This window comes from Fundulus heteroclitus, chromosome 4 (genome assembly GCF_011125445.2).
Source record: "Fundulus heteroclitus isolate FHET01 chromosome 4, MU-UCD_Fhet_4.1, whole genome shotgun sequence".
Taxonomy (NCBI): Eukaryota; Metazoa; Chordata; class Actinopteri; order Cyprinodontiformes; family Fundulidae; genus Fundulus; species Fundulus heteroclitus.
In genome coordinates this window covers 3,582,439-3,726,617 of record NC_046364.1, presented here as the reverse complement: position 1 = coordinate 3,726,617, position 144,179 = coordinate 3,582,439, and the positions used below count along the sequence as shown (strand labels likewise).

Below are 144,179 nucleotides of genomic sequence, written 5' to 3'. Positions count from 1 at the left end.
GATTCTCACGTCTTGTCGCACAAAACACACCAAGAGCGGCAGGATTTTTTTTGTCTGCTTACATCAAGCAGGCCTCCGTATCGGAAAATGCTGAGCAGCGAGTGGACGTGGCTCTCGCTGGTGAAATATAACCGAGTCCTGACGTGACGACCGGGTGACAGCACGCCACGGGAATACCTGCAAGCATCAATTAAAAAAAAAACATCAAACAGGGTTCCAGCTTCATGCTGTCCAATTAAACATCTCCGAGGCCTTAGAATTAGACTCACAGAGGATGCAGCTTATTGACAAACTCGTCCCCGTGCGTCCTCTGCAGGTCCAGCTGGATCTTTCTGACCAGCGGGAGGCAGTAAGCATAAGCTATGTCCAGTTTCTCAGCTTTATTTATGCCATATTCCTGCAAAAATACAAAGTCAAAAGAAAAGGAATTTCACAAAAACAACTCAGGTGACTAATTTCATTCAATTCAATTCAATTCAATTTTATTTATATAGCGCCAAATCATGAAACATGTCATCTCAAGGCACTTTACAAAATCAAGTTCAATCATATTATACAGTTTGGGTCAGATTATACAGATTGGTCAAAATTTTCCTATATAAAGGAAACCAGTTGATTGCATCAAAGTCCCGACAAGCAGCATTCACTCCTGGGGAACCGTAGAGCTACAGGGAGAGTCGTCTGCATTGTCCATGGCTTTGCTGCAATCCCTCATACTGAGCAAGCATGAAGCGACAGTGGGAAGAAAAACTCCCCATTAGCGGGAAGGAAAACCTCCGGCAGAACCGGGCTCAGTATGAACGGTCATCTGTCTCGACTGACTGGGGTTACAGAAGACAGAACAGAGACACAACAAGAGAAACAAAAAAGCACAGAAGCACACATTGATCTAGTAATCTGTTCTACATTAAGTTTTAGGCCTTTGTTTACCAAAGCAAAGGGTCATTTTATTAATTATTTACAGATCCCCATTGATTAAAAATATATTCATACCAGAAAAAAGCAAATATACAAATATTTTTTAAATCAAAAGCATAACATAAGCTAGAAGTGTAGAAAATGCATTATAGTGATTTATTCTCCCAGTGAAAATGAGCAGAATCTGCTTTATTAGCCAGGTCTCTGCAAACAAACAAGGATTTTAATCAAAGTTAACTTTGCTGTGAAAGTAAAGATATTTTAAATAAAAATATATACATATAGAAAAATGTTTAACATTATTAAATGTTAGAACAATGTGGCCTTTAATACATATTCAATGGGGGAAAAAAAAAGGGAATTAATATTTTTAATTAAATGAAATGAGTCATAATTATTGGCCTCCCTGCTGGTGATATTTCCTTCTGCCAATAACTAAGGCTACGTTTCCTCTGCAAGTCTTAATGCTCAACTCTGATTTTTTCTGAAATCAGATTTTTTTTTGTAAGTCGGTTCCCATTACTGCATTTTTTCAGACCATAAGGCACATGTAATATCACTCCTCCACGTCCACAGCTCTCTATCCGTCTCTGTCAGGAGGACAGAGTAGCTGGACTACTACACTGGCCTGTTTCTAACAAAAGGCCAAAATAAACTTAACTTGATATTGAATTAACTTACTAGGTTTATTGTTGCTAGCGCGTACTCCAGGCTAACTTACATAAATGCACTTCTAGTTTAGACATTACAGTCAGGCATTCGGGTAGACAGCTCAGGGGTCCTATCAGGTTGTGACACAGTGTACCGTAATGCTCCTAATATCTATTGAGCAGAGCAGCTTTGTTTCTAACCAAAGTTGTACTTACACATTTTAACAGATTTTGGAACACATTGTACCACATAAAATCAGTCAGTAAGCACAATGGTGATCATGTATAAGACGCACCATCAATTTATGAGAAAACTTAAGGATTTTAAGTGTGCCTTATAGTCTGAAGAATACGATAATAAAAAAAAAAGTAATCAAAAACAATTTGAATTTCCTCATTTGTTGGTTGGATGCATTTTTTACTTTAGGTTACCTTTCCACAAAGCAGAGACTATATAAACTTACTAAGCCATCACTATGAATAATACGTACTATAAATTCTATAAAAATACAATCTGCTACCAAGTCATGGCCTTCTAATGTTATTTAATGAGAAAGGCGGTAATAAGTAGGGCTGAACGATTTTGGAAAATAATCTAATTGCGATTTTTTTCCTTAATATTTTGATTTAATGCGATTTTTTCCCCGTTTAATTTATCATGTATTTTTAAACATATACAAACAACAAATCAATTTGTTTCCTCGTCGTGCGGATTAGTTGCTAAAAGACCCACAGCGTCTAAACTCGTAGCAGAAATGAATGCGCTCTGCCAACAATATAGTTCAACCAAAATTGCAATTTTGACTTTTCTCTGCATTAACCACAAGCAACAAAAATGACCTCTAAATAAAGATGTTTGTAAACAAGGACTATTCAATACAAGAACTTTTAATGTTTTTATAAGTCAGAATATTGTTCAAGAGAACAGCTTTTAATTTATTTGGACATCAATCCTTGTTGAACATAAAGTGCAACCAACAAGCAAGTCTATGTATTAAACTGATTGACCTGTACTTAATGCTATGTATGATTATATAAACTCTAAAACAAGTAACAAAGTTAGATAATCTCACTGCTGCAACTGTCTTCCCTTCCATGTGGAGGCAAACCCACTTTAAACATTTTACCGACACCTAAAGGACGTGTCTAATTCACTGATTGTTACATAGCCAAAAATTGCAGACTCTGCGATTTGGAAATTACGTTTTTTTAAATCGCGATTATATTGAAAATGCGATTAATTGTTCAGCCCTAGTAATAAGTCGTTCTTCCCGCTCTCACCTGTGGGATAACGATGTCGGCCAGAGCTCGGGACAGTCGGAACAGCTCCTGCGTGTCCTGCAGGCCCAGGGAGGCGTTGTGGATGACGTCGTACTTCACGCAGTCGTAGATGTCGGGGATTTTGCTGATGTCGTAGCGGCCGTTCTTCATGCGGAAGTCTCTCTCCAGCTTGGACCAGCGCTGCAGCATCAGCTCCAGGGTCTCACTGTGGTAGAGCTGCAGGTCTGGGAGGGGGGGGGGGGGGGGGGGGGGGGGGGGGACACGTCTGGCTAAATAAAGACATGTAGCTGAAGGAAACTGAACGCAGAAGTAAGGATTTCTCTTCTTTATACCGGCGGATTTTGGGTCTTCCATTCTGGTGCGGATCTGTGAGGTGAGACTCTGAATGAGGGCGTAGACCTGGTCGCATGTGGCCACCGGGTTCGTCACCATTTTCATTGAATTCACCACCGAAGCGCCACAGGTTGGAGCCAGCTGTCCCAGAGGAGCACAGACCCAGGTTAACCACGAGGTAACAACAAACCTTCAACACTTTTCTTTAGATTAACTCGACACTGCAGACAAATAGACTAATTACATCCCACTGGAGGTTTTCTAAAAAAAAATCTGATTCTTTTTGCTCCAATTAAAACAACCTTGTGTGTAATTAGGCAGCCTTGGGTAGAGTGAGGGGGAGCGACGTCACAGCTTCACCTTTACAGGATTCCTGCATTATTCATGACTTTTATGGACTCAACTTTCCAGACTTCCTTATTTAAATTCAGTTAAACACATTTAGAAAACCAAACATGGACTAAACTAAAACACAAGGAATGGAAGATGCACCGAGGGAAAGGAAGGAAGGACACATGGAAGGCAGGAAGGACACATGGAAGAACGAAGGAAGGAAGGACACATTGAAGGAAGGAAGGAAGGAAGGAAGGACACATGGAAGAACGGAGGAAGGACGGAAGGAAGGACACATGGAAGAACGGAGGAAGGAAGGAAGGACGGAAGGAAGGAAGGACACATGGAAGATCGAAGGAAGGAAGGACACATGGAAGGAAGGACACATGGAAGATCGAAGGAAGGAAGGACACATGGAAGGAAGGAAGGAAGGAAGGAAGGAAGGAAGGAAGGAAGGAAGGAAGGAAGGAAGGACACATGGAAGGCAGGGAAGGAACGCAGGACGGACACACGGAAGGAAGGAAAAATGGAAGGCAGGAAGGACACATGGAAGGAAGGAAGGACACATGGAGGGCTGGAAGGAAGGAGGGAAAAATGGAAGGCAGGAAGGAAGGAAGGAAGGACACATGGAAGGACGGAAGGACACATGGAAGGAAGGAAGGAAAAATGGAAGGCAGGAAGGAAGGACACATGGAAGGACGGAAGGAAGGAAGGAAGGACACACGGAAAGAAGGACACATGGAAGGAAGGAAAAATGGAAGGAAGGAAGAAAAATGGAAGGAAGGAAGGACACATGGAAGGAAAGAAGAAAGGACACATGGAAGGAAGGAAGGATGGACACATGGGAGGAAGGAAGGAAGGACACATGGGAGGAAGGAAGAAAGGACACATGGGAGGAAGGAAGAAAGGACACATGGGAGGAAAGAAGAAAGGACACATGGGAGGAAGGAAGAAAGGACACATGGGAGGAAGGAAGGAAGGACACATGGGAGGAAGGAAGAAAGGACACATGGGAGGAAGGAAGAAAGGACACATGGAAGGAAGTAAAGAGGAAAGGAAAAACAGGACATAGGAAGAAAAGGAAGGGTCCAACTTTTAGACGACCGTTCAAACTCTCAGATATCCAAAACTCAGCGTTTATCGAGGAATTCATCAGGGTTGAGTCCTCTGAGTCTTCTGCTTTTTAACCTTGCAATTGAACCTCTTGCCATTACTTTACAGTTTTACAGTTTGGTGACACAATATCTGGAATCTGGAGAGGCGGTGAATAACAGGGTCTCACTCTACGCAGATGACCTTTTAATATTAATGGTGTACCTAAAGGGTCAGTGTCTGGACCTACAATGTTTACCCTTTATATAAATTATTTAGGTCAACACCTCCAGGCTTCTGTCCATCTCTATGCTGATGACACCCTTATTTACTGCTGTGCTCGCACTGTTGCTGCTGCTTTTAAACAGCGGCAGTCTGCGTTTGGTTTAATCTAATCACGACTAAAAGAGCTCAGAATGGTACTGAATGCAAATCAAACCAAGGTGATGTCTGCCAGTATATAGAGAGTGCCTCCCATTTTACTTTTAATTGTTCCATCAGAAAGTTCCTCTATTGAGTTTATGTCCTACAAATATCTTGGTATAATAACCCATGATGGGCTAAACTTTAAAGCTTATATTGATAATCTTTTGAAGAAGCTTAGGCCAAAGTCCTGTTTTTTTAATGCCAGTTGTCACCACCTTTTTTTTGGACCATGATGACATTTTATATATGAATTCATCACATCCCTCGGGCCGTATAAAGTTAGGAGAACCAATCTTCTCTTCCTCTGCACCTTCCAGCTGGAATCGTCTCCAACAGGAACTGAAACTGTTATTGGTTTAAAAATCTTATAACAATGTCAGACATTTCTTGCTCTTGTAAATTTTTTTGTTGATTACTTTGTGCATTGTGACGCTGTATGTCCTTAGTAGGTCCTGTATTGTTTTACTATACAACTTTTTACATATATGCCAACAGGTCTCTTGTAAATAAACACTCAATGCAATGAGTCCTCCTGATGAAATAAAGGTTTGATGATGATGATAATAATAATATTAATAATATTAATAATAATAATAATAACAGTTGTTTATTTGTGCAGTTATTGCATTAATAATAAGGTAGATTATGTCAATGACTGTTTCTTTAGCTTGGGGCCTGATGTGTTGCTTTTTGAGATATTTTCGCCTACTTCGTGTTGTCAGACAGGTTCTGTTTCAGTAATATCACAAACGGCCCGGCTGGTTAGGGTAGCTCTGTCCTAAAGGCAAGGCAAGGCAAGGCAAATTTATTTATATAGCACAATTCAGTACAGAGACAATGCAAAGTGCTTTACATGATTTAAAGCCAGCTTTCTGTATTTACTCTGGTTGTCTGATTAAAAAAAAGAAACAGAAATGTGTCGTTCTTTTCAGTCGCCTTTCACATTCTGACCACTTCTCCCATTAAAGGTTTTGGTACATTCCTGCTGCGGGGAAGCTTCTGTTTAACCACGTTGTTTGTAGGAAAGATGGTGTGTTAAAAATAACAATTGAAAGCCACTGTTGAGGTGGGGTAGCTGTTGTGGTTGATGATTTAAACAAAGATACAACTATGTTTGCTTCCATGAAAAACCACAAAACAGCAGTTGCTGGCTGTGAGCGTTAAAGGAAGGAGCTTCTTCTACAGATCAAGATGAAAACTTTGCAGATAAATCAGATGAATCAAGCACTTATTTGTGCAATTAAACCTAAAATGAGGAAAGTGTTAATGCGTTCCTCCTGCGTTAAAAGCTCTGGCGGCTAATTACCCGGTCATAGTCCTCGTCGTTGAACTCCCTGTCGCGCTGCAGGATTTCATGGAGCCGGGCCTTGACGCGGTGCTGGCAGCTGCTCAGCGAGTCGCTGTCGCTGTCCAGCAGCCCGTTCATGTTGGCGCTCTTCACCATCTGCACCAGGATGGGCGTCAGCTCCCCCTCCAGAGCCAGCAAGCCCTGCTCACACAAACGCAACAAGAAATCTGGAGTTTTTATTCCGGCAATCTTTCTAAAATTATTGACATTTTAATAGAAAACATGTGTCTTGTGCTGGTATGCCCCCAGCACAAGGGTATTTAAGGGACAGCATAAGATCTCTAATACAGGGTTCCTACAGCGTAAGGCAAGTTAAATTCAAGACTTTTTAAGACTTTTTAATGCCACTTGAAATAAAAAGTTAAGACTAACTTCATGATAAACAAGATAAACCTGGTTGCGACAACTTCACCCAAATGTTTATTTTAACATAAACCATTACTTTCTGGCCCAGTAGACATGTTAAAGATTTTGAAAAACATTCCATATAGGAAGAAAGCTAAAAGAAAAACACAAATTACAGATCTATTTTTAACAACTACTGAACTGAATTCACAAACTTTGTTTTGTTCCCTACTAAAATAAACTATAAATCAGTTTTAAAAACCACAACATAACCAGTGCCAACTCTTTTTCCCAGCTATGGTCCGGCCGCAACAGTTTTTATTGGTTCTGCTATCGGGACGGAACCATTAATGGTTACATTGAGCCATTCGGTAAATGTAAAAAAAATATAATTGTATCAATTATTTTACTGTTTGGTAAGGATTACAAAAATAAAATCCTATTTATGACCTGGTAACAATTTTAAGACCTAAGAAAGACATTTTAATGCCAATTAAGGCCTTAGTTTTATATTACAGAATTCAATGCCTTTTAAGACTTTTTAAGGATCCGCAGGAACCCTGTAATACCTTATTCAGCTTCTGAAAAAAAAAAAAAACAGCTAACCACTTTCAATGCTTTGTTTGCCTATATATAAACCACTTTGTTTAAAAACTGAATTTTTCGGTTGTCTAGAATGCAAAAAAAAAAAAAGCTGTGAAATTGTCCTTTTTCCATCCTGTATGTAGCTTTGGGTGGTTCTCGGTCAGTCACTGGAAAGCTAAAATATTAAAAAGGTTAAAATATGGCAAATCTAACAAAAATATTAACTGAAAAGCACAAATCTGTTTAAGAAATGTATATTTTAGAAAATTAAATCAAACCTGGAAAATCTATAATTTGTCTATACTTATGCAGACCTAGAAACCTTGGGTTCAGGGCTCACCTGCATCCAAACTGATCATTAGATCATTTGGATGCAGTGAGAGAAATAATTAAATGGCACATTTAAACATAACGATGAGATGTCATCAATAAAGAGATCGATTCTGCAGATCTGCGACTCTTTTCCCCCATTTAATCAGGTTTTTTCTTTATTGCACTTTAACTTTTCTTCCAGCCAATAAATACAATTATTTCCACAATTACTGCTTACTGATGGTCATCATTAACTTGTTTGTTGGTTTAATTAGAACTTTGTTTTCACCAAGCTCCAGTGACATCAGAAGAGAGGATACCTTTGCAAAGGCGGCGGCGGTCATCTGCACCCTGCCTTCGTCAGACGCGTAGATCTTCAGGTCGTGTCTGTACGTGCTGTGTAAGCGTAGCAACCCGCAGCCTGGGAATCCGGCATAGTCTCCTACATCAACACAGGCCAAACAGCAATAATGGTGGGAATGAACACCACGCACGCTTCTGTGTGCTTTGCAAACATGTTCCTACATCCTTCTCAGCGCTTGAATCATTTTAACTATTGTCCTGATATCAGCTGATATTCACCGGACAGTACCTAACATACAGAGTTATTTATTAAACATTAAATAAATTAGAACGTAGGGCTGGGCGATAAATCGATTTAATCGATTACAATTCTTTAAGATTTAATTTTTGGAAAATCTGGATTTTATTTTGCCAATACACTCATTGGGTTTCCATGAAGAGAACAGCATGTGATGCTGAATATATGTTTAGGCAAATGTATTGTCAAAATATTGTTAAATGGAAACTTTTTTTACCATAATACAAGGTACTTAATTTACTTATTTACTTTTTTTTTTACAAGTGCAGTGAAGCCTGTTCTTAGCTCAATGTGTAATACCACTAGCAGCAAATGTTTTGTTATATTTTCATTGTTTATAATGGCACGGCTGCCATCATGTTTTACAAGCATGTTTCACAGCTTGTTTTTAGTTGCACTTTGAATTCAGGTCAACTCCCTGACGAAATGCTTGACATAAAAAGCAAGGTTTTAAAATAATTTCTTTAATTTCTTTTTATGAAACAAAAAGGAGGAAAAAAAAAAATCGATTAATCGGATTTGGTATGATAAAAATCGGAGATTTATTTTTTAATCTATATCGCCCAGCCCTATTAGAACGTGCGTAATGGCACAACACCTACATTTGTCCCTACCCTTTTGGCAACGTGAGAAAACGACCCCCAATCCTGCACTGCATCACTGTTTCATGACCAAACACCAGAAGGCCAACCTCAGACTGCTGGAGCCGCTACGCTCTCTGACTTAACTCCTCAAAAATGTCAGATTATTTTCTCCATTACTGAATTGCAGCACTTTACACATTGGTTTGGGATAATGAGAGCATTGACGTAGCTTTTCCCAGCAGGACTAAACGCCGGTGAGCTTCTCACCTTGTCCTCCAGGGTACATGCAGCGGAAGGCTCTCCCCAGCTCCTCAGCTTGCACTCTGCCAGCAGGAGTCAGCTCTCCTCCCCACTTCAGCACCAGCAGCAGAGACGGACCCTCCTTACGCGTGTCTGAAACGGACGACGGGAGGAAAATTCAAAGCTAGAATAAACCAATACTTGACCTTAGTTTTGTTTTTCAAATTAAATAAAATGTCCCAACCTTCCTCCTCGCTTGAGGTCTTGGGCTGCCCATGGGGCAGGTAAGTCAGCTGCACTTTTCTGTTGATCCCCGAAAAGTGACCGTACCTAAAAACCAAAAAAAGATGTACGGATAAAACCATTTCATAAGTTTTATAGATAAACACAGAGTCTTCTCTTACTCCTTGCGACATCATTTCATTTATCTCAAAAAACTCAAAACTATTTTCTGCAAAGTCCCATTTCTAAGAAGTGATTGGCTTTAAAGTACCAAATCATAATTTGTAGTGTAAAAGTATTCCTTTATTTGAAGCGTAGAACAATTTCCACCTTTGTCCAAATCTGAAATACTGAAATCAGAACTGAACTGTTGAACTATAAACTGGACTCTGCACCACATCTGTACATTTGCACATCTGCGTCCCTACATGTCTATCTGGCATTACCAATGCTGCCGAACTCTTAGTTTCCCTTTACACAACAGAAATGCATTTTTGCACAAATGCCTTATTTGCACGATTATTTTGCACATTAAAAATGGTTCGTAAATTCTCCTGCATAATGTGACGGCACACTGTTTTTCTCCTGCACTGTTATATGTTAACATTTTGATCACAGCTGCACTTTATGTTGCAATGTTGCCTTATTCCACCTGGAATCTGACTATACTCCTATAACCTGTATGCAACGAAATTTCGTTCTGTACGCACTCTGTACATACAAAATGACAAATAAAGTTGTTTAAGTCTAAGTCTCTAAGACAGCGGTGTTCAAGCTTTTCGGCTATTGGGCCAAAATTGTTAAATCGAAAGCACACGGGGGCCAAAACATTAACAAAAATAAATAAAATAACCAAAAATACTGACACTGCCCAACAAAATATGATAATTTTAAGAAAAGATATTAAACTTTACAAAGCCTCTTTTATCAAATTAATTCCAATCAGATTTTAATGCACCAAAGTCTGCATTTAAGTAAACGTCGCCCTATTTATTATGAAATTAAAGTGAATGTAAAAAGTGTGCTTGTTAAAAGACAAATGTTTTGTATTCTACCAAACATTCAATTAAACATTCAACTGTAAGATCTTCACTTGTCTATAATATATTTACTCTCATTAAAGATAAAAAGTTTCCATCTGCAAAAAAGCCACCGGCGCTGGTGGGCCAAATCTTTCTTGAAATTCAGTAGGAGGGCCGCACAAAATCAGCGCAGGGGCCACAAATGGCCCTCGGGCCACACTTTGGACACCCCTGCTCTAAGAAGACTGAATTTATTTCTGTAAATTAAGTCAAAAAAAGGGGAACTCACAAAAATCATATTCATTACACACAGGATGACATTTCTGTTCATTTTGATGGTTAAAGCTCACAGCTAATTAAAGTTTTAACATTAGTTTGAGATAATATTTCAGTCCAGAAATGAGGAACATAGAGCATCTCAGAAAAGTGAGCACACCCGTCACATTTCTGTAGGTTTTCATGTTTTCAACGCTGAAGATTTGACACTCTGATACAATGTAAAGCAGTCAGTGTTCAGCTTGAGGTTAAATTAGCCAATCCCTGAAAAACAAATATAAAACAATATAAAACTAACACACTGCCTTTAATGTCTAAACCACTAGCAACAAAAGTAAATACCCCCCTTAGTTAAAATGTCCAAATTGTGCATATAGTGTGGCCACCATTATTAAGTCTGCTGCGTTTGTGGTCATCATCGTGTCTGTGCAGGGAAGGGACCGCGCTCTGCTTCATTATATCACCGTACATGTTGATATTCACGGTTCCCTCGATGAACTGCAGCTCCCCACAGCTGGCAGCCCAAACCATGACACTCCCACCGCCGTGCTTGACTGCAGGAACAATACGCTGGGCTTTGTACCCCTGACCTGGCTGCCGCCTCTCTCACCGGGCAGCATCTGGACCAAATACATTTATCTGGGTCGCCTCAGACCACAGGACATCATTCCAGTAATCCCTGCCCAAATGTTTGTGGACTTTCATGATCAGCGATGTGACGGCATATGATCAGAGCATCAATCAATCAATCAATCATCTCAAGGCTGCAGTTCTCTCTTTAGTTTGTGCCTTTTGTCCTACTACAGGTTTTCCTTCCACATGCCTTCTCAGAAATACGCATCGGCCCCAGCCCTCTGCATACGGCCGTAACGTCACATTTCTGTATGCGTATGTTCTCGTTGCCCGTTTTAATTGTAATTGGATTCTGACCGGCGTTTTGGGAAACGTGGATCCTGTCAGACGTGTCGCCGCGGGCTTATCAGCAGCACGAAAACCTTGGAACAACTGATTTGTTCAAACCACAACAGAAGGTTAACAGCTTGTTTAATGAATCACAGCTATGACCTCATAGGTCTGCCGCCACTCTTTTCTCGGCAGGAGTTTATTTTATAAGCAATGAAGCGATGAGAACAGAGCAGCAAGCTCCTGTGGACGTTGGGAGGAGAAACAGAGCAGAAACGTCCAACGGTGCGATCTTAGCTTAAAATGCTACGTTCTCATTAGGGCTGAACGATTTTGGAAAATAATCTAATTGCGATTTTTTATCTTAATATTGCGATTTAATGCAATTTTTCCCCCCCAGTTTAATTTATCATGTGTTTTTAAACATATACAAACAAATCAATTTGTTTCCTTGCCGTGTGGATTAGTTGCTAAAAGACCCGCAGCATCTAAACTCAGAGCAGAAATTATTGCGTTCTGCCTACAATATATTTCAATCAAAATTGCAATATTGACTTTTCTCTGCGTTAACCACAAGCAACAAAAATGGCCTCTAAATAAAGATGTTTGTAAACAAGGACTATTTAAAACAAGAACTTTTAATGTTTTTATAAATAAGAATATTGTTCAAGAGAACAGCTTTTAGTTGATTTGGACATCAATCGTTGTTGAACATAAAGTCCAACCAACAAGCAAGTCTATGTATTAAACTGATTGACCAGAACTTAATGCTATGTATGATTATATAAACTCTAAAACAAGTAATAAAATTAAATTATCTCACTGCTGCAGCTCTCTTCCCTTCCATGTGGAGGCAAACCCACTTTAAACATTTTATCAACACCTAAAGGACGTGTCTAATTCCCTAATTGTTACATAGCCAAAAATTGCAGACTCTGCTATTTGGAAATTGCGTTTTTTTAAATCGCAATTATATTGAAAATGCGATTAATTGTTCAGCCCTAGTTCTCATCATGCTGTGCATTTAATAACTTGGTGTAAAGTTTAAGCTTCCAGCGAAAGGAGGTTAATGATCAAAACTGTCTTCACCTACATTTCTAAAACCGTCTTCAGCTGCTCCAGTTTGCACTTCTTCTCTTCAATCTCACAGTCGTTGTGCTGTCCCAGTTCCACCAACAGCATCCGGGTGATGTCCAGCACCTCCTGTAGACAACCAGAGTGAAAAGCTGCCAGCTGCGCGGGCGTAATACCTCATTTCTGCGTGTCAGGACTCAGAATTCATCATTTTACCTGCAGCTGTTTCGGCTTCTTGAGCTTCAACTTCCCCGTTTTGTACCCTTCGTATTTTTCAAACAGATCAAAGAACCTGTGCGGGCGGAAGGGAACGGATCAGCTGAGGGGCGATTAATCTGGCGGGGGAGTAAACGGGGGGAGGGGGGGTGGGACGCTCACATGGGGTTACGAACTTCCATCTTCATCTTCTGTTTGGGAGTTCGGTCTCCGTGACGGATGACGGCGATGACGCAGCGCAGCTCCATCCTGACGAGTTTCGGAGTGAATTAATTAGTACGTTTAAGACAAGGCAAGGCAAGGCAAATTTATTTATATAGCACAATTCAGTACAGAGACAATGCAAAGTGCTTTACATGATTAAAATATAGGAATAAAAGCAAGTAGGGATATAATGTAGAAACAAAAAAAGAAAATTTGAAAACAGTAAAACAGTTTAACTTGAACATTCAAAGGCAATCCTAAACAAATGTGTTTTTAATCTCGATTTAAAGGAACTCAGGCTTTCAGCACTTTTACAGTTTTCTGGAAGTTTGTTCCAGATCAGTGGAGCATAGGAACTAAATGCTGCTTCTCCATGTCTGGTTCTGGTTCTGGTTCTGGTTCTGCAGAGCAGGCTGGAGCCAGAAGACCTGAGTGGTCTGGAGGGTTGATGCACTGATAACAAGTCTGTGATGTATTTAGGTGCTAATTCAGGGATTTATAGACTAACAGAAGGATTTTATAGTCTATTCTCTGAGATCCAGGGAGCCATGGAAGGACTTCAGAACCGGGTCAATGTTCTCTACGTTCTTAGTCTTAGTGAGGACTTCAGAACCGGGTCCATGTTCTCTACGTTCTTAGTCTTAGTGAGGACTTCAGAACCGGGTCCATGTTCTCTACGTTCTTAGTCTTAGTGAGGACTTCAGAACCGGGTCCATGTTCTCTACGTTCTTAGTCTTAGTGAGGACTTCAGAACCGGGTCCATGTTCTCTACGTTCTTAGTCTTAGTGAGGACTTCAGAACCGGGTCCATGTTCTCTACGTTCTTAGTCTTAGTGAGGACTTCAGAACCGGGTCCATGTTCTCTACATTCTTAGTCTTAGTGAGGACTTCAGAACCGGGTCCATGTTCTCTACGTTCTTAGTCTCAGTGAGGACTTCAGAACCGGGTCCATGTTCTCTACGTTCTTAGTCTTAGTGAGGACTTCAGAACCGGGTCCATGTTCTCTGCATTCTTAGTCTTAGTGAGGACTTCAGAACCGGGTCCATGTTCTCTACATTCTTAGTCTTAGTGAGGACTTCAGAACCGGGTCCATGTTCTCTACGTTCTTAGTCTTAGTGAGGACTTCAGAACCGGGTCCATGTTCTCTACATTCTTAGTCTTAGTGAGGACTTCAGAACCGGGTCCATGTTCTCTACGTTCTTAGTCTTAGTGAGGACTTCAGAACCGGGTCCATGTTCTCTAGGTTCTTAGTCTTAGTGAGGACTTCAGAACCGGGTCCATGTTCTCTACATTCTTAGTCTTAGTGAGGACTTCAGAACCGGGTCCATGTTCTCTACATTCTTAGTCTTAGTGAGGACTTCAGAACCGGGTCCATGTTCTCTACGTTCTTAGTCTTAGTGAGGACTTCAGAACCGGGTCCATGTTCTCTACGTTCTTAGTCTTAGTGGAAGGACTTCTGAATCGGGTCCATGTTCTCTACGTTCTTAGTCTTAGTGGAAGGACTTCAGAACCGGGTCCATGTTCTCTACGTTCTTAGTCTTAGTGAGGACTTCAGAACCGGGTCCATGTTCTCTACGTTCTTAGTCTCAGTGAGGACTTCAGAACCGGGTCCATGTTCTCTACGTTCTTAGTCTCAGTGAGGACTTCAGAACCGGGTCCATGTTCTCTACGTTCTTAGTCTTAGTGAGGACTTCAGAACCGGGTCCATGTTCTCTACGTTCTTAGTCTCAGTGAGGACTTCAGAACCGGGTCCATGTTCTCTACGTTCTTAGTCTTAGTGAGGACTTCAGAACCGGGTCCATGTTCTCTACGTTCTTAGTCTTAGTGAGGACTTCAGAACCGGGTCCATGTTCTCTACGTTCTTAGTCTTAGTGAGGACTTCAGAACCGGGTCCATGTTCTCTACGTTCTTAGTCTTAGTGAGGACTTCAGAACCGGGTCCATGTTCTCTACGTTCTTAGTCTTAGTGAGGACTTCAGAACCGGGTCCATGTTCTCTACGTTCTTAGTCTTAGTGAGGACTTCAGAACCGGGTCCATGTTCTCTACGTTCTTAGTCTTAGTGAGGACTTCAGAAACCGGGTCCATGTTCTCTACGTTCTTAGTCTTAGTGAGGACTTCAGAACCGGGTCCATGTTCTCTACATTCTTAGTCTTAGTGAGGACTTCAGAACCGGGGTCCATGTTCTCTACGTTCTTAGTCTCAGTGAGGACTTCAGAACCGGGTCCATGTTCTCTACGTTCTTAGTCTTAGTGAGGACTTCAGAACCGGGTCCATGTTCTCTGCATTCTTAGTCTTAGTGAGGACTTCAGAACCGGGTCCATGTTCTCTACATTCTTAGTCTTAGTGAGGACTTCAGAACCGGGTCCATGTTCTCTACGTTCTTAGTCTTAGTGAGGACTTCAGAACCGGGTCCATGTTCTCTACATTCTTAGTCTTAGTGAGGACTTCAGAACCGGGTCCATGTTCTCTAGGTTCTTAGTCTTAGTGAGGACTTCAGAACCGGGTCCATGTTCTCTAGGTTCTTAGTCTTAGTGAGGACTTCAGAACCGGGTCCATGTTCTCTACATTCTTAGTCTTAGTGAGGACTTCAGAACCGGGTCCATGTTCTCTACATTCTTAGTCTTAGTGAGGACTTCAGAACCGGGGTCCATGTTCTCTACGTTCTTAGTCTTAGTGAGGACTTCAGAACCGGGTCCATGTTCTCTACGTTCTTAGTCTTAGTGGAAGGACTTCTGAATCGGGTCAATGTTCTCTACGTTCTTAGTCTTAGTGGAAGGACTTCAGAACCGGGTCCATGTTCTCTACGTTCTTAGTCTTAGTGAGGACTTCAGAACCGGGTCCATGTTCTCTACGTTCTTAGTCTAAGTGAGGACTTCAGAACCGGGTCCATGTTCTCTACGTTCTTAGTCTTAGTGAGGACTTCAGAACCGGGTCCATGTTCTCTACGTTCTTAGTCTTAGTGAGGACTTCAGAACCGGGTCCATGTTCTCTACGTTCTTAGTCTCAGTGAGGACTTCAGAACCGGGTCCATGTTCTCTACGTTCTTAGTCTTAGTGAGGACTTCAGAACCGGGTCCATGTTCTCTACGTTCTTAGTCTTAGTGAGGACTTCAGAACCGGGTCCATGTTCTCTACGTTCTTAGTCTTAGTGAGGACTTCAGAACCGGGTCCATGTTCTCTACATTCTTAGTCTTAGTGAGGACTTCAGAACCGGGTCCATGTTCTCTACGTTCTTAGTCTTAGTGAGGACTTCAGAACCGGGTCCATGTTCTCTAGGTTCTTAGTCTTAGTGAGGACTTCAGAACCGGGTCCATGTTCTCTACATTCTTAGTCTTAGTGAGGACTTCAGAACCGGGTCCATGTTCTCTACATTCTTAGTCTTAGTGAGGACTTCAGAACCGGGTCCATGTTCTCTACGTTCTTAGTCTTAGTGAGGACTTCAGAACCGGGTCCATGTTCTCTACGTTCTTAGTCTTAGTGGAAGGACTTCTGAATCGGGTCCATGTTCTCTACGTTCTTAGTCTTAGTGGAAGGACTTCAGAACCGGGTCCATGTTCTCTACGTTCTTAGTCTTAGTGAGGACTTCAGAACCGGGTCCATGTTCTCTACGTTCTTAGTCTCAGTGAGGACTTCAGAACCGGGTCCATGTTCTCTACGTTCTTAGTCTTAGTGAGGACTTCAGAACCGGGTCCATGTTCTCTACGTTCTTAGTCTTAGTGAGGACTTCAGAACCGGGTCCATGTTCTCTACGTTCTTAGTCTCAGTGAGGACTTCAGAACCGGGTCCATGTTCTCTACGTTCTTAGTCTTAGTGAGGACTTCAGAACCGGGTCCATGTTCTCTACGTTCTTAGTCTTAGTGAGGACTTCAGAACCGGGTCCATGTTCTCTACATTCTTAGTCTTAGTGAGGACTTCAGAACCGGGTCCATGTTCTCTACGTTCTTAGTCTTAGTGAGGACTTCAGAACCGGGTCCATGTTCTCTACGTTCTTAGTCTCAGTGAGGACTTCAGAACCGGGTCCATGTTCTCTACGTTCTTAGTCTTAGTGAGGACTTCAGAACCGGGTCCATGTTCTCTACGTTCTTAGTCTTAGTGAGGACTTCAGAACCGGGTCCATGTTCTCTACGTTCTTAGTCTTAGTGAGGACTTCAGAACCGGGTCCATGTTCTCTACATTCTTAGTCTTAGTGAGGACTTCAGAACCGGGTCCATGTTCTCTACGTTCTTAGTCTTAGTGAGGACTTCAGAACCGGGTCCATGTTCTCTAGGTTCTTAGTCTTAGTGAGGACTTCAGAACCGGGTCCATGTTCTCTACATTCTTAGTCTTAGTGAGGACTTCAGAACCGGGTCCATGTTCTCTACATTCTTAGTCTTAGTGAGGACTTCAGAACCGGGTCCATGTTCTCTACGTTCTTAGTCTTAGTGAGGACTTCAGAACCGGGTCCATGTTCTCTACGTTCTTAGTCTTAGTGGAAGGACTTCTGAATCGGGTCCATGTTCTCTACGTTCTTAGTCTTAGTGGAAGGACTTCAGAACCGGGTCCATGTTCTCTACGTTCTTAGTCTTAGTGAGGACTTCAGAACCGGGTCCATGTTCTCTACGTTCTTAGTCTCAGTGAGGACTTCAGAACCGGGTCCATGTTCTCTACGTTCTTAGTCTTAGTGAGGACTTCAGAACCGGGTCCATGTTCTCTACGTTCTTAGTCTCAGTGAGGACTTCAGAACCGGGTCCATGTTCTCTACGTTCTTAGTCTTAGTGAGGACTTCAGAACCGGGTCCATGTTCTCTACGTTCTTAGTCTTAGTGAGGACTTCAGAACCGGGTCCATGTTCTCTACGTTCTTAGTCTTAGTGGAAGGACTTCAGAACCGGGTCCATGTTCTCTACGTTCTTAGTCTTAGTGAGGACTTCAGAACCGGGTCCATGTTCTCTACGTTCTTAGTCTTAGTGAGGACTTCAGAACCGGGTCCATGTTCTCTACGTTCTTAGTCTTAGTGGAAGGACTTCAGAACCGGTTACCTGACTCCGCCAGATGGATTTGCTCCGCATATCCATCTGGAAACCTTCCGTTGAAGTAATTTTGGGAAGGGGCGAAAATACTGGTTAGCTGATTGGCCTATGTTGGTGATAGACGGGCCAAATGAACCAATCAGATTCGTCCTCGCTCTGTTACGAGCGACGACGAAAACACAACCACAAGCCAAGCTACTCTTGCTGCTGCAGGTAAAGGCTCGTTAGCTCAGCAAAGAAATACTCTGTAATTCCGATAAAACTTGCTCGATAGCCACGCTAACGCTAGTTTCATCGGCTGAAGCCGCCATGTTCTTTAGACTGAACTGTTGTGCTTCCCGTTGCGTCACACCTCAACCCGCCTCAAAGCCAACGCTGATTGGACGTTCGTTTGGTGAACGGCTCCAAATTTTCTTCAATGGAGGGTAGCCAGACTGATCTGCGAGTGAAACCTTGAAAGCTCGCGAGATCAGGATGGTCTCACGAGGCTACAGAACCGGGTCCATGTTCTCTACTTTCTTAGTCTTAGTGAGGACGCGGTTCTGGATCAGCTGCAGCGTTCTGATCCACTTTTTAGGCAGACCTGTGAAAACACCGTTGGAGTGATCTATTCGACTAAACATAAACGCATGGATTAGTTTTTCCAGATTCTGCTGAGACATCAGTCCTTTAATCCTGGAAATGTTCCTCAGGTGATAGGAAGCCGACCTTGTAATTGTCTTTAAATGCTTTTGAATGTTCAGGTCTGAGTCCATTACTACTCCCAGATTTCGGGCCTGATTAGTGGTTTTTATCTGAAGCAGCTGAAGCTGTGTGCTAACTTTTGATCTCTCCTCTATTGGTCCAAATGTTATTACTTCAGTTTAAGACACGAGGCGGAGAGGATTCCACCAATCGACTGACTCACATGGTCCCTGAGGTGGTGGGCACGATCGGGATGTCCTCTGCCTCCGTCGGGATTGACCAAGGAATCTGGAACTGAGGGGCCAGCTCTCGCATAACGATGTTTCTGAGGAGTGGGGGGGGGAAAAGAAAAACTTGTGTAAACTTCGAGAAACAGCGAGGAAGGCGGGGCGAAGGAGTAAAGCTGCTACCCGAGGATCTTGGCGCAGTCGTCGTAGTATTTCATCGAGTTCTTGACGAAGCTGAAACCGTTCACGTCACAAACGTAGGAGTGGCCGTTGGCCCGGAGGAGGTCAAAGCCGCACACGGTTTGCTGCGGCAGAAAAAAAACACCAGTGAGCATCTACACCTCAGATACGGCAGAGAAAACATCGCCTAAGATAACCGACGGCACCTTAAACGCCAGGCAGACTTTCCGGGCCACCAGCTTCTCCATGGCTGAGAGCATGACGGGGTAACGGACCTCCTTCCCCTCGCTGTCTCTCTCCACCTTCCCGTCCAGAGCCGGAGACTTCCGGGCCTCGGCGTGAGCGTAGTCCGGCCCGACGGTGTAGACCTGATGTCCAACAGAAACCACCACAGCTCATTTCAGCATCACCACTGCTGCATCAGTGCACCTGGTCTCAGGCCGCGCCGCAAAGACCCGTTCACCTGCTGCAAAACTTACACTTTACTCTTAAACTCCCCACAGAACCCCTAAAACTGTAGCTGATATCTTACTGTCAGTCTCTTAGCATCTAAAGGTGAAACAAAGACCTGCTCCAAAGGTTTGTGGTATTAGAAATCAGCAAGTTGTAACCGGCTACATTTAAACACTCATGGAGACAGAAACTGTTTGAATCTTGGACTAATTTTGACCTTTTACCGTATTTTTCGGAAGTATAAGTCGCTACAGAATGTAAGACGCATCAGTCAGAAAATGTGTCATAAAGAGGAAAAAAAACATAAACAAGTCGCACCGGACTATACGCATTCATTTATTTGAAATAAAGGGGAAAACCTTTTTTTTTTTTAAAGTGGAAACATTTTCCTTTATCGGATATTGTGAAAAATGTTATGATAGAAAAATTTCCTAATCACAAAAAAAAAAACAAAAAAAAAAAACTGTACAAAATTGCAGAAAAATATTAGCAGTACTTTTAGCGTCGTTCTATTGTTGACATTCAATGCGATTATGCTATAAAGAAAGACGGTTGCAGACCCCTGGTCTATGAACACGTTTAGTTGGTTCACTGTGGACCAGAACATTTCCTGGAGAACATTTCCAGGATTAAAGGACTGATGTCTCAGCAGGATCTGGAAAAACTAATCCATGTTTATCTTTAGAAGAACTGATCACTGCAACGGTGTTTTCACAGGTCTGCCTAAAAAGTGGATCAGACAGCTGCAGCTGATCCAGAACGCTGCTGCCCGCGTCCTCACTAAGACTAAGAACGTAGAGAACATGGACCCGGTTCTGAAGTCCTCACTAAGACTAAGAACGTAGAGAACATGGACCCGGTTCTGAAGTCCTTCCATGGCTCCCTGGATCTCAGAGAATAGACTTTAAAATCTGTTAGTCTATAAATCCCTGAATGGCTTTAAATGTTAATGTTGACGTTTGAGTCCAAATTATTATTATTTCAGCTTTTAAATTTTTATTTTCTGTCTTTTTTCTTTTCATTAAAGGTACACCTGGTCTGGCGTTATGTTAGCTGTGACATCATCAGGGGAGACAGATCATCCTCTATTACCATCTAACATAGAAAGTACTCCTGGGTCAATGTGAGCTTCTGAGCTTTCTGTGTCTCTGCTCTGTCTTCTCTAAGCCCCAGTGGGTGGAGGCAGATGAGCGTTCACACTGAGCCTGGTTCTGGTTCTGCTGGAGGTTCTCCTCCCTGTTAAAGGGGAGTTTTCCTCTCCACTGTCGCTTCATGCATGCTCAGTATGAGGGATTGCTGCAAAGCCATCAACAATGCAGACGACTGTCCACTGTGGCTCTACGCTCTTTCAGGAGGAGTGAATGCTGCTTGGAGAGACTTGATGCAACCTGCTGGGTTTCCTTAGAGAGGAAACTTTCTCACCAACCTGGAGGATCTGATGGAATCTGACTTTGGAAAGAGCCTTGAAGATGACATGTTTTGTGAATTGGTGCTATATAAATATATATTCTATATAAAAACAGAAAAAAAAAATGCTATATTTGAGCCTCCCCCAGACTAAGGAATGTCCATATAAATAATATAAATCCAGAAATGAATAAGCCTTTGACGCCCACAATGAGAGTGCAGCAGTCTGGTTATTCACACAGAGGAAGGTGGCAGGTTGTGGCCCATTATCAACGACCTCTTGTGTGAAACACGCACCGCAGAGCCAGTCTCTGCTGTCGCCTGCAACACGTCTGCGTTCATAGAGCTCGACTCCTGACAGCTCCTTTGGATTGGCTCCATTTTACGCTCAATTTAGGACCGTTTTGTTTGTTTCTAAATGAGTGAATGGATTCAGACATGGGGTGTAACAATAACTCAGGGTGTGAGTAATCTGTGTTAATATAAAACGAACCACCGAGGTTAGGACTTTAGCAGAACAATAACTCCCAATGTTTGACCTAAACATGTTTTATTGTTCTCCATACTCCACCTTAACATCGGTGCCATCGGTTGGCATGAACTCTTCATAGATGTAAGAGCCCGTCTTCCTCACGCTGCTCTCTGGAGAGTAGACGCTGCTGCGGCTCCCAATCTGCACAAGACACAAAGTTAAGTTGTTCTTCCGTTGCCGCCGTTTCACACAACTTATTTTATGGTTAAACTCAGGTTAAAATGTTGCATTTATATTTAAAAACCTGCATTCATTTGTAAAACTCTGCAAGTTGTAAATGCAAACAGTGTCCCGGAGGAAGGCAGAAGGCCTAGTGGGGGGAGTGATAACGTAGTGGTTAGAGCAGCGCAAAGCATGCTGGGAAGGCTGCAATAACATCATAAACACCATCTATCATCTGTGCTTGAGAAAAAAACTAAATGGAGTCTCAACAGGTGGTGTTTAAGCCATGTTTGTTGATTTACAGCTATGTTTATGCATCAATTATTATTATTTTTAGTCATGTTACTATCACTGTGTTGTTAAAAACTCATCTGCATTTCCAAAAATATTCATTCTTTGCTTCTTACAATAAATAAACTAAAATATATGGTTTAATTAACAACATGCTGACTTGGCAATATTAGTCCATCTGAATACTAATGTGAACTGAAACTAATATAAATTTGGCGGTTTTAACATAAAAACATCCATATTGTGGCTTTTTAACTCTTAATGTTTCAGCCAAATTTGGTACAAAACATGAAGATTAAACTTGACAAGGTTTATCCAAATATATGCTGCTATGCTTAATTCTAGTTGCTATCAAAGAAGTTTACTTGACATTTAATTTTCAGGATTTCAAAACTCTCTTATCATTCATCTATCCAGAAATCTATCTCTGGACAAGGTACAGACATTTCTACGACGCTTAACGTTAAAGGGGACATATCATGCTTAAATGCCTTCCTCTTCACATTAAAATCATTCAGTTGTGTCCTTATAAAGTGGAATTATGATGCTTTGGTCTGAATTCCTCTTTAATTTACCCCCACGATCTTCCTTTTAAACCCCTGTTCTGAAGTGGGTCTGAAAGAGAGTGGATTTGGTGCCGTCCCTTTAAATCTAAAGGAGGCCCTCCTCCAGGTTTCACAGAGTTTAGCTCCACCCCGTTCGGCCATTTTTTGTAGTTTGCTGGGGGACGGTGTAATGATCAGCCAATGACTTTTCCACCTGTAGCTTCAGCATTCTTTAGCTTGGACTACAAAAATCGCTCCGAGAAATAAAAATGGTGAATTCTCGAGACTAGTAAGCTGAAGTCCATTACCCTGTTTAGCAGCTCCAGAGCAAAAAAAAACGTGAGAACACCAAACAGCTTGAAGAATAAGACCTAAACAGAACATGAAGACATCTATGCAGCTCCTGGAGAGACTACATTCAACTGTTCTGCTGTCCTAAAGACTTCTATAAACACAACCAAATATTTTTAAAGGACTAAAAAGTAGATTTTGCAGGACATGTTTCCTTTAAAAACATGAAAAATATAAAAATAAAAATGTTAAACTTAGGGCTGGGCAAGTTAACGCATTAATTTTGCGTTAACTCATTAGACTATTAACGGCGATATTTTCTTTAACGCGTATTAACGCATGTTGCTCACATGCTTTTATTTTGTGAAGGTCTGTTGCTGCGGTGTAGGGATTTGAATCAGAACAGTAGGTGGCGATAATGCGCCAATAACCTCGCTGTCAGCCAAACCTCGGATTCAGAGGAAGAAAGGTGCTGGCCGGAAAAAAACACAGCTGACATGCGGAAGGCGGTGTTTCCCGCAGGAATTTGCTTAGGCGAGGCGGTGAGTTGCCGAACAGAACAAGTTTTGTGCGGAGCGGAGCGGGGGGGTCTGCATCGACGCCGTCGGTGAAGTCGCTTCTCGTTTCAAAGTATCCATGTATTTTTGCCTGTTTTTCCCTGCCATTCACTATATGCACGCGAGAAAGCAACAACAAAAAACCGCGTGTCAACGTCAAATAAACATGCACGCATATCGAGTTAGCAAGCATTTCAGTTTAAAGTTCTTCCAGCATGGAATATGACAGAAACAAGTTAGTTGTAACCACTGCCAAGTTAAACTTTGGTATTGAACATAAAATGGTAATGCTGATCCCTGCTGTTACCTCAGAAATTGCCTGTTTTTGGTAGATTTTTTCCCCATAAAGAGAATTCCCTGTCAGTGGCAATAAGCTTTAATTTATTATTGTTGCTATTTTTTTGTTTTACATGTTTAAGTTGAGCTTTACACTAAATATGTGTTACTGATAAGTGCTACAAATGTTACAACACTTTTGTTCATATGGCAGCAGAACATTAAAATAAAAGTGCTCTTTACACTACTTTTGAATTCATTCTTGGAGTTTGTAAATACAATGCGATCAATCGCGATTAATCGCGATTAATCAGGGCGATTAAATATTTTAATAGTTGCCCAGCCCTAGTTAAACTACAAGATTTTAAATTGGTTTTGTTTTTCCATGTGAAAATGGCCGTAGTTGTTCCTCTGAAGCAGAATTATCCAAAGATTTTTCCAAATCCATTTTGTCTATAAAGCACTTAAAAAAATCATTTGTTTAACCAAAGTGTTGTACAGAACTAAAACAAAGTAAACCAAGATAAGAAAAAGCAATAAAAGCAGATTAAAATGACTAAAAAGATTGTAGTAAAATAAGAAACAACAAACCAGCTCAGCTGAAAATAGGCAGGGTTTTTTATGAGAGGCGTAAAAACAGCAGGAGAAGAAGCTGGTCTGATATTTATTTAACTTGCTCCATCATTTCTGAGCCAGGACTGAAAAAGCTCCTTCTCTGAGCTTCAGCCTAGTTTCTGCTTCCACCATCAGAAGCAGCTCAGCTGACCTATTTGTTTTAAAAATAAAAAACTGCAAAAAAGAATGAGAACCCTTTTAAAAATATAGGAGGAGCCTCAGATTTTCTAGTTTCACGTCTTGACTACAGCTGCAGCATATTTGACCCACAGAGGTTTTAGTGGGCAGCGTGTCGGCGGACCTGTGATTTTGGCCCCATTTAGCCAAACATGTTTTCGTCTCATAAAAAGGGAATCTGGTGAAATAAAAGTGCTGATTTACTTTGTAGGACTCCTCCTGCATGTGACAAAGCCTTTGGTCATAATATTCACCCTGTGGTTCATCAAAATGTACAACTGTGCACCACATAAAAAGAGAACATGGGCTGAATTGTGTCCTTTTGCCTCATAAGCTTCCTCTTATGCGACAACATAATGATAGACGTTCAGAGAAAAGAAGCTCCACTGAAGAAATGTGCATATTTAATCTTAAAGATGGTTAGGCTGAACGAGCTTAAGAGGGTTTCAAGGAGAGCCGTCAGTGTTTTATTTCCTGCTGCAACTCTAGTGTGATAAATGTACAAGTGGTGAAGAAGAAGAGCAAAAGAAAAGGTTATAATTACTAAAGAGTGACAGAGAGTGAGCCTGAGCCGTGACTTTGTAACCCTTTTGGGGTGAAGGTGGGTGTACTGTGAGGCCGTGTGGAGATTTGCTATTTAGCAGCATTAATGTGAATTAAATAAGCCCTGGATGTGGAGGTCAGGACCTTTCTGAAGAGTCTCTGGCTGCCTCCTCCTGCAGACGTTGGGTAGTAGATGTAGACGTTGTGGTCTTCGGCACATACAGGCTTCTCCACAAAGGGCTTCTGGAAGATCTCCCCGTTCACCTCCACGTGGTCCTCTCCTTCCACCAGGTTGCACTCTGAGACAAACGCACGGAGCAAACGTTGCCGTTACCCACCAGGAATACACGCGGATGAAGCCTGACCCTGCAGCGTTTCCTCTCGGGGCCTGAGAAGGAGCTCAGCTTTCTGGATCACCTGACAGCATCTGACCGCTCCTCCCTCCGGGCGAACCATCAGAGTAAACACAAGATCCGAGTGCCAGAAACTTTTATGCCACAAAACTTAACGAGGGAAACTCGTCCCTGCAGAACATTCAGTGCTATATTTATCCCACAGCTGACATAGAACCTGCATAAATGATGCTTGATGCAGCCTGATACAAACACACAATAAGTCCAGGCACTGACCATCTGGTTTATCTGGGTCACGGTTCAGCACAGCATAGCGCGGCAGCTCGATCCCCTCCTCCTGCAGGATACGATACACTTCTCTCCTGCAGAAAACAAAAACAGCCCCAATTAGCAATAAGTCAGACTGGATGATGCTTGATTTGGTGGAGACTGAAAGCAGATCCGGTCTGTAAAGTGTGTGTGGGGGGGGGGGGCACCTGTCCTGGATGTAGTACTGCATGTTCAGGTCGTTGATATGCAGAGGGTTCCTCAGCTTGGCGTAGCTCACTGCCTTGTCCAGAGGGAACCCTGGATAACAGACACGCAGACAAGGGCTTCAAAGAGAGACACTTTTAGACCATGAAACAGGGGGAAAATGGTTATTGATTCAAAATTTAACAATTGACTCGACTCCGATTCTCAAGATTTAGATTCGATTCTTTTAGATTCAATTCGATCCAATCTCAAACTGGATTCAGCAGTATTTAACATTTTTTTTTAGCTGTTACCTGAATTTCATGACGGTAGGGCTGGGCGATATGGATTAAAAAATAAATCTCCGATTTTATCATACCAAACCCGATTAATCGATTTTTTTCCTCCTTTTTGTTTCATAAAAAGAAATTAAAGAAATTATTTTAAAACCTTGCTTTTATGTCAAGCATTTCGTCAGGGAGTTGACCTGAATTCAAAGTGCAACTAAAAACAAGCTGTGAAACATGCTTGTAAAACAAGATGACAGCCGTGCCATTATAAACAATGAAAATATAACAAAACATTTGCTGCTAGTGGTATTACACATTGAGCTAAGAACAGGCTTCACTGCACTTATGAACTTCAAACTAAGTTAAAAAAAAAGTAAATAAGTAAATGAAGTACCTCGTATTATGGTAAAAAAAAGTTTCTACTTAATATTTTGACAATACATTTGCCTAAACATATATTCAGCATCACATGCTGTTCTCTTCATGGAAACCCAATGAGTGTATTGGCAACAAAAAAAAATCCAGATTTTCCAAAAATAAAATCTTAAAGAATTGTAAATTCGAATTAATCGATTAAATCGATTTATCGCCCAGCCTTACATGACGGTGTAGTTAGGCAACATATTGATACCTGCGTCATATTAACATTTAACAGCAAATCAATTAGGTAACGGTAGCTAATGGTGGCGAGACGATTGTTTTCACAAACACGCTGTGGGACAGAAAACCTAAACAGAGACACCAGAGAATATCTACAGCTGCCATTTCTATTCAATTCAATTCAAAAACACTTTACGAAACCAAAAGGGACACTAAACTAAATTTAATTTATGACATTAAAATTCACCCCCTGGACTGGAGTGTGAAGGCTGCTGTGACGTATGCTGCGTCCATGCCTCCGACCACTAGGTGGAGCTTGGCGCTTTGTTTTGTTTTTGTCCTGCTGACGTATTACAGCAGAAGAAGACCTAATAGACAAACTAACACGGTTGTTGAGCTAAAGTCGGCTTTCAGTGTGCTTTACTGATAAAAACACAACATCACAGCTCCAACATACTCGGGCCTGACTCTCTGGACCTTTTAACTTCACGGTCGAGCGAAACTGTTTTCTACATTAATTGTGACAAGTTCATTTAACTCCCACACTTTTTCCCAGCGGGATAAAGCGGGGCAGGAATGGATAAATGTTTGATTAGCTTAGCTAGCTGAGCACCTAGAGTCGTTTCTTTTCCTGCAGGCTCCCACCGGTCAGTGAGAACAGAGGGACTGTGATGCTGCGTCCTAAATACCGCCTGCTGGGAGCAGCTCAGTGTCAGATATTAAACAGTTCGACTTCCATACAGAAAAGCCCTGTTATTATCGCTTTATACATGTCGTATTAATTAATACTGTATATACTTCAGTGATGTATCAAGGTGCTACTTCATTGTATCTGTAACACTTTATCCGCTGGTTGCGCTGTTCTTTTTACATCTCTCTTTGCAGATGAAGAAGCAGACTGGGGGTGTTTTATCATTCTCTTTTTTTTTTTTTTTTTTAAATCGCCTATTTCTTTGACCATTTCTCCTTTTGTTTTCTTCCTCTTCTACTTTCTTATTGCATGTATAAATAAAGCGGAGCACTATGGCGAAAGCGGTAAGGCTTCACTTGTGAAAGTAAAATCTGTTGGGCTGTTTTTGGCATTAAGACAACAATTCTTATCGCCTCATTGCCAGACAGGAGACTATATATATAAAAAAAAAAAAAAAAGTTTGATGTGAAGATTTCTTGCCGCCGAGCAGTTTATAGTGTCATAAAAACTGAACTCTGCGCGTGCCTGTCAGCGCGGACTCGTGTCCGTAAGTTATGTCGGATCACACATTTAAGTTCACGGTGAAAAATGTATCTTTTGAAAAATCAATCCTTGTTTATAGGAATTGCTCTTTAGGAATTAAGAAAAATCATTTTTTTTAAACACAGCCTTAGGAAACACATCAACTCTGTGGGACTAAAATATAAAGCTTATTGCAAGATGAGGCAGTTTTACTCTGCATAACAATGAACAGCAGATGATGGAGATTAAGTTTGCTCCCATTATGCTATAATAACTATATCTATTATCTATAGGCCTTTTATCTGTGTGCATGCACTGGGGTGAGTGGGGGGGGGTACCTTTGGAGTGGAAGGAGATGAGGCAGTCACACAGAGGCCATTTGTCCACAGGCTCGTTGAGGATGACGTCCTCTGGGAAGATGACCACGGTGATGTACTCAAACCTGCACAGCCTCTCCAGAATCTGGGTCATCGGCTTGGACTTGGACTTCTTCATCATGCAACAGATCCCCACCACGATCTGTCGCTCCGGGGGCTGAACCAAAGAGATTATACAGATCAGGCTGACAAAACCACCCAGAAGGCGAGCAAATTCAATGGTGTCCTTGCTGAAGATATGCAGGCAGATTCTCGTCTTATTCTCACATTAATATAATTAGAATTTACCTACTGTGACCGCTGAATAGGTTATCATATTTTAATACAATGCAAATTCAATAAAACACTAAACGGCATAGAAGTTGTTGGGTCAGAAGCAATGCAAGAAAGTGGACTTAATTTATAGCCTACATTGATATTGATCATATTCCTAGCCTACATTTATATCCACAGTACATGGCTATGCCATACTACATTACATATAAGATGTACATAAGCCTACCGTTTCATGAAATTTTATGAAAAAGTGCAGCATTGAGATGTTCACAATTATATCAATTTGTTTCACTTACTTTCATCTTTGATTAAGCGAGTTTTTGACTTTGACTCTGAAAAGTCACTAAATATAGCGACAAAGTTGCTAAGTTGGCAACACTGCGTGAATGTAACCTATTGGACGCACATAGGCCTAAACCGTAGCCTACCAACTAACGAAGAAGAGCGAACGTACTTTTGCAGATTAAAAGTCTGCGGAATCAACATAATCTTAAAAGATTGTGTGGTAGTAAAATAATGACACATGAGTCGTCATCCATGTGAACTTTCAAGCCCACAAAAACATTCAAGGACTTTCAAGGACAAGGTGTTTTTTTGGCAGTTTTCAAGAACTTTCAAGGGCCTTGAATTTATTTTTTCAGATTCACAAACTTTCAAAGATTTCAAGGACCCGTGGGAACCCTGGGTTTAAAAACCTGTATAAGAAAAATAATTATCGTCTTAAGTCTTTGTGGTTGTTTATTTGCTAACGTACTTGAAGGTTTCTACTCCTGCGTGTAAATTAAGCCACATCCACATGGAGCCGAACACTGAAAGCGTAAAGATGAAACTGCGTGAAGTGGAGGAGCCGTAACAGGCGCTGTAATAGCCATGCCGCACCACCGGGTGGCGCAGTGGTGCTCTCACAGAGACCAGGAAGAAGAGCAGGGTGAAAACAGAAGGTCCACAAAAACGCAGCAGAGGAGAAAAATGTGTTCACAGAAAATAAATTACAGTAAAATCTACAATTTTTTTCCCTTCTTCTTTTGTTGACGTTTGTTTTATTTTATTTTTTGTTGTTTATCAAGCCCGGCTTCATGTCTGTGTTTTTATGCACTATCAGTGCTTTGTTTTCTGTTGTCCATGTCGCTTCTGCTTTGCAAGAAAAAGTTCAATAAAAACAAGTTTGAAAAAAATAAAAAAATAAAAAAATCAACAATAAACTGAAGGCCGGCATCGTTGTTTGTGTTTAAACACGCTAGCTAGTAGCCGGCTATGCCAATGGGGGCGTCCACTCTGGTTTCAAATGTTGTCGACTTGGCGGTCCTCCTAAACTTTGCTGCTGCAACAGTGGTGCAAGAGGCGGGGCATGAGTTTAGAGTTTGTCGGTTCAAATCCCCGCTACAACTGTCCTAATGGCAGATAATCTTATTTACACGCTCAAATCAAGGACAAATACACTCATTTCTAGAAGGTTTTACTTTTAGCTTCCTTTTTAGCAGTGCTGTCGTGGCCATGACGCACTAGAATTAAACTTTACTGATTTTAACAACGTTTTTTTGTTTATTTATAGTCAGTAATATCGTAGACACAACTATTAAAATAACTTTAGGAAGAAAGACGGAGCTCTGAAACACACCGTGCTGCTGGAAAAGTCACAAGCTGTTTGTAAACGAAGCTGGGGATCTAACCTCCAGGCAAAGAGAGAAAACCAGAACGTCTCAGCGGCGGCGTTTTATTCTGGGAACAGGAAGACGCTCACCGAGTCGGTGTCTCCGTCGTCCTCAAACAGCTCCATGTCTGTCCTCATGCTGTCCTCCTGCACCTCGCTCTCATCGTCCTCGCAGCCCACGAAGAATCTGGGAGCGCCACGCTGGCTCTCGCCCGGGCTGTTGGGCTCTGACATCACAGTCTCCCGCAGCAGCCCTTAGCGTCCCACCGCGCCATCAGACACCGACAAACGGCCAGAGCGGGCCGCCGATGGGGGGGGGGGGGACCTGCGGAGAGGGACGAGCCCCCGCTGCTCGGACTGCAGAGCAGAGACGGCCGCGGCGGTGAGAAATTAAGGACGGGAGATTAAATGAAACGATGTGAGAGAAGCTGCAGTGCTGGTCCGTCTTTTATTTCCTCATATCCACTCAGCCGACTGTGATCCTGTTCAGCAACAAGCTCCAGTTAGAAGATTACAATCCTTTCACCCATTTGCATTAAAGACGATGAGTCCTGCAGAAACACAAAACACAACAATAACCGTTATACACCCTTAAAATAAAAAAAATTAAATATCAAAAGGAACAGTTTAGATCTCATTTGGGAATAAAAAGATCCTGTTTTGTGTCCAAACTCATGCTGAAGGGTAATTAAAACCATCGACCCACAGAGAGTTTATTTCTAATGATTTGCTCAGAGGGAATAACACCAGTGGCCCGCTGGAGCTCACTTTGTGCACTAAGGAGCAGATACTGGTCCTGCTGATGGGTTAAGGACCTCAGACGGCCCCGTCCAGCTCTCCCAGAGTAACTACCCGCCTCCTGGAGTCTCCTCCACCTTGAGACGGTGCTGGGAGACACAGCAAACCTGGCAACGGCAGATATGGATGAGTTGGCAGGGTCCAGGTATCGCCTCCTCTGAACCGGGTCTAATGCATAACTGAACTGAAATGCTGACAAAAACCGAGGAGGGAAAAATGTCCGGCCTCGACCCGTAGAACCGTTCCTGTTTTTTGGGATATCGTCTCATTGTTGCCCCTTAAGTGGCCGTCATTAAAGTCACCAACAGCAGAACGGCCGACACTGATTAACGAGCCGCTCTGGACCCTGCAGATCATTTGCTTTTTGACAATTTAGCGTCTAACTAAATTAGCAGTGGATGATATAGAAAAAAGCATATTGATAAAATAGAAATTATATTGATTAATATCGATAATTAGCAAACAAAATTAATAACATACATTTTAAAGTGCCATTTATTGCTGTTGCTTTAGCCTTTAACATCGAATGTATCGGCACCGAACATTTTTGCATGCGCACTTTGCCTCATCAGGCAAATTACCAGAAAAATTCAAATGGTGTTTAAAAGAAATATGGCGCTTTCAGGCCCACATAGTGTTATTGTGGTTATTTTCTTCCCACGAATGCAGGAAGCCCACGAATCAGTCCCCCTCATTTCCAACGAATGCCGCAGGTGAGGAGAAACGAAGGCAACGGAAAACGTTTTTTTCACAAATAAAAAGAGAAAGAAGGAAGCATTGTAAATATGTTCTATACTGTTGAGATTGCTAAATTATGACAAAAAAAAGCTGTTCTTTATGATCTTCTGCAGTGTTTTATTATAATTATAAAACTCTAAAATCTCATTTGTTTTTTCTTGATTTCAAACCATTTTTATGCTGGTTTAAATGCAGTATGTTGTAAAATAATTTCAGATATTGGAAAGGTGTAAGTATCATGGAAAAATTAGCCAGAGCACTTGGACATAGGACATGTTTTGCCTATATTATAGTAAAAAGAAGAAGAAAAAAATGCAAGTTTGAGCGTTTGAGGCTTAGGTGTTAAAGGGTTAATTACCTATTTTTAAATGAATGGATTTAAAAACAACCCTTTATTCAACCAATTTTTTTTACCAAAACTTTAAGTCTTAAAAAAAAGATAAAAATAACACGTGCTCTCTGAACTCTGACGGACTGAGGGAGCGTTCCTGGTCTGCGTTGTGATTGGTTGGGAGGATATAACACTTGTAGTATTAACCTACATGATAGGATAGAATGCACTGTTCTTCTATTGAACTTTTTATTGACCCCTTTTTTATTATTGAATTATCGTCCAGGCCTAAATTAAACCATTTTAAACACAGACCGTCTAACTTTAACGATCAGGTTGACATATTTCTAGTTTGAATACTGTTGCTGCTGTTTTGCAGACATGTAAATGTGAAGGACAGCTGTTAACAAAATAAAAGGTTAATTGTTCTCTCTGTCTGGCAGACTAATCAAGAATCCAGTTAGCTACAGCAGAGACTTTAGTCCAGAGCCGTCTACCTGAACATTAGCAGCTTAAAGACCTGATTATTACCCTCCGGCACGTTGCAGCCCACACGCATCTGCACCAAAAAAACCAAAAACCCCATCAGGAATGGACGGTTGCCACCCGATGAGAGCTGCCGCCATCGTTTCCGTTAGTGAGAGCAGCTCAAAGACGGCTTTCAGCTGAGATAATAAACAAACCGCCAGGGATCTCAAGGTTAAGGACAACAAACATGGATGCCAAAACGGCCAAGATCCCCACCGAGAGGTCAGAATAGGTCCAACACCAACAACGTTACTTAGAAATCCTTACATTTATGTCTGGTTTAAGTACATTCTGATTCTATTTGTTACAAATTGTTATGCCGTTGCTTCAACTGCCTGGAAATAAGTTTTAAGAAAGTAAGAGAAAATATTTCCTGTTTCTCTTTGACCTCTAATAATCAGACATTATTCAGAGCCTGAAAGTAAGTTTTCAAAATAGGGAGGAATTAGAAGCTTTGCAGAGGGGGGGGGGGGTTATACACTTTTTTCTTTTTTGGGGGGGGAGGTGTAATACCTATTAGCATGAAAAGAGGCCTCACTGTCCTACTCATACCTTAGAATAATATGCAGCTTAGTTTCTTGTCACTTCCTCCCTTCCTAGTTGTCATCTGAGGTGGTTTTCTCTCCTCTATTTACTTCTTTCCCTTAATAACACAGGAGTGAAAGGAAGAAATTCATTTATTAATTTCAGACAATCCTTTCTCATTAAGGTAACGACCATAGCTTGATGTCTCTGTGTTAAGCTGTTTAAAAGCAGGGCGCTCCATGTCTTGAATTAATTTAACCAGATGAAAAAAAAAACAACAACTTTGTTTTCGCCAATTATAAATAATAAAAGGAGGCAGTTTTTAGAAGCTTCTTCGTTTCCTCTTCAACAGCCTCAGCTGTCACATTTTGTGCTGAATCTGCCTCTTGTTTTCTTTTCACTGCTGTTGTATGAGAATCTGCTGCTAGGGCTTAACAATTTTGGAAAATAATCTAATTGTGATTTTTTTTTTATCTTATTAGTGCGATTTATGCGATCCCCAGTTTAATTTATCATGCCTTTTTAAACACATACAAACAAATCAATCTGTTTCATCTCTGTGCAGATTAGGTGCTAAAAGAGCCGCTGCGCCTCAACTCGCAGCAGAAATACATTCTGCCTACGATATATTTCAACCAAAACTGACATTTTATTTATACTTTTCTCTGCATTAATCACAAGCAACAAAAATGGCCTCTAGATAAAGATGTTTGTAAAAAGGACTATTTAAAAACAAGAACTTTTTATTAATCAGAATATTATTCGAGAGAACAGCTTTTAATTGATTTGGACATCAATCCTTGTTGAACATAAAGTGAAACCAACAAGTCTATGTATTAAACTGATTGACCAGAACTTATTTCTGTGGTGAGATTCCTGAAAGTTTCTGGTAAAACAGTATGATTATATAAACTCTAAAACAAGTAATAAAATTAGATTATCTCGCTGCTGCAGTGAGAGGAATAACCCACTTTTAACATTTTACCGACACCTAAAGGACGCGTCTGATCCATTAATTGTTACTTGCAGACCTCTGTGATTTGGAAATTTTTTTTTTTTTTTTTAAATTGCGATTATATTGCAACTGAGATTAATCGTGTAGCTCTATTGCAACAGTCAAACAAACTGAGTCGCTGAGTAGGGGAATTATTGTTGATGCGCTCGCTGTTGAAAACATCAGTCCAGGCTGCAGTTAGGATTTTTTTTTATTGGTACTGAAATCAGTGAATCAGACATCCATGGCGGGTAAAGCATTGGCGGGTAAAACGCACCGCCTTTTACATTTCACCATTATTGTGTCCCAACCGTGGATATATTTTGAGCCAATTAGCCTGAAACTTTGGGCTACCTTAGCTGATAAATCAGTTTTACCAGCGGCCCATGTTTGGTTTACCTTCCGTTTAACGGCGATGAATCCTTGCAGGACGGCTGACCACAAACATAGTGATCGAGACGACAATTTATGCTTTTATTTTCTTATTGATTAACGCTAAATTCATTAGATCACCATGAATGTATTAGTTTTAGGTATAACTAATTATCCACTGATTTTTCCTTGTTGACCAGACTTTCGATCGCTTTACCCGATGGGGCGCCATTTTTTTTGTTTTGCTTTTCTAGACTTACGCCTGGTCACGTCGTACATACTTACTGAATGCCGTGTGCGTAACTTGCGTAAAAAACGTGACGCAAGTCTTGCTGCCCGGCTCTGGTGCTGCCTGGAATCGAAAAGAGAATCGTTAAGCAAGCTGCCAAACGGTGCCATGGAATTGGAACACACGGAACCGGTCCTGAACAGGAACCGGTTTTCGATTCCCATCCCTAGGGTCTAAGATGTTTGTCTTCATAAAAAAGGCCTAAATTTTCTTAACTTTTTAGGTTGAATGCATCTAGAAAATGTTTATTTTCTTGTCAGCAACAAGAACGAGAACCCTTGCTGTGTTAAGCCAGGTTAAATGGACCAAGATATAAATTTGTCATTGAAATTGTCTGCATCAGCTCCATGTTCTTTTGTTGTACCAGAGTCTTGAACTGCTGGCCTACGTGAAATTATTTCAAAGGCTCCTCAGGCCTTACTTTTTACTATTTAAGTATTTCCACTTTTTAGTGACTAAACAGTGGAAATAATTTACCTATTCACTGAAATTGACCACCTATTACCAACATCCTCCCCAAGAACAGCCCGTCAACCTGATTTTCCTTCATGTAAAGCGGCCCAAACGGAGTCCGCACTACAATACTGACAGAAGGTCCGCCTAGCAGACATCATCAGGTAATCGGATGAAACTTTAATCTAATAAACCATTAATAAACAATTAATCACAAGTTGATTGTTGATTTGCATCCCAAGTTTTGACCTCTGCTGATCAGTGATTTTCTGTTTAGTCTATTGGGTGTGGACATTAATTTTATCACCCAGCAGGAGGTAACTCAGGGGTATTTTGGTCATATTTTATGGGAAACAAAGCCTGAATGACACTCAGTCTGAAATTTAAAGGTTTATTAAATAATTACCCAACAAAAACACCAGCAGCAGACATCATTTTTATTATGATTTAGACTCTTAGCATCTTGATTAACTAATACATTGTAAACGTTCACATTTTGTGTTTGATAAGGTGACGTTTTAACTCCTCATTACTGATCAGTTCATTTAGTTACGGGTAAAACTGAATGTTCTGTTCCCAAATAAAAGAGGAAATATGTCAAATCTTTCTGCCACATTCAGTGACCGTAAACAGGACCAAAAAATAAAAAATAAAAATACAAGCCCTGTCATTTCTAAGGTTGGAAATGATCTGGTTTAATGCAAAAACTAGAATTATTTAACCTCATGTGTTAAAAAAAGAAGCTTTTATTATTATTCATTTAACTAAGATGGAGCCCAGATGTAATTTTTTTTTCTAATAAGAAAATCTAATACATTAAAAAGGTCCAAATAAAAAAATAAATGTAAAAACACCACAAATAAAGGATAAGTTCTTTCTTTTCACTATGAACTGACTATTACTCGTATTTCAGTTACTGGAGGTTGGTTAGCAGAGAGAAACTGGATCTTTCCAGATCAATAAATAATGTGAATATTTCTTAATACTTCTTAATGGATTCATTGTTTATTTTTGTTGTGTTGTTATTGATAACTGCTTTTATTATCATGGTTTTTTCAAGTATTTTTATTCACCTGAACAGCACTTTGGGTGCTTTGTAGTATGTTAAAGCTCTTTAAAAACAAAATTTGGTTTATTAACTGAGTGATTGAAAAGAAAATATAATATGGTCTTCATTCAAATTAATAAAACTATTATTTAATATAAAATATGGGAATGCAAATATGATAGCATAATCATTTATTTTCCCAAAGGATGGAAAATGTAGGTGCTAATTAGCAGCAAAGAAAAGGAAGAAGTCCACAATAGAAGTAAAATACATTATATAGTTATTAAAAGTTGCATATTCATATTAAATGAAATGTAAGTTTGTGTAAGTTATTTATAATTGTTTATAAAAACGGTGCAACTTAAGAGTTTGATAATAACTGATAATGTGATAACGTAATCTAAACTTCTTAAAAGAGACTTTAGTCAGATAAAGTAACACATTTTAGTGAGTTAAAGGAGAAATACGTTTATCTGGGTCCTTGTGACGTTTCAACGGGAAGGAATGGGCCTCACACGTTTACCTGTCCGAAAAATGACGTCACGGTTACTGGTTTAAATAAAATTTAAAAGCACGGTTATAAACCACGGTCACAGTTAACAGAATCAGTCAACCTTGATTCTAACCTTTACTTCACAGAAATACGAAGAACATTTGAAATTTACTTTCCATGCAAATGATGTAGAAAAAAAAGCTAAAATGCCTTTAAAAGAAAAACAATGTTTAAAAACCACATTTGCCAAATTAAACGTCGCTTTTACAGCTTTTCGTTTCGGTAACACTTGTCTCGAACTAACATTCATTTTTACGACATATTTTAGCTCCTGTTAGCTTGTGTGTTAGCATCCGACTAGCTGCTATTTCGGCAGCGTAAACAGGTCTTCTGCCACCGTTACGTCTGAATTTGACACCGACATCTAACGGCATGACTAATATCCACAGTTAGCACTGGACACCTATTAACGCTTATCTGTAATAGCAGGTAAATATTAAACTTACGGTGTCACTGGAAGGGCTTTCGCTGCAGCCGTTGCTGCTTTGCTTCACTCCAGTCTCTGTTGACAGTTTGCATGACGCCAATTTGACAGATAAATTATTGACGTCTAAAGCAGCCAATAGGGATGAAGAATTGCCGTTGGAAGGCGTGACCAACACTGAGTGTGGACCAATGATCAGCAGCCAACATTGGTAGGAGAACGTTGGCGCCCTCTAACGGTAGAACTGAAGACTACACCTTAGTTTAGACAAAACATAGTCTTAAAACAACATAAAAACCCAAATTTAAACTACCATGTGCGATAAAATACCAAATGAAATAACTAACTCAGCTACTGTGATGGCATAAAGTGATCTTGAGCAGTGGTTGTGATTTTTCCCATTCAATTTAATTCCCCTTTTTTATCATTTGTAATAGAAACCGTCATTCTGAAGCTTGGTGACCAGACAGAGGATAATCTTTTACATCCAAGACAGCCATGAATTTGTAAAAAATAAATAAATAAATGTATCAGCCTTTATTCTGAAAACCTTTGAAGTTCTTACCACCTGAAGAACTAAAAGACGATTGGTGACTTTTGCACAGATAAACTCAAATGCACATTGGCATTACCACTGTCTTATCTAAGACAAAATTTACATTTAAAGGGAAATTAAATAAGCTTAGCTAATTCTGTCTTTTTTTTAACCTGTCCAACGACTTTATAAAAAAAGAAAACTAAAATATAGTAGACTTGAATAGAATGCAATAAATGTGGGGAAAAACATAAATAAAAAAGAATAATGGGATTTTGATCAAAGAAATAAAAAAAAAAACATCACAACACAATTAAGAGTTAAAAAAAAACATCATAAAAAGTTGCTTTTTGCATGACTGAATTATTTAACAGTGTTAACTATTTCAAAAGTTAGGAGATGCTGATAAGACTGTACTACAGAATATTAGGTATACAGCGAATGTATGTTACACATGTTGTGGAGACTTTTTAATTGACAACACCTGTGGGACAGTTATATTTTTCTCTATCGCTGCTGTAAGACTTACAGTTTTCTGTCAAATCATCCCCACATCGCAAAGTTTGCACGATTAAACTCTGATCCTACTATCAAATCAATTTATTGTGATTTTATTGTTAAACCAATAAAATGCAATTAAATATAAACAAAATAAAAGGAGTAATTATGTAAAGAACACACTTATCAAAACGGCAGTTCAACATCTTATAGAGTTTTGTTTTGGAGGTGCGGTGCAATTTGCCTGATTGCTGCCGTACATGAAGTCATGGAGGACGTGTCAGGAATCTCTAGGAATGTGCGGATCCTCAATCTGGTCAAAAAAGAAGCTAGTGAAGCTTCAACGATTAGTTTTCCCTCTCTATCCTCTGCAGGGTCATTTCATCTGCCAACACGTCATATCTGCAACCTGCAACGCTGCTGACACATATATGGGCTGTTAAAAGGTTCTGCCACTCATGGTTGAAGGTTTATTTTCACAACTAATGGCAGGCTTTGCACAGTGGCTGTTTGTTTTTGAGGCTTCTCTTGTTGCCTGTCTGCTGAAAAGTGTTGCCGTTGCATTGCAAAAAAGGGAATTAAACATAGTGAAGTTTTCTAGAAATTAGTGTAAATGTTCTTGACTTCAGATGGTATATAAGATTGTTTGCCAATGGAATGAGTATTTTTAACCCCTAAAATAAGATAATTAGATATACTGCACTTGTAATAAGATGATGGAGATGAATTGTTTCTGTTTTAATTGGTGTAATCGTATTCCACACTGCAAAAACAGAAATAAAAATAAGTTAAATTTTCTTAAAATTTGTGTATTTGTCCTTTATTTGAGCAGGAAAATAAGATTATCTGCCAATGGAATGAGTAATTTAACCCCTAAAATAAGATATTTAGATATAAAGCACTTGAAATAAGTTGATGGAGATGAGTTGTTCCTATTTTAAGTGCAAAAATCTTATTCCATTGGCAGATCATCTTATTTACCTGCTCAAATCAAGGACAAATGCATTCATTTTAAGAAAGTTGTGCTTCTTTTTAGTTCAACTTTTGCAGTGTGGATTATGTTGGCCCCTGGATGGGCCCTCAGATGACATTTATGTAGTTGTGTTTGACAATGCGTGGAAAAAAGGATTTGCCCTCTTGCACATTTCTTTGGTACTTGAATAATTACAAAAAGCAGATTTAAAAGTTGTGATTTAATCTATGAAGGATAAAGTTCTCCAAACCAGGCCAGCCCTGCATGTCAAAAAGTTCAATTCAATTAAATTCAATTTTATTTATATAGCGCTAAATCATGAAACATGTCATCTCAAGGCACTTTACAAAGTCAAGTTTAATCATATTATACAGAATGGGTCAGATTATACAGATTGGTCAAAAATCTCCTATATAAGGAAACCAGATGATTGCATCAAAGTCCCGACAAGCAGCATTCACTCCTGGGGAAGCGTAGAGCCACAGGGAGAGTCATCTGCATTGTCCATGGCTTTGCTGCAATCCCTCACACTGAGCAAGCATGAAGCGACAGTGGGAAGAAAAACTCCCCAAAGGACCTTAGGTATTTGATGGAACTCACACATTTATGTTCTGGCAGTTCTGCAGGCTTGAATACTATTATTGGAATTGAATTCCAATAATGTTTGAGAGAGAACATGCTCCTTGAGTGACTTTGCTTTGACTAATGGGTTAATGATTATGTTGTGTCTTGGGCCACATGTAGAACTAATCAGTGTTTAAATTAAGCTTTCAATTCATATAGTGGCATTTTTTAAAGGTTACTTTATACTTTAAGTAGTTTTTGGAGCACATACTTTTTCACTTTTACTTGAGTAAAGAGGTCAAGTTGATACTTCAACTTTTACCAGAGTGTTTTTACTTTCTACTTAAGTAACAAATGTGTGTACTTTTGACACCACTGTACCCTAACGAAGACAAAGGGACGTCTCAGCTCCAGAAGGTGTTCTGGGTTCTTCTGTGACCTCCTGGATGAGTCGCTGATGCGTCTTTCGTGGGCCAGCCACTCCTGGGTCGGTTCTCCACTGTTCCATGTTTGTTTCTGTGGTTCTTGCTGAATTTTCCTGGAGCTCCAAAGCTTTTTGAAATCGATTTATAGCCCTTTCCTTTCTGATAGATGTCATAGTTTCTCATCTGTGCTTGAATTTCCTTTAGTCTGGGTAGGACGTGTTGCCTGTGGGGTGGTTTGGGCTGCTTCTTGCCGTCAGGCAGGTTCTGTTTTCAGTGGTTCTTGGTTCTGCACTGCAAAAATGGAACTAAAAGTAAGTCAAATTTTCTTGAAATAAGTGTTTTTCCCTTGATTTGAGCAGTTAAATAAGACTATTTGCCAATGGAATAAGATTTTTTGCACTTAAAATTAGAACAAATCATCTCCATCATCTTATTTTAAATGCAGTATATCTAATTATCTTATTTTAGGGGTAGAAATACTAATTCCATTGGTAAATAGTCTTATTTAGTTGCTCAAATTAAGGAAAAATATACTCATTTCAAGAAAATGTTACTTACTTTCAGTTCCCTTTTTGCAATGTGCAGATCAAATAGTAATTATCACAGATGGACAGATTTCCTACAAGCCCGGCCGGTTTGGACAAAGTTCTTACGAAATTAAATAATCCAAAATCTGATGTTTATATTTACTTTATAATTATTCTTATCTTTGTCTCATAGTCAAATCAGTTTGTTGATTATGAAACATTTAAGCTAGACAAAACAGAAGAAATCTGTAAAGAGGCAAACACTTTTTCACGCCACTGTATTTTGATCTGTGTTGTAAGGCAGAGTATTTTTATGGTGCATTTTTGGCAAAAAAGGATTTTTTTTCCCAATGCATTCAATAAAACTTCTGCATTATTGGTTGAATAAAACATGCAAGAGAGGAAAGAGAAGATAAAGAAGCCAGATTTAAAAAAATTTATATAAATGTATTCGTCACGTTGAAACCGTCCTCGTCAATGTTGCTGGTTAACAGTCAGCAGTCGTCCTGGTATTAAAGTTCAGTCTGATAATCCGGTGTTTACTGAAGTAGGTGAAGTGATGCTCCTTAATTAACTTAATTAACCTAAACCCAAACCTCCGAACCTGAAGTCTGCTGACTGTGGACTCTCTACAAGGCGAGCCGTCCTCCTCAAACAGGGCAAACCGCGGCTGATGTATGATGTGCCAACGCTGACGTCTTCGGCGGGATGACGGCTCGGTTGCACACCTGCCTGCAGGCCCAGCGGTAAGCCTGCAGACGGCTGTTAAAGGGGCTGTGAAAGGAGCATGTTGTAAGCGGTCCGGTGAGCAGTGAGTTTACAAGGCTCCTCTGTGGGTAAACTGAACATGAGGGACGTTGGGGAGTGTCCAGTAACACAAACAGCACAACTGTAAAATCAAAAACAGCAGAAGGTGCAGTTTACCCAGAATCCCGCTGTGCTGCAAGCAGACCGCTCTCTTCAGTGAACAACATATGACGTCTACGGTGAGGGAAGCTTTCCTCTTTCTGCTTGCATAAACCAGGGGTGTCCAAACTTTATGCCACATGGGGCAAAATCATCAGGTTAAACATATTTATGGGCCACAAAAGTACCTGCCCGACATTAAACTACAATGTTTTAGTGAAACAGTCGTTTTTTTTCAGGAGAAATTGTCATAGATTCAAAACATAAAAATGGTTTTGTGGGTTTGTTTTATTTAAAGATGAAGACGCTTTGTTAATTCTTCTGTCGGAGTCGACTGATTATTATCTTTTTTTTTTTTTTTATCTTCTGAACGTTTTATTCAGAAAGGCCCATGAATGCTAACCATGAACTGATTTTAAACCTTATCTTACTGTTCTTAATTGAGTATGTTTTTAATTTCCTTTATCTTGTTTTTAACTTCTTTTAACTCTGTAACACTTTGAGATCTTTCTGGTGAAAAGTGCATTAGAAATTACATTTATTATTATTATTAATTTTTATAATTTGTTTTTATTATTTATTTTATTGTTTTATTTCCTTGTCTTTTCTCAGCAATAAGAGCAGACTCTGGTCTCTCTTTAAAAATATTTGCTATGTTCAGACATATTTTAAATGCAAGTTTGGGTTCCTGTTCAAATGTAACTGTATTTAAAAAGTAAGCAAAAAGCTTTATTATCAAAATTCAGATACTCTGTATTGTTTCCAACTATATGTTTTTTTTTTCTAATTTGTCCAGCCCTAGTACAGTCCACCAGTTAATTCCTCTTGGTTCTTATGTGTCTTCATAAACTAAGGATACATATATACATGCATAAAAATGCTTACATTTCACATATAACCAATTTAACTGCACATCATTTTAAATATGCCACCCATAGGGTGAAGCACGGTGGCAGCAGCATTATGATGTGAGGATGCTTTTCTACAGCTGAGGCAGGGCATTTTCACAAAATAGTGAAAAGGAAACCCTGGTCAAAAATAATGCCAAGGTTTTCAAGTTTATTACCAGAAGCCAATTTAATGCGGTCCAGATGAAGTGATGGATTAAGAAGTTTATTTTTAAAAGACTCTGCTTCTGTCTTCTCTGAATATAAAAGCAGAATATCTACTATCTAATACTTGTAGTGTATGTAACTGATTGGTTTCATCAGGATTTATGGATGATTAACGCTGACTGTTATCAGGGGAATATTAATGCAAATGCATGCCGTATCTTTTATTTTCATATGGAAAAATGTAGAAAACCGCTTATTTCTGTCACTTGATTTCATAACTATGCTGTGTTTCGCTTAACTCCCAATAATGAATGCTTCTCCCTTAATAATAATCCTCAGAAGCAGGAACACAGCCAGTCAAAGTCACGGTGACCGTCTCGTTCCCCTGAACCCGCTGCAGCTCGGTCCGGCTAACAGTTTGGCTTTGTCGACCGCTCGCTGGGTGAAAGTTCCTCCGGTTTGACAAACAGTGCAGTCATTTCTCCCGACCTCAGCTCCAGTGTAAATAACCTGGCCAGGAGACACACCTCGTTCCAAAATATCACCCCAAAAAAAGGGGGAAGAAATCTAAACTGGGAAACTTTGAACAATTGGTGACTAAGGCTAACCGTACAGAGAGGGAACAGACGGGCCTTCTCCTGCTGTTTGAACCAGATTGAGTTTAAATTCAGGGAGCTCCCCGTAAAATGCATCACTCTCCTGATTCCTGCACCCTGCAGCAGCCAGGAAGCATTGAAGCAGGATTTAAAAAAAAAAAAAAAAAGCAACTCAAGCTCTAGCTTCGTATTAAAGCCACTGAAACCGAACAAACTGCAGTCTTCAGGCAATTAAGGTTCATTTGTAGCCGAGGCAACAGTGTTTTCAGACATGGGAACGTGCTGTAATCGCTGTTTCCTGTCCTGTGAGTGCTCGGTGCAAACTGAACTCAAAGGGGAGCTTTGTGCCCGCTTTGGCCCGCTATTTTCCTCTATTTGAAGGAGGAAAAATAAAACAACCGCAGAAGTTAAAGAGGCGAGGAATGAGAAAGTGTCCGTTTGAAGAAACGTGAGGGGGATCTGTGTCCCTCTGGGCTAAATCATCATCCATCATCACTGCAGAGACACAGGATCTGATTCTGTCCCCGTTGTCGTTCCGTCTCTGAGGAGAATCTGGAATAAATAAACAGCAGCTAATAACTAGAAGAGACTGCTTGAAATGAAAAGGACTAATTATTAACACAGGCTGGCTCCTCCTTTCGTTACCTCAGCACTGCCATACATAGGATGGTGCACACACTCACAGCCTTTCCCACTCTTCTACTCACTAAACCACAAAAATGAGTCAAGGATGTCTGACCCTTTCAAAATAAAAGCATCCAGTTTACCTGATTTGTCAAACACCTACAAACCATAAAAAAAAAATCACCGGTTTTTTAACCAGGCCTGTGTAAGCAGTGAACAAAGGACCCAAATGCAGCATGAACAAGGCATCAGGTCCAACAAAAGACGCTGAACAACCTTACAGGTGAAAGATTTAATTATTCAATTTTTACAACAATCAAACAACAAACTTTTCATGGAGGAGGCAGACGATCTGACAAAAACCCAAAGCAAACGGGTACATTTCGCTCAGACGAGTTCGTTAATGACTCAGTTCAGTTCATCTTGTTTTTAATGCTCTAGTTTGCAGAAAAAAACTCATTTACTTCATTTATTCATGCTCAGTGCTACAAATAAGCGATGCACGGAGAAAACATGGATGCAGCGAGCTGTAGAGGTCTCGATGGTTTGCAAAAACACAGTTAATGAGCAAATTATTCATTTTGTACAAGTTACAGAACTATGGAAAACCTTAAGCAAGCGTGTGCATTTAATGTTGTTTAGTGAGAAGAAGAAAGATATTGTTTAATATGATATTTACACTATGAATTGTCATGCATTCAATTTTTTATTTTCAAATGGGCACTTTTTATATTTATTTCACTGACTATTTTAATTCTGATTCTTACAGATTTTATAGCTGGTTTTATCACTTTTAATGTTTCTTTTTAGAACTTTATTTATATTTTTTGCATGTATTTTATTTTTTGGTGGGTTTGTTTTCCTCTGGGTACAACACTTTGATTAAAAGTGTTTGAGAAATACATTTGTTGTTATTACTATTAATTATTATTGTGAGAAACACTGTCAGAGGCCATGAGCTTTTATTTTGAAGGTCAAATTGAGAGTCAGAGTTTGAGCAGCTTTGTGGCTGCTCCACTCTGAGGTTTGACAGCCGGACCGGTCCAGAACCTTTTCCTCTGTGCTCCTCCAAGCATCCTGAGCTGCTGCTGCTGTTTCTCTGCAGGACGTTTAAATTCAGGACCCAACAAGCAACAGATCAGCTCAGCCAAAAAACACATTTGACTTGAGGAGAGCTTTACATCAGGTAAGCCAAAACCTGTTTCACCTGGATTTTTTTGATCTTTAAATTTGTATTTCTTATAAAATGGGAGAATTTCAGGACTGTCTAAGCAAAAGTTGTACCAAAGTGCTGCAAGGTAATTAGATAATAGATAATAAGAGTAATAAAGTTATTTTTGCTAATATATAACACATAAAGAGAGAAACGGATCAGACCAACCAAAACTAAAAAACAATACATTTTTAGCGATAGAGATTAAAAAATCAAACTAAAGTTAGAAGATGCTACATCCCAGTTGAAAGGATTAATACGGCTGCAAGGATTTCAAACATTTTTGCAGCCTGCAATGGTTCTGCTCCAGGTTTTATTCAAAATTAATATTTCTGCTCTTGATCAGCAGTTCTCCAGAGGTTCTGAGGTCTTTCCAAGCTTTTATTTGGATTTCTGCAGCTTTTTTCTCTCAATTTCTGGACAAAAAAACAAACATCTGAAACTCAAGGGACAAATGTTGGGTCAAATTGTGACAGATAAGTTTTCCCCATGCAGCCCATTTTCATAGTGACCAACTAAGCTTAGGGTTCAATCTTCAACACCTGGATTTTCAGCACTTCCTGTTGGCATTGAGCCGGTCCTCAAAGTGAACGGTAAACCCAGTGGTCAGGTATCGTGCCTTTATGACTTTTTATCCCCAGCAGATGAGGTAAAATTAGATTAAGCTGAGAAAGCTCTCTGATGGTTTCTGGATGGGCTCTCTCCAAACCGTTAATTAATCCTCAAACTGAGCCAAACTGGGTGTTGGATAGTTTCATCTGTTGTAAGACCAGAATGTCCCGACTCAACTCCGACAAGGTGGATGAATGGATAGATGCGGATAAGCCCCAGACCACCTGAAGTATAGGTTCCGCTCCTGTCCCAGGTTATCTACTTACTGGTATTTCTTATTTCCTCTGCCATTCTAGACGCCAACATTAATCCAACTCCACATATTAAAGTTAAGTTTTCTATTTGAGGATTTCCAGGGACATTTTCTGAGCACCGGAGACCCCTTCTTAGATTTTTTTAGACCACATCCCTTTTAAGGAATCATCTCCATGATCACTGGACCCAGCTGAGCCTTTCTGGGCGCTCCTCCCAGTCTGGCCCGACACATTATTCTGAGATTGTTCGTCTCCAATCGGAAATATGTCACAGTGCAGCAAAAAAATACCAACACACTTTCTTTTCCTTCGTGTGTTTACATTTGTTAGTTTATTTTTAATTTTAGTTTGATTTAGATATAGTGAATGAATGCGCTATTGATTTTGATTTAGATTTAGATAGATAGATAGATCTATCTATCTATCTATCTATCTATCTATCTATCTATCTATCTATCTATCTATCTATCTATCTATCTATCTATCTATCTATCTATCTATCTATCTATCTATCTATCTATCTATCTATCTATCTATCTATCTATCTATCCATCCATCCATCCATTCATCCATCCATCCATCCATCCATCCATCCATCTAGCTAGCTAGCTCTCAAGCTAGCTATCTAGCTAGCTAGCCAGCTCTCAAGCGAGTTATCAAGCTAGTCAGTTAGCTCTCAAGCTAGTTCTCAAGCTAGCTAGCTAGCTGTCAGACCCTTTCCAGAAAGAGGGAACACATTTAGCTCTGAACGCTGGCTGGGCTTCTCCAAAACTTTAATTTCCTTCTTGTGAAGCCGCTCTTTGGTCGATTCGGAGAGTTACTTTAACCTACTACGGTAATATCGAGGACTAAAATCCATCCTTTTGTTCAGCTTTCTAGCAGACATCTCAAGGTTCTGGGTAAAAAACATCTGACATTAGGAACCTTGGATAATTTCATCCACTTTGGTAAAAGCTCTAAATATAAGTGAAAGTAACTCCAGCGCATGATGCTTCACACGCCGTGCTTTAAAGTGGACACTGTGCTGTTTTGGTGACGGGCCTCGCAGCTTTGCCCCAAACATTGCATTTGAAACCATGAGCCCAAATTCTTAGTTGGTTCCATTAAATCATAACATAGTGACCCAAAAGATTGTGAGATGTTTTAGTCAGACTTAGGGGGTCTGACTTTTCTTTTTGGAGAAAAGGCCTTCTACTTTGTCTGGACATGTGCAGAATAGAGAACTGTTCCCTCTTGTAGAACGCCACTTTATGTAGCTGCTTTATTATCACGGTTCTCGCACATTTCCTCCAGTTATTGTCTTCATTGTGCCACAGTATATAGATGCATGTATAGATGTAGCTAAAAGGTGCAAAGAGAATTAGGGGAATTCTTCCAGGACTCAAGCACTGCAATAAGGGAAGTAAGAGTAAGTAACATTTTCTTGAAAAGAGTGTGTTTGTCCTTTAAACTGAGCATGTAAATAAGATTATCTGCCAATGGAATGAGCATTTTCACCCCTAAAATAAGATAATTAGATATACTGCACTTAAACTAAGATGATGGAGATGAATTGTTCCTATTTTAAGTGCAAAAATCTCATTCCATTGGCAGATCATTTTTATTTAAGGGCAAATACGTTAATTTTAAGAAAGTTTTGCTTACTTTTAGTTCCCTTTTCGCAGTGCGAACTTTATTTCAGGTGAATCAGAATAACTATAATAGCTGGAAACCATGAACTCAATGTGACTGAATGCTGAAAACTAATCAGAAAGCGCTTTCACTTTAAGAGTTTAAAGCTTTTTGGTTTCTCTTACAGTTTCCCTCCAGCAGATCTGTTTTTCCACTGAACTGCACAAATTTCACAATATTTGTGGAAAAAGCATAGAGGTCATTTATTTTGGTCTCATTCTGTACATTACAACAACCTGGCATTTTAACAGGCATGTGAAGAGTTTTGGCCGGCTCTTGGCCCTAGAAGCTCCATTTAAAGCAACATAAGCTGCCTTAAAATAGAGTTTGATTTGAGTAACGTTTCAAAATATGCGTTGATAAATGCAGCAAACAATAATAAAAAAAATATTTCAGCTGCAGGCATTTTGAAAGCCTGGAGATCTGGTGATAAGGATATTTTTAAAAGATTGCAGCAAAGTCAGGCTTTTTCGAAGGAAGGCATTCAGGAGGATTCGTCCAAATCTACACCCAGAGGCCATCAGACTTCCTTAGAACATGGAGAAAGGAACCTGTCTGCCAAACCAGACTACAGTAGAAAGTGTATTGCTGTAACTTACTGCAGATCTGTCTGGTTTGGGAACTGTTGAGTAGCTGACCGAGCAGCTCTCCACAGAGAGGTTCAGAGAGTCAAGAATGGCAAACATTCTCATTTAAAATCCCCTCCCTTTGTTTGTTATTCTTACTGTACACCCACACACATATACACACTCCCCTTTAAACACCTCAGTAATATACAGTTAAAACAGAAAAAAACAAGCAGATTGACATAAAACTGAGTTACGAAAAGCAGGTAGAAGGCTATTGACCACAAATAAATTGACTTGGCAGTCATGACATTTTTAAAGTAAATGTTTTGTTCAGTTTCTAGAGATGTTGGTCATGTGGTTTTAAGAAGGGTGGGGATAAGGGAAATGTAATTCAGTTCAGTGATGGCAGTTGGGTAAACGCTCTTCCTGAGTCTGGCAGTGTCTGTACCATCTGCCAAAAGGTTGCAGGGTGAACAAATGATGAAAGAGGCGTGTTAAGTCAGGTCTTATTGCAACATTAAGTTTGGTAAATGTCCTCCAGAAGCGGTTAAAAAAACTAAGAAAAAGACATCCGGAGAAATTTCAACCAGTCTCCGGAGAGCTGCTCGGTCAGCTACTCAGCAGTTTCTAAACCAGGCAGTGATGCGGCACGGTAAAGCCCTTTCTACCGCTGCTGGGCCGAAGGGCGGCAGCAGTTTGGCTGACAGATGGACCTTCCTCCATGATCTAAAAAAACCTGATGGCCTTTGAGTCTACTTATGGATGAATCACTATTTATTGCATAAAGTTCTCCTTTGAAGGAGCCAGACAGTATTTTAAAAGCAATACACATCACCAGATCTCCAGCCTTCAAAAGTTTATTTTCTGTTTAGACAGTTTTTGTCTTTCTGGCAGATCATGTTGAGTGAGAAAACAAGACTGATGTGGGGAAAAAAGAAACCATGTAAGGTCTCAAATAAAAAGTCTGGAGCTGAACCATGTATTCATTTACCATTTGCTTTCCATTAATGCATAATTTGTTATTTAAATTATTCTATATATTATATTTTCGTTATATAAACAGGGGGAAATGGAGCTTCTAGGGACGAGAGCCTCTGCACACCCCTGGTAAAATGACAGGTTTCTGTGATGTAGAAAAATCCGATTAAGATAAACTATTTCCATAATTTTTTTTACAAAAACTGTGAAATCTATCCTGTGCTGTTCTTCTGGATCACATTTATCAGTATTGATGTCGCAAACGAACAAGGAGGGGATGGGATTTTAAATGTGAATATTTCATGTTGTTAGAGGAGACTCACCAAAATTTTGTTTTATGCCATATTTGCAAAGACAATAAAGAATTTTTGAATCTTTAAGCCTAAGATATTCATCTTTTTGTGACAGTATTATGGAGGAAATTATAATGAAACTGTAAAAAATACTAACATGACTCTTTGACATGCTTTCTACTGCTAATTTCTCTACTATTCACCAATCCCTGTACAGTAAATGCTTGACTAAACTGCCTTTAATTCTAATAAAGCTAAAAAGGTAATTTATGTGTGAGAATGGAAAAAATAGAAAAGGTTTGTCATGATTTTTTTTTTAACCAGTTTATCCAGATTAGATCATAAATAGGCTGATTGTTTATGGAAAGGACTGAAGCACCTCGACTAATGTGACTAATTATGTATATAAATGCCTCATCCCAAATCCTGCGCCCTCACAGGAAAAATGTGTCACCAAAAAAGGATGAAAGTCTCGTCGGAGCTCCTTCCATCATGTCTCACATTTTTCCTCTCCTCCTGCCTGAATGTGAGCAGTGTTGCAGCGTGATGGAAACGGGCGGAAAGTGACACGTGCGGTTTATATTGGGTGTCATCACAGCAGCCATGATGCGTTCTTTGGGGATGGGTGGAGGGTTGGTAGTCGGCTCAAACGCGACGCCACAGTCCGGTCCTGAAGAGGACAAAATTCAACCAATCTCGACAATGGAAGTTGTCTAAAATTAAGTCAAATTACAGAAAATGTTAATTTAGGGCACCTCCATATTTACTTCCCTGGTGAAAATGTGCGCTAATAAATCTCCTTAATTGCAGCACAGGATTGTTTTTAAAATAAAATTCAACCTTTAATGCATTTTTTCAGGGGATTAAGGTCTGAGGACTGAAGATGGCCACGGAAGAAGGTTAATTTGACCCAATGTTGTTGACTTTAATACTGCTGAATAGAGGGGAAAAAAAAGGAAAAAAAAAGGAAAAATGAAAAAAAGGGAAAAAAAAGGGGGGGGGGGGGAAGGGGAAAAAAAGAAAAAAAAAGAAAAAGAAAAAAAAATGAAAAAAAATACTGCTGAATAATAAATCTTGTTCTGTTGGGTGGCACAAGCCACCAGACAGGAGTTTGGTAAAGCTACTGAATTTATACGACGCTTTTCTAGTAGTTTTGACCACTCATAGCGCATTAAACCAATCAAACTCACTAATGCGCACACATTCATTCACCGATACAGACATCGGTAAGTAACTTGGGTTTAAGTGCGTGGCCCAGTCACTGGAATCAAACCGACAACCTGATTGCAAGACAACTACTTGAACCCCTGTGCCAGCCGCCTCTTTAAAATGCTGCGCTATTTCCCAGGGCCTACGGAAGACAATAGGCCCTCAGCATCACACATCCTCCACCATACTGCCAGTCCAATTTCTTTCCAAACCACATTTTTTTTTTAAAGCAAGTTTGCCCAAAGATCTCTACAAAAATAGGATAGATAAAAGAGATAAAACCAGAACACGAGCAGATATTAAAACACTTAAAAACCAGAGACATCAGGGGCAGAAAAGGCAATTATGCCATCAATAGATGGAGGGGAAGGACTCCTGGACACACCTGGACTGTTGATCACAGTTCCCACCATGGACACATCTATCAGTTTTATATTAATTAATCAGTGTTGTTGTACAATGATGCATAGTGACAGTAAAAAACATTCTATTCTAATAGAAGCATTTCAAATCGGGCCAAGCATCATTGATAGACGATGTTTTTTTTTTGCAATAGATCTAAAAACTAAAAACTGTCTAATATTTTAAAGCAATATTTTCTAAAGTTTGGGAGCAAAAGGTGAAAAATTTCGACCTCCTCCAAGTTTCTGATTATTTTTTGGGGATAAACTAAAGCTGACCAGAATGGCATGTTCTCTTGTCTTTCCCATTTCAGCGAGTGGCCAAAAACAAATCAATAATATCACATTATCATAGAAAAAAAACATTTATCCTGCGACATATACAGCTAAATTCCATATTATTTAATATTTATATCAAAAGAACCTGATATTTCATTGTATGAACATAAAAGCTGTAGTTTTATGTTACAACCTACAAATGTTTAATTGCTAAAACGAAGGAGGTTGACATCCATCACTCTCGTGAACATGCATTTAAAAAGTAAAAATTAAAAGGTTTTATGTTCTAATCATTTAATCGCTCATTTGATTCAACCAGCTTTTACAACATAAGATTACAATATAAAAATAGGGAAAGTTTTACATTATAATGTAATAAAATTATAACGTTATATTGAACTATAGCTCAGTTTTTTTTATTTTTCTCATTTATTGGATATAGCCACAGCCCCTAATGAATGAATTCACTCAAATTACAGGTTGGTAGTTGATGAAAACCTTTAGAGTTAGAATATGCAACTGCATTAAAACATTTATTTTATGACATTTATTATTTTTACTCGTCTTTTTAACGGCACCAATAATTGTCATTATGAGCTGTGTTATCTTGAAATAGGAGGGAGTTAAAATATCTGTAATATTCTTAGACAAACTGTAAAAACTCTGAAATCAAAATGCAAAATAAATTAAAATTATTCAGTAAGCATCCTAAGGACTTTGATTAATAATTGTGTTAATTTTATGTTTCTCCCCCATTTTAAGGTAAAATATGTTCCTGTCTTGTTCCATGCTCCTGTCTTCGTGTCTCTGCATCGCCTCTGCAACATTTGATTATTTTTTCGACGAGGGATCCTTAATGGGTAAGAAATCTATAAATGATGTGTTTTTACAGCCATATTGGTTTTATAGAGGCACATTTTCACTTTAAAAACATTACAGTCCATTTTTCCTGCTGAATTTTCTGTATTTTTTGGTGTTTCCTGGACAGATCCAGAGGACACACTGAGCGTGAGCGTTCTTCTGCAGGGCGTACAGCGCCCTCTGCTGGGAGGAACCCTGTTACTGCCATGCCACTTCCAGGTCAGGGGGGGCTATCTTTTTGTTTTAAATAGTAAAATTATATTTTTTGTGTATTTCATAGAAATACCAAGAATTTGCTGTAGAGTAAATGTATTGTGAATTTAAATCAAAATAGTTTTTGTCCTGGCAGCAGAGCGTGGACCACACCTTTACCTTTACTGTTCTAGTTAAACAGTTTTACTGTTTTTAATGTTCTTTTTTGTTACTACATTCTATCCCTACTTGCTTTTATTCTATTTTCTATCTACATTTTATTATTTTGCTATATCTTAATCATGTAAAGCACTTTGTATTGTCTTATACTGAATTGTGCTATATAAATAAATTTGCCTTGCCTTGCCTTACCCATGCAGAGATACTGCAGCTTACAACACTGTCAAGGTGTTTCGTTGACACTGTTTGCGTTAGGAGTAGGAAGTGCGGGCGATGCTTTAAGGGACATTTCAGCCCTTTAAACCGAAGTCTGTGACTGCTTTCTCATTGCAGAGTTGAAACTAGTTCTAATTATACATTGAAGTCCAGCAGGGCTGTCGCTTATCTCCAGGGCTGTTTTTAGTTTACATGGACATCATTTAGTGAGTAAGCAAGTGAACTTTATTTATATAGCACCTTTCACAGGATAAAAAACACAAAGTATAAAAAGATAAAACAGCATAAATGCAACAACCTAGCATAAAACTAGTTAAAAGTCAATCGGAACAAGTGGGTGTTTGACTGCTTCTTAAAGAATGAACCCAGTCAAGACAGCGTAAAGATAAAATCAAACCCTTCCACTTGCCGGAGGACCGTTATCTTCTGGTCATTCTTGGGATCTCCAAGAATGAGCTGGAGAACGTTGCTGGAGAAACAGATGATTCTGTTGTCTTCAAGAATGTGCTGATTACGTTACCTGATCATAGATAAGCAGAAGACAGTGGATGGATGGTTGGTTGAATCTTGAATTTTCTTTGTTCGTATCAATAAACCCACATTTGTCCATTTGTAGGACCACACCGTGGAAGACCCCGGTGCTCCCCCCATCGACCCCCTTTCCCATCGCATTGTATGGAGCCATGTCACAAAAGAAAAGGACACTACCATCCTTGTGGCTTTGGAGGGAAGGGTGCGCATCGGCGAAGGTTACCTGGACAGAGTTCACCTGCTGAACTACCCCCAGCACCCAGCAGATGCCAGCATCCAGATATCTGAGCTGCGTTCCAGTGACTCAGGAGTATATCGCTGTAAAGTGCAAAGTGGCATAGATGACACATATGACACTGTGCACGTCCATGTTCAAGGTACTCATTTAGAAATAAGGAAGCACGATCAAAGAATTAAACAAGTGTGCAAATTAGCAATATTGATTAACATCACTACTGACATTGACCAAAAATAGCACAGATATCAACAATCAATGGGTTTGTTGGGCGCAGCGGAGATTATAAAATCTAGAAGCTGCTGGGAGGAAGGATCTGTGATAGCGCTCCTTTGCGCACCTAGGATTCAGAAGTTTGTCTCGGTGTAAATCTTGTTGTTGGTCTTGGACTGAATACATCTCAGGGCTTTTTTAAAATCAGACATGCTTCTCGCAGAGCAGTTTACTTTTAAACACAGGGAGGCAGCGTTTAGTGTCTGCAACCCACTCCATAAAGATCTGAGATAAGCAGAAAATGAGCTGATTTGATCCTTAAAATAAGCTCGACTCACAGCTTTAATAGCTTTTACTGTTTCTTTGTTTATATCTATCAAATGTACTTATATACTGGTGGTGCAAAAATGGTCATATACAATTAGATTTGCCTTTCTTCCACCTATTTAGGTATCGTGTTTCACTACCGGTCCTTTATGGGTCGCTACACTTTGACTTTTGAGGAAGCAAAGCAAGCCTGTGCCATGAGCAGCGCAGTCATTGCTTCTCCTGAGCAGCTGCAAGCGGCGTTCGACGATGGTTTCCACCAGTGCGACGCCGGCTGGTTGTCCGATAAAACAGTGCGGTGAGTAAGTGACAGATGACAATTGTTGGTGTTTACCCAGATCCGAGATGTCCTGACAGACTTTTTACCTGCATTTTACCATGTTTGCCAGTTTAAAGAGGTGTTAGCGAAGCAAAAATCGAGGCCAAAAGTTTTGTTCATTTGAAAAAAGAAACTTTAATAGAAGAATTCAAAGTTCTAAAATAAAAGATTCTCATTTTGATATTGAAAATAAATGTTTTGATGAATCACAGGTACCCAATCCACGAGCCTCGTATGAACTGCTTTGGTGATAAAGAAGAACTTCCTGGGGTCAGGACGTACGGCGTGAGAGATCTCAATGAGACATATGATGTTTACTGCTTTGCAGAAAGGATGACGGGTACATTATCACAGTCAATGTGGTGTCTTGTTTTTTTTTTTTCAATCTCTTCTCAAACTAAACTTTCTTGCCTGGAACAGGCAGAGTTTTCCACGCTACTTCTGCAAGGAAGTATAGCTTCTCCGAGGCTGTGTCGGCGTGTTCCCGCCAGGGAGCTCAGCTAGCCACCACAGGCCAGCTCTACCTCGCATGGAAGGGGGGGATGGACGTCTGCAACGCCGGCTGGCTGGGAGACGGCAGCGTTCGATACCCCATCAATGTTCGACGGCCACAGTGTGGAGGAGGTCTGCTGGGGGTGCGAACCGTGTATCTCCACACCAACCAGACAGGATACCCTCTTCCTGATTCCCGTTACGATGCCTTCTGTTATATAGGTAGGCCTGAGCTACTGAAATCATCCTTACTTTGGTTATTACCTCTCATACAAAGACGTACTACAGTTTAAAGTGATAATTATATAGAGATATAACTTCATGTGCACAAAAATACAGTTTTATGGGGTAAGATAACTGTCAATAAACACGTAGGTTTCTGTGTAGGTGTCCGAATGTAAGTCAATAAACGTGAATAAATGTAAGATTTGTATTTGTTCCTTGTCAACTCATACATACGTGTAACATCAGATGTTTTGCCTGTGAGAGTACAAGTTTAGAAGTTACAAATACAAGTTACCAAGTTACAACTTTGCCACAACACATAAAAGTACGAATTCCAAATACAATTTATGAATACGAATCTACAACCCCTAATAAAACTGTTACACTCCTTATTAGTTGGTGGTGATAATGATATTGTTACATCAGATGTTTCATCTGTGAGAACACAAGTTCGTTTTTCTTCGTTTTTCTCCTTCTTCTTCTTTAATAGTGGTTGGTGAACAACTTCCAGGTGCATTACTGCCACTAACTGCAAGGCGTGAAACTGCTTCATCAGGGATTGTAGATTCGTACTCGTAAATTTGTGACTTGTATGCGAAGTTGGAACTTGGTAACTTGTATTATCACAGATGAAACATCTGATGAAACATGTATGAGTTGACAAGGAACAAACACAAATTGTACGTTTATTCACATTTATTGACTTACATTTACAAATTCATACACTTATGTGCCTATCTGTTATATTAACAGTTATCTTACCCATAGTTTTCTCACTGTCATTATTTTTCTTAAAAGAAGATGTTTACTGGAAATAAACACAGCATTATTTTTGTGTATTTTTTCCACATGATGTTAAGAAGTAAAAAGTATTGTTGATCAAATGCATTTGATCCGTTGACTGTCAGCAAGGGCGGCAGGTTGAGTAGGTGTGTTAACTCAATGCCAGGCTGGAAAGATATCAACAATAACCCTAGAAAAGCAGCTGTCACCATCCATCTATCTAGGAAGGGTCATAAGGCCATTTCTAAAGTGCCAGTCTTTCTTGAACTACCAGCAGATTTGCCCCAACACCAGACCATGCAATGCTCAGAGAAAAGACAAAAGCCTCTCATAGACTCTACAGGCCTCACATTGAATGTTAATGTTAATTACAAGTATGGCATGCCAGAAGAAGGCCTCGCTTACATGAAATGGTAGAGTGCAAAGATCTGTAACATCCTTAGGACGAGTAAAACTACAGGACCATAACCCCAAACACAGCAGTGAACCTTGACCATAATCAAGGAGTTATATTAGTGACTTTAAGAGAGCACCACAGAAGTTATTGTCTGCAAACTTTAATAAACCGAATCAACGCTGTAAAGAAATGTGGAAAATTCCTCTTTGATTGTGAGAGACGGATGAAGACTTATTACCAGAGCTCCCTCCACAGTCTGGTTTCACAGCTTAGATTTGGGTTTCTGAATATTTTTGTTTAAGAACAGCTATTTCTAACCGAGATGAAGTCAGGAAGCAAAAGATTCAGTAATTTATTTTGGTGCACAGGGGCCACTGCCTGGGATGGAAACCAAGAGGGGCCGATTTACCAAACATGGGTAAAACAAGCACTAGTTATCAGGCCTGTTTTCCGTGGTGACGATTGTCTCTGTAATCTAAGACCATGACATAATTATAAAACTATTTGAGCTCATTTGCTCTAATTTTAAAACAGACGGGCTCTGGAAGTGGTCAGGACCCAGACAGAGAGCCCTGGCATCCGTCTGGCGTAGCCTAACAACAGCCATGCCTCAGGGACCGCTGCCAAAGACTCTTGGCTTGGACTAAAGCTGACAGATATCCGGATAATAAATAACCACAATAAAATGTCCTGTGGTGTGCACCAGCTGCTGTTTGGATGCTTCTGAATGCTTGATAACCTTCATTTAATGTGTTTAGTGTGATTTTATTTAAGAAAAAGTTGTGTTTAATGTTTTTTTTTCGATCCTGTCTGGCCTGATTTGTTCCTCTTTTGTTTCCCCTGTTATCTTCAGACTCCCCAGACGACGAAGGTTCGGGCACCGACGAGGGAAGCGGCCTTCTGATCGTTACTACCGTGACAAAGAGTCCAGAGCTGTTCTTCAGCACGACGACGACCACGGAGAGTGAAGCAGTTGGAGAGGTGGAGACTCAGCGACCACTTGACCTGAACTCCACCTACAGGGCGAGCCACAGCAAGCTGCCACTTCCTCAGCCAACAAGCACTGCAGAGATCACCTTTAGCCTTGTAAAGGCTGTCAGCAACCAGCCGGCTGTGTTCAGGGAGCCCAGCAAAACCTCCGTCGTCTCTCCTGCAGGTCAGCGATCAAACTGTTGAGTGTTTAGACGATAACTGCAGTTCAGTTTGGGTCATACATCTTTTCTTCCAGGTTGCCAGGCTTTCCTGCATTAAAGTTGCCAATCACCATTCTTGCGAAAGGTCTAATATCTGCTAACCTGACTCATGCCAGACGTATGTCGCTCCGCCTAGCTCCACTCTCATACATCTGGGACATCACCCATAGAAAGTGATTTCTCCAACCAATTTTCATAACTCCAACCAGGGCTGGAGTTTCATAGATGTGACGTAGTGGAGATGCGACCATGACGTGGGACTGTTTTGATAGCAATGGCGGCTCGTCGAGGAAGCAAGCGTTAACATTGATGCTGCTATTTTTTCCCGTGTTGTCCAATCTACCTAATATTGTTTCATTAAAAGAACATCAGAGAACGCCTCTGAAGGCTTTTGTTGGTGGAAACCATGTTTTCGCCCTTCTCCCTACCGGATTTGGCAAATTTTGTTTTCCAGGGCGCGTCCGCATCTGCAGCGGACGCGCCCCGGAGCGGTTAGCGGTTAGCGCTAACTATGTTAGGAGACCTTTAGTCCTCGACGCGGTCGGCCCGGGATCGACTCCGACCCGCGGCGCTATGCCGCCTGTCTTCCCCCTCTTCCTGTCAGCTCACTGTCAATAAAATGACAGTTTTTCCTGCGTCGGTCTTATCAGCATCACGGGTTAGCTTCGGTGTGAGTGGTTGAAATAGCACGTCGATAAAGATGACAGACAAGTGGCTTATCCAATCATATGCAAGAATTTTTGATAAGGCCCAGCCTTCAATAAAGGCAATTCCTATGGAGAAGTCCCAGATGGATGTAAGTGGAGCTAGGCGGAGCAACATACGTCTGGCACGAGTCAGGTTAAAAATCTGCAGCAGTGGTATTAGCAAACAAAACGAGCAACAAACCAGACAAAGTAAAAAAAAAAAAAACATTCAAGAACTTTGGAAACATCAGATCAAGATTATTAAAGTGGAGCTTTGGTGGAAGATAACAAAGAGATGTAGTGGAAAAATTGTGGATCTAGCTTTTGGGCTGTCCATCATGGGTCTATTATAAAAAAAAAAAAATCTATATTCTCTTTCAATAAGATGGTGTGGTCTTCCATTACCGCTCACCAACTGGCCGATATGCTTTCACATTCGTTGAGGCCCAGGTGGCCTGCCAGCGTGTCGGAGGCTCCATGGCCACGCCTCAGCAGCTGCAGCAAGCATACGAGACTGGATATCATCAATGTGATGCTGGTTGGCTTCTGGACCAGACCGTGAGGTAAACCTAAAAACGGGTTTTGAACCTCCAGAAGCAAATCTTTTCTCAGACTCTGAGGCTCTGAACTTGCTTTTGTGCAGGTATTCCATTGTGTTTCCTCAAGAAAAGTGTGCTGGAGATTTCCAGGATCAACCTGGAGTTCGGTCATATGGTCTTAGACCCGCTGATGAGAGACACGATGTTTACTGCCACACTGAAGGAATCAAAGGTGAGTCTGGATGTTAGTCCTACCTGAAAGGTTAATTCCCAGAAGGCCGCATAACCAGATGTGTTCCTGTCCTGCTGCCGCTGCACAGGAGAGGTTTTTCATGTGGGATCTGCTGAGGGTTTCACCTACGACGAGGCCATTTCTGCCTGTGAGAACCACAGTGCGGTGCTGGCCTCTACTGCACAGCTCTTCGCAGCCTGGAAAATGGGCTTGGACAAGTGTCGCGCAGGCTGGCTGCTGGACCGCAGCGTCCGCTATCCCATCAACAGCCCCCGTCCTGGGTGTGGAGGAGGGAAATCAGGGGTGTACACGCTGTACGCAAACCAGACACACTACCCTGAACCCGATGCCAGATATGATGCGTACTGTTTAAGAGGTAAACGCCATTCAGAGACGTTCTTAATGGTTTCAGTAAATATTTATTAAAGCAGGAGATTCATTGTTGTCTATTATTGACCGATTATTGCAGCCGACTTTCTGGCAGAAGGAAATGAAACTGGACTGAACATCACAGGGATCCAGAAGGCTCTGCCTAACCTGACATCAGCTGGTGCCTTATTGAGGACCGGTAAGTTCAAATAATGGGTTTCTTTGGTTTTTACCCGTGACCCTTAAAGTATCTGGTTTGCATCTGTTTTTTTTTTTTTTTTTTTTTTTAGATATTTCTTCCATTGTCCCTCCCATCCCTGTGGAGATTTCCGGTTCTGGCTCTGGTTTAGCAGATTTTGAATCAGCCTCTGGAGAACAGTCCAGTCCTGGAGTTACTCCTAGCACTGGGGACCAAATTACCTCTGGAGATCTGTTTGGTTCTGGAGACCAAGTTACCTCTGGAGATCTGTCTGGTTCTGGAGACCAGGTTACCTCCGGAGATCTGTCTGGTTCTGGAGACCAGGTTACCTCTGGAGATCTGTCTGGTTCTGGAGACCAGGTTACCTCTGGAGATCTGTCTGGTTCTGGAGACCAAGTTACCTCCGGAGATCTGTCTGGTTCTGGAGACCAGGTTACCTCTGGAGATCTGTCTGGTTCTGGAGACCAGGTTACCTCTGGAGATCTGTCTGGTTCTGGAGACCAAGTTACCTCCGGAGATCTGTCTGGTTCTGGAGACCAGGTTACCTCTGTAGATCTGTCTGGTTCTGGAGACCAAGTTACCCCTGGAGATCTGTCTGGTTCTGGAGACCAAGTTACCCCTGGAGAACTGTCTGGTTCTGGAGACCAAGTTACCTCTGGAGATCTGTCTGGTTCTGGAGACCAAGTTACCTCTGGAGATCTGTCTGGTTCTGGAGACCAAGAGGCATTTGCAGAGGCTGAAAAAGGACGCACAGGAGTTTTTAACTTTTCTTTGTCTGGAGCTGGTTCCGGAGAGCTCAGTGGAAGTGGAGATATGTTTGGGTTTGGATTTAACTTTACTGAACAAAATCCTTCCATACGTAGTTCTGGGCAAACTGGACCTCTAACTGGAAGTGGACAATCTGGAGACGATTCTGGAAGTGGAGATGCTCAGATCTCACCGATAGATGAAACTTTTGCCAAGAAGGAGAACACGCTTGGTGGAGAACCACTGGATGTGAGTGGTTCTGGAGTCTTTTCAGGATCTGGGATTCCCAGTGGCGATCATAGTGGGTCGAGCTCTGGAAGTGGCTCTGACCTTACCGGTGTGACTTTCATGGGTTCAGGCTTCACTGAACTCATTGTGTCATCTTCTGGAGAACATGAGGAGGTCTCTGGGGGTTTATTCTACAGCTCTGGACCAGGAAGCGGGGGACAGTTTTCGGGATTTGGAATCTCAAGTTTAATTTCTTATTCTGGATCGGCGGTTTCTGGATCAGGTTTCTCTGGATCTGAAACATCTACACCCACGTCAGAGGGTGGTGTTACATTTATCACTCAGGGTGTAATGACAGAAATATCTGGAGATGCTAAAGTGCCTCTGGAGCTAGAAGAGGGCTCAGTGGAGTACAGTGGAGAAGCAAGTGGTGGCAGCAGTGGGTTCTACTCTGGTGGCCAAGACACAGACTTATCCAGGGACTACATCTTCATGCCAGGGGTTTCTTCTTCTAGAGATTCTTCTGATCCATTGTTGGCAGTCCTACCCGCTCCATCAGTTGACCCAGCTCTGACAGATCCCATAGGGACAGAGGATGGAGCTGAACTGGCAGAGACCTCCAGAGTTTATGTGACTCCAGGTCCAGAAAATGTCCCAGCAGGACTGGCAGCTCCTCCTGCAGAAGCCAAACCGGCCTTTGTGCAGACACCAGACCTCATGGAAGGTATGTTAGACTTATCTCTTCTGTTAGCTTGTTTGTGTCTGGGGATATTGATCACTTTGCCTTTTATACCTTTGTGTTTTTGTTGGTTCTACTCGTGGTGTTTTGGGGAGCAACATGATATTCACTTCTGCAGGACATTAAATACCAACCGCTCCTCCCCACCAGTGGAACAGTTTGTTTTCACAAATAATGACTATCCTATGAGGTTATCTGATGCCAATAAAGAATATGAACTAGTTGTAGACTCCATAGAGTTAGTTTGATTTGATCAGGATTAGAAAACACCAGATGAAGGGGGAAAAACTGTGAAGACAGGGCAGAATCATAACTTTCAGCAATCTTTTAATATACAGCAAGTAATCAAAACCAACCAGCTGATGAAATTCTTTCTCTCTTTGAAGCCTTCAACCCATGTAAACCGAATCCTTGTGGTAATGCTTCGTGCACAGCAGAGGGAGGAGTAGCTTTCTGCTTTGGTAGGTTTTCAATTTATCCGCCTCGTCCCAATTTCCTCTCCTATTGGTGACTTCATTCATTCATTAATAGATGTCCATGTTCCTTAATTGCATGTTTTGTGTTGAGCATGCTGTTCATTAAACTGTTCTGTATGGGACTGTGTTAACGATGTATGCATCAGTCTCACTGCACCTCCCCATCAACTCCGTCATTGCCGTCTTGTCCTGGTTTGGTTTGGTTTGCATCGTACTAGCCTTTTGTTTTCATGTTTTCTCTGCATTTGTGGAAACGATTGCTCAGTTCGTGTGTTTGCCAAACATCAGCTCTGCTCTGGTGATGTTCCCCCTCCACATAAACATGTTTAGTGTCTTGGGCACATAAGTGTGCGTTGTTTTCTGGTCTGCTCTGCCTGCATATTGCCTTCGCTCTGCTCTGCTATTGAACACTATTCTCCTGCTGCAACTGATTGATTCAAATATAACAAACTAGAAATATTAAAAATTCTACTTCTTTAATTTTTTTAATGTACTACAACTTGCATCAAGTTGAGTTCGAATCAGAAGTTGCAGCACCTATGGTGTTTTGCATTCTTTTTTCCGGGGTGCAAAAGTCCTTATCTAACCTACTAGTGCTTCGCCCAATCCCCCCATCTCCTCTTCAAACCTCGCTAAAATGGTAGTGTCAACTGCCCGACATTTTTTCCAGAGGCAGAAGTCTGCCATCCCAACCCTTGCGCCAATGGAGCCACCTGTGTGGAGAGCGCAGATTCTTTCAAATGCTTATGCCTGCCCAGCTACGGAGGGGAACGCTGTGAGATCGGTACGAGATCAGCTTCAGCTAATAAATACTAACAACGGCCAGTCAAAGACAACTAAAGAGATGGTAAACTTTAGAAAGTATTACTGTTTGGTGCGGCTCCCAATGTAAAGATGAGTCCTGTTGCCCAAGGAGTAAAAGCTGTTTGGCAGTTGTCCTTATTCTTGTGATATTATTCCTTTTTCCACTAATATAGAAAAAACGGGTCACCTTGAACAGATCTGTTTCTGTTTGAAGAGGGGAATGTTTTGCAGAATCAAACACTGAAGGACAACTCTGTGCTCTCGGTACTCAGCTTCTTGTCAGTCTCAGAAACACCAGACCAGAGCCATTGGAGCATTTCTGCAAATGACAGGAGTCTGTCTTTAACTGGAAATGTGAGGTGTACAGAGCAAAAGGGAAGGGTGAGAGTACGGATTCCTGTGGTACTCCATTGCTGCTTACTGCCTGGTGTCATACATCTGGTGAGAACCCTCAGTCTCACAAACGGTGGTTTGTCTGTCAGGTTGTCAGCAATCCAGGAGATTATTCAGGCTTCCACCTGAGTCTTCTAGAGTTTCTGACAAAGCATATCTGACTAAACTGGATTAAATGCACTAGAAAAAAATTCAGAAACCACGATCCTCACAGCAGTGTGAGGATATTCTATCGCAGGATAGACTGGCGACCTGCCCAAGGTGTACCCTGCCTATCTCCAGCTGTCCATTGACAGCTAGAGATAGGCACCAGCCCCCCTCATAACCCCACAAAGGATAGACGTGTTAGAAAATGTATCCTCACAGTACTTCCTGCTTTGTCCAGATTACAGTGAGTCTGTTGAAGGAGCTGTATGATGGCGTCCTCAAGTCTATCAAAATAAAAAACTGCAGAGGGTCCTGAAAGGTGGCTGTGTTTTTGTTGCTTGGGTTTGCCAGCTTAGAAGTTACTTTCTCAGGACTTCCATATTACCTTAATGGAACTTGTGGGTTATACTTTTCTACTATTTACAGGGTAGTTTTCCAGAATTTTCTCAATACATTCCTCTGAACTTACAGCTTGTGTACAAAATACTTTCCCAGAACATCTAAGGGACTTTCTGAAGACCCAGAAAGCCAAAACTTTCTGAAACAACTTCACTTACTTCAAAGGCGCCTGGAGAGAGTCAACTTGTGTAATACTTTTCAGAAAGTCATGGGTCACCTTCCAACAACTTGTTGAATACTTTGGCATAATTTGTTGATAATTTATTTGTAACTTATGGAGTACTTAACTGAAAATGTACAGGCTACTTTACCTCAAAGGTACAGGTTAAATTCCAGTATCAAGAATATTCCTTCAAATAGTTTATGAGGTATATTCCTGGTACTTTCTGGGTACTTTCTCAGGACTCACAGGTTATTTTAGAGTAACCTGCAGGTTGCTTTAATATAGCTTACTGGGTATTTGTTAGACTAGCAGTTTACTTCCCAAAACATACTATTTACTTTCCAGGAACCTACAGTGGCTCACAAGGTGCTTTCTTATGACTAGTAGTTTAATTTTGAGGTCCGTTTTCATAAAACGTTGTTAGAATCTAAAGGCTTCTTTTTCAAAATCTACAAGTTAGTTTCACATGTATATACAGTCACTGTACTAGATCCTAAAGCACATTTTCCAAGAACTTACAGTTTCCTATCTTGGACTTTTCAAAGTGCTTTTCTGTAACACCAGAGATGTCTTTAATAACTTAAAAGTTATTTATCTTGGATGCCATGTATTAGCTTTCTGGAATTTAAATGTCCCTATGCAAAATTTTACATCCACATGACTTGTATGATGATTTCCAGGAAAGTTGAGCACTAAGGAGACCTTGATGTTTTTTTCATTTTAGAATAGAAACACAGTGCATCATGTAAAGTAAATGGATACCGTTAGATACAACATGTGAATTCTTGCATGAAACTTAAAACCCTGAAAGATACACAGTCAGACTTTAGTTCTGTGCGTTGCTTCATGATGTCATCTGTTTCATGGCTGCAGAGGAGCAGCGGTGTGAAGACGGTTGGACAAAGTTTCAGGGAAACTGCTACCTGCACTTCTCTGACAGGGAGGAGTGGCTGGATGCAGAGAGACGCTGCCGGGACCTGAACGCGCACCTGGTCAGCATCATCACACCAGAGGAGCAGCAGTTTGTCAGCGGTGAGGGATCCATGTTGAGTCTGATCAGAGAGATGAGAGGAAAAATGAGGGAGAATAAAATGATCTGAGCGAGTTTCTCCTCCACAGCTACTGCGCAGGACAACCAGTGGATTGGCCTGAACGACAAAACAGTGGAGAACGATTTCCAGTGGACTGACGGCACTCCGCTGGTGAATATAGGGCATCACACTGGAATTTTAGGAGTTTAGTTTAGCTTTTCAGACGACTGATGGAAAGGAGGAACATTTATTTTATAAACTGGATATAAATGACTTCAATGATTCCAAATTCCTGGAAAACACCTCCATAACAAACCCAAAGTACAGCAGAGGCGCTACAAAGCAATAATTAGTGTAGCATTTATGATGCTGAAATCATGTTACAATGAGGCAATACATATTTAAAGTAAGGGCTATTTACCAGAAGACCTAAAGATTAGACTCAGGGAGGATCAGGGTTGTATTTAACACACTGAAGACAGTAAGATTGTGCAGAAAGTGATTTATACTATATTTAGGAAAAACGTTTTACAATATATACAGACAAACTTTGTCAAACAGAAATCTTGCACACGCAGTAATAGTCCAACTTGTAGAACTGATAACCAGTCCAAGAATCCAAAGAACTGAGCCAGTCTTTGGCAAATGTAACTGTTGACTAGAGTCCTTTGGATGTTGTGGGGACAGGCAACAAAGCCTCTTACCACATAGATGGAGATCTAGCAGTTTAACATCCAGGTTCCTTGGGCCAAAGGCCTAGTGTGTAGCTCACCATCAAATGGGGACCTGGCCAGTTCATTTCTTCCAATTTCTAAGCCCAAGAAAACTCATTTATTGTAGATTTGAGGCATCTAGAAACTGCAGCAGCCTGCCCTGAACTTCCCTGTCCACCGCATGCTCTAAGACCAAACAATGGGCACCGCCCTACTTTTGAAAACTAAAATCCCACAAAATCTCACGGGATTTCACACTTAGTCCAAAAATGGTGGACAGGGTGGAAAATTGAAAGGGTGACATAACTTTAATTTTTAAAGATATCTGGATTATCCCAAAACACCTGGGTTACACAAGTGTCATCATCAGACGGAAAGCAACCAAAGAAACTCATAATATGCCGACTGTGAGGAGTTGTTTTTGAGTTGTTGTCAAACCATAGTGCAGGAAAGAGTTCTGGAGTCGCATGATGAGTGATGGTGATTTATTAGATAATAAAAAAAAACAGGTTTACAGGCAGACAGGAGAAAACAGAAGCCAGGAACATGACAAGGTGGAGACCAGAAATGGAGTAGCATAACAGAGGACCTGACAATGAGCGTAGCTGGACTGGCTGACTAAATAGAGGAGAAAACAGAATGGACAGCAGGTGGAGCAATTAGGACTGGTGAAAAGCCTAAAGATAATTAGAGAGAGAGAGAGAGAGAGAGAGAGAGAGAGAGAGAGAGAGAGAGAGAGAGAGAGAGAGAGAGAGAGAGAGAGAGAGAGAGAGAGAGAGAGGAGAGAGAGAGAGAGAGAGAGAGAGAGAGAGAGAGAGAGAGAGAGAGAGAGAGGGGGGATCTGGCTGAGACAGGAGGAGAGCAGAACCTAACAGGAAAATGTGGTGAATTAACAGATGTGGCAAAATAAACTCATTAGCCAAACTAAAGACAGGGAGGGAAATAAGGATCTAACAGAAACACTCAAAGAAGCAATAAGTAATAATGAGGTCTAGTTTATCAAATTGGATCAGGGATTTCCCCAGTAGAAGTTCTGTTAAGCGACGACCTCTGCCAAAGCAGACTACTGCTCCACCTTGGCTGTTTTCAGTCACGTAGTTAAAATTTAGAGCTTTATATGAGATCGTTTGCCTCAGCCATGGCGGGGGCGAAGAGACCACGTTAATCTCTTGAAATAATTTTAACCGCGGTGAAATTATCTTTATGGGTTTGATTTTGCACTGACTCCCAGACTGCGGTCGGCTGTGTCAGCAGAGATGCTGAGGTGGATGGATGGATGCTTCAGAGACAGAAGAGTCCATCCAGTGTGTGTAAAATGAAGGAAAGCGTCAATGAACCTACAGATCTGATACAGCGTGTCTGCATATAGAAAGCTGATCATGTCCTTTATCTTTTTTTTTTTTTTTTCCTGCAGGCACGGTTCATGGTTTGTAAATAGTGAAATTAGCAAAGCAAGCAAAGATGAAATAAAAAGACAAATTATCAATAAGAAGATCAAAAAAGACGAAGGATGTATATTTTACAAAAACACACAAATCCACCACATATACAAAAAACAATATACTAAATTATTCAGTTTCCCAAAGAAATAAAAAAAACACACAAAACAACTAGATATGTATATCATAAAGAAAATTCATAACGGCTTCTGATGGCTCATAAAGAGATGAAATAAAAAAGACATGCAAACAGTCTGCAAATGTCTGCAAGAACATCTTTCAAAATTTTTTCACCCTCCTATTTTTTTTTTTTTTTTTTTAGCAATACGAGAACTGGAAGCTGAATCAGCCAGATAACAACTTAAACTCAGCAGAGGACTGCGTGGCGATGATCTGGCTTGAGAACGGCAAGTGGAATGATGTTCTCTGCACCTCCCATCTGTCGTTCACCTGCAAGAAAGGACCAGGTATGTTGGCTGTCTCCTCCCATCTGATACAGTCTGCAGGCTTGAAGCAATAAATGTTTGTGACCAGTAGTTTTATATATATATATATATATATATGTATATATATATATATATAGATATAGATATAGATATATATAGTTATATAGGTAGACCACTAAAAATGTAAATGAGACATTTACATTCCTATTTCCTTTTTTGTATTTTTATTTTTTGGTATTCTTTTTGACCCATTGTATATATGAAGACTCACTGTATATAACTGAATGCACCTTCCCTACTCTGCACCTTCTTGTATGAGCCGATGTGACGAGTGAATTTCTCCATTGTGAGATCAATAAAGACCATCTTATCTTATCTTATCTTAGGAGTTACAATGAGCATTAATGAACATAAATAAGGCAGCACACTCCTCAGGCATAACACAAAACTAACAGAGCAAAGTACATTATAAGGAAGTAATCGCTGAAACAAAGTCAAATTATTATTTTGACTTCATCTCTTCTAATAAGGGTAACTCCAAAACCTTGTTTTAAGATAAGATAAGATAAGATAGGCTTTATTGATCTCACATTGGAGAAATTCACTTGTCACATCGGCTTTCACTGCTCAGCAACAGTTTCTGACATATGAAACCCTAGAAACCTGTTTAATATAGGATTTAAATGACATGTCTTGGACAAAAATAACACCACTTTTTTTTTTTTTTTTACTTTATTACCAGAGGCCATTTTAATACCATCCAGATTAAGTGATTGATTAAGAAGTTTATTTTTTGAGGACTCTGGTCCAGGGATTACAACTTCTGTCAGAATTTAAAAGCAGGAAATTTAAAGTCATCTAGCTTTTGATGTCATCAAATTCATGACTGTAGTCAAAGTAATTGATTGGATTCATCAGGATTTATGGATAAATATAGCTGAGTGTCATCAGCATAACAGTGGAAATTAATTCCATGCTGTCTGATAATTTTGCCTATCGGAAGCATATATATAGTAAATAGAATTGGTCCAAGGACTGAACCCTGTGGTACTCCACAGGTGACCCTAGAGTTTGAAGAAGATTTATTATTAACATGAACAAACTGGAATCTGTCCGACAGATAAGATTTAAACCAGCCTAATGCTTTTCCCTTAATCCCTACAGTATGTTCAAGTCTTTGTAGGACAATATTGTGATCAACTGTATCAAATTCAGCACTGAGATCTAACAGGACAAGTACAGACACAAGTCCATTATCTGAGGCAATGAGAATATCATTAGTGACCTTCACCAGAGCTGTTTCAGTGCTATGATGAGCTCTAAAGCCTGACTGAAACTCCTCAAGTAGGTCATTACTTTGTAAATGTTCACATACTTGGTTAGCTTAACTACTTTCTCAAGAATTTTAGATAAGAAAAGAAGATTAGATATAGAGTGCAACCCATCAGTTACAGGACACAAAGCTCAAAAAATGGCTCTTCACCTAAACTTTCCCTCAACTACAGTCAGAGCCCTAAAACAGATTCAATCAATTGAAACTGTGAGAAAAATGACTGGAAGAAGGCCCAAATGTATCCTGACACCATTCACTGTGAGGAGGACCTTACAGGAAGATTAAAAAAAAAACACCTCCATAGCTCACTGTTATAGAACCAAAGAGGATTACTGGTTTTCCGTAATAACCATTAGACATGGGAGGCATGCAATTCTGTCCTACCATCACAAATGTGGACCTTTGGAGTTTGCTAATCTGTACAGTAACCGTGCACTTTGGTCTGATAAGACTAAGACTCAGCTTTTCTGCAACAAAGTCACTCCACATGGGTTTGGTGTGAAACCTGTGATGAATTTGTGGAAAGCACCTCATACCTGTTGTGAAGCACGGTGGTGGATCTGTGATGCTTGTAAAGGCCCAAATCATGTGGCCCCTGTCCTAATACTGACAATGGATCCAGATTTGGGTCCTTCAGCAGGATAGTGATCCCAAAACAAATGTCTGGAGAGCTACTTGCTCAAGAAGCTTCAGAACCAGAATCAGAATCAGACATACTTTAATAATCCCAGAGGGAAATTGCTGAAGTTTAACCATTTATGCTCTCACAAATAAAGAGTCAAACAACCAACAACAAAAAAAAATTCAACAAATTCTGGACGTTTGGAAAGTTTCTTCAGCCATAGCCTGCTGCAAATAACACATCAAGGCTGACAGGTTTTAATTTTTTAGGACAAAATCACGGTCGGTTTGTGTTGAAGTTAAGTAGAAGATCTCCAAAACATCCAAACTGTTATTAGTGACCACCCCCACCCCCGTTCAGAATAACATGACCATAAAAAATAAGTCAACGGGGAAACATGTTGAGTTGATATTTGCAGGAAACAGGGACTCTGTTGGCTTTTTAAACCTTGAACTATCTGCTGTCGTCTGCAGTGTCTTGTGGGGCCCCGCCCGTGGTGAAGAACGCTCATATGTTTGGAAACAGGAGGTCGGAGTACCCCGTCAACTCCATCGTCCGTTATCAGTGCAACCCAGGGTTCAGACAGCGCCACCTACCGGTGGTCCGGTGCCAGGCTGACGGGCAGTGGGAGGAACCCAAAGTGCAGTGTGCTGATGGTGAGAGCAGACCCCCTCTACTCTATTTTACACGCTTACCACGGCGTCTGCTGATAATAACAGCACTTTATTTTCTTCTTCTCTGCAGTAAAAGCCAGGAACAGAATAACAGCAAGGACCAGCAGGAGTTCCTCAGTGAGCGGCAAAAATAAATAAAGTTAGTTTTAAAAAAAGAAGAAAGCAGTAATTTCAGTTAATTTTTCTATAAATTAAAATGCTTGAGTGCAAATGCTTTGAGGTCTACGTTATGGCAAAACTTGGTTTTAGTCCTGATCCCTTCTCACAAGGATACACTGCTCAAAACAATTAAAGGGGCACTTTTTAATCTGGGTAAAATATCAAGTCTATTAATATTGATCTGGTCAGGTCACTAGTAGACGGGGACGCTAATCAGTGTCACCTATTCTGGTTGTTAATGACAACAATGATTTGTCGCAAAGAAAGAAAGAAAGAAAGAAAGAAAGAAAGAAAGAAAGAAAGAAAGAAAGAAAGAAAGAAAGAAAGAAAGAAAGAAAGATTGTTCGAGCCGTCCCAAACAGAAGAAATGCTGGGATTTTGCGTCACAAAGTCCTCTGTGTAGCAGTTTGAAGATACATGTTTTCATGTTTTTAATCAAGGCTCCTTATTGTTTGAAAATTATCTGTCAGACCAGCGATTAGCAACAAATACGCTGGTGAGGAGGATTGATATGATCTACTGTACATCCCGTCAACCCATTGGCTCTCCGCCACTCTGAGGATACTTTTCCAACAAACTATGTTACATCGTTTCATGAAAGATAAGAGAAATAATAACCAATAATAACTTTATAAGACTGATGACTTAAAGAACAAACAAACTAACCCTTTAATTTGTGCATTTTTTAGGTTCTGCTGTGTTCTGGTTAGCTCACAGTAAAGAACCTGGGAAGGATATTAGCCCCAGTTTAGCCGTGTTCCAGTTAAAAGTCAGAACACCGGACGCCATTCACTGTGCAAACCCAGTCGACCCAGTAATGTGAGTGGGCCCCGTATTGAAACTGTTCAGGCCAAGTTGTCTTAGTGTTGGCCTTTGTATGGCCTGAAATGTAACTAACTCACAATGTAAAGGGATTTTGAAAAACGCAGCCAAAGTGGGCGGTTCCAAGAGTGTGGAGATGATGGTGGGGGTTGGGGCTGCGGTCAGGAGGAGGGAAAGCGGCTTGGGGTGACAAGGGCGATATCTGATTGTCTGCTCTGTGGTGCCTGATGACTCCTAACATGTGCTCCAGTAGATGATGGGAGTCAGATCGCTGGTACCGGTTTGGGTTTGCGGTACACCTCAGTTTCTACCTGTCCTTCATCCGAGACTGAGACATCACAGCCTCGTGTCTTATCGGCAACTCCTCAGACTGAAGAAGTCTCCTGGAGAAGATAATAAATGTTTCAACAAAGAAGAATCTGTCTGGAGGACATACTCATCTTTTTTTTTTTTATCACAGAGAAGATTGTTTTTTTTTGTACTTTCTCTGAACTGTGTTCCTCTTGTCCGGTGCAGCTAAGCTAACAGGCTGATCAGGGACTGAATATTAACACATAAATGTCCAATATTTCTTTTAGATCCCACTAATATGAAATGTAGGTTGTATAAACTCTACAAACCTTCTGCATCAGTACAGATTGCAGTTTTTTTTTTTCAGCTTTAACTTTAATGATGGCCATCTCAGATCTCGTAACTGGCCAGTTTTAGACAAAAGTCTGTATTTTTCAGATTTGCAGCAGTGAAATTATGAAAACTTGTTTCGGGGGGAACTACAAACATACAAAGTGAGTAGTCATTTGCAAAATAACCTTTTACAGTTACGAAGCTGGTACTTTCTGAACCAACATTTGGAGCCGGTAACCAGCAGGAAGGCTTTGGAACGCCAAAGTGCTCAAAATTAAATAAATAAATAAAACATTATAAATAATTATTTACTTGAAAAAAATGGATGTAAATATACAAAGTGAAAATAAGATAACTGAATTCATATAGAATGATCACCTCATTATTATGAAATAGTTTTGATTCTTCTTTAAAAATGTGCATGATAATAAAAAATGTATTTCACATAATTTTTTACACAATAAAATAAGTTGTTATTGAGACTTTACTGTTTAATTCCAACAGTTTTTATTTCAAAATGCAATTTTTTTTAAATAGTCATGTTTTATTTCAAAATGATGTTTTTAAAAAAAATTTTACATAACGACACTTTGCCTGCCAATCAGCGTCTGTGGGCTGAGTGGCAGGCGATTGGCTGATCCTTAAAAAGCGATTTGTTTTTCCTGGTTACTCCATAAACAGCTTACTATAGAGTGTGTCCTTTGTCGTCAATGAATTTTGTTTAGTGGTATGTTTCTATATCAACATAAAAATTAAACATTTGGCTGATTAATGAATGAGAACAAAATAAAAGATGATAAAACAACATTTTAAACAAAAGATTATGAGCTATAATGATTATATAAAAGGAAAAATAACAACTGTGTACAGTTGTTTACAGAGAAGATGGCGGGATTTACCTTTCTAGGCAACAGGAGTAACGCTAAAGTAAGGGCACTGACTGCCCGGTAAAAAATATTATTACGAAATACATTTTTCATTATTATTATACACATTTTAAAGAAGAATGAAAAAAAAATCATAATAATCAGATGATAATTTTAGTTATTTCACAATTGAATTTGAACTTTTATATCCTATTTATTCAAGTAGATAATTATAATTATTTAAAATTAACTTTATTGATCTCACAATGGAGAAATTCACCTCTGCATCTTAACCCATACCCTTGGGGAGAAGTGGGCTGCCACTGTGCGGCGCCTGGGGAGCATAGATGATATTAAAACTAATTAAACATATTATTAATGTTTAATTAGTTATTTCATTTTGAGCACTTTGGTGTTCCATAGGAGGCACCCACCAATGTGCTCCACGTCCACCAGCTGATGGTTTAACTCATGATGCTTTGAATTAAAAACATAAAATAAAGTATATGTGTGTAAAAACTAAAAACCATATCATCTGAGGAAACATTTGGAGCCCAATCAGTTCTGCTGCGTCACATGATACCTTAGCAGCATCAGTAGCATAAAACTCCTCCATGTTTTTGATTTCTGACGATAACGACCTGCAGTTTGTGATGTTGGTGGGTTTATTTGCAGCCTGTTCTCCATGTTTTCTCTGATCGCCTTCCCCTGCGGCGTGCAGCTGTCGCTCCTGCTTCTTTGACTCCGTGTCATTTGTGCTCTTGTGCTGTATCACTGTTGCTGTTTGTGGGGCTGGGCCTCATTCGAACATGTCGTCGCCTGCTGCACAATAAACCAAAGCCGCTGCGGACGTGTCCATTGTCGGTCTGTTTTTGGTCATTCTGGTGCAGATAAAAGCTGTTTGCTCCTGCTTTTTTGTGTCAGGTCGCCTCTGTTCTCGTTTCAGCCACAAGCACAGAAGATGTAGCCGAAATCAAAGAGGCAGAGAAAATATTTCCTCACAATGAGCAACGTGTCTGGATCTGATCCTTTCAAGTAAACCAAATGTGAAACCCACGAATCAAAATCTCCCCCAGCTTTCAGGAGATGTTTAAACTGCATTTCGCTCACAGTGAGGGTCTGAAAACCTGGAGCTTTTTGGCTGTAATTTAGACAAATAGGGCGTTCCTTTAAATACAGCCAGATTGCCTCATTTAAACGTGGGCAAACAACATCAGCACTAAAACTAAGATTGCTCTCTAGTACTATTTTTTTTAGCCACAGATCTTTTTCTGCAAAATCCCAGACTCAAACTTTCATCACAGCCGTCATTGTTTTGTGTTTTTTAAGAAATATTTGAAAGGATTGAGAACTTGTGTCTCAATGATAAATAAAGGTTTAATAGTAATGATAAAAAAAATACTAATAAATGCCTTTCTGGTAATCAATTAACTAAGTGATTAATTATGTAGATATACTACCAGTTGTGTAACAGTTTGTCTTTCTGAGATAATAAAATATTTCTTTACTTGTAATCTTCAGCATATTTCTGGGAACAATTCAAGGTCCTCGCTTATGGATGATGATGATGATTCTTCTTCTTATTATTATTATTATTATATACACTGAAACATTGTTGGACTTCAAGAGTTTTATGGACAAATAAAAACGGCAACTTGAAATGTGAAAATGTGTATCGGGGGGAAAAAGTAGACAAAAATCTATGAAAGAATAAAGAAAAAAATACTATTTTTTGTTTCATCCTTGTGCAACCCTGTCTGTATAACTCGGTTCTGTCGCCTTTGAGGAGCAGAGTAAACTAATGATCCCGGTGCCTGCGCTGAGGAGAGAGAGCTGAGGTCGCACTGCTCTGCTTCGTGTCAGAGCGGCAGCAGCACCTCCTCCTGATGTTCTGGGTTAGGATGACTAAAACGCCTTTCACCTGTTTGCCTGAGTCTCAGAGAGTTCAGTGTTCCTGCAGCTGTGTGTGTGGAATAAACAGACAGCCCTCTGATTCACAGGAATAATATAAATGAATTTCTATTTGCCGAACAGGCGGGGTTGGCGTAGGTGTTGCCTCAACCCTGAATGCCGTTCTTTTTAGGGATCCAGCTCGGCCCTGGAGTCCCTGGATTAGTCAGCTCCCTGTTTGAGGATTTTGTGCATCTGAAAACAAACTCCAATGCTGCCGCTGCTTCCACGTGTTAAACATTAAAGGTCACGACTGGACAATTTAAACAAAGTCTGGACAATTCAATTCAATTTAATTCAATTTTATTTATATAGCGCCAATTCATGAAACATGTCATCTCAAGGCAGTTTACAAAGTCAAAATCAGTCAGATTATACAGATTGGTCAAAAATTTCCTATATAAGGGAACCAGTTGATTGCTTCAAAGTCCCGACAAGCAGCATTCACTCCTGAAGAAGCGTAGAGCTACAGGAAGAGTCGTCTGCATTGTCCATGGCTTTACAGCAATCCCTCATACTGAGCAAGCATGAAGCGACAGTGGAAAGGAAAACCACCCAACTGGCTTGTTTTGAAGGCTGAGATTGTCTTTCACCCAATCTGCTGATCAGCTGATCGTCCTCGGTATGAACTCTATAAAAGCAGAGGTTTCAGGATTTAGCGGCTAACAAGACACAACGGCGGAAAGACATCAGCAGCAATGACCTCAGAGACGCAACCGCTGCTGCCCATCAATCTGGGAGGGGTTATAAGGTCATTTCTAAACAATCTACAGGCAGAGCGATTTTTTTTACAGTTGGTATCTGAACATTTTTAGACAGCTACCAATCCTCCTGGGAGGAGCGTGCAATGATCCAAAAAATCAGAATCCTAACTCAGACTCTGCATGGCTCAGCTAGCATGTTAAGGTTTGCGCCAACTGTCAACCACAGGAGGGACAATGCAGACACACGACTCCGGCACCGTGCATTCAGTAAGAGGATGACGGGATGATGTCTACCAGAGTATTCCTCAGTCGATTGTGAAGACATCTGTGCGACAGTTGAAACTTGGACCAAACTGGTTCAGGTGGGCAATGAATCGAGGCTGGGAACAAATCTGAGAGACTGATTAGGTCATAGAAAAACACAGACTTTACCTTATTACTGCTAATGGTTCAGATGCTGGAGTTGTTAAATTAAAAGTTAAACAAGAAATACAGATAAAATAATAATAATTTCTTTTGAATAAATATTCAAATGAGAAGAATGCGTATTTCCTTTTATGTAAGTCAATTTGCAACAAACTCAATAATCAAATTACTTAAAAGCAAGAAGGTTTAAAGAGTCGTTGTCTTGCAAACTTGTAAATTCAAAGTCTATCTAATTCCACATATTGATGTGCCTCTGGGCAAGGCACTCAACCCCACGTCGCCTACCAAACTGTGTCAGTGTATGAATATGTTCTCATATCGGTGAGTGCGATTGGATAATGTAGCTGTCTAAAGCACTTGTAGTAGATAAATACTAACCAGATGCATTTAATATATAAGGTTTGCTAAAATTTTATCATTTTGAAGAAGTTTATCCTATTTAGATTAAAAAAAAGCCTCAAATACTGGTCCCATAAACTTCCAGAATGTTGGTTGATTTCCTAATGCTCATGAAAATGACCTTCCAGACTAGAAATGGCAAACATCAATGCTTTTATAAAATTTGCCTCTAGATGGCGACTTTGCTGCATGTCTTTTTGTAGGTTTCTCAGGCACAGAAGTTATATTTCATTTTATTAATTTGAACAGTAAAACGCTTCTGTAAATTAGAGGAGTCCCAAAGCTGCTGCCACATGTTAACACATGTAACACATGTTAAATAAGCAAATGTGCAAATAGACCTTTCTCTTTGTTAATTTATCAATAAGAATCAGTTCTTCCATAATATTCTAGGATTTTCACCATGCTTTTATTTTTTAGAACATTATCAGTTGTATGGTGTGCTATATAAACCCGAAGCAAGTTCTTTATAACTTCTGTCTTAATTATGTTTTTCAAATTCGAAATTAAATATAAAAAATTTATTTTATGCCGTTAACTGAGCGTTCAAGTTCAATAACGTTGCATTTGTCTAACCCTTAGGCGGAATCAAATAAAGCGACCCATGTTTCCATCCGGACTTCCGCTGCGCTGATGTGTTTTTCTTTGCTGGATAACAGTAGCTTTCCCAGAGTTATTTAAGACAGGCAAATGTTGTTTTTGTAAACACGTCACAATCAATTCAAGACACCGAACACATCTAGTGTATGTACAAAACTCGTTCTTTATCCACCTAATTTGTTTGAGCAGTTTTTGGGTCATTACCAGGAGACGGGTTAGCCGAGGCTAACCGATGCTAACGTGTGTTGTTTACGTCAACAAATACAAACATTTACTTTCGCCACCTGCTTTGGTGGCTCATAAAGCGCTTCGATGTTTCTAGAATTTATTTTATAAATGCTGTGAATCATAAAGCCCTTGAAAAATAAATTTTAATTGAAACAAATTGCAGATACGTGTCGCTTTCGTGCTAACGCGTCAATCCTGGATGTGTTTTTATCTGTTGGCCAGCTGTGAGTTTCTCTGCGTTATGAGCGGAACTAAACACGATTTACATTACAATCAGTGGCTAATGTTTTCTATTTTAAGCCAAGACTGCTGCTTTTAACGCCCTTCAGATTTGCCACAATTCATTAAATAAATAATTAAATAATGACTTAAATGTGTTAATATTTAATAATAAACTAAATTAATTATGACCTTCCCTTAAATACAGAGTTAAGTTAGTAAATATAATCAGTTCATTATGTTGTTACTGAAAATGTATATTTTACTGAATAAAATTGATTTGTATATCATTGACTGTAATTATTTTATGCTGCATTTATGTATTTATTCAATCTGTTAGCCAGTCGTGATCTCTTTTCTGTTTTTAATATAGTCTGAATAAAGATGACATGCTGTGCAGAGTAATCAGTGAAATCTGGGGTCCATTTAACCAGCTGCACTGTTGGTTTAAATGTTTTTAAGGTGCATTGCAGCACAGGAATGATGAAATAGTAGTACTCAATAATACTCCTTAAATTAAATGTACGTAGTTTTGAACAGATATTAACTCAGAAGTTTAACTCTAGTTCACATTTAAATATTTATTTAATATTTAATTATTGGCACATATAAATAATTGTAAATGCATTCCTTATTAATTTGTTAAGTTCATTTAGTTTACGTTTTAGTTTACTTATAAACTATATTATAAGATAATGAAATTAATTATCTATTTATTACACTATGGCACTTTTGGCACAAAATATAATTGAAAAGAGAAGTATATCATTGTCAGGGGATGGACTTTGGCAAATGTCAGCATCCAGCCTCTAAGCATTAACTGAAACAATTTTATTTCAATTATTTCTTCACTAAAAATATAACAGAATTGCAGAATATAACCTTTGCACTTATTTTCCACCGATAACTCAAGGACTGTGAGAAAATATGGCTTTATTGACGTAATTTACTGTAGGTACACCACATTGAAATTGCAAACCGATTTTTAGTGAAGTCAAAACTGGTAAAAATCAATTTAACACAGGAATTTGTTCATTGCACAGTTTGCTTGTTCATTAAATTGTCTGTTTTGTACTGTTTTAGAGCAGGGTCGGAGCATTATGGTACAAGTGTTGTATCAAGAAATTTTTGTTTTGCAATAAAAACACAACTTTTAGTGCAACAAAATGTTTAACCAGCCCTGTTTTACAGCCGGGCTTCTCTCTAAATTCCTGAATATATTCACGTCCATTTTAGGCCTTTGAAAGGTTCAAATACGTTCAAAATGTTCAGAAGAGGTTATTAACTGGATTTATTTATGCCTTAAATGTGTAGCATTATTCTTTCATTGCGTTTTCATATTTCTTTAAACAAAAATCCAGTTTCTGCTCTCATCAAAATTGTAGGCAATTAAAGGCAACAGAGCGGAGCTACCTAGATTAGTAATTCCTCATTAACAAGTTAAAATTATTAGAGGTTATTTTTTTATGGTTCTTTCAGTTTTGTCTAATCTGAAGAATGTGACGCTGTTTTAAGTAACTTAACCTTTATTGTGCTTTTAATTTAAAAATTTTTCAATAGAAACCTTGTAAGTGATGTGCTTTTTACTGAAATAATGTTTATTTTAATAATGATTAATTAAACTCCATGTATTTATTACCTTTGTGACGTTATGGAAGCGTGGCTGTGCCGTGTACCCCTTCTGTCCGAGACAGATTTCACCCAATGGAGACAAAAAAAAGAGATGTTGACTTAATCAGCTCAGGTCCTGTCATTGTGTGTTTTTATCTCCATCCTGAAGGAAAGTTTGATTAAGAACTTCACGCCTTTGCTTTCACCGAGGAGCTCAGCTTCAAAGCTGCTTAAATCCTGATAGGTGGCGATAATCTGCACCAGTTTTTTTTAAATCCTGTGCCCAAATGACGGGCGTTCTCTGAATGTGCTGACAGTCAAAAACGTTCCTGTGTGGGAACGTTTTTGACTTGTCAACACATGTATGTTTAGTTAAGATGATAAATAAAGCCTCCTGTCCGCACATAATCACATCCTGCGTTTTATTTTCCTCTCCAGGTGAATGGCCCGTCTTCTGCCTCCCGTCCCGCCTGATATCACCTCCTTCCTCTCCTCTGTGCTTCCCCGCGGCTTTGCTTTGGGCCCTTCGCTGCTCTGTGAAGGCAGCGTGGGGCTTTGGTGGGTGGGTCGACGGCTGGAGGCCGGGGCTCTGCTGGGGGGGGAGGGCGACACGCAGCGGGTTGCCAAGAGGCTTTCAGAGCCGGGAATCCAACGGCGAGGCAACAAACCCACTGAAAACGACCAATCAGGAAGAGTTTGTTGCAGCAGCTCCAAGGATGAGGAGGTGAAGTGGCTTGGTCCAGTTTCTGATTTTACTGACTAAAAGGTCTTAAACTTCTGGTCAAAAAGATACATGCTGGCTTAAATGGCTTAAACTCGTGCATTCTTCAGCCTTCAACGAGCTTCTGGCATCATCCTGACTGGATATTTAACTACTTCCTGTCAAAAAAGTTCAGAGTTTTTTCAGAATTTGTTGGTTTCTCAGTGCAGATCCACTTCTATCCACTTTCTTATATTCAATTTAATAAAATTTTATTTATATAGCGCTAATTCATGATACACGTCATCTCAAGATCCTCCAGGTTGGTGAGAAAGTTTCCTCTCTAAGGAAACCCAGCAGGTTGCATCAAGTCTCTCCAAGCAGCATTCACTCCTCCTGAAAGAGCGTAGAGCCACAGTGGACAGTCGTCTGCATTGTTGATGGCTTTGCAGCAATCCCTCATACTGCACTGCAAAAACTGAATTAAAAATAAGTAAAAATTTCTTGAAATTAGTGTATTTGTCCTTAATTTGAGCAGGTAAATAAGATAATATGCAAATGGAGTGATTATTTTGACACCTAAAATAAGATAATTAGATATACTACACTGAGTTGCTCCTATTTTAGGTGCAAAAATCTTATTCCATTGGCAGAGCATTTAAACTTCCTGCTCAAATCAAGGATAAATACAATCATTTCAAAAAAACTTTACTTATCTTTACTCATGTTTTTGGAGTGTGAGCATGCATGAAGCGAAAGTGGAGAGGAAAACCCCCTTAAACGCTCATCTGCCTCCACCCACTGGGGCTTAGAGAAGACATGCAGCTTGTCAAGACTTGATGCAACCTGCTGGGTTTCCTTAGAGAGGAAACTTTCTCACCAACCTGGAGGATTTGATGGAGTCTGACTTTGGAAAGAGCCTTGAGATGACGTGTTACATAAACTGCCGCTTTATAAATAAAATTTTATGTAATTGAATTGTTTGATTTTCACTTGGTTCAAATACTTTCCCTCATCCCAGCAGCATTACAGATGTTGCAGTAATTTCTCCTTGAGACAAACTGCCTGAAATGTCAGTAGCGGTTTTGTGAAGGACCTGCTGAAAGGGAACCGGTTCTACTGACTGATGTATCTTTTAACCACTTGAATTTCTTCCCTCTCCTTGAAATCTTTCACCTTTTTCAATCAACAGCACTCTGTTTCTAAATCTTTGCTTCGGTGCCAGGTTAGAGTGCTTTTCATAAATGCAAATAAAACAGAGATTCATTCGCGTCCCTAACAGATCTCCTTTATTGTTAGACGCCACGCATTTTCTAAGGCCTGTTAACGTTTGCGCCTGAACTTGAAGGAGTATTACAGAATTGAAAAGCAGTGAACATTCTGTACCAAAGATGCTGGTTTCATAAAGATCATTGTCTGGCTGTTAAATAGCCAGAATCCTCCATGTCTGAGTAACTTTGCGGCGTCAGTTTGTGTCAACCTTGAAGTGCTTCACAATGGCGTCTCGGTCTGACGCTGTTTTATCTCGTTTGAAGGCAGAAGGAGCAAACTAACTGCAAGTCACCGCTCAATTAAGCTCTGACCCCCGTGGGAAGATAATGAATTGGTCCTTGTAATTTCCACCAAATGTTCTGCTGAGGGAATGTATGAAGATAACCAGTGAAAAGATGAAGCAATGATAGTTTTTCAAGGACGGTCAACGGAGCGCTATTCAAAGCACAGCACGTCCGTTTGAGTCTGACATGCACGGTAATTATTACTGGTTGTAGCTATCCTGATGCTGAATAGTCAGCTTAGATGTGAAAAGTCATTAGGCCATAAATATGAAATGTACCTGAGATTTAAACTAGCTAAGAAACAGCGAGAGATAGAGGTAAACAGAAACTCTGGAGCAGGTGTACTTTCTATGAAAAATATTATAATTCAGAGCTCAATCCTTTATCAGGACCCTAGATGCAGCGTTTTGCATGAGCTTGTGAATTTCTACCATAATTTTTTAGTCTTTCTGATAATAAAAGAATGCAATTCAGCTTTAAAATAACACATGCTTGGGTTTGTTTTTCTAATTTTGGCACGACTGCACAGGTTAAGGAAGAAGGTCCTAGAAACCAGTTTATTTAAAGAACTTGTCCTTTTGCTCTGGGCCCTCCAGAACAAGTGACTGGCTAAATAGTTTGTTAAAATGCTCAGGTTCAAATAAGAAAAAACATCTTCAGACAACTGGAAACCAGCCAGGCTTTATAGTACGAAGAGATCCTTGCAGTTTAAAGATCTGATTGGTTTATTGGGCTTTATGGGTAAATACAGCAGAGTATCATCAGCATAACATGTAAAGTTTATTTAGTGTTGTCCAATAGTTTGTGAGGGAAAAGCATATGAAACAATCTGGTTTAAGCATCATTCCCTGTATAATAGACTCATCCGTGTTGTGTTTTATAGGCACTAATGGGGAGATCAACTACTCAAGAAGCTTCCGTACAAAAACCAATATGGTTCAAGTAAGTCTACGCAGTAATTCCTCCGAAATGAGAACATTTTCAGCGCCATCACTCAAGTAAAAAGGAGTTGAAGTTCAGCCTGTTCTTCTTTTTCTCCTCCCATCTTGAGTTTCAGTGCATTCTGCACTTAGTTTTTTCAGTTATGATTAAGTTGCTTAACATGTTAAAGTCAAAGTAATGCCGATAGTAGAAGATGATTCATTTTAGCGATTATTGCAGATCTGTTTATGTTGTCTTTTTTCTCCTTCAGAAAAACAGATTTGGTGGTGGATTTCTTATTTGTCAAAATGCTGAACATTGTGTCGTGTGTCTCACAATTTTTTTTTGGCCAAAGAATATTGTTTCGCTTGTCCAAGATTTTAGTGGATTAAAAAAAAGTTTCCCCTGGAGGAAAAATCCCACGTTTCTTTGTGTGGCCCATTGCTGCAGACACGTTGTAGCTTTATTGAAACGTCTGTCAACTTCATTCTCTGCGCAGTACATTTCTGATGACTTCTCCTGCGTGTGGCGTGTGTTGTCACCACTGCACTCTGCATTTCATCTGCTCCTCTGTTCTGGTGAAAGCTGCATCTGCGTCAACATTGTCTCCGGGCTGTGTACTCTGAGGTGTCCTGATTAAAAACTGGCCTAGTTTTCTTCCCCACAGAGTGAAACTGAAAGAACAATAATGCACCATCATGTCAGTTTCCACACAGTCGCTCACACTAGCAAAAATAAATATTTATCCTGATATTCCTACATGCTGTACTACTCATAATATGGACTTTTATTCCCATGTTGTCAGCAGCAGACTGTGTTTTATTCCACGGATGCTTTAATGTAAGATGAGCTTCCTACTGATCGGTTTCATTTAGATTCAGCCTGTCGTTTATGCTTGTTTTCCCTCAGCTTTGCCTGCCAGGCGCGCTGCAGAGCCCAGCGAAATGTGGCGGCGGTGTGTGACGCCACGTGTGTGGATGTGTATCTGCGTGCGTGTCACGACATCCATCCGGGAACAGAGCTGCTGGTGTACGACGACGACGACGCTACGGGGAAAGGTCAGACATCAGATCACTCAGGTGAGCCCAGAGATTTCACAATGCTGACTTCTTTTTTTTTAGATCAATCAGCCAAAAGTACAGGACTGTCTCAGAAAATTAGAATATTGTGATAAAGTTCTTTATTTTCTGTAATGCAATTAAAAAACATGAAATGTCATACATTCTGGATTCATTACAAATCAACTGAAATATCTCAAGCCTTTTATTGTTTTAATATCGCTGATTATGGCGTACAGCTGAAGAAAACTCAAAAATCCTTTCTCAAAATATTAGAATATTTCCTCAGACCAAGTAAAAAAAAAATTATAACAGCAAAACAAAATCAAACATTTGAAAATGTCCATTAATGCACTCAGTACTTGGTTGGGAATGCTTTTGCACAGATTACTGCATCAATGCGGCGTGGCATGGAGGCAATCAGCCTGTGGCATTGCTGAGGTGTTATGGATGCCCAGGATGCTTCAATAGCGGCCTTTAGCTCATTTGCATTGTTGGCTCTGGTGTCTTTCAGCTTCTTCTTCACAATAGCCCACAAATTCTCTATGGGGTTCAGGTCAGGGGAATTGGCAGGCCAATCAAGGACAGTAATGCCATGGTCAGTACACCAGTTACTGTGAGAATCTGATGTCGTCTCTTAACCACTACCATACTTGTGATTTAGTTTACTGAACCAAGCTGAGTGTTTTTCAAGGCTCAGGAAACCCTGCAGTGTTTCCAGTTAATTAGACGATTCAAGTGATTAGTCGAATAGCCTACTAGTATACTTTTTCACGATATTCTAATATTTTGAGATAGGATATTTGGGTTTCTTAAGCTGTAAGCCATAATCAGCGATATTAAAACAATAAAAGGCTTACGATATTTCAGTTGATTTGTAATGAATCCAGAATGTATGACATTTCATGTTTTTTAATTGCATTACAGAAAATAACGAACTTTATCACAATATTCTAATTTTCTGAGACAGTCCTGTATAGCGCTTTGACTCAGTAATGATATTTTTCATCATAAGTATCAAAAAGTATTGAAATACATGTTGGTACCGGTACCGATATCACAATGTTGGTACCGCGGCAACATTTAAACATCAAGGAGACCCAGCGCTCCAAAGCACCTTGTCCAGGCGGGGCTTTTGCACCACAGGACGTCTCAGCTGGAGATCTGGGAAGCGTGCAGGAAATCATCCACCACGTCTACAGCGTGACTGTTAGTTCCCCAAATGCTTTTCATGTTACGGTCAGAAACAGAAGACCCAGAATTCAAACTAGACAAGCAGTATGTAAATGACAACAGTTTATTGAGAGCTAAACGGCGGCTGGTCGCGGAGTTATGGTCAGCGTCTATCATGATGCAGGGTTTGGCAGGGATAGTGATAGCCGGCTCCGGCTGTATGGTTCGGCACGCTAACGAGCCTCGTTAACGTCTGGAAAACCTGATGGCGGGCTTTGGCTGGTTTTTGGTGGTCAAAGGGTCAGAACCGTGTTAACGATGACGAGCAGGATGTACTGGGGGAATGTCCAGAATCTGAGCCGGGCGATCCGAGGTCCAGAGAGAATCCAGGGGGAAATCCAAGGCAGGGTCAGGGCACAGGTCCAGGTCCGGTAACAGGCAGGCTTTCTGATCAGACAGGGGTCTGGCTGGCTCAGATATGAGGAGACAGAACAGGTCAGGAAACATGCAGGCAGGCATCCAGGAACAGAACGCTGGATTAGTCCCATTTATGGCTCGAAATAATCTGGCACTAGTGTCTGGTCTGAACATGTTGTCATGTTAAATAGTGGCAGAAGCAGGTGGATCTGATGAGTGTGGATGGTGACGGGGCGGAGCTTCACAGGTGTGTGGAATGATGATCAGACCAGCACTAGTGCCGAGATCATGACATTTCAAATAACAATATATCACACGACGTCTGCAGAGACTTGATTCTTTGTTTGTTTTGTGCCAATAATCCTCTTTAAAATTCAGATTTTACCATCTTTCGTTCGCTCGTGTCACAAACGATGAGGGTGATACCCCTGAAACTATGAATAAATAGCGGCGTGGTGTTTCCAGCGGCACCATTAATCTACCCCCATTGGTTTCTATGCTGGAGTCGGCCATTAAACACACTTTATGATCCCAGAAGATTCAATCTAGCTTTACGTTTTGTGGTTAGAGTCTCTAAGATGCAGGAGTTAATGAGATGTCTAACATTGCGTTCTGATTGGAAGCACAATAATAGAAATTTTGACGTCGACATTATTTAAAATCAGTTTCAGATGGGAGCTTTGTAAAAAAAATAAAAAATAATAATAATCCTCTTCGGTCAGCAGGAATAAACTTGAAACGAAGATGAAATCTGCCCATAAATAATAGTCAGAGGAATAATTTCATTATCGGTTAAATGAAAACTCATGCAAGAAAACAAAACCATTACAGCGTATTTGTCATGTTAGAATTAGATGCTCTTCAGCTCTTCTAATCCCTTATTGTTTTCGCTCGGCAGAGCTTTAAAGTGCCGTGATTGATGGAACGATAAGGAGGAGCTTCGTGCAGAAAACACCCTGCAGCAACACGCTGTGGATATCTTATTAAAATGCCCCCCCCCCCTCTCTCTCTTAGCACGTTGATTCAAACACATTGAGCCTATAAATCTAAAACTCGTCTTAAAAACAATTAGAAATACTAAATTAAAGATAACAAGATAGGCTGGGGATGCCTGCAGGGATGTTACATTGTTCTAATGGTTTTGAATAGGGCAAGGAAAACTCGAACATTGGTGGGAATAATAATAATATTAATAATGAGGTGATAAAAAGAAGCTTTGAAATGAATCAGGGGAAATGATGAAAGGGCAAAAAGAAGCAACGAAACTGAAATCCTCTAAACACAGAAACATTATTTATACACCTACACACGCTACTCATCAGGAGGCGAAATAAGCATTTGATTCCACGATGGGGGTTTAAACACAATTTAAATGCACAGAAACAATACGACTAACCAAATTATTACTAATTGCATGAAATGTAACCTGCCACATTTTCCATTTAATGTTCCCTGTTGATTCACAATTAATTGGATTATTAAACAAGCAATTATCAATTTTCTTTCATTTGCCCCTTTGCTTTATTAGCACAGAAACGCTCAGTTGTCGGAAAATCACTACATCTTTATATAATATGAGCAATTTGGTAATCAAGCGACAGACAACACAGAGCAGCGCTTAATTATGAAGTAGAGGAAAAGCGATACATGGCGCAGATTTCTATGCATCCCTCTTTAATTTAAATACAGCCAACTGACTTACAAAGTCACACAATAGTAAATTGAGTCCTTCAGAGGAATTTAGCGTATGTTTATTACAAATACAGCCGTTCTGTGGAAGGCCAGGAGGCCCAGGGTACCTCTGGAGGAGCTGCAGAGAGCCACAGCTCAGGTGGGAGAACCCGTTCATCAGTTTTCACTCCACAGTTCAGCTCTTTATGGAAGAGAAGCCGCAGAGAAGAAAACCAGAGGAAGTTTGCTGGTTGACTATAAGTCGTGTTGGAGAGACGGCAAACGTGTGCAAGAAGGTGTTCTGCTCAGAGGAGACCAAAATTGAGCTTTCCAGCCAAACGTGGGGCCTCTAATACAGATTTAATTGATTGAAAAAGTTAATTAGATCTTAGATATTTCCGTTTAGAAACAGTTTTACCTATAAACAATGAAGGTAAAACAGATTATATTTTCCTAAACAACTAAAACTTGCTCATCCCTCCAAATCTCGGTTGTTTTGAGTGTATTTGGAGCATCAATTCTGCATAAAAACAAAATAATAAACGTGTGATAAAATTTAAACGCAAACAGCTAATAATGAACTGTTTTTGTTTGAGGAAAAGATTGAGAGCTGGGATGAATAGATTTTCTTTGACAGAGAAACCACTTCCATTATAATTCATGGGAATAGACACTATATTGCAAAAAGTTTTCGCTCCCCTGTATTGACTAGACCAGGGGCCTGCAACCTTTACAGTCCAAAGAGCCATTTTTCCTACAGTCCACTTGAATTAAACTCGTTCAGAGCCGCAAATGTTGGCTGGCCTTTTGGAAAAAAGATATAAGTTATAATTTGTGATAAAGATCTACCGTAGGAAATATGTTGTCATCGTTAAAGAAATGCCCTTTTATGTCTATTTTGAGGCTAAAGAAAGAGGATGGACGGGTTGTTGATATTTGTTGATAATGTTGTTTCCAACATTATGAAAAAATATTGATTTAGAATTAAATGTTACTGGCACTTTTAGCCTCATTCCGCTGTGAAAATTAAAAGCAATTATGCCAAGAAAAATCTGCTAAAACCTGCATTTATTATCATTATTACACTTAAACTAGGGCTGGGCGATATGGTTAAAAAAATAAATCTCCGATTTTATCATACCAAATCCGATTAATCGATTTTTTTTTCCTCCTTTTTGTTTCATAAAAAGAAATTAAAGAAATTATTTTAAAACCTTGCTTTTATGTCAAGCATTTCGTCAGGGAGTTGACCTGAATTCAAAGTGCAACTAAAAACAAGCTGTGAAACATGCTTGTAAAACAAGATGGCAGCCGTGCCATTATAAACAATGAAAATATAACAAAACATTTGCTGCTAGTGGTATTACACATTGAGCTAAGAACAGGCTTCACTGCACTTGTGAACATCAAACTAAGTTAAAAAAAGTTAATGAAGTACCTAGTATTATGGTAAAAAAAAAGTTTCCACTTAACAATACATTTGTCTAAGCATATGTTCAGCATCACATGCTGTTCTCCTCATGGAAACCCAATGAGTGTATTGGCAAAATAAAATCCAGATTTTCCAAAAATGAAATCTTAAAGAATTGTAAATTCGAATTAATCGATTAAATTGATTTATCACCCAGCCCTAACTTAAACACCATAATAAAAATATAATTTGTAGTCAAAGTTATTAAGAGCCACTGTGGAAAGTTCAAAAAGCCACTTTCGGCTCCAGAGCCACATGTTGCAGAGCGTCTGAGCTGAGGTGACATCCCATGTTTCATCCATCAATACGACGCTGGTCGGCCCTTTGCAGCTAGAACAGCTTCAGCTCTTCTGGGAAGGCTGTCCACCTGGTTTTGAAGAGTTTATGGGATGTGCTTTGCCCTCGGTGATGTATAGCTTGGCTGCAGCTGCTTGGCCACGGAAACCGATTCCACAAAGGTCTCTCCACGCTCTCCACAATCTGAATGTCTGTGGCGACTGACTCTGCCTCCACTCCATCAGTTTACCAGACCCACCACTTCATGGTTAAATAAAGGATTGAGTTTTGTTCTGTATCTAAAAACAGGTTGCTAAGCAACAGCATAAAATGGTCGGGGCTGCACTTAAAATATATGTTTAGAATTTGTTGATAATTATTAGTATCGATCAATATGATTTCTATTTTATCGATAGGCTTTTTTTTTTCTACATCGTCCCGCCCTATCACTAATTGTTTCTATTCATAATTTCATTTATTTATTGAACAGACTCAAGGACCACATGTACATCATAAAAATAAATAAATAATAGCAAAAATAAACTAAGTATGTAACGATTAGTGCTGAAAGAACCCGATGTTCCAACCAGGCACAGAGTTACGTTTAAAAAGGTTTATTGAAGAGGTTGAGCTGTGGTGGATGAGGCAGGCAAGCAGAAGGTTACGAAGGTTGTCCTTCACCCAGTCTTCTCGTTGAGAAAATGTAACCAATTGCATTGAGAGACCAACTGACCAGATCCATAATTTACAATTCGGAGGGTATGTAAAAAGAGGTTCCTAAAATATTGATAGAAGCAGGGCAGGAAAGTGAAAACCTGCACTGCCAATTATCCTGACACACAATTCCTAGGATGAAACATGGTGGTGGCAGCATCATCCTGTGGGGAAGCTGGTTAGCATTGACGGGATCATGGATGGACTTAAATACATGTTGATACTGGAAGAAAACCAGTTAGAGGCTGCAGAGGACTCTGCAACGGGGTGAAAGTCGACCTTCCAGTAGGAAAAACATCAGAAACATGCAGCCAGGTCTGCAACGATGAAGAATAGTGGTTAAAAAAATAAATAAAATTAAACTGGTAAAAACTTGTTTGGATTTGCAAGTGATACAAAACCAAACTTTTTTCTGTATATTTAAAAGTAAATGTTGCATTATTTATTCTTTTGTTGGACAGGTAAGAATGTGAATCAGTCAAACGAGCCACAGACAGACGTTACCGAACCGGAGAAGGAAACTGCGCAGCGTGAGGAAGAACATGTCACCACACTGGGTCAGCCACGCACACCGAGGAGGAAGAGGAGACCGAAAACCATCCGATGTGACCCAGAGCAGGAAAGATTATCAGACACAGCCGAACCACAGCTTCCCACCCCTCCTCCCGTTCGCTCCAGCTCCCGTCTGGCTGCTAAACCCAGGCGGGTCCACGGTGTGTCCGACAGAGCCAGCCACGCCCCAACGCGATCCGACTCCTCTCAGAAGACCGAGGGAAAGAGGAGGGATCCGGCCGAGGCTCCCGCTGTTTCCTGCACCTCATCGCCTCCTGAAAGCGAATCCATCGCTGCAGCCGCCCCTGCCCAGCGGGCCCCAGAGTGGCAGCCAGAGGTCCGGGAGCGGCGGTACAGATGCTCCAGCTGTGGTAAAAGGTTCTACCAGCTCGGTCACTTGAGGAAACATCAGTTCTGCCACACGGAGGAGAAACCGTTCAGCTGTCGCGACTGTGGGAAGAGCTACACCTCATCCGAAAGTTTCAGAGCCCACCAGGTAACGGGTGCAGAAGTTGTGCAGAAATTACATTTACTTTTTTTTTCCACGTTTAAATTAAGAAAAACTTTTATTATTCCCCTCAAAAAGGAAAATCAGATATAGTCTGCTGCAATAGAACAAAAGAAAATGTAAAAAAAAGTAGAATAAATGTCAATAAAACAGATAGACAGAGCATAACTGTAGACTTTAAACCTGAGAGCCAGATTTCATGTGACGGAGCAACACATAGTGGTGCAAATTTATATGGGTTTTATATATATTTAATCCACAGTGTGCTCTTTAGATTCTGCCCTTCTGGGTCAATGTTTTTTAGAACCGTGTTCTCCTGTAGTCCCAGCTGCAGGTCTGTTCAATAGAAAAAGCGGATTAGATAGAGAACATCTGTGAACATCTGTTTTTTTTTTTTTTGTCTAGCCTCAGATTCCTTGTTGGATTTAGGTCTGGACTTTGACTAGGTCATTCTAACACCTACCATCCTGGAGTATCTCTGGCTGAATGTTCAGACAGGTTGTCCTGCTGGAGGGTGAACCTCCACCTTAGTTTCATGTCGTCTGCACCCTCCACAGGTTTTCTTTTCCGTCTTCCTCGTCCCTGCTAAAGAAAAACATGCTTGTGGTTGACTAAAACTGGAAAACGTTCAAGAAACAAAAAGGCTGAATGAAATCTGTAATTCGGATTGATCCGTTTCCGCTGACAGGCACAGGACTGAAAAAAATAAGGAATGTGATAAAATGAGATAATTAAGCAGCGATTTAGTTTCTATGTTTCTCTCTCAGTATGCAGCTGTGGTGCATTCTCTGCATTCAGATTTAGACGCTTTGTTCTCCCCTTCAACTCATTTGACTAAAAGGGTCTTGAAGCTTCAGGGAACCCGTCTTGCTCACCTGAAGCCGCGTAGAAACGTTTACCTACCGTTGGGGACCAGAAGCGGCGGTCAGACATGTCGTTTGAAACAACTGCGGGTTTGTTTCCAGATGAGTCACCGAGGCGAGCGCCCGTTCTCCTGTCCTCACTGCGAGAAGACCTACGGCCTGAAGCGGGACCTGAAGGAGCACCTGGTCCTGCACACCGGAGAGAAACCCTACACCTGCGAGCACTGTGGCAAATCCTTCGCACGCCGGCCCTCCCTGCGCGTCCACCGACTGCTTCACTGCAGCCGCGTGGTCTACACGCAATCACCCAAGGTACCCAGGAGGATTGTTTCAGCGATGCTTCTCATTTCCTCCTCAGATATTTCAGATTTTCCCGGTTAGGGTTGGGAATTGAAAAGATTTTCACGATTCCGATTCCTTTATCGATTCTGTGAAACGATTCGATTCTCTTTTCGATTCCAATTTGGGGAAAAAAGGAGAACAAACAGTTTGATGATGAGCATCAACTTTGTTTACTTAACTATCACACGACCTTACAAACTAACAAGGTCAAGATGTCCACAGCAAATGTACAACTGGAGTAACATTTATATTTGGTTAAATAAAAAAAGGAATATAAGAACAAACTTAAATACAGTAGATGAGTTGCTTAGAATACAAGAAAATGTAAGTTTGTTGTGACAGTTGCTTATTAATCTCTCTTTAGATAACCTCAGTCATCTAAATCTAATGGAGAAGCCATCCGTTTAATGAAAAAGCATTACTGTACAATTTTGGGAAATAAACTCATCTCCCCCTGATTTAAATAAACGAGCATCACCTTTCTCTCGCTCCCTGAACTGTGGAGCAACTTCGTAGCATGTTTCGTTACATCCATTGCAATAGCTAGAATCATGTAAGAATTCCAGCTACCAGTAGTTCTAATTAAACATGCTACCAATGAAGGGCTGGATTAACGAGAAAGGCACACTCCCTTAATAACCCCAAAGAGAGGTAGGTAATTGGTTTATTTCCAGAGATGGCATATGATTTACTAGGAACCAGCCAGTGATGTAAAACTAGCTACTTACCACCAGAGTTGCCTTCCATGCTGGTCCTAACTTTAGCTTCTGTCCGGTAAGAATCAAAAACACAGCATTCCTTAAATTGTATGCCATGTTGTGTGCGCAGGTGTTTCTGCCTGTTGGATCTATTTCCTCCCGCGGATGTATATGCCATTTTGCAATGATTGCAAAGCGCCTCGTTGCCATCTTTCTCTTCCTTAAAATGAAACCAAACCTTCGACCGCTTCCCCCGATGGGGCGGCATTTTTTTTGTTTGGTTTTTCGCCTGGTCACATCGTACTTGCTCACTGAATGCCGTGTGCGTAACTTACGTAAAAAACGTGACGTAACTTGCGTAACTTGCGTAACTTGCTCAGAGCCGCAGCACAACGGAATCGAAAAGAGAATCGTTTAGCAAGCTGCCAAACGGTGCCACGGAATTGTAAAACACGGAACCGGTTCTGAACAGGAACCGGTTTTCGATTCCCATCCCTATTCCCGGTGCATCTTTGGCTTTGCATCCCAGGCTTGTCTCTGCAAAACACAACCGGCCTTCTGAGGTCACCCATTTTGTGTCTGCTCTCCCAGGTGCAGTGCACCGTGTGCTCGAAACAGCTGGCCAACCCCAATTCTCTGAGGAACCACATGAAGCTGCACACGGGGGAAAAGCCTCACATCTGTCAGCACTGCGGGAAGCGCTTCAGTCAGAAAGGTAGCGTCAGGTGAACAGATGTGCTCCTGCAGCTGCAGCGAGCTCATCCACAGTCAGCTCTGATCAGCTGGGTGCAGATTAATGTTTGGTGACAGCTGAGCTTATTAACGGCCACCGGGGCGAACGAGGAGAAACAATGCTGCATCTGCTGTGATGGAAAACTGAAAGTGGAATAAAATAGTTAAAGTAGGATTTATATATGGGTTTTTTACGCAGTTTGGAAAGTATGGAGTCTGAGGGAATAATTTTTCAGGTCAAGAAAAGTAACCAGACTATCTAAAAAAATCAAGATTTTGGTCCTTCTCCTGTCATCTAGGACTTACATCCATCCATTCATGCAACCAACCATTAATCCAACCAAACATCCATCCATAATTCATCCATTTGCAAGAGAGACCTGGCCAAGAGTGGCAGCACACAGTTAAATAAAAAAGGTTATATGTTCCCCTTCTGATAAGTCTTTTTCTTCTGCTGTATAGCTCAACCTTAAATTTAGCTTTTTTTTTCATATTAACTAATCTTTTGTGTAGGTCTAGTCCATGGGTGTCAAACTCATTTTGGTTTAGGGGCCGCATTCAGCTTAATCTGATCTCAGGAGGGCCACAGGAGTAAACTCATTGCAAGATTAAATAGAATTAATAAAAGTGGACTTGTTGATTTTTATATTAAATTAATTTCACTTTTACACTATATATTATGAATAACCTCAGCGTTTTCAAGAAAAGTATGTGCAATTTCAACAATACTCTTACTCAGTTAAACATTTACTTGTGCATTATGCATAATAACTGATCAAAGTGATTGTACAATGTTGAAAAACATTTATTAAATTTTTTTGGAACTTAAAAACACTGTCCTGCATGACAAAATACATCAAACAGATAAAAATTAAGAAGTGATTTAAATTTTTCCACACCCGAAGCTTGATCTGCTGATTAAAACACAGCGCCCCTCGTGGACAATATAGGAACTGCATATTTCAATTAAACGAAGTACATGTTTTTTTTCAATAATTGTTTTATCATTCTCTTCCTTTTATCTCAACTTTCTTTCACCTTTTGTTTTTTTTCTTCTTGTTCTTCCTTTCCTCTCCTACTTTTCCATTGTAGTGTCCATATCATTTGAGATACTCCCCGCATGAATCATAATAAAACTATTCACATTCATAAATCAAGCGGAGCACTATGGCAAAAGCAGTACTGCTCCACTTGTGAAAGTCAAATCTGATGAGTTCTTTTTGGCATTAAGACAACAATTCTTATTCTTATTGCCACATTGCCAGACAGGACACTGGAAAAAAAATTTTTTTTTTTTAAAATGATAATGCATTTAGCCACAGGGCCGGACTAAATTGTTCGGCGGGCCGGATCCGGCCCGCGGACCGTATGTTTGACACCCCTGGTCTAGTCTCTTCTGTCGAACTGTTTTTGCCGCTGTCATGCCGACTTTCCCTTTTGATTAAGGCTATAAAGGTATTTCTGTTTTATAATATTTACAAAATGTCTCTTAAAAGTGAAGCTATTTAAATTATCTGACAATGGAATAAGATTTTTGCACCTAAAATAGGAGCAACTCATCTCCATCATCTTATTTCAAGTGTAGTTTATCTACTTTAAATTTACTTCCATTGGCATATCATCTCATTAACTGCTCAAATTAAGGACAAATACACTAATTCAGTTTTTGCAGTGTGAAGTTGGGGGAGAAATGGTAAAAGTCTTTCTGTTCTGACCCCATGAACAGTAAAATATTATAAAGAAAATCCTGAGACTATTGGTCCTATTATTTGAAATTTAAAAAGATGATAAATAAAGTGCAGTTATTTTAAGAATAGCCTTGTAAATCAAGACCTGCCAATGGTCAAGTCGGCGTACATCCAAATATGGCCTTTTTACTTTGTTATATGAGACGCGGTGATGAGTTAGAGCTCCACAGCTTATGATAAACATTAAAGCATCATAATACTAGCAAGCATCGAGCGTAATGACACCATAATTAATATTCGGCAGAAAAGTTGACTCCACCAATTTCTGTTTAAGAAAAACAGGATATATTTCAGCAAATAAATTCAAGTAAAAGCTTGAGCTTCTTTATGTTATACTGAATATGTGCTTCAAAAAACTATTTATCACCAATCAAGAACCCCATGTAGTTAAAAGTAGATACAAGTTAAAGTAGTTTGTCGTGAAGTGAAGACACCAGACTGGTTTGATCTTGCTAATTTTTATTTGTTGAAAACATCATCTTGGTTTTATCAGTATTCAGGGCAAGTTAAAGCTGACGGAGCTGTTCCTGTACTCTATTAAATGTATTCTGCAGATATGCAAAGACTTCAGTGGGTACAGGTGTAAAGTAATATATCACTGTGTCATCTGCATAAAAATGATGGATTGCATTTGGGATATTCTCTCCAATTAAATTGTATGTACAAAGTAAATAACAAAGGGCTGAGTACAGAACCTTGTGGCACCCCCTTGGGTTCTTTCCATAAGGTAGTTAGCAAACTGTTTGGATGGAAAACCCAATTGTTAGCCAATTAGAATTTGATTAAATGGTGAATTAAAGGCCCTTACAAATCTAGAAAAACAGAGAATAAAAAGGTTTTATTTAATGCTTCTGGTATATAATTTGAAACTTTTAAGTGCTGCAGCGGTAGTACTATTATTTTTTACGAAATCCTGACTGGAAAAACAAAAGTGTATAATAAGAGTTAGGTATTCTTTCAAGGTAACAAGTTCTTTATTTTATTTTAAAAACTTTAGCGACTTCTGCTAGAAGAAGAGGTAAATAAAATAAAAACCTAAGCATTGCTGGGGGCTCTGTCAGCCGGTGGTGAATCATTCATCGAGAGCTTTTCATTAAGCGGTGTAGAGATAAACAAAAGCCCAGAGGAAACAAATGATTGCTAACGGAATGTAATATGTCTGATTTGTTAGTTATCCTGCTACCATCAATCAACGTATGAGGATCATTAACAACATGACTGAAACTTTAAAATTAATAAGTCCACGCCAATTCAGCACCATCAAACAGATCCAACCTCTCCCAGTCAAAATAATGAAGGTGATGCGAAAAAAAGCATGTTCAACATTTTCCTCCATCCATCCATCCATCCATCCATCCATCCATCCATCCATCCATCCATCCATTGTTCCTTCTATCCATCCATTGTTCCTTCCTTCCTTCCTTCCTTCCTTCTTTCCTTCCTTCCTTCCTTGCTTGCTTCCTTGCTTCCTTCCTTCCTTCCTTCCTTCAATCCATCCATCCATCCATCCACCCATCCATCCATCCATCCATTTTTCCTTCCTTCCATCCATCCATCCATCCATCCATCCATCCATCCATCCATCCATCCATCCATCCATCCATCCACCCATTGTTCCTTCCTTCCTTCCTTCCTTCCTTCCTTCCTTCCTTCCTTCCTTCCTTCCTTCCTTCCTTCCTTCCTTCCTTCCTTCCTTCCTTCCTTCCTTCCTTCAATCCATCCATCCATCCATCCATTGTTCCTTCAATCCATCCATCCATCCATCCATCCATCCATCCATCGTCCTTCAATCCATCCATCCATTCAACCTTCCTTCCTTCCTTCCTTCCTTCCTTCCTTCCTTCCTTCCTTCCTTCCTTCCTTCCTTCCCTTCCTTCCTTCCTCTTCCTTCCTCTGCCTTCCTGCATTCCTTCCTTCCTTCCTTCCTTCCTTCCTTCCTTCCATTCACCCATCCATCCATCCATCCACCCATTGTTCCTTCCTTCCTTCCTTCCTTCCTTCCTTCCTTCCTTCCTTCCTTCCTTCCTTCCTTCCTTCCTTCCTTCCTTCCATCCATTGTTCCTTTAATCCATCCATCCATCCATCCATTGTTCCTTCAATCCATCCATCCATCCATCCATCCCAACACTTTAACTCAAATAGACAAATAAATACTTCTTACAAACTTACTTTCAAATCACCTTCTTTCTTTTATCTGGCTCGTGTCCAGGAATCCTTTTTATCTTAGAATATTTTCCATTTTCCTATCAAACAGCCTTTTGTGGTGTTTAAGACTTTAAATGCTCGGCTTGATAAGGAGGGAGCAGCTGTGAGACTTTCCTGGAGCAACTTGTCTGTAATTAGCTGCTGACCTCCATCTACACCTGCTTCCATGAACACATTGTGTCGTCCTGCTTGAATACTGTCTGCTGAAGCATCCCGGTTCATTTTCTCTCTGATCAGCTGAAATGATCACAGTCTAGACTGTCAGCCCCGGTGTAAAAACCCTCCTTTTTATGTTTTTTTCAGGTTCATTGAGGGGTGACGATTTCTATTCTTCAGACATATTAAGTTTTCTTCTCTTAACTGTAGAAACTCACATAAATTACCTTTAAAATGTACGCCTTTGGAGATATTTTTATCCCTCAGTACAGACGATTGCTGACCTCCTGACTCTTTTATGCGTGTTTCATTGTTGGATTTTCATCTCCTTTTTTAATGTCCTATTATGTTAAATGAGGAAAAAAAGAAGAAGCAAAGGACAACACGACTGACATTGCTGGGGGATGTAGCCATAGACGATCAAGGACTCTTTGGAAAGGCAGTGCCTTTTGTGTAAAATTGACTCTCTTGCCGTCTTGCCGAGGCTTATCTGAGGAGACTGACGTTTCTTTGCTCGCAAATACTTGAGTGAAGGTGTGTGTAAAGCTGCAGTGATGCCAACTGAGCAACTTTCTTGCTTGTTCAGCTTTTTTAACGCTCCCTTGGTCACAGCTACAACTACGCAGCCAATCTTTATCACCCAGAAACATGGGAGAGTTTAACATAGATAACTAATTTTAACGCTCTTCAGATATACAGTTTTGCCCTTTTCCTTACTTACTCATGTTAAATGTTGATTTTCCTAATTCAAGGGGAATTGAGATGAAATATTGTGATGAACTTAAAGTGTATTTAAAGACAGACATATTTCATATTTGATTCTATTATGAATAATATAGGATGTCTTCAAACCTTTATGTCTGTTAAGTATAATACTTTCTGCTTACAACGAATGAAAACACAATATTTAGGATTAGAATATTACATCAGACCAATAAAAACATTTGTAATACAGATTTGCCGGCTTAATAATAAAAAAAGTTAGCAATTACTTTTGATAAAAATGGAGAGCAGTAGGAGAACTCAGCAGAGAGAGAGAAATAGACCCTGATGTCCTCCAGCAGCCTAAGCCTATAGCAGCATAACTATAGAGGTAGCTCAGGGTAACATGAGCCACTCTAACTAGAAGCTTTGTCACAAAGAAAAGTTTTAAGATTAGTCTTAAAAGTAGACGGGGTGTCTGCCTCACAGACCAAAACTGGGAGTTGGTTCCACAGGAGAGGAGCCTGATAGCTAAAGGATCTGCCTCCCATTCTACTTTTAGAGACTCTAGGAACCACCAGCAGACCTGCGGTCTGAGAGCGAAGTGCTCTGTTAGGAACATACGGGGTAATCAGAGCTCTGATATATGATGGAGTTTGATTATTAAGGGCTTTATACGTTAGAAGGAGAATTTTAAATTCTATTCTTGATTTAACAGGAAGCCAATGAAGGGAAGCTAAAATTGGAGAAATATGATCCCTCTTGTTGATTTTCATCAGAACTCTTGCTGCAGCATTTTGGATCAGCTGAAGACTTTGAGCTGCATTTTGTGGACTTCCTGATAGTAAAGAATTACAATAGTCCAGCCTTGAAGTAAAAAATGCATTGATTAGTTTTTCAGCATCACTCCTGAACAGAATACTTCTGATTTTGGGTATATTCCGGAGGTGAAATAAGGAAACCCTGGAAACCTGTTTAATATGAGATTTTAACCCCATTAGCCGGTTTAGGGTTCAAGAGCACCTTTCCAAACTATATGAAGTCCATCATTTTTGTAAGAGGAACATTTATTCACGAGTGGTAAATATATAAAACAAATCTGAGTTATGAACAAAATCATATAGCCCAAAAAAGCCGCTAATCTACAACAAAGTGGCTGACAAAGAAAATAATCAAGGCCCAGTTAACGTCCAGAGCTCAGACTGAAATGCTGCAGTTAAAGCTTCAAAGAGCTGTGCAGAAAAGAAATGTCTGCAAACCTTACGAACCGAAGCAAAGGAAAGAAGAGTGGAGCGAAATCTCTGCACAACGTTGTGACAGACCGAGAAAGTCAGGCAGAAAATCACTGCTTAGAGTTGTTGCTGCTAAAGCTGGTCCTACAAGTCCTGGGGTGAGCTTAGTTTAGAACCCAGCTTCTCCATTTTTAAGTGGAATCTGTTGGTTGTTTTTATAAACGCGAGGTGAGATTATTAAATTTAAATTAAATTATCCTAAAACCTGATTAAGACCACAGATGCTGTGAGAATGCCTCCATTTTAAGCCTGTTTGCTGACCCAGATAACTGAGACTTTCTGAGAATAGAGATGGGGTGAACCTTCATTTTACTGTGACTGGAGATCGATGGTTAAATGAACAAACTGCGGGTAAAATTACTTCTTATTAGTATTTTAAAGCTATAAAGATGCCAGAGTTGCTCTAAGTAGAAACAGGGACAGCTCAGTTTCCACCTTTCGGAGGAAACTTCCAGCTGGGATCGGTTTCTGTAGTCTTTCCTCCGTCAAAGTCACTGCATTTATGTTTGCACTGCAAATATCGAACAAAAAATAAGAAAGTATTTCTTGAAATGAGAGTATTTTTTCTTGATTTGAGCAGGTAAATAAGATTGTTTGCCAATGGAAAAAGATTTTTTACACTTAAAATAGGAACAACTCGTCTCTATCGTCTTATTTCAAGTTCAGTATATCTAATTATCTTATTTTAGGGGTAAAAATACTCATTCCATTAGCAAATAATCTTATTTACCTGCTCAAGTCAAGGAGAAATGCATTAATTTCAAGAAAATTTTACTTATTTTTAGTTACCTTTTTGCAGTGAGGCTAATTTTTCTCCCATTGTTGGACAGACGCATATTTTTCCCTCGCCCTCCTCCCCCTGTTCTCCAGCAGCTCATCTGCTGTCTCTGTCTGTCGGCCTCAGGGAACCTGGAGAGCCATCTGAGAGTCCACAGCGGGGAGAGACCCTTTCCCTGCCCCGAGTGCCTCCAGACCTTCACTCAGAAGTCGGATCTGCAGCGGCACATGTTCTCCCACACCGAAGGAGGGTTCCTTTGTAGCTACTGTGGGAGATCGCTGAGGGACCCCCACAGTCTGAGATACCACGAGAGGCTGCACACCGGAGAGAGACCCCATCGCTGCTCAATCTGTGGAAAAGGTGAAGATGTCACTCTGAACACATTCAAACATATTCTGCATGAAGAGAAAATCATCTGATATCGTCTCCTTAATCCTGTGAGGAACTTCGCCCAGATTTCTTTTCCTTCCCCTTTTCAGAAAGAGCGGTTTTCTTTATCGCGGGAGCCGTGCCGCCAAACTAAAGCTGCAGAGTTTGAGGGTCTTGAAACACAAGAGATTTTATTCGCACAAAGTTAGACGCTATAAAAAACTTTAAAAAACTCTCCACATTATTGCCATGGCTTAAATGTTGAGGTAAATGTTGATTATAAGATCCAGGAGTTTAAGATGACATGAATCCAGCACAAGAGCACATAACCAACCTCTAACCCAGGGGTGTCAAACTCATTTTGGTTTAGGGGCCGCATACAGCTTAATCTGATCTCAAGAGAGCCACACGAGTAAACTCATTGCAAGATTAAATAGAACTAATAAATGTGGACTTGTTGATTTTTATATTAAGTTAATTTCACTTTTACACAATATATTATGAATAACCTCAGCGTTTTTAAGAAAAGTATGTGCAATTTCAACAATACTTTTACTCAGTTAAACATTTACTTGTGCATTATGCATAAGAACTGATCACAGTGATTGCACAATGTTGAAAAACATTTATTTACATTTTTTGGAACTTAAAAACACTGTCCTACATGACAAAATACATCAAACAGATAAAAATTAAGAAATTATTTGAATTTTTCCACACCTGAAGCTTAATCTGCTAATTAAAACACAGCGCCCCTCGTGGACAATATAGGAACTGCATATTTTCAATTAAACAAAGTACATGTTTTTTTCAATAATTGTTTTATCATTCTCTTCCTTTTATCTTGTCCACTTGTGAAAGTCAAATCTGATGAGCTCTTTGTGGCATCTTATTGCCACATTGCCAGAAAAAAAAAAAATAATAATAATTTTTTATTTTTTTTTATAATGATAATGCATTTAGCCACAGGGCCAGACTAAATTGTTCGGCGGGCCGTATGTTTGACACCCCTGCTTTAAACATTTGTTTCCTCCAACAGCTTAGTTAAGTGGTCAAATTTCAGTCTATTTAGTATTTAAATCTTCAGGCAATTACTGTTCTTTCTACATTATATTTTTTGCTGATCTTAAAACACAACAGCCAGGGGTATGAATAATTATGGGCCTAACTGTATGATATTGATGCCATTATTAAAGTTTTGGTTTTAACACGTGGAAAAAGGTGCTTGGATCAGAAGGGGCTAAAATGTAGCCTTTTCACCCTGAAATTACCTAAGAATATTTAATAAGTCCCTCTGGAAGATGGATGGAACTAAATCCTGGACAGTCCTTGAGGAAAACCTGTTAGAGGCTGCAGAAGACCTGAAGCCGGGGAGGAGAGTCGTCTTCCAGCAGGACAACCACCCTGAACATCCAGCCAGAGATATTATGGTTTAGATCAAACCGTATTTATTTGTTAGAATGGCCTAGTCAAAGTCCAGACCCAAATCCAAAAGAAGAATGAGCAGAAATGTCCATCTCTAGATGTGCAGACCTGGTAGAATCATGCCCCCTAAAGGCTTTCAGCTGTAACTGCAGTGAAATGTGACAGATGCCCGCCACACTTTTCAGATTTTTCTCTGTAAATTCACCTTGAACCCGTGAACAGTGCGTCACATTTACACTGATCTCGACTCATTTGCGCTCACATAAACATCCCAACAAAATACGTTTACATACAAAAAAAAGAACTAAATGTGTTCAGGGGGGCGTTGGTGCGTCGGCAGGGCGCCCTGTGCGGGTGGTTCCGTGTCATTTGGACCGGGTTTGGTTTTCAGTCAGGCCTGACACATGCAGGATGACACAAACTGAACGCCTTCAGGTGAATAACGCCAACGCGACTGGATTTCTAAGCACAGGAGCAAGTTTGGGAAACGACGACTGGACTGAAAATGCGTGAGAAGAAGAAATGTGGAGGACCCTCAGAGAGCTGCTGATCAGCTGCTGCTTTAACAGATTATAAGGAAGGAAGGAAAACATGCAAGAATTAGAGCTGACTTTAAACATTTTTCACTGCGGTATTCATTGTAAGGGTGTTATATAGTTTTAATTTTAAAGCTTTTAGACGTATTTTCATACATTTTATGCCTCAACTTTGTTCTTTCATCGTAGAATTAAGGGAGTTTCAGCTGCAGCTGAGACGAAGCTGCGAAACATGAGTTGATGATAAAGCCAGTCGGCGGCGTGAAGCGCTAACCGGCCCGTCTCCCCCTCCTCTTCCTCGTCCTCCAGCCAAGCGGCCATGTTTATCTCACCCAGCAGGCTGCAGACGCTCGGTTCTGCATGCATGGTTGGAAAGCGCAGCCTGCTGATGACTCCCGCATATGTTCACATATTCTTTTCATCGAGTGTTCATCAGTAAAAAAAAAAAACGTGTTTGCTGACTTCACTGGTTTCATTAATAATAAAGTTGGAGGCAAATGAGATATTTTCTGCCTTTTGACTGCCTAACACGCTCAAACTGCTGGCGAAGTAGATATTTCTGGACACGGAGACTGTCGACACCACCAAGTTTATGCATGTGGTGTAGTTTGTAGACCGAGGCAAACTTGCCAAAGCTTATTTTGCGATTTAAATTATCGTGAAAAGTCTTTAAATAAATCCACCTTTTGCTGCAGCAGGGTAATCTCACACTGAAAAGATGTGTCTCTTTTTGTTGCAGATGTTTATAATCTGTAATCTGACTACGGAGCTCCTGACCCCGTCTCTGAGGCTGAACCCAGCCACCTGACGGCAGAAGCAGTTTTCAGCTCGATTTTATTCTTTTTTTTTTTCTGGATCCATTCATTTGCATACATTTACTTACTGGGGGAAATAAATCCTGCAAAACACGGAGTTCTGGAAGGAAAGAAGGAAACTAGGACAGAAATGGAATCCCAGGCCTTGAAGCCAGTATCTTCACAGTGGAGAAAAGAGCTCACTATAACATTAAAAGTCAACCAAAATCTTTCCAAATCTATTACTCATTTATTCACTTTATCTAAACTGTCCCCGTTAAATAAACTAAACCATCATTGATCCCTTTGGCTGTGCTGGTCGCTGGGAGACCGAATGGTTGATTGGATTAGAATAGAGTATTTTATTTGGGTACTCCGGTTCACATTACAAACAAACAGGCGATGATCAAGGTTTACATCCATTTTATTTTTGTATTTTTTTTTTTAGTTCAGGAAAAATTGATTGATTGATTCTCAAAGCTGCGGTTTAAATGTAAGATCTACCTGTGAGGCTGTCAGAGAGGAAGGCTTTCTGACTCCATCCACCAAGGCTTCCTCTCTGAGCGGCCGTCTGGGTTCAGTTTGTTTAAAAGCTCGGTGGCGTGTATTTGTCCTTAATTTGAGCAGGTAAATAAGATGATCTGCCAATGGAGTGAGTATTCTGACACCTAAAATAAGATAATTAGATAAACTACACTTGAAATAAGATGATGGAGGTGAGTTGCTCCTGTTTTAAGTGCAAAAATCTTATTCCATTGGAAGAGCATTTAAACTTCCTTCTCAAATCAAGGACAGATACAATCATTTCAAGAAAACTTTACTCATCTTTCGTCATGTTTTTGGAGTGTGTACAGAAACCCCGCTCAGCTGCGTCCATTCAAGTGTTCGTTAAGCTCAGAGAACAACGCTGAGGGTTAAACTGATGGTGAATGCACACGAACCCCCGGGTGAATTCTGTAAATTCCCATAGTAGCAAGTTTTTGGTAGGACTGGCTGGATTTTTATCACGCTTCGACTCCAAACTTCAATGCGCTTTATTAGGAATTTGTGCGATAGGCAAACGCAAAGTGGTGAATAATTGTGAAGTGGGATTGAAAACGATTCACAATTTAAATAATTTTTCACACGTATAAATCTAAAAAGTGCGGCATAACGTTTTCTAAACAGCCTCTGAGGCCAGAAACCGAACTGCTGCATTTATGCTGAGATTAAGTTACACACAGGTGGCCTAATTTGGTAATTGGAGCTTTTTTTTTGTTTTCTCTTCAGGCTACACGATGGCCACCAAACTGAGGAGACACATGCGGTCGTCCCACCTGAAGGAGAAGCCGTACAGCTGCTCCTGCGGCGCCGCGTACACCTTGAAGCAGAGTCTGCTGAGGCACCAGGCTCAGCACGGGGCAGACGGGGGAGCTCAGACTCAGGCGGAGAGGAAGGAAGCGAAGGGCAGCCACAACGACGCCGCCCAGGAACCGGTATCTCCAGGCTGCGGCCACCTGAGACCGATCCGGGGCCGACCGAAGAAGACTCTGCATCCTCCAGAGACGGGAGCGAAGGATGCAGAAGCTGCAGGGAAACGAGCAAAGCAAGAGGGAAAGGATGAGGATTTTAAAACTGTCCGAGCATCAGCGGCAGACGACGTCCGACACGCCGTCGTTTATGTCCACACAGACGACCTCCATGCTGCGGCCTCCGGGCCTCTGCTCCTCTCCACAGACGCATCCCTGCCTGCAGGCGCCGAGCCGGAGCTGGTGGAGCTGATGATATCTGACGGCGCGGAGCAGTGCATCGTGGTCCAGGGGCAGCAGGCGGTGGGAGAGCTGCTGTTCCTGCAGGAGGAAGCGGACGGACTCTGCAGCGTGGCTCAGACCGTAGAGATAAACACAGCGTAACCCGGCTCAGATGATTGATTAATGAGACCCGCCCTCCTTCAGCCTACCTCATCTGCATTTAACCCAGTCTATCAGGGAAAAATTGTCTTTGGGTAACCTTCGTACAACAGATGGGAATGAATTAAAGATGATTAACTGTTGATTATACAGAAAACTACTAATAATTAGTGAAGGGCCAGTCGTACCCACAGTTTTATTAAATTTATGCTTCTCTAATTTGTTGTCAAGGGCTTAAAAATGGATGAATAAAGTGGTTAAAAGTGCTTCAAAATGAGACGGAATATGTCGTGTATATGAGCAGAAGGCCAGTTTTACAACAGGAAAAACTACAAGAACTGAACTTCTTAAACTACACAACACCACACTGAGGGTTTGAGAGGTAAAGCGGTTAATGTCGAGCCAAATAAATAGCAGAACTGGACCAGTGACAGCTGCTTTCAGTCTGATTTATATTCATATAACAGTATGTGTTATAAGAAGCTAGGCTGAGGTTAAAGATTGCAGTCATGAGTGACTTAACCTTTGCCTTGTTTAGTTTTAGTTCAGCGTTAGGAACAGAAACATGAACTTTAACGTCTTTTTTTTTTGCATTTCATCTGGATTTTATGTCACAGATCAACACAAAGTGATTGCAAAGTGGAAATAAAATGATAAATGGTTTCAACATTTTTTACAAATAAATCTGAAAATGACGACATGAATTTTGTATCTAGCCCTCAATTAGTCTTTATTCCCTTAAATTACCTCTGGAAGTTCTCTAATTGGTAAATCAAGTCCACCTGTGCTTTATTAATTCGATAAGACCAGATAAAAATTAAGAACCATAAAAATCTTTCAACCATAAGCCATTCTGAAAGCATCCGATAAGACCTCCCGTGCTTTTCTGTGCCTGGCGTCCCACCAGAGCTTGAAAGAATTTATTGTTTTCTAGTGGATCAGCAAAAAAACACAAACACCTGTAAACTCGAAGCCACAGCCTTAATGATGACAAGATAACTCTTTGGACTTTAAGAAAAATACATGTTAACACAAAAATGATTATATATTTCCATAACAACATAACATACAGCATAATATTGTAGAAAAACCAATTCCCTTACCAATATTCTACGGGGATGGTTTAGATCAAGGCAAGTTCGTGTGTTACAATGGCCTAGTCAAAGTCCAGACCAGAATCCAAGACTTGAAACATGATTTTAACAGATCCTCTCTGTCCTTCTCTGAGTTTGAGATGCTTGGCAAAGACAAATTGAGAAAAATATTCTCTAGATTCCCAAAGTGTGAGCTGCCACTAGGGGGTGCATGAGGTGAAAAATATAACGGTGTTTTTTCCCCCACAGCATAAAGACGTGTAAATAAAAGTTTCCTTTGTAGCGATTAAAATCAAAAACTGTAAATTTAATCAATAAACAAAAATGTATCGTAATGATCCATATTAGACTTTATTGCTAAGTGCTGCTGCAGACTTACTGTTTATTTAAGGTTATAGTGGAAGAAATGTTTGTCCTCCAGGGGGAGGAATGATGGAGACTGGTGGAGTGAAAGCTGTCCCGTTCTGTTCGTCCTAAAATAAAGTGTTAGCAGCAAAATATCAGTCTGGTGCTTCGGTGACATAACGGAACGTTACAGAATTCACACAAACAATTATTTATTTAGAAGAAATCTTCTACGCTTCATTTTCAGATGAAATACTCGCATTGTGCACCCGGCTTGTGGGTCTATTTCTCTCTCTCTGCTGAGTTCTCCTACTGCTCTCCAATCTGCATTGTTTGTTGTTATTTCAGCTTTTAACTTTTTGTTCTCTGTCATTTTTCTCTTCATAGAAGGTACACCTGGTCTGGTGTTCTGTTAGCTGTGACATCATCAGGGGAGGCAGATCATCCTCTATTACCATCTACCATAGAAAGTACTCCTGGGTCAATGTGAGCTTCTGAGCTTTCTGTGTCTCTGCTCTGTCTTCTCTAACATAGAAAGTACTCCTGGGTCAATGTGAGCTTCTGAGCTTTCTGTGTCTCTGCTCTGTCTTCTCTAAGCCCCAGTGGGTGGAGGCAGATGAGCGTTCACACTGAGCCTGGTTCTGGTTCTGCTGGAGGTTCTCCTCCCTGTTAAAGGGGAGTTTTCCTCTCCACTGTCGCTTCATGCATGCTCAGTATGAGGGATTGCTGCAAAGCCATCAACAATGCAGACGACTGTCCACTGTGGCTCTACGCTCTTTCAGGAGGAGTGAATGCTGCTTGGAGAGACTTGATGCAACCTGCTGGGTTTCCTTAGAGAGGAAACTTTCTGACCAACCTGGAGGATCTGATGGAGTCTGACTTTGGAAAGAGCCTTGAGATGACATGTGTTGTAAATTGGTGCTATATAAATACAATTTAATTTAATTGAATTTCGGTCTCTAGATGTTCAGAGCTGTAAATTACCTGCAGCCAAAGTTGCAAAGTTCTGACTCATGTGGGCCGGATAGAAGCAGACTTCACGTTTATTTGTATCAATTAAAATTGAAATAAAATACATAGAAGTTTGTGGTTCTAAAGTAAAAAAAAAGTGGTAACAAAGTTGTAGATTTGTTTTTCAATAAACCTTCAGATTTTATGTAGCCGTCTATCATTAGACGCCAGAACTTGCTGTGAAAAACAAAAAGGACGTAAAAGTAAGAAGATCTGTGATGTTCCGATCTTCTCCATCATGTCGCACCAAAAAAAGAAAAAATCCAAAGAGCTCAAAGTCTTTTATCAGCTGTAGGCCCCGCATCAGACAACATCTGCATCAAAGCCTTTTTGTGAAACAGGGATGTGAGAACAGCTTGTTATGATCTATGAAGTTGAAGCCTCCTCCTGCTGCTCGACCACAAACATTCAGAGAAATCTCTCCTGGCTGTCCTGCTCTCAGCATCGTGTGATTAAATGTCCGTCTTCTTCAGGTGGATTTTACAGTTCGTCTCCAACCGCAACACACTTCAGGCGTTGCATAATAAAGAGTCCGGCGAGTGTTATTTTTGTTGCACAGGCATGAGTAGGAGTTGAAACAAGTATTGCTCAAGGATATTCTTCCTTGAAAACTAAAAATGAAAAGAAAATGCTCCGTCGAGTTTTAAGGCACTCACCATGTAATTACAGTTCCTCTGTTCAGAGACCGGCCAGAGGACTGAAGTTGCAAGCCGAGTGTCGGCTCCCACAGGAAATACCAGCTTGGAAAATCACTAAAACTAGAAAGCAGTCAGGCAGAAATTAAAATCATTAAAAGAAGTTTCATTTGAATTCAGTCTATAATGGTAGTGATCTTAATGGTCCCTTCAATTCACAACCTTTACTTCACTCTATTGACCTCTCTTCACTTCTTGGAGGTCTGCAGAGATTTGTTTCTGCGCAGGTTTCTGAAGGTGCCTTCACTGCACTTCGGTCAGGTTGAGGTCAGGACTTTGACTAGGCCATTTCAACACCTTGCTCCTTCTCTTTCTGGTTCGGGTCAAGCTTCAGCTCACATATGGGCTTTTATTTAACTGCAGAATGCTTTGGTATACCGACGACTTCGTGGTCGACTAGCTATGTTTACATGCACAAAATTTCACAATCAGATTGAAATGTATTCGGATTATAAAACAAAAAATAATCGGATTGTACCGTTTCTATGGGCACACAATCAGTTAATCCGATAATAATGTGCATTTATGTGGCTTTATTCAGAACAGAAACACTCTGACATGCGCAGTTTCACATTTTCCTAAAAAAACACAGAAGAAGAAGTACTTCTGTTCTGTCTTTACTGAACAACAAATAATAGTAAACAAAGCAGTTTTATGAGTTTGTTTGTCTTCTGAGCGCTCAGGCTGGACTTGCACCAGGTTCTAATTACAGTTTAGCTTCCCAACGTATTTCCGCTACTCACCAACACGGAAGTACGTCACGTTTACATCCGCTGCACATGCGCACTCGGAATAAGTTGATCCTGACTTACATTTATATGCGTGGTGATCAGATTATCAATCGGCATAAACCACCCCTCTCATTCGGATAAACATTTCATTTGGATTGAGCTTAATCTGATCACAATATTCTGATTGGCTTGTTTACATGACGCGTTTTTATTCCGATTACTTTTGTCCATGTAAATTTAACTACTGACTGCTAGAGCCCCAGTGGCTGCAAGAACTTGAGAAGAAAGACTTAAGATTTGCAGCAACTCGGTGCCACCACTTGGTGCTTGTGCCAACAGTCCGAACGTACTTTGGTCTCAGAAGGTTGTTGACCCAGAAGTCTTGTTTCATTCTGATGCAGCTTTGCAAACTGGAGTTACGCTGCCTTTCTCCTTTTGGAGAGAACAAGCCAAACATTAATTGTTCTGTTATGAACCTCAACCTTCAGCATGCCAACTGAGGCCTGTGGAGTCCAAGATTTAGCTGTTGGTTATTTTGTCATTTCTCTGACCTTGGGGTGAATTTGCTGGGATCTCTACTTCTACATGCTTTCAAATATCTGTGTGAAAAGATTTGTTTCAACTAGTCAGCGGTGATTCACGTACCGCTGCCAAATGTATCAAATCCTGCCCACAACGCCAGGAAGTGTCAAGGGAAAATTAAACAAACTTGCCTGAGGAGGAAAGAAAGGCGAGAGCTGGGAACACAAACATGTTTTTATATTTGCAATAAAACAAAAAACTTTTTCTTTAACTTGTTTGTTTGATTTGGGTTTTTTTTTAGCAAATTGTCTGAACTAATATTCTTTTTTTCTAGTACGGCTGTGAACAATCTTTCACTCTGTATATTTCTGAAGTAAAAAGTTGTGGGAGCTTCATAATCCTTCACAGATTGATAAACAAGAATCGCTCCGTAAAGATCATTGCTGGTGTCTTTCCACCCCGGCGTTGTGTTAACCCTGAGAGCCGGACCAGCAAACTGACAGAAGACCTGATCTCACCAGAGGTGGTCGCACTTGTTCAGGATCGATTTACCAAACATGGAGGGAGACCTGGAAGTGTCTTATAGATACTAGCAGGAATCTTTTCGTACCTTTAGCTGCACCTAAAATCATAGAAATCTTCATACTAACAGGTACATCTCAATCTGTGGCAGGTAATATTGTTGAAAAGACCAATTCCCTTACCAATAAAATTCAGCCAATCAAAACACTGGTTATGTTCTGAAGTTCAGAAAGTGTGCGACCATATGAGCGAGGCAAGGCAAAGTAATTCGTAGAGCTCATTTCAGCTCTACGAATTAAGGTAGAGCTGAAATGAGAGCATGGAGAGGAGTCTATGCTCAGCAGGGAGATGCCGGACGAGCTGACATCCAAGCAGGCTTCTGTGATCAGAAGGACAATGCAAAGTAACCTGACGCCGCCAGATAGATTTGCTCCGCATATCCATCTGGAAACCTTCCGTTGAAGTAATTTTGGGAAGGGGCAAAAATACAGGTTAGCTGATTGGCCTATGTTGGTGATAGACGGGCCAAATAAACCAATCAGATTCCATCAGAAAACACAACCACAAGCCAAGCTACTCTTGCTGCTGCAGGTAAAGGCTCGTTAGCTCAGCAAAGAAATACTCTGTAATTCTGATAAAACTTGCTCGATAGCCACGCTAACGCTAGTTTCATCGGCTGAAGCCGCCATGTTCTTTAGACTGAACTGTCGCGCTTCTCGTTGCGTCACACCTCAACCCGCCTCAAAGCCAACGCTGATTGGACGTTCGTTTGGTGAACGGCTCCAAATTTTCTTTAACGGAGAGTAGCCAGACTGATCTGCGAGTGAAACCTTGAAAGCTCGCGAGATCAGGATGGTCTCACGAGGCTAAATGCAAAGTGCTTTGCATGATTAAATCAGTGGAAAAATAAAAACAATAAAAGCAAGTAGAAAATGTTCAACAAAATAAAACATAAGAAATAGAAACTAAAAGCAAATATTAATCTGGTGTTGGTTGCCCTTGCTGGCTCACAGAAGGATTGATGTGAATCTTTTCTGTTCAATAAATGAACAATATTTATTCATTTATTTGTAACTGTATGTAAAAAATTAAATCACATTTAGCTTATATAAAATGGCATTTCTAGTGTGTTGGTTTATGCCATTTTAATTTAACATTGATCAGGTTGAATGTATAACAAAAAATTAGTTGTGGCTAATAGGTGTTGCGTTTTTGTGTCCCACTTAACTTATCATGCCAGAGACGCCACTGATCTCAATATTTTAGCCACCGTAACAAAACTGCATGTCAACAAAGTCCAAAGTATGCATCGATATTCCAGGTCCTGAAATGTCCTTTTGTATGTCTCGTCTAGAGAAAACGATTTTACCAAACTGCGCTGCTTTGATGGCGGTAACACCTCCGATTGTCCTCCAGCTGTGAGTTTAACAGCTGAATAAAAATACGGCAGCATAACCAGTTTTGCACCATTAACTCAAAAAGCAGCGCACCGAGCGTCAGCGCCACCCTGATGGAAATTAACAGAAATTATAGATTTTCTGAGGCTGTACCATGGGGAAAGATTTTTTTCTTTCCACCTCAGTCCCATCAGCAAAAAGCGACACTCAAACGGCGTCTGATCTTATTGCTTTGACAGTAATAATGCCAGGTCTTAGTCATGATACATGGCAGCGTAGGCCAGCCGTCGGACCGCCTCGGTGTGTTTGTGCATCTGGAAAAACAAGCAGGTTTCAACGGCTAATGGGTGTCTGACGCACAAAGAGGAGAGAAGAGAATCAATGTTGTTTGTCTGACAGACAAATCCCCTCGTAGAATCAGGAGGGGCCGTTGAGTCAGATTAGTTCATGGTTGTCCTTTTCCAAACGCTCCTAGAAGGTCTGCACACAAAATCAAATAAAGATATCCCCCTAATAACAGATTATTAATAGAAAATCTGTGTTATCTAAACTTTTATGTCTTTCACTGAACCCTGCCCACCACTGGTTCCTGTGCTGGTTAAGCCCTGAATGTGTTAGTTTATAAGGGCCCTGTAAGGATGTTGAGTCGAGATGAGCCCCGAATGGGCCTCTGCTCCCAGCTGGCTTCCTGGATCTGACTTGTTTAAGGATCTCCTACTTTGGAAAAATCCACGTTCAAGGAAGTCAAAGCAAATGGCTTTTGATTGGCTCAGGACAATTCTGGCAAATTGTTTGTCGGCTTAGAAAAGGAAAACACAACAATCCCGTTAGTAGAGCCACCGCTCCTCCTGGAAGGAAGGAAGGAAGGAAGGAAGGAAGGAAGGAAGGAAGGAAGGAAGGAAGGAAGGAAGGAAGGAAGGAAGGAACAATGGGTGGATGGATAGATGGAAGGAAGGAAGGATGGATGGATGGATGGAAGGAAGGAAGGAAGGATGGATGGATGGATGGATGGATTAAAGCTGGAACATCGGGTCTTCTCTGCAGGCGGTTGTTTCAGAACTTCTCAAAATGATGACTCAGCACATAAATGTATTCTGTAGTTCCTCACATCGTGTCCAGAAACAGAAACGTGACTCAAGACAAACCGTTTGGCTTGAAAAAGATTCTGATTGAAAGCATAAAATCCTGAAGTTTGACCTATTTTTGATTAAACTAGACTAAAGTGACTCAGCAGAAAGACTCGATTAAAATCTCTGGCTTCTTCTTCTGAACACTCAGACACAGATTTGGACAGCAATAAATTAGGTTAGGGTTGAGTTAGACGGGTTTGAACTGGGTTGTGATGGAACATGTCTATTTCATCAACATATTTATTTCATGTTTTAAAATATAAGGAGCAACGGCCAAAAGTGTGGCTAAAATAAATCAAAGAAAACGTGATTGCTGGTTAAAGTACTTATCTCACATCTTTGTCTGAATTTAAAAAACAACAACTTATGGACAGGGAGCTTCATTTCTGATGCATTTTACAGTTTTTAGAGTTTCTCTCTAAAAAGCCCCGCAGCTGAAAGCCCTGTGTGGGAGTGAAGACCGTCGAAGCTGCAAACTAAAAGCTGCAGAGCTTCTGGCAGGTTCTGTTATTTTGCTGCGATGGACACACAATCTCATCCTCTTTACCTGGTGGAGGGTCAGGTTGAGAAGGTAAAAAAAAAAGACGTGGCTGCATCCATCGCTCATGCATTTATGAACAAATGGAGCAAAAGAGGCGAGAGATGAGAGACTTTTCACCTCATCTTCAGTGTGACGTCAGATATGTTGTCAGAATCCACTGGTTCCTCCTGGTCTGAGCGCGCTCACCATAATTTATCCAGTCAGCTTTTTAAAGTGTTAAACTTGTTCATTTAAAAAAAAATGACCTTTTCATTTCTTTTAATTTTATTTCAGCGTTAGTCAGGTTTTCTGTTTGGTTATCGTTTCAGCGTTTGAACGTCTAATGTTTAATTCTGAATTGTGGCTGCATCGAGATGTCGTGGCACGACCATAAACGGGCCGTTTAGGAACTGACGACCATCAAATGTGGTTGAATTCAAGCAATTCTGCAAAGCAGAGTGGGCGAAAAATCACTCCACAGAGACGTAAAAGACTCCAAAACCCGCCATGGCAAGCAGCTGTAGGCAGCTGTAGCCTCCAAATGTGGAACAGCTGGTTACTACAGCTTTAACTCAACGGCAGGCCAGTTCGAGTATCTCTTAATAAATAAAACTGTCCTTTTAAAACTCCTGGTGTTAAAGTTTATTTGAACTTCTGAACCGTTAAGGTGTGTCAAAAACTGATCTGAGACTGAAAGATGATTTAAATCTGTATCATCAGCTAGTGAGAAGAAAATGGATGGTTGGTGTTGGGATGAATCCTGCTGGCTGTGTTGGACCACAAAACCACAAGATTATCCGTCTGATTTATTATTTATGACCAAAGTCAGAGAACTGCGCTAAAACTAAATATTGTCCCGCATAATAATCAGAAACATGTGGCTCTACGTTTCAGAGTTTTTGTGTGACGATATAGAAAAAAAGCATATTGATAAAATAGAAATCATATTGATCAATATCGATAATTATCAACAAATTCAAAACATATACTTTAAGTGCAGCCCTGGACATTTTATGCTGGTGCTAAATGACTTATTTTTAGATACAGAACACTGAATTCAAACTCAACCGTTTATTCAACCAACTTCTTACAAAAAAAAAAAGACTGTGAAGGGGGCGGAGCTTAGTTCCTGGGTCCTCGTTGTGATTGGTTGGGAGGGAATAATGACTGTAATATTAACCTACATGACTAGAATGCAAGAGGAAAGAAAACTGTTATTCTATTGAACTTTTAATTGACCCTTTTTTCCCCTATCATTGATATACGTCTATCGATGGAGACATATTGTTATTGAATTATCGTCCAGCTCTAGTGAGCAGCTGAAAGTGCTGCTAAGTGCTGTGCCCAGTCTTGCAGCCCCAGCTGCAGACCCTTGAAACAAAACGATGTGCAACTAAGTGCAGTCTCTAATCGGTGCTGATCTGTGTTAATTAAAACCAAAACTCCTGCCAGGGTATTTAATGCAGGCACAGAATGTAGAATTAATGCTTTTCTGTTGGATTCACAAGTCAGGTGTTCAATGTATTCAGGTAATAACGATTGAAGAGATGGTGGTTTATTGACTCAGCAGGTGAAGTTTGGCCCAATCTGGAAAGCCCCAACCAGAACATGTCAACGTTACCAAAGAAGACACCTGATGTGGATGGAGTTTGGTCTAAATCCAGACCCTCTGTGGGTTTGTAAAGGATGCTATTAGATGCTATTAGCATTGAGGTGAGTTGTGTAGAACAGGACCAGAGGGCAGCGGTGGTGTTATGGGTCGACAGACGGACCATCTGACAGCCAGAGCGGGAGGTCACCATACCTGGAAGATGCTTCATAGAGGAATTGCTGTTGGTAATGTCCAGCGTGTAGCAGCAAAGAGTCTGGTAGGGGATTGAAAGAGGTCTACAAGGAATCTGGAGCCAGCCATTCCTCTGTATAGAAAACAGTCTTAAAGTGGAAGACATTCAGAACAACTCCAACATGTCGAGGTCTGGTCATCCAAGCAAGTTCCCCCTGAAAGAAGACTTCAAGATGCTACAACATGTCTCCAAAACACCTAAAACGTCATTATGTGACATGCAGCAGGCTGTTGATGTTTTAAATGTGAAAGTGCATGTGTGTAAAATCAGAAAGAGACTGAACAAATGAAACTCCCACATCAAGGCCTGACTGATGTCAGAGACAAATACCAGAACGTCTGGATTACTGTCCTCCAGACCAATGAGTTTAAACTGGATTAATTTTGATGGCAGAACAGAGGACATGTTTGGGTTAAACCAAATACTGAATTTCAGGAAAGCAACCTTGTATAAACTGTGAAGCACGGAGGTGGAGGTGTTATGGTTTGGCTGTAGGATCTGGCCGTGTACCAGGGGGAGCTTCAGAAAATGACAGACCATCTAAAAAAAAAAAACACGAAAGCTGGAACAGAACAGGACCCTGCAACATGACAATGACCCCAAAACATCCCAGTAACTCCACCGAGGATTGGCTGAGAGTCCTGGGCCTAGTCAAAGCCCAGACCATGATGTCATTGAGATGCTGTGGGATCGGGCCGAACATGCAAGAAGCTCCTCAAACATCTCCCAGCTGAAAGTGAGGAGTGGTGAGAACTTTCCTCGGACAACGGTCAGACCAGACGGGCAGAAGAAGAATTTAATGGGGGTGGGAGTAGCTGATGATGGGCAGGGTGTCCTGACTTTTCCCTCTCCTCAACAACCAGATCAGTGGAGGAGAAGCTTAGACGACAAAACTCCAAGGGACTCAGAATAAACCGTCAGAAAGTCAAACAAAGCTCTGTTCTTGCAAACCTTTGGGTTAATCTGGAAACTTTTATCGCCCTTGGCTGCATTTAGTAAATGTCACGAAGAACGAGTTGAATAAAAATTGTTTCCTGCTCTGGTCTGTGTCCTCTTTGAGTTAAATGATCATCAGCCATCGTGCTCCTGTGGTTTTTAATAACCTTTGTTCCCACTGCGGGATTACTTTCTCTATCTTTTGCTCCTGGACCTTAATAAAGGGATTTATAGCTGCTTTTGTGAGGAGTCACATTTCTCAACTGATAGCTTCAGAGAAACGGCCTTGGCTCACATTCATTAGGCTCCCTGGCGTTTTTTTTTTTTCTGTTTGTTTATCTCTCCCTAATACTTCTGTCCCCCTCGCCCGCCCCATCAGAGCTGGTGAGATGACTCCAACTGGAAATAATAAGCAAATGTGTGTGTTTTGCAGGTTCTGAGCTGTCAACCAGGATCCAGGTTGGACTCCTGCAGCCGCTCAGGGGGGCGTCAGGGTGATTTAGCTGCACAGCGGCTACAAGCTTCCCTCCACTATGCTTCGCCTCAGATGGAGGATCTCATTACGGGATTGAACACCTTCATAGAGAAGTGACACCAAAGGGACTCTTTAATTCTCACGTCTGCTCCTAATCCACCCTGTCCACGGTCAGAAGGAACAGCCTGGTTTCTCAGAACATGTATTCACGATGCTGAATTAGACCAATTTTAGAAATATCTCCAACAGAACAGAAAAGGTCCGGCTCCTCGGAATACATATAAATGCAAACAACACCTTCGCTTTCTCACTCGAGGCTACAAAAAAGTAGTAATAATTTGTTTTCTTAACAGAGTCCTATTACATTGATTAACACCTTGATTCTTCTCTTTTTCAGCTGTTCTCTGGTCCAGTTCGTGGTGTTTGGGATCCTGCTGATGATCCGATTGGATCAAACAGATGGCTATGCATTTTACTCTGAAACACTTTTGATTTCTGCCAATGGATATTTTAGATTGGACCTGATAGATATTCTACCAAATTACAGTTTCTATGGCTGGAACAGCTCTGTCGGCCTCCGCCTTTGAGACAAAAATCCTAAAAAAACAACAACACACGGCACCATGACTGATTCTGCATCAGGTAAGCAGGTAAGCGGTCAGGTAAGCAGTGGTAGTCATGGGGTTGGACCGCCGTACCGCCAAGAAAAATCAGGCTGTTAGTTCTACTTGGAGACCGGAACACATTATACTTTGCTTATACCACATAAATCCATCTTCTCCATGTTCCCAGATTCACCATATTATAAAATAACACTTAAAGCTAGGGTCTTTAATTTTTCTGGAAGTTTTACCAAGTCTGTTTTTGAATAACTGGGAAAGCCGTCTTACCTCGCTCTTTCGTTCTTCAGGGGGTTTTTGTGAAAACAAAATCTCTCAAATCCACTCTGGTCTTATTTCTTTCTACTGAGGTCTTCCTCTTCTTCTCATAACCGCTAAGAAGCTAATGGCTAACCTAGCAGCTAAGCTAACTGCTAAACTAACCGCTAAGAAGCTAACGGCTAACCTAGCAGCTAAGCTAACTGCTAAACTAACCGCTAAGAAGCTAACGGCTAACCTAGCAGCTAAGCTAACTGCTAAACCATAGCTCTCAACTCTCACGCATTGACCGTGTGACACACGCATTTCACTAACTTCACACGCTCACACGCAACACATGACATTTCACACGCAAACATGGAATTTCTCACGCATAAAAATCACAAAGCTCATCTGGGCTGCGGACGACAAAACTCCGCCTTCTGCTGAGCTGTTTCGGCTTTTTTCACAGCTTGTGGCCATCAGTAATTCCTGCTGCAGTTCTTTTTAACAGAGCAGCAGGAAGAGTGATCAGAGTTATGAATAATTTTAGTCTTAACAGTGGTGAAAGTGAGCCGGTAAGGTCCTGTACCGCGTACACAGGAGGGGAGGGGAGGGGGGAGAGCTGCTGCGAGATGACCGGTTCATTCAGAACCAGTCATGGCTGCATGCTGGATCATAAAACAGTTCTGCTAACCAGATGCAGTTTAAAACGCCACTTGGTCAGTTTATAAGTTTCGTTTTTATTAATTATGCATTTTTTAACTACAGGCACCGTATTTCTGTGCCTCCGCGCTTGCTCCTCTCCCTCCCCTCCTTTCCCTCGGAGCAGGTGCTTTCTGGGCGTCAGTGCGCCCAGAAAGCACTGACGAGAGCAATAGAGATTTGTCTGGTCAGCGCGGCGACTGACTGAGAAACCTGTCGCTGTGAAAGGTGATAATGGTTATAAACTGTAACAGTCTAGAAATGCATTGAGCTGAAAGGAGGGACACATCAGCAGCTGGATCGTGAATAAAGACGCAGCGGGAACCTCTGTGTGCTTCAGTGTTGCTGCTGAGGGTAAAATGTTGACCATAAAGGCTTGATGAAACTCAGCCTGATTCACCAATCAGGTTATAGATTTACAATGATAAACAACCCATAGATGAATGTGTAACAGTATAATAATTCGGTCAATAATTAAAATCTACTTAATTTTATTCAGTATTATTTGAACAATTGTGTATTATTTATGTTTTAATCCATTAACTGAACAATAAAGTATTAATATGTCTCTTTCTCTTTTTAACACAAGTAATACATGTCTACTTCATTGTCTGGTGGGATAAAAATGAGATGGAGTTGACTCCACCGGCTCTTCCAGGGTCCAGTTAGCCCCGCCCCCAAACAAGCCCCGCCCCCAAATTAGCATAATCTCTCTCCTAACTTTTGATAAAAGTTGAGAGGTCTGGCTAAACTAACCGCTAAGAAGCTAACGGCTAACCTAGCAGCTAAGCTAACTGCTAACCTAGCAGCTAAGCTAACCAAATACATAAACATTAGAAGTGTGCATGCACAGCCAGTAAGAGGAAACTATGAAGGAGAGAGCACGCACATTGGCATTATGTGAGCGTGTCAGAATGACGGCATGTGGGACAACCAATAGATAAGGTGATACCCCCAGAACTTGAGGGCCAGAGGTGGGTGAGCATATAACATCTGAGGGTGAGAGCAGGAATAAAACTATAACCATAACTATACTTTAAAAAGTGTGCCTGGTCCAACACACTTGACTAAAATGGCTGAAATACCTCTCAGGATGGAGTCTAGTTCTCCAGAATCCTGCTAATGACTTAATAATTTTATTCAGGTGCGTTGCAGCAGAGACACATCTAAAAGTTGCAGGACTCCTGCCCCTTGTGGACTGGAGAGGGCTTCCACACCCTAAACCCGCTATTATCCTGTTACTGTCTGATGCATCCCTGCTCCAACATACCTGATTCTCATCAGGATTCAGTAATTCAGGTCTGCAGAGGCCTGGCAGAGCCATTCACCTGGCTCAGGTGTGTTAGAGACGCGAGGCATCTAAAGGTTGCAGGACAGTGGTTCTTATGGACTGGAGTTGGGCAACACTTAATTGATACAATTATTGTCAGAGGGTAGTTAGTGTCTGACTGCATGATGAACACTGGAAATGGCTGAGCACAGCTTTGAGAAGCTTTCAGGTTTCCTACAGAACGGTCCATTAAGATTAGAGTTTTTTTGGGGGGTAAATCTGATTGGAAGGAAAATGTAAAGAATCTAAGGTTACAACAAGAATTTTCAACAGCTGTGTGACTGTTCAGGGCAGAGCTGCTTTTTTTATTATTTATCACTTCATATAAAAAATCCAGCAGCTCCAAATCTTCACACAGAACTTTCCAAGTTTCCTCAGCTTTGCCCTCTTGGGCTTTAGCGGCTGCAGATAAAGTTGCATCACATTTTTCAGAAAGTCCGATTCATCTGCTCCCTGGAGTCCGGCTCCATCCCCCGGTATCTGATCCTCTGAGAATGCTCACTTCTCTGCATGGTTACTGACACATGCATGGAGAGAAAAAAAAAAACTTCACTTATACACTTTTGTGTAAAATCAAGACTCTGATTTGTTTGGCCTTTCAGAAAACTGCCGCTTGACAACAGCTGCAATCGCCGTCCAGACAAACTGCTCAAAAACGTCTCGATTTCCGACGGAATCAAATTACTGTTAGATGTATTTTGGGATACTGAAGCTCTGATAATGACACAGTTTATCAGCATCAAATAGGGACTTGGATTGAATTAAAATTGATCAGGCGTCTAAAACACCTCCAAACCGATGCTTATGTTGTCTGCCGGCTGCGTAAGTAGGCAATTATTTGCTCACACGTTCACCTTAACGAGGCAATTATGGCTAATAAATCAGAGCGGTGTGTCATTCAGCGGCTATATGAAAGCAACAGTAAACACACTGCTCTAAAAGGAAAAACCTGGAGATGCTAAACAAATCTCATGTGAATGCCAAAGCCTCCGATAAATTATTCATGACGCTGATTGTGTGTTTCGAAGCACAATCGATCATATTCCTCTGCGCTGCCCAAAAGCTATTAGGAACACATGAGTGAGCCACGCCGCTCGCTCTGGTGCCTCAGACACACACGCTGTCAGCAGGAGACAGCTGAAAGTGTGAAATCATCTGCTGCTGAAAATAACCACGCGCTTTTCTTTTTCTTCTGTTATTCCAGTGAAGACACAGCGGAGACGAGAGGCGGGTCAGTCCTGAACATCACAGGTAACAGCTTCTTCACAGAGTATGGCTAAAAATACGGCTCCTTCTCTCTACAGTTTTTACAGAGTTTTGACAACAAACGGGAGCAGATGTCCTCCAGGGGTTTTATTGTTTTCACATCTGTCTGTCTCAATTGACTGTTTTTAGACTCGTAGTCTAAATTTGGACCTTATTGAATGTATATTTGCTTCATCAGTGGAAAACTGTCTTGATTACAGGGGCTGGTCTTTAAAAACTCTGTAGATTCGTACCATAACTGCATTAGATAATGGTAAAAAGTTTTGCTGAAATTAAAATTATGATGATTTCCAATGATGACTTGCCTTTTTCTTTTCTTTTTTGAAAGAACTGAGTCAAGTTTCTGTCTACTCATATCCTTCAGTTAGATGTGATTCACTGTTAGCGGACGCTATTTTGTCTGAGTTTAGTCTTCCCTGACCCGAGATGCGTAGGTCCCTCCATCTACAGCTTTAAAGGGCATATATCCTGCAAAATCAATTTCTTTGAGCTTTTAACTATGTTATGATGTTATTCCTTCATCATAATCATCCCAAAAGTGATATTTTTACTTGATTCATGCATGTCTGAGTAGTCCGCCTGAAATCTGCACTCTGAGCAGCAGCCCCACCCTGTCCTGGAAAACCAGCGGCCATGTCCAGTGGTCATTAAACCCCCCCCCCCCCCCCCCATCCAGGAAGTACTTACTTTGACCGCCACGCCCCTGCACAGTAAATAACACGCCCAACGAGCGGTGGTGTGAGGCAGAGCGCGGCCATTTCTGGTCAAAGATGAGACGAAGTGGCTCTTTTAGCCCCTAGTCTGCACAGCGCCAGCAGCTGCTCCTCTTTGATGCCATGCTGCAGTGGCTCCAGGGCGACCCCACATGGGGAGAGGTGGTGTTGCAGTGACGGCATCTTTCTTCAGGGTTTTGAAAATTAGCATCAGAAAGCAAACAATTGTCAGTATAAACACGTGTTTCCTTTCGTTATTCAGCACATCCATTTACCTACCGTCCTCATTGCCATGTTGGTAACCTGGCCAGCCACATTGGTAATATGCAGCTCTCTAGTTCATCATTAATCTGGGTATTAATCTGGAAAAGATCCATTTGAATCCGTTTGGGGAAAGGAGGGAATTTCAGCTGAACTCTCTGAGCTGATTGGGAGAAGTGACACCCAGGGCCCGCCTACCAAATTAAAACGTACGCGGCAGAGAAACCACAAGAAGGTAAGCTAGTCAAGGCATTTGTTGCTGTTCTGCTATCAAAGAGGAAATTGTAGATTTTAACAAATCAAGTGTGACTGCAGCAGCTGCTGTGTTTATGTTGGTTCGGCTGTGGGCTCAGCAGCTCATGTTTTCATCACAACTGTATGTCCCGCCTTAAACCTCAATACTGCCACGTGATTGGCCCAAACCGTTTTTGGTTCAGACACAAAACGGTTGAAGCCGGAGCGGTGCAAGTTAGATTCCTGTGTGTTTGTGAAACGCACAAATACCGCAGGCAAGGTTACTATCTTGGATCTCCTCGGTAAACCTGGAATAATTATCCCATCGTGCATTACCATTAACAAACTTTTCAGACATCTCTTCGGTGGGCCGACAAGATGAGCTACCAGACAGGAAGTGGCTGAGACTAGCCTCCTCTTTGCTGCTTCCCACGTCCAAAGGAGTCACGAAGTTCTGGAGTCTGGTTAGGTTGCACCTTCTTTTATCCAGACAACCCAGATGGATGGAGGGAACTGTGTTGGATCTAATCTGTAAATGTGATCTTGGAACTGATCATCCTCCAGTTTAGCATAAACCGACTGGACTTTTATGGAAGTTATGTCACACAAATCTCTTCCCGACTCATTGGTTTCCCTTCGCCCGCATCCTTGCCTGATTTCATCCGAACTTCCACATATTCGTTGGGGATAACGTTTCAATTTTCCAGCGACAGGCGATATAACGACCAGTGACCTGCCGCCCTCGAGGCTCTCTCAGTGTGAATAAACGGCTGCAGACATGCCCGGTGTGAACGCTCCCCGAGGAGGCCTGTTGATGCTGATCCAACCCGTCAGCAGGAGTGAGAAATAACAACCTGTGTGCATCGACTGGTCCGCTGTTTAGCGCGGCCACAGGCGGGCGGCACCGGGGGGATCACCGACCTGCAACGTGCCTTCAGGTCCAGCAGGAACCGCACTGCCGGCCGAGTTAAGGGCGTCAAAGAGCGATTAAATAAAAGGCTCCTCACACTCGGCCCGCTCACCTCGGGATAAATGGGAATTGATTGAAGAGCACTGGAAAGTCGAAGTGAACGTGGAGCTTCTGTTCATTCCTTCAACTCCTGCTCTTTTGCTCTTTTTCAACTTTCCTCTCCGACGTTCTTCTCATTCTCATCTGATTTCTGTCATGTTTTTGTTTCTATGCTGGACCTTCTTCCTGTCCTCATACGTCCCTTTCTTTCCATCCCTCTGCTTGGTGCATGCTATTCTCCTCTCCTCCTCTGTTCTCATTCATCGCTCCATCACTCCTTCAGACCTCTCCTCTCTCCTGTCATTGTCCGTCCTCTCTCCGTTTCTCTGACCCCTTCCTTGAACCTCTTATAATCTCCTCTTCTGGTTTTTATCCCCGTCATGCCGTCTTGTTCCCCTCATCCTCTTTTTTTTTTCCTGAAACTCCAATCATCTCATTTCAGCTTTCCTCTCCTCTTCCCCTCCAGTCTTCATTGTCCCTTCGTTCCTCAGCCTTCTCTCTTTCTCTTCACATCCTCCCACTCTTTCTCCTCTCATCTCTCAATTCATTCGCCGTCTTCCACCTCCTCCTTCTTTCCCAGCCCCTTTTTCCCTCCACTCTCAAATCCCTCTTGCCTGCTTCTTCTCCTTCAAAGATCTAGCGCTCGCTCCCTCTCCTCTTAACGGATCCCTCACTCTTTCCTTTCATCTCTCCTCCTGTTAGTCTCTCCTCCTCCTCCTCCTCCTCCTCCTCTCGGTTCCAGCAGTAGAGATTCGGTGAACAGCGGAGGCAGCAGCAGCAGCAGTGTCACTCCACTCGGCAACAACTTGCACCAAAGTGAGGACCTGTCCTCTCATCTCTTTTTCTTTTTTCTTTTTTAAAAAAAATCACATCTTTATTTGATTTTGCATCTTCTCGTTCAGCCTTTTTTCATCATTTCTCCTCCACTTGTCCTGCTGTGTTGATCTCCCTCGGAGCGCAGCAGCATGAGGGCACCATGCATCCCAAATAGGGTTCCTGTCCTGGCTCCAAATAGAGCATGTAGCCATACGCTTGGCTTTTTTCTGCCTCCTTTTTGCTTCTCGTTGGAAATATCTGGGCCAGTCTCATGTCTGCAGCACTTTATGTCATTCTCCGGGCTCCAACTTGCATGGATGTGATAGTTTTTTTTTTTTTTTTTTTTTAAAGGTATGAATGCAGGGCATGTTTAAATCATTGACAGATTGCTGCTCGACCTGATGATCGGCATCGAGCAGCTCGTATTGACGTATTGACAGAGGCTGTTGTGCAGCGAAGAGCGTGATGTTCATCCTGCGATGAAGAGCACATTTTGAAGTCAAACATCTAAAAGCTGCAGGACGAAACTGGAGACACGTTTTTGCATTTTTAGAATTTATTCCTTCAGTCATCTTCCCTTTTCCTGCATCAAGTGAACTGGAGGTTGAACGTAAGAGGATTGCGACGCCAGGATGGACTTCTCGGACGATTCCACGGCTGTCGGGGCCACATTCACGTCCACTTTACCACCGAACTCATCTGCGGACGGCGTCAACCAGACGTCGTCTTCGCTGGCCAAATCCCCTCCCCTCCCCCCCCACTCGCAGGCGGCCTCGTTGTGCATCGTGCTGGTGGTGGCGGTCATCATCCTGGGAACTGTGGTGGGAAACGTGCTGGTCGTGGTGGCCGTGTTCACCAGCCGGGCCCTGAGGGCGCCTCAGAACCTCTTCCTGGTGTCGCTTGCCTCGGCCGACATCCTGGTGGCTACGCTGGTCATCCCCTTCTCCCTGGCCAATGAGGTGAGGACTCACAGATTGCTCTCTCAACAACATCCCACCTTTCTTAAAGACTCACAGTGGTTTACAAAAGTGTTAACGGCCTTTGAAATCGGGCACAATTCATCACTGACACAAAAAACACTTCGCTTTGTTTCATTTAGATGTTAGGAGGTCGTTTCCTGCTTTTAGCTCCTCGCGTCTCCACATCAGCTCTGACCATTTTCCTGGTCCCCACTGGAGAAAAGCATCCCCACAGCATGATGCTGCCACCGACATGTGTCCACTTTGAGAATGGTCCCTTCAGCACAATGAGCGGCATTAGTTTTCCGTCGCACAGGACGCTGCATGCAGATCGAGTTTTTGTCTCCTCTTCAAATGTTTGCCGTGTCTCCAACGTGTTTGAGAGCAAACTGGAAACAGGACTTCCTGTCGCTTTGCTCTAAAAACAGCTTTCTTCCTGACGTTGTTCCGTAAAAGGTGCTCTTGACTGTTATCCAATCAACAGATTCACCCACCTGAGCCGACAATCTCTGCAGCTTCTCCATAGTTCCTCCTAGCGTCAGGCTATTGTTCTCTGATAGTTACGTTTATACCGAGCGTAATTTATTCACAGGTGGAGTAAATAAGGGACTCTGGAGGCGGTTTTGGCGTAAAATGACATAAGCACTAATGTATGCCACACATTTCAGATTTATATTTGGTAAAATAATCCTTTCCTGTGTGTTGGTCTGTCACATGGACCTCAATAAAAAAACAAAAAAACGTAAAGTTGTAATGGGAAAAAACGTGAGTTCAAGGGCATGAACACTTTTTAAGGCACTATAATCAGAGGTAGAAAGAAAAAGATAGACAATATTAGCAAAACCAGCTTCCAGCTCTACAATCGAACATCCTGCAAACTTTTACTTGGTGGAGCAAATTAAAACATTTCCATCCAAACAGCAAAAAACAAAACAAAAAAAACGGCATCTTTGCGAGTTTTAGTTCCTTTACAGCAGGGTTGTCCTGGGTCCAGTCCTGGGGAGCGACTTTCCTGCAGCTCTTAGATGCATCCCTGCCCTGATATCCCTGCAGAGGTCTGGTAACAACACAATCATTTGATTCAGGCGCGTTGGAGAGTGGACGCATCTAAAAGCAGCAGGGTTATCTCTGCAGGGCTGGACCTGGGTACCGCTGCTTCATGGGAACTAACAGCTGGCTGTCCTGAATGCACACTTTTAACCAAGGATACTGGAGTCTTAGATATCTCATCAAACATCCGCTGACTCTTCACTACCGTTTGGAAAACAAAACGCGGGTACGGTCGCGTGAAAGACGTCTGGTGGACAAGCAACAGCGGATTTTCCTCATTATATGTCTTTTAAAAACAAAATCACCGTAAAACTAAAATTATTTATGTGCTGTCAGAGTTCTGGATAATTTCTTGTATTGCTATTGTTTTTTTTTTTTTTTTGCTTTAATTTTAAGCTCATAATTGAGGAAAGGAAATAGTTTCAACCAGATCTGACGGCAGAACCGAAGCTGTAGAAATTATTCCAGTAACAGGTTCCGATGCTGCTTGGAGAACTCTGCATGTAATGAAACTGGGATCAGGAATTTCCCTTTGGTGCGAAAACGCTTCCCTGCCAGAAACAGTCGGGCATCCAGAGGGAGCGACCCGCTTTGAATGTGATTTGGCACGCATGCAGATGAGTGATGGGTATGCAGAGGTCTCATCCTGGGAGGAAAGCACCAGGACGGCGTTATCAGGCAGTTACTGGAGCATCAGGTTGGATAACAGCGACACTACACAGTCTGACAGGCTGAATGGAGTTTGTGGCGGTTCTGGTTTAGTGAACTGTGCAGGACAACATTAGTTCTTATGGGGTCCAACGTTGGGCCACTGGGACTTCTGCACGCCACACAAGCTTGACCCGCACCACTCATGGCCTCTGGTATGAAATCACATCCAAACTGCTTCATCCCCTTTTGGTTGATATATTTTTAAGTGCAAAACAGATGATACAGGAAAGCAAATGCTCAAAAATATACAATGCAACTATAGATACTAAGCTGCACTTACACATGCCTTGGCTACTTCAAAATGCTGCTGTACTATCATGCATACTGCATATTATTTTATGGTGTTCTATTCTTTCACTGTTAGCTTGAATATTTTATCTTTTTTTACCTGACTGTGCCATATTATGAATATTTGTGCAATATTCGCTCTGGCTTTTATTTTTGGCATTTCTGTTAAAGCTCACACTCTGCCGCTTTAGAACTAACTTTAGATTTGATAAAAAAAAAATGTCACTACTATAAACTGCGTGTAACTCTGTGTCTTTGCCACTATCACGCCCAAATTTTCCCATTGTGGGCCAATAAAGGATTTCTTATCTGGTCTTAAATGTAAGGACCTGTTCAGAACTGGCATTAACGAGAATCCAGGCTGGTTCAAAAACATGTACAGATTAAAAAATTAGAATATCGAAAACATCTAATATTTTTTTGTCACTCATGTCACAAAGTGAAACCTTTATATAGATTAGTCAGAGTGAAATATTTCAAACTGTTATTTCTTGTAATTCTTATTATTATGGCTGACAGAGAATGAAAACCCAATGTTCAATGCCTCAGAAAATAAGAACATCATAAAAAAGTGTAAACATTGAAAACTGATGGTGTTACTCACTGATCAGTTGTTTAACTCCTGCAGAGGTTTCTTGAGCCTCTTGGCTCACGGGCCAAATCCGGACCGTTAAGGCAATTTATCGGACCGTGAAGAGCCAAAACAAAGCATATCATGTCATAAAGCAGAGGCATATGACCTTTAAAAGTGGATAAAACTGTGCCTCCTGTAGTGAATGTTCGTTTTTTTTTTATAACTGTGTAGTAACAGCGTCCTGCCCCTAGATGTCAATTTGCACACAACACATTAAAACAACCCAGAAATGCCCAAAAAGAGAAGAAGTGATGCAGAATGATGAGTTTAAAATGTAACTCACCCCAATATCAACTTTTGTTTTCAAGATAAAATGCTTAGATTGGGCCTAAGGGTGCTAATTTTATGTTACTGTGAATTCTTATTTAAATTTATGTGAACTGGAATGAAATTATGAAATCAAAAGTATCATCAATACAGGTGCAACCGGCCCTTTTAATGACTCGATGATGCCAAAGCGGCCCGATATAGAAATAAGTTTGACATCCAGCCCTAATGGGTCTCAGTATGGATCAGTAGGCGACTCCATCAGGGGGATCTCTGCTGACTGGACACATGTTCAGAAGACATGAGTCCAGTCAGGGGGAGCTGGTCGTTCACAGAGTGTATATCCGTAGAAAGTTAAGTGGAAGGAAAAAGTGTGGCAGGAAAATGTGAACCAGCAACGGGGAGAATCTCCTCCTCCGTACGGGATGCTTATCCCAGAGGAAACATTCATTTATACACTTGCATCAATAAACTGTAAATCTTTCTCTGTTGCCTGTAGTTGTTGCCTATATGAGGATTCAGACACCGATGTGATTTATATAGAGAGATTAAATGTGTGTTTACTTAACCATTATATAATGCAGTGACAGACTGCTGGAAACAGAGAATCAAGTAACTCATCCAATGGCCATAAATGAAAGCAAAAATGCAAAAATCTTGCTGAAACAGTCACACTTGATAATTTAGAATATTATCAAAAAGTAAATTTGTTTCAGCAACCCAGTTAACTGAGGTAAAAACATTATATAGATTAATTTCTCACAGACTGACATTTTAAAGCCCCTATTTCTTTTAATAACAATGATTTTGTTTTTGCTTACATGTAATGAAAAGACGGCATTTAAGATTAGACTATGAAATCAAACCAATATACAATAAATTTTTAATACAGAAATGTGGGCTTTATGAAAAGTATGTTTAATACTTGCTCATTTTCAAAACGTATGTTTAATCTGACAAATGAGCCTAATTGTAACTCACATTCTCCTTGATTGAAGATGACTGTAAATAGACATTGTTTAAATTATCGGCAAAACCTTTTAAGAGATTAACCTGGGTTTGGAAACGTTTACTGACAAAAAAATTTTTTTTATTAATACAAATTCATCCATCCAAGTGTCTGATAGATAAATGCAGCTATAGGCAATACAATATAATTAGATGAAGCTATAAAACATGAATTATGAAACAATAGAATGAAGATCTATTTAAGTGAAAAATTAGATTAGCTTTGAGCATTGATTTGAAATGATCTGCGGTTTCTGCTGGAATCAGGTGCAGGAACGTTTACATGATGCATGAGGTTCTGCTGCTGGAGAGGCTCCAGGGGCCACATGCATGGGACTGTAGATCAATGAGCGCATTTCCATCCACCGACTACCAGAACAGATTTAAGTCTGGGGCGTCCAAACGAGGCACGTTTTGATGAATAAAACATGACGCCGTGTATACGAGGCTCCCTGAAGTTCCTGGAGAGATTAAAAAGTACCCCCCCCCCCCCCCACCCACCCACCCCATCCTCACCCGTGTACGAAATCAACGTCTCCCTCGAGTTTTTGTTGAGGCACAAAACATTAAGGCGTCACTTTGCACAGATTTAACACATGCTAATTATTTTTTATTGCTTTTGCATTATAGATACAGTCCATATTTAAGGATTTACTTTTATGAAAACACAGAAAAATAGCAATAATTATGTTTCTTTTTAAGACGGCGAGCTCCACAGTAGCCCCACTTCTTTGCGTTGGAAGGTTGCTGGTTCATTTCCTCACTAAGGCTTTTCTGTGTGTAGTTTTTTTCTTTTGACTGCTTTCCACACACTTGTTACATTATTCACAACCCCAAATTGCCCCAGGGTCCTATAGTGTACCAAGGTTGTCTTATTTGTCTTTGTTGACCTTTTGATGAACCGGCAACCTGATGACCTGTCACCCACTGACTGCTGGGATACATTTGGCAACCCCAATCTCCTACAATAATGGCTCTTTGGGGCTTGAAAAGTTCATCTATTTTCATAAGTAGACAGTTTTAATAGCCAGCAAGGAATTTGACTCTGGTTCTGCTTTGCTCCCAATTAAGACATTTTAGTGGAAATATACAAAAAAAAATAGCTAAATAGAAACATTTTTCTGATAAATATGTATATGAAGGTAAAAGTCTAAACAGTTTGTGTGCAGGATGTGTGGAGTCTGCAGAGAAGTTACATCTGGATAGTCATAAGGAATGATTCAGGTGAAACTTTTTCAGTTTATTTAAAAAAATACTTTTCTAATTCTAAAGGGAAATGAAATACTGGTGTAACTCGCGTTATGGGTTCCTTTGAAGAGTTGTAGAGATGCTGATGGCTGCAGGCAGGACGGATCTCCTGTTGCGGTCTTTCTAACAGCAGATCTAATGAAGAGGATGCTCATGGTTTTCCATAATGTTTTTTATGAAGAATCCTTCTGTGCAAAGTCATCTCCAGAGGTTCTAGAAGGGTCCCCAGAACAGAGCCGGCCTTCTTTATCAGCTTGTTGAGCTTTTAAATCAGTTGCTCTGATGCTGCTACCCCAACAGATGATGGTAGGAGGAGATCAGACTCTCCACAACAGAATTAAAGAAGATCTGCAGCATCTTGCAGCAAAACCCTGAAGGACCTAAGCTTCCTCAGGAAGTCCAGTCTCCTCTGTCCCTTCTTATAGACGGCTTCACAGTTGCGTCTCCAGCCCAGTTTGTTGTCCAGGTGAACACCGAGGTATTTATACTCCTCCACCACCTCCACTTCTTCTCTCAGGATGGTGATGGTGTTGGTCCAATTCCTGTTTCTCCTGAAATCTACAATCATCTCCTTTGTTTTAACCACATTCAGAATGAGATGATTGTCTCCACACCATGTCACAGCGGGGTCCACCAGCTCCCTGGACTCATGAACAAACCTTCACCAAGCACACCAGGGCCCTGCAGAGGTGGAATACTCAATGCTGATGAGGGATTCAGGCACTTTGGAGCAGGGGTGCATCCAAAAGTTGCAGGAAAGTAGCTCTGCAGAACTAGAGTTGGACACATCTAGTTTAGATCATCCTTAAAGCTAGAGCTGGCAATGTTTCCAGACATTTCCCTATCCATTACTGAGTAACTTGCTCTTCCGCTCTTCAGAGAGATTGCGTAAAAGAAATCTCTCAAATTCACTCTGGTCTTATTTCTTTCTACTGAGGCCTTCCTCTTCTTCTTATCAACATGAACGTGGTTCGCTTCTTGCTTCCATGTTTAGAGTCTACGGTGAGAGCAGTGGAGCTACAATGAATGGCTAACACCGAAGCTAACCGCTAACTTAGCTGCTAAGCTAACCGCTAACCTAGCTGCTAAGCTAACCACATAAACACACTGTTTCTAACACCTGACAGACCTTCTGAGCAGAAGATGCATCCAATTTTAAATCGATCCACTTCACAGCCATGAAATGTTGTAGACCTTTATAAATAATAATGAAAATTATACAGTTTTAATACGTCATAGACTCTTATAAAAGTATTCACAGGAATACCCCTGCTACTTGTAGATTTAACTGGAATTCATGTTGCTTGATGTTAAATTACTCTGTATCGCTTCATAGTGTCACATAATAGCTAAACCAAAATCACCAAGACCAGCCTTATTCTAGGCAGGACCCAGATTTGCCGGGCTAACGTCAGAGCGTAGAACGTTAGACCAGAGACGAAGCAGCGAAAGGTTTTAATGGGAAACCTTACAGAAAGAGAACATAGGAGACCTCGTCAAATATTCACTTCTTTCAAAATTGTTGTTCACCGATTGGTTATCTCTAGAAAAGGGTGATTTAATAACAGCCAAGAATCAAAAAAGGATCATCAGTTAAACAAAAGAAAGCTAAAATACACGTTAAGACACCGACCCCCTTGCTGCTAAGCTAACCACATAAACACACTGTTTCTAACACCTTACAGACCTTATGAGCAGAAGATGCATCCAATTTTAAACCTATCCACTTCACAGCCATGAAATGATGACCTTCAATCATAAATAATAATGAAAATTATACTGTTCGAATATGTCATAGACTCTTATAAAAGTATTCACAGGAATACCTCTGCTACTTGTAGATTTAACTGGAATTCATGTTGCTTGATCGTAAATTACTCTGTATCGCTTCATAGTGTCACATAATAGCTAAACCAAAATCACCAAGACCAGCCTTATTCTAGGCAGGACCCAGATTTGCCGGGCTAACGTCAGAGCGTAGAACGTTAGACCAGAGATGAAGCAGCGAAAGGTTTGAATGGGAAACCTTACAGAAAGAGAACATAGGAGACCTCGTCAAATATTCACTTCTTTCAAAATTGTTGTTCACCGATTGGTTATCTCTGGAAAAGGGTGATTTAATAACAGCCAAGAATCAAAAAAGGATCATCATTTAAACAAAAGTAGCTGGTCTCACCCTCTTTGGTTGAAAGTTCACTGATGTGCTTCTCGTAGCTTTTTATCAGTCTGAAGAAAGTTTCTCCCGACTCCTCTCCTTCAGCCATAAAATTTTTGCGGGTTCAGCCCGTTTCCGGTAACCCAACAGCATCTCACAAACATTTTACTCTTCATCTGCTCCCGGACATTTTACAGTTAAAAACATGTTTTAAAAGTAGTCAATGAAATTCAAATTGTCTTTTCCTGACACGACTGAGTTTCTGCATGTTCAGCTTGTCAGACTCCACATTGTCATACTGTGGCTTGATGGGTCGAATAGTCGTCTTGCACATAGGTTGTAGGTTGTGGGTTCAATTCCAGCTTCACCTTGTCACATGTTGATGTGCCCCTGGGCAAATCACAAAGATCCTCAGAGTCCTCATATCTTAACTTAGCTTCAGAGTGATTCAGATGCTGCTGAAAGCGAAGCCGAGTACACTGCAAAAATAGAACTAAAAATAAGTAACATCATCTTAAAATTAATGTATCTGTCCTTGATTTGAACAGGTAAATAAAATGATCTGTCAATGAAATAAGATTTTTGCACTTAAAATAGGAACACTTCATCTCCATCACCTTATTTCAAGTGCAAGATGTCTAATTATCTTATTTTAGGGGTCAAAATACTCATTCCATTGGCAGATAATATTATTTACCTGCTCAAATCAAGGACAAAAAACACAAATTTTAAGAACATTTTACTAATTTTTAGATCCGTTTTTGCAGTGTAAGGAGATGGCAGAAATTTTTACCTTAGTGATCAGGCATGGTTGAGCTAGTTGTAAGTAAGTAAGTAAAAGTTTTTTTATATACCACCGTTCACAGACACTGAGGGTCACAATTAGACAATAAGATAAAACAATAAAACATCACAGGAAAATAAAAACATCACTAAAACCATCACTACAGAGGTGGAGTTAAACATAATAGCCACAGAAGAACAGCAGACACACTGTTGTTGTTAAAAAGCTTTGCGAAAAAGTTACGCTGTAAGTTTGCTCTTAAAAGCATCCACAGAGTGAAGGGAACACAGAGAGAGCGGGAGATCATTCCAAGGCGTATGTTTGCCACACTGTATAATAGTCTTTATTTTTCTGTGACTTTTTCCAATTCTCCAATTCTTTTAAAATGATTGTTATACAAGTTTTTTCCTCCACTGTTTAGGTGGTGGATCAGCCAATCAGCTCTCTCTGTTTCCTCCATCTTCCTGCCTAAGTCCTCCTCACTACTCCCAACATCTTTTATCTTTAGGAGCTCTCTTAAGGCTTAAGATGCATTGTGAATAACTTTTATATTACTAATGTAAAATGCTAGAAATTTGTTTTAATTCAAAATCTTTTCCTAAAATTGCATCACTAAGAGCTGCTTTTAGTCCAGTTTCTCATTGTTCAAACTGCCATGTCCTCCGGTTCTCTGTCACGTCGGCTTTATGACCTGTTCTCCTTGTGCCACATCATTTTGTAAGTCTCCATTTTTGTTATTAATGAGCTCCCTGACACTTTAATGTCTGCCCTTGGGTCCGCCTCAAAACCTTCAGCCATGACACAGCGTTCACATAATCATAGAATTTAATTTAAATATATATTTAAAAAAAATAATAATTTGAAAAAAAAACATGATTGGTTGTGATTTGTTTTCTTTTTAAGAATTGAGCGCTTCATTGTTTGTTTAGCCTTTCAAACAGGCAAGTAACAGGAAGCAGAACGGCAACAACATTCTGTGATAGAAAAGAGCTTTTTACAAAGGTAAAAATTTCTTTTCTGACACAGATTGCAGTTACTGTCTCCCTACTGTTACTTGATCGACTGTTTTTTACATGATGCGAACATTGGAATCTGAAGTCAAATTCCTTGTATGTACCCTCAAACTTGGCAGATTAAGTTGATTGATATTGACTATCGTGCTGTGTTTAAATGTTTAAAACTCATAGCAGGGTGTGTGTATATGTATATATATATATATATATATATATATATATATATATATATATATATATATATATATATATATATATATATAAAATCTCTGGACAAGGTTTATCCTAAAAGAGTTCAGACGGCCGGACTTTTCGCCACAAATCCCACCCGCCCGGGAAATGCACAGTTTTTTCCCACTTGCATTATTTATTCGATTCAGAAATGTTAAAACAAAAACGAATAAACGTTCATCTGCTGATGTCTGTTTGCACACTTCAGTTTCTCTGACACGTCTGTTTAGACATCCTTGCAAGCTGTACAGTTCTGCAACTTGAAGATCTAAATCTGTTGTATAATATATTACTACGTGCACGCATGAATGTCTGAGTGCGATACACTCATGCAACTGCACAGTGATCTAAATCATCTGTAAAGGGACTGCTATCTGTCTTTTTGCCTCAAAAATTAGTTGTTATTGTACGTTAAGGACTATTTTCACGTTTTAAGTTTAATATGAAGTGTTGTTGGTCAGTGCAATCAACTGATTTCATGTGGAAAAAAACTGTTGTCTTGTGTCAGCATGTTATGTGAAATCTGTGTCGGTGTCCCACTAAAATTAGATTTTGGTAACAAATAATGACAAAGATGCTGGATTTGTGGTATATATGCATTTATTGCATCATATTGCCCATGTTTAGCCCTCTTTCTTCCCTCTATGAGTCGTTGACGAGCTCCTGGATTAATATTGGTCGGCCGATCAATCCTGTGAACATTTCCCACTCTTCCATGTTTCTCTGTTTGTGGATAATGGTTCTCACTGTGGTTCTGTGGAGTCTTAAAGCGTCATAAATCTCTTTGTAACTTTTTACAGAGTAATGTCAATGAGTTTGTTTCTTATTTATTTTTTATCCCTTTTGATCTGGGCATGACGAGTTGCTGTTTGACATCCTTTAACCGACATCATGCTGTCAAACAGGTTCTGTTTCTGTAATTTCTTGATTCTCCAGACCTGGTCGTAATTACATTTTTGTATACTATGGTTATTTGTCTGCTTTTAAAATATCTTTGAGGATCTGAAACTCAGTACTAAATACAGCAATGTTGCCCTCAGGCCAAACTGGGCAACATAAATATTGTTCAGAAAGCATTTTGTCAACTGGATCAGAACATTTTTTTTTTGCTTTTGAACAGGAACAAGTCCTACAGAGTTGAGATAAATCATCGTTTTTTTTTTTTTTTTTTCATGCCAACAGCTACTATGTCTCCCTGTCCTCTTAGGGATGCTTTTTGCCCACTACAGTCACGTTCTTGAGCATTTCTTGTTAAATTCTGACTTCATCACATTGTAAAAAAACAAGCATGAATGGTGTAAATATGTGTGCTTACAGATTTTAAAGTCCATAATGAGATGGAGGATTACCGTGCATCACCACAGCTGGGGTTCAGGTTTGACACTGAGACAAATCGAAGTAAAAATGCAGACAATTATTACGCATCCTGGGTTTCCAGGGCTGATTTAACCTGCTAAGCCCTGCAACTCAGACACGGTGAAAAACGTTCATATTTCTAACATACTTGAAGATGTCTCTGTGCCCTTTTTCTCCGACGTGGAGCCGGTGACGTCCGCCGCCCCCTCTCACCCCATCAGTAACAGCCGGCTGCTTTTCACCGGCCGGTAATACTTGCAATCGATCGGAGGCTTACACTCATTCTCACATGTCTCGGTTGTTTTTCCTCGTCTCTCCAGGGAGCAATTAATACATTGTTTTTCTTCTTTCGTGCTACTGCCAGCTTTGTTGTCCGGATCCTTCTTGGTTGTTGTTTTTTTCATCTGGTTTCTTAATCATCTCATAATGAACTGCTTCCCAGTTGATGGACTGATGGAATTATAATGAGGGGACTGGTTGTATGAAGAGCGCTGACAAACTAAAGACAAGCAGAGGGGGGGAAAAAAGCAGCAAACTTTCCAACCCGAAGATATTTAATGTGAGTCTAATTTGGTGGAAAAATCTTACTTTGCTTGAATATTTTGAACAAAACACCCAAGAAAAGAAGTTTATTAAACTATGTTTTCAACGTTTTGAATACAGCCTAGTTTCTACTGCAAACACCATACAATATATCTACAGGCACACCCTAAATTCACAGTAATGCCTGCATCACTTTCTAACTAAATTATTTAAATTCTTATTGGTTTTGTCTTTATTATGTCTCTAAATCGACGGCCTGCAGTAACTTAGACTCAGTCGCCCTCTTAAATATTAATTTGAGTGGAACAGCTTTAACCAACGGGGTTTTCAGGTTCAAGCGGACATTTTGATCTTTTTTGAGTTCCCTGGAAAGTATGGCTGGAGTTTGGAAGGCGTGAACGCAAACATTTCACACGCCTCAGCTTTATCCTGTTGGTGCCGGAACCCGTTTCCAAAGGATTCAGATGTTTTTTTTCCTTCTGCGATGATTGCAGATTTCTTCTGTTTTTGTTCTACTTAACTGTTTCACATCATCAAACTAATTTCAATGTTATATAAAGCGGCTGAAAAAAAGCCGTTTTCTAAAAAAGGATTTTATTGATTAAGGAAAGGAACTAACAGGCGTGTTTAAGGTTCTACTGCAGTATCAGAACTGGATCTGAGTCCAGACTGTGGCTCGTTGGACCAATTATCCTGCTGCAGAACCAAACTATGGCTGGACTTTCTCCTGCAGGATGTTCTGCTAGCGGGCAAAAAGTCCTCATCCCATCAATTACGGCAACTGGTCCAAGCCCTGAAGCAGCGGCGCCGCCCCAAAGCACCATGGTACCGCCACCATGTGTAGCTCAACAGGATCCTCAGCGGAACGGTCAGGTTCTGAGGTTCTGTTAGCTTTAGGTAACTTTTTTGGTAAATGACGGGCCTTTGTATCCGTTTGAGTCAGCGGTGATCCTGGCCTTGCATCCACCCATGGAGGTCATGTTTGAACCGTGACCTCTGACCTTAACTGAGGCATGTGATGCCTGCACAGCTTCAGGTGTTGCTGTGGGTTCTTCTGGGACCTTTGTTTCAGTAATTTAGGGAAGCTTCATCCCAGCTTCTGCTGCATGTCTCCTCCAGGAGGCCTTTCCTCACTGATGGATGTCTGTGACTTTGTTTTTCCTGCTGTTTCTTAGACTTAGACAACTTTATTTGTCATTTTGTATGCACAGAGTGTGTACAGAACGAAATTTCGTTGCATACAGCTTTGTAAATTGCAGTAAAAGTAAGATTACAGTTTTAGGTGCAGCAGAGATTTAAAAGTAAACATAGATTTAAAATACACTATAAAAAACAATTGAAATGTAAACAATGCAGGAGAAGGTCACAGTATACAAACCATTGAATGTGCAGAATTGGGTTGTGCAAGGCCGTTTGTGCAAGGATGCAAGGATTCTGTAAGTTTTCTTGGGTGACGTGTTGCTTTTTGAGGTCGTTCAGCTGTTGGGCGAATGTTCCTTAATTCATACATTATATGTGCAGGTCAGGTAATTATCAGGCCTGAGTTTGGCTCGTTGAACTGAGCTCAGATTTAAAAAAAAAACAACGCTTTTTAATCACAGTTAATTCTTCATTCACTTCTCCCCATGGAGACAGGTTGGTTTGAGCCGCTTTTCTCCCCTGAAGGATTGAAATCATCATTTGAAAGCTGCTTTTTTTATTTAAATCTACTCAGGTTATTGTTACCAACATTTTAATGTGTTTGATGAGCTGACATATTTAAGTGGCACCAAAAAGCAAAAAACCGTTTGAATATAATTGAATCTCAACAAACTTTTTTTTTAATTTATAAATTATGTTAATAAATATGTCTTCAGACGGTCGTACAGCAACAGATTTGTTGCTGTTCCATGAGCTACACCAGCATTTATATCCCTTTGAGATTAATAAAAAAGTATTTTTGAATTGAATTATCATAATCCAATCTTAATCGAAGGGAAAAGTTTGCACTGTTATCTGAAATCCCTTGTCTTTGGTTGTAGGACTACACTTCAGTTCAACATGAACTCCTTAATTAGTTGTCAGATGAAAGGCTGGTATTCTCTGGCTTTATCTGCTATTGATTCGGTTTATTTCACTGCGAAAAGACTCTGCTATACGCTGCGGAGGAGTCGATGAGATGTTGTTTAAATTCTTTTCGGGTGTTTTCAGCACAGAGGGAAGTTTTTCTACACAAATGTGCAGCCAGTGAGGAATTATTCAGATGACCACTGAATCTTTATGCTGTGGTGGGATAAAGTGGCAAAAATGCATTTTTTTTAAATGAAATTGACGACGATAACACAACTTAAAACATGTATTCTTTATAATTCAAATAAAAAGGTAGCGAAATGAATACGTGGAAACCCATAAAGACTTAAGAAGGTACCTTAATGTAGGTTAATGTTAGGCACCTTTTGATATAAATGAATTCTTCAGTCCTGTTGAGTTCACATCAGCTGAAGCTAATTTAATCAAGGTGAAATAAAGACCAGCTGTCTTTAAGATAAGATAAGATAAGATAAGACAGGCTTTATTGATCTCACATTGGATAAATTCACATGTCACATCGGCTCAGTAATCAGAAGAAGAAGGTGCCAAGTAGGACAAGGTGCATCAGGTATATACAGTGTGTCCTCGTTTATACAGTGGATCAAAAAGAAGTAGATAAGAAAATAAAAATACAAAATAGAAATAAGGCAGAGGATGTCTCATGTACATTGATGGTGACTTATATACATGTGTATTGACATATATTCAGGTGTAATAGCAGCAGAAGTCACTTCTTTCAGGATTATTGCACAGTGTATTAAATAGAATTACACTTTAGTTATTGCATGTTGGTTATTATGGTTACAGTTATAGTTACTTTTGTGGTTACAGTTATAATTACAGTTGTAGTTACAGTTATTTTGCAGCATTGTATAGTCTTATAGCAGCAGGAATGAATGACCTGTGGTAGCGCTCCTTTTTACAGACAGGATGTCTAAGTCTGTCACTAAAGGAGCTGCTCAGCTCCTCTACAGTCTGGTGCAGGCGGTGGAAGGTGTTGTCCATGATGGATGTGAGCTTGGACAACACTTTCTGCTGACGTCTGCTTATTTTCATCCCTCAGCTAAAATCGAGACTTTGCAGAGAGTTTGCAAAGGATCAAAATAATCTCATGGTACAAAGGTATCGGTGTTCTCCCTGTGCATGCATCGGTTTTCTCTGGGTACTCCGGCTTCCTCCTACCAGTGTTGTATAAAGTACTGAAAACTCGGAGTCAAGTAAAAGTATAAGTACTTCTCCAAAATATGACTTTGGTAAAAGTCCAAGTCACTGACTGAAATGTTACTTGAGTTAAAGTCTTGAGTTAAATAGATGTACTCAAGTAATGTAATAAAAAGTATAAGTAAAAAGTAAAACAAAGCAAATGCAGTTTGAATGACATTTCAAGTCAAATTCACTTGAAATAATATAAACAGCCAAGTGCAGGAGAAATTTAGACCAAGTTTAGACAGAAAATACAACCTTTTTGTAAGCTTTGTTTTCCTTCTTCAAGCAAGGTCAGTGCTAAGCAACCAACACACAACCAAGTGCAGGCAAAGGGGGTGTATACTAAGAACATGGTTAAGTGATAAACCAGGCTTAGTTAACCTGCAGGAAGTGATAAACCAGGATTAGTTAACCTACAGGAAGTGGTAAACCTGCTAATAGATACACCTGCAGGTTATCATTTAGTAAAGAAAATTAGGACTTTCTGCTATAGGATGCTTTACCTATACTACAAGGTTAATATAACCTGCTTTACCACTGAACCAGCTTCTTATACTGTTGGTGGTGATGAAAAAGCCCTGGCAAGTCTCAACTTTGTCACAGTCACTCAGTAGGTGGGGTCAAAACACTTGTTTCTCTCTCTCTCTTTTTGTAACGAGTAACTAAACAAAACATTGAAAATGTAATGGAGTAAAAGTATGCAATTAAGTTCAGAAATATAGTGAAGTAAAAGTAAAAGTTATCAAAAAATTTTGTACTCGGGAAAAGTATAAAGTACTCCAAAATATACTTAAGTACAGTAGTGAAGTATTTTTACTTCGTTACTATACAACACTGCCTCCTACAGTCCAAAAACATGACTGTTAGGGTTAGTTGGTCTCTCTAAATTGCCCTTAGGTGTGGGGTGTGCATGGTTGTGTGTCCTGAGTGTCTCTGTGTTGACCGGTGATAGGCCAGAGACCATCAGTGACGTCAGAAATTGTGTAAAGTTTGTCTAAATTTCAGACTGGAAACTCGAATCACACTCTAACGGCTCTCTTCTGCCTTTTGTAGATCATGGGGTACTGGTACTTTGGCTCCACCTGGTGCTCCTTTTACCTGGCCCTGGACGTCCTGTTCTGCACCTCCTCCATCGTCCACCTCTGTGCCATCAGCCTCGACCGCTACTGGTCCGTCACCAAAGCCGTCAGCTACAACCGCAAACGGACGCCCAAGCGGATCAAAGTGATGATCAGCATCGTGTGGCTCATATCCATCGTGATCTCCTCCCCGCCGCTCCTCATGACGCAGAAAGACGGCGACGGGGAGACGGAGGACGGGAGCGAGATGAGCAGGCAGGAGTGCCTCATCAACAACCAGACGTGGTACATCCTCTCCTCCTGCATGGTGTCCTTCTTCGCCCCTGGCGTCATCATGATCCTGGTCTACTGTAAGATCTACCGCGTCGCCAAGCAGCGAGCCTCCACCGTGTTCGTGGCGAAGAACGTGATGGAGAGGCAGCCGTCGCAGTCAGAGACCTGCTTCGTGGGCGGCAGCTGCCAGAGAAAGGGGAAATCCCAGTACGAGCTGGAGAGCCCCCAGCCTGGACTCCGACGCAGCTTATCAGTCGCCGACGGCAACAGCGGCAACCACAGGAGAGGAGAGCTGGACGACATCGACCTGGAGGAGAGGAACTCTGAACCCGTCGTCAAAGAGTCCTTTTCCTCGTCCCTTCGTTTCCCCCGGCGAGCTGGGAGAGCGAAAACAGACGAGGGAAAGGACGTCGACGGTGCAGCCAACAGACTCAGGCTGCCTCCTCCTCCTCCCTCCTGCGCCTCCATATCCTGGGCCTCGTCCGACCAGTGCTCCCAGAACTACCTGCTGCCGTCTCCGCTGCCCGTCCGCCACAGACAGATGTCGCTGTCCAAGAACAAGGTGGCGCAGATGAGGGAGAAGCGCTTCACCTTCGTCCTGGCGGTGGTGATGGGGGTCTTCGTGCTTTGCTGGTTCCCGTTCTTCTTCACGTACAGTCTGCACGCAATCTGCAGAGAGAACTGCACCATCCCAGAAACGCTCTTCGACCTGTTCTTCTGGATCGGATATTGCAACAGCTGCCTGAATCCCATCATCTACACGATTTTTAACCGGGACTTCCGCAGGGCCTTCAAGAAGATTCTGTTCCACACGCATAAAAAGACCTGAGAGGAGGAGCGTTTGAGCGTGGGCACTGTTTCAGCGCCGTTCTCCACTGTGCTGTCAAAACAACATTAAAGGGCTTGTCATACGGCTGCAGTCCCGCTTCTTCATTCCAGAATTCCCCCACAGATCAGGGAAGTCTGGAGTTTCAGTTCAGTAATACCAGCTCATCAGGTTATAGTGGGAACATCCTCTATCCATTACATTTAATTCCACTTTATTTATATAGCGCCAATTCACAACATGTCATCTCAAGGTTTTTTCCAAAGTCAGCTTCCATCAGATCCTCCAGGTTGGTGAGAAAGTTTCCTCTCTAAGGAAACCCAGCAGGTTGCATCAAGTCTCTCCAAGCAGCATTCACTCCTCCTGAAAGAGCGTAGAGCCACAGTGGACAGTCGTCTGCATTGTTGATGGCTTTGCAGCAATCCCTCATACTGAGCATGCATGAAGCGACAGTGGAGAGGAAAACTCCCCTTTAACAGGGAGGAGAACCTCCAGCAGAACCAGAACCAGGCTCGGTGTGAACGCTCATCTGCCTCCACCCACTGGGGCTTAGAGAAGACAGAGCAGAGACACAGAAAGCACAGAAGCACACATTGACCCAGGAGTACTTTCTATGTTAGATGGTAATAGAGGATGATCTGCCTCCCCTGATGATGTCACAGCTAACAGAACACGAGACCAGGTGTACCTTCTATGAAGAGAAAAATGACAGAGAACAAAAATTTAAAAGCTGAAATAACAAGCAATGCAAAATGGAGAGCAGTAGGAGAACTCAGCAGAGAGACAGAAATTGACCCTGATGTCCTCCAGCAGCCTAAGCCTATAGCAGCATAACTATAGAGGTAGCTCAGGGTAACATGAGCCACTCTGACTAGAAGCTTTGTCACAAAGGAAAGTTTTAAGATTAGTCTTAAAAGTAGACGGGGTGTCTGCCTCACGGACCAAAACTGGGAGTTGGTTCCACAGGAGAGGAGCCTGATAGCTAAAGGATCTGCCTCCCATTCTACTTTTAGAGACTCTAGGAACCACCAGCAGACCTGCAGTCTGAGAGCGAAGTGCTCTGTTAGGAACATACGGGGTAATCAGAGCTCTGATATATGATGGAGCTTGATTATTAAGGGCTTTATACGTTAGAAGAAGAATATTAAATTCTATTCTTGATTTAACAGGAAGCCAACGAAGGGAAGCTAAAATTGGAAATCCATCCATTTGTCCGCCCATTCCTACCTCTGTTTGTCCATTTATCCGTCCATCATTCACCTGGAAAAGTTTGTATATTTGCCATGAAAAATGTGTAGGAACTCTGTCCTTCAGCTTCTTCCTGATCTAACAAACAATCTCTTTTCTCTTCCATCAGAAGACGATTGAATCACTATCCTAACAAAGCACGGTGTCTGCTTTTTTGATGTAACAGCAATCCCACGTTACATCTTGAATTGTGCCGAACCGAATTGTGTCTGAATCTTAATTAGGCAAAAATTGCCGCAGGGCAGCAAACCTGGTACCCAGAGACCATCTGGAAGTCTGCAGCAAGCAGCCCGACTGGATCTGTTATCCATATATTGACATAAACCAGAGAAAAGCCATAGGGAGCTGAGATAAAACAACTACGCTCTGTATAAAATCACAAATTGTTCCTATAAACCAACTTTCTCAACCGAAAGTGATTAAACAAAAGCAGCAACTGGCCGTCAGAGGAGCGGGCACAACGAAAGTTTCAGGTTTTTCATGCTGAAACAACGTTCTGTTGACACCGCCAGCTTGAGGGCAAAAACATTAAAAATTCATGTGCAGCTAACAGAAGAGCTCGGCTCCTGCAAAAATGGAAGAGAGCGACAGCAAAAGAAAAACGGAGACAGAGCGAGAAAAAGACAAAAACTCCTTCAGAGCGTGACATCTGGGTAAATACAACCAAGCAGAGACGCGTACAACGGTGGATAATTATCTTTTGAAGCTCAGGATGAACAAAAAAAAACAAAAAAAAAAACAGGCCGTATGACTCAAAAGTTGCATCACTTCTGTTTCTGGAGAGCACTGGAGAGGTGGGAAAGCACGGCGGAGGGGTTAATCAATTCATGCAGATTGTGGAGCGGGTTGTGCAGAGCGAGATCAGGTAGTTCAGAGATGATAACCGAGGTTGGAGCTTCATATCTTTTCAAACCCACCGTAAGTGTCTGCAGCTGTGCCGAGAGCGATAAATCCCAAATATTTTCTCGTTACTATGCAACGCAAAGTTTTACAAACACATATCTCGCTGTCATTTAGGTGAACTTGTTCTGTAGTTCTCTGGATGCACTGAAGAGATTTTATAGTATATCCTTTAGGGTTTTACTTCCTGTTTTTCGCTCGTTTTTTTACATCAGTACCTGAACATTTCCAGAAGATCGGAGTCCGGCCCGATCTGCCCGGCCATCACAAAAATCACAGTAATATTTGACTTTAATGACTCTTTTAAACTGTTTAGTGCAGGGGTGTCATTTTGGTTTAGGGGCCGCATTCAGCTTAATCTGATCTCAAGAGGGCCACACGAGTAAACTCATTGCAAGATTAAATAGAACTAATAAATGTGGACTTGTTGTTGATTTTTATATTAAATGTATTTCACTTTTACACAATATATTATGAATAACCTCAGCGTTTTTAAGAAAAGTATGTGCAATTTCAATAATACTTTTACTCAGTTAAACATTTACTTGTGCATTATGCATAAGAACTGATCACAGTGATTGTACAATGTTGAAAAACATTTATTCACATTTTTTGGAACTTAAAAACACTGTCCTGCATGACAAAATACATTAAACAGATAAAAATTAAGAAATGATTTAAAATCAATTTTCCACATCTGAAGCTCATCGCTACCACCTGCTAATTAAAACACAGCGCCCCTCGTGGACAATATAGGAACTGCAGATTTCCTATTAAACGAAGTAAATGTTTTTTCAATAATTGTTTTATCATTCTCTTCCTTTTATCTCCTCTTTCTTTCTCCTTTTCTTTTTTTCTTCTTGTTCTTCCTTTCCTCTCCTACTTTCCCATTGTAGTGTCCATATCATTTGAGATATTCCCCGCATGAATCATAATAAAACTATTCACATTCATAAATCAAGCGGAGCACTATGGCAAAAGCAGTACTGCTCCACTTGTGAAAGTCAAATCTGATGAGCTTTTTTTTGGCATTAAGACAACAATTCTTGTTGCCAGATTGCCAGACAGGACACTGGAAAAAAATAAGTAAAAAAAAATTGTTGAATAATGACAATGCATTTAGGCACCGGGCCGGACTAAATTGTTCGGCGGGTCGGAACCGGCCCGCGGGCCGTATGTTTGACACCCCTGGTTTAGTGGGTGAACAACTTGAGATTTAAATATCCTTAATACATCAAAAATAAAAGCACAAGCTGGAATACGTACCCAGTATTTATTAACATTTCACTAGAGATGATTCATTTTTGTGATCATCATCAAGCTTGTGGCTCCAGTCTGGCCGGACTCTTCTCGTTAGATCCGTTTCCCGGCACAGGGGTGGTTATTCAGCATAATTTATGATGTTGCAAAGGGGGGGGGGGGGTCTGAGGTTTAGGAAGGCCATTCCCAAAGCTCAGTGTTTGTCTTCTGCTTTTTCAGGACCAGCTTTAATGTGTGTTTGAACCCAGATCTCCACCAACAAGCTGTATTTCAGTAAAAGTTCGAAAGTTTCTAAGTAATCCTCCATATCCTTGGCTCAGTTTACTGGCGGTGAAACAGCCCCTCAGCATGACGCTGCCACCGCCATGCTCGACATCCTGACCTTGACTGCTCTTCTGGTCGTTGTCGTGTCGGTCTTTGTCCCAGCTGACGTAACATTTCTCTCCAGAAGACAATTGGTCACGCCTGAAGGTGCAGATCTTTGGAAAGGAGCTTCTTCTTTGTTCTACACCTTCTCTGTTGAGGCTGAGATGTTAACTTTGCGATAGTGTTCAACCACCCTAACATAGTGAAGGCTTGACTGGTTATTTCTTCCATTCATT

The 144,179-nt window shown here is 40.7% G+C and overlaps 4 protein-coding genes across 19 annotated transcripts in view; 3 read left to right on the top strand and 1 right to left on the bottom strand.

The window, feature by feature from the left end:
• The window catches only part of ppip5k1a (diphosphoinositol pentakisphosphate kinase 1a), a 73,370-nt gene extending 36,085 nt beyond the window's left edge, over window positions 1-37,285 (bottom strand). For 15 of the 16 annotated variants that reach the window (XM_036135879.1, XM_036135884.1, XM_036135880.1 and 12 more), the window contains exons 1-22: window positions 37,199-37,285; window positions 33,071-33,161; window positions 30,214-30,674; window positions 28,158-28,353; window positions 25,740-25,830; window positions 25,540-25,625; window positions 25,055-25,209; window positions 21,493-21,594; window positions 19,268-19,429; window positions 19,065-19,186; window positions 18,878-18,979; window positions 12,924-13,010; window positions 12,762-12,837; window positions 12,565-12,674; window positions 9,293-9,378; window positions 9,076-9,201; window positions 7,944-8,065; window positions 6,340-6,522; window positions 3,182-3,323; window positions 2,850-3,073; window positions 270-397; window positions 63-177 (exon numbers count right to left, since the gene is read on the bottom strand). In XM_036135879.1, the coding sequence (XP_035991772.1) occupies window positions 63-177; window positions 270-397; window positions 2,850-3,073; window positions 3,182-3,323; window positions 6,340-6,522; window positions 7,944-8,065; window positions 9,076-9,201; window positions 9,293-9,378; window positions 12,565-12,674; window positions 12,762-12,837; window positions 12,924-13,010; window positions 18,878-18,979; window positions 19,065-19,186; window positions 19,268-19,429; window positions 21,493-21,594; window positions 25,055-25,209; window positions 25,540-25,625; window positions 25,740-25,830; window positions 28,158-28,353; window positions 30,214-30,357 (2,559 nt within the window). In that variant the 5' untranslated portion in view covers window positions 30,358-30,674; window positions 33,071-33,161; window positions 37,199-37,285. Of the gene's footprint in view, window positions 1-62; window positions 178-269; window positions 398-2,849; window positions 3,324-6,339; window positions 6,523-7,943; window positions 8,066-9,075; window positions 9,202-9,292; window positions 9,379-12,564; window positions 12,675-12,761; window positions 12,838-12,923; window positions 13,011-18,877; window positions 18,980-19,064; window positions 19,187-19,267; window positions 19,430-21,492; window positions 21,595-25,054; window positions 25,210-25,539; window positions 25,626-25,739; window positions 25,831-28,157; window positions 28,354-30,213; window positions 30,675-33,070; window positions 33,162-37,198 lie in introns of all 16 variants that reach the window. The other variant, XM_036135878.1, reaches the window with a different exon arrangement.
• Window positions 37,286-44,960: 7,675 nt separating this feature from the next.
• Window positions 44,961-70,039, top strand: LOC105938833 (aggrecan core protein). The gene is made up of 20 exons (XM_036135694.1): window positions 44,961-45,065; window positions 52,121-52,218; window positions 52,347-52,438; window positions 53,424-53,715; window positions 54,237-54,411; window positions 54,645-54,772; window positions 54,853-55,146; window positions 57,183-57,485; window positions 58,594-58,771; window positions 58,852-58,979; window positions 59,068-59,355; window positions 59,449-59,547; window positions 59,639-61,246; window positions 61,648-61,722; window positions 62,408-62,521; window positions 64,517-64,675; window positions 64,763-64,845; window positions 67,149-67,293; window positions 69,701-69,883; window positions 69,972-70,039. Exons 2-20 carry the CDS (start codon window positions 52,128-52,130, stop codon window positions 70,037-70,039), a joined length of 4,503 nt encoding a protein of 1,500 aa, XP_035991587.1. The 5' UTR covers window positions 44,961-45,065; window positions 52,121-52,127.
• Window positions 70,040-76,485: 6,446 nt separating this feature from the next.
• On the top strand, window positions 76,486-104,332 carry znf408 (zinc finger protein 408). Its single transcript, XM_012880743.3, has 9 exons — window positions 76,486-76,595; window positions 78,948-79,233; window positions 81,649-81,707; window positions 82,596-82,765; window positions 88,928-89,514; window positions 90,492-90,701; window positions 92,021-92,144; window positions 99,169-99,402; window positions 103,436-104,332. Exons 2-9 carry the CDS (start codon window positions 78,952-78,954, stop codon window positions 104,056-104,058), a joined length of 2,289 nt encoding a protein of 762 aa, XP_012736197.2. The 5' UTR covers window positions 76,486-76,595; window positions 78,948-78,951; the 3' UTR covers window positions 104,059-104,332.
• Window positions 104,333-122,208: 17,876 nt separating this feature from the next.
• Window positions 122,209-140,326, top strand: LOC105938836 (alpha-2Db adrenergic receptor). The gene is made up of 2 exons (XM_012880744.3): window positions 122,209-123,427; window positions 139,045-140,326. The coding sequence occupies exons 1-2, from the start codon at window positions 123,101-123,103 to the stop codon at window positions 140,170-140,172; spliced, it is 1,455 nt and encodes a 484-aa protein (XP_012736198.2). The 5' UTR covers window positions 122,209-123,100; the 3' UTR covers window positions 140,173-140,326.
• The last annotated feature ends 3,853 nt before the right edge of the window (window positions 140,327-144,179 follow it).

Bases quoted from the DNA above. Each gene is read 5' to 3' on its own strand.
- LOC105938836 (XM_012880744.3), top strand. From the start codon at position 123,101: ATGGACTTCTCGGACGATTCCACGGCTGTCGGGGCCACATTCACGTCC. The intron at 123,428-139,044 runs GTGAGGACTCAC...TGCCTTTTGTAG, and splicing joins CCTTCTCCCTGGCCAATGAG to ATCATGGGGTACTGGTACTT.
- LOC105938833 (XM_036135694.1), top strand. From the start codon at position 52,128: ATGTTCCTGTCTTGTTCCATGCTCCTGTCTTCGTGTCTCTGCATCGCC. The intron at 52,219-52,346 runs GTAAGAAATCTA...TTTCCTGGACAG, and splicing joins CGACGAGGGATCCTTAATGG to ATCCAGAGGACACACTGAGC. The intron at 67,294-69,700 runs GTATGTTGGCTG...TGTCGTCTGCAG, and splicing joins CACCTGCAAGAAAGGACCAG to TGTCTTGTGGGGCCCCGCCC.
- znf408 (XM_012880743.3), top strand. From the start codon at position 78,952: ATGGCCCGTCTTCTGCCTCCCGTCCCGCCTGATATCACCTCCTTCCTC. The intron at 79,234-81,648 runs GTGAAGTGGCTT...TGTGTTTTATAG, and splicing joins GCAGCTCCAAGGATGAGGAG to GCACTAATGGGGAGATCAAC. The intron at 81,708-82,595 runs GTAAGTCTACGC...GTTTTCCCTCAG, and splicing joins CAAAAACCAATATGGTTCAA to CTTTGCCTGCCAGGCGCGCT.